The sequence below is a fragment of the Diadema setosum genome, chromosome 13 (assembly GCF_964275005.1).
Source record: "Diadema setosum chromosome 13, eeDiaSeto1, whole genome shotgun sequence".
Taxonomy (NCBI): Eukaryota; Metazoa; Echinodermata; class Echinoidea; order Diadematoida; family Diadematidae; genus Diadema; species Diadema setosum.
Window position 1 is genome coordinate 10590795 of NC_092697.1, and position 129701 is coordinate 10720495.

At 36.7% G+C, this 129701-nt stretch overlaps 2 protein-coding genes across 2 annotated transcripts in view; both read right to left on the minus strand.

The window, feature by feature from the left end:
- Nucleotides 1–3607: 3607 nt before the first annotated feature.
- LOC140237173 (uncharacterized) lies at nucleotides 3608–71623 on the minus strand. The gene is made up of 31 exons (XM_072317114.1): nucleotides 71447–71623; nucleotides 58859–58957; nucleotides 58412–58427; nucleotides 52913–53236; nucleotides 43648–43932; nucleotides 43183–43320; nucleotides 40821–40973; nucleotides 32772–32909; nucleotides 32017–32052; nucleotides 31316–31483; nucleotides 30508–30822; nucleotides 29165–29238; nucleotides 28314–28575; nucleotides 27572–27674; nucleotides 26438–26538; nucleotides 25391–25740; nucleotides 23852–23939; nucleotides 23251–23327; nucleotides 21223–21259; nucleotides 18145–18242; nucleotides 17158–17283; nucleotides 15955–16127; nucleotides 14507–14642; nucleotides 13835–13986; nucleotides 12679–12776; nucleotides 11563–11639; nucleotides 8185–8319; nucleotides 7515–7646; nucleotides 5742–5890; nucleotides 5101–5236; nucleotides 3608–3685 (listed from the first exon to the last, which is right to left on the minus strand). Exons 1-31 carry the CDS (start codon nucleotides 71621–71623, stop codon nucleotides 3608–3610), a joined length of 4431 nt encoding a protein of 1476 aa, XP_072173215.1.
- Nucleotides 71624–115702: 44079 nt separating this feature from the next.
- The window catches only part of LOC140237174 (uncharacterized), a 17893-nt gene continuing 3894 nt past the window's right edge, over nucleotides 115703–129701 (minus strand). Inside the window, exons 5-10 of the mRNA XM_072317115.1 lie at nucleotides 120208–120360; nucleotides 118514–118651; nucleotides 117728–117763; nucleotides 116836–117132; nucleotides 116224–116386; nucleotides 115703–115730 (exon numbers count right to left, since the gene is read on the minus strand). Coding sequence (XP_072173216.1) covers nucleotides 115703–115730; nucleotides 116224–116386; nucleotides 116836–117132; nucleotides 117728–117763; nucleotides 118514–118651; nucleotides 120208–120360 — 815 coding nt within the window. The remainder of the gene's footprint in view (nucleotides 115731–116223; nucleotides 116387–116835; nucleotides 117133–117727; nucleotides 117764–118513; nucleotides 118652–120207; nucleotides 120361–129701) is intronic.

Genomic DNA, 129701 nt, shown 5'->3' on the forward strand with positions numbered 1-129701 from the left:
TCTTTTTCTCTCTATCTTTCTCTTTACAAGAGAGGTTGCTTGTGTTTGTTTGTCCGTCTGTTTGTTTGTTTGTTTGTTTATATTTATAGGTCTGTATGTGTTGTACACCGATATATTATGTCTAGCTAATTGCTTTTTGATGTTATTTAGTCTTTTTGTCCACGAGGAGACTGCAAAATACAAGCTTAGCTTTTTAGCATGTCTCCTCCATTTCCTGCAACATTAGTTTCAATTTTCATTGTTTACTTTGCTTTTGTGATGCGTAGTATTGTCAACTTCACGTATTTTTCTTTGTTACCACATTGCATTGATGTTGTGTTATTTTGTGTATGAAAATGTTGTTGGAAATGAAATAAAATGAAATGAAATGAAATGAATGAACATGAACACTGCAGCAAAAAATGAATTTCCAATAGGAAAATACCATTTTCTTTATTAAATCACTGTTTCATTTATTTAATTGTAAATAAATCACTTGAAGATGACAAAAAATAATCACAATTATTTTCACACCTGTCGAATAACCGGTTCAAAAGCTAAAAACAAAGTCCAAATATGCATAACAGTAACAGCGGCAGTGTGTGAGGCGTTGTTATAAAAGTTGTATTTGATCTACATAATAGTTGCCGTATAACCCAAAGGTTCTGAACCATGTGCAGCCACATGTGTGTGTGCATGTGTGTGTTTATCTGAGTGCTATGGGAATGTTTGTTTTGCTTGTTTGCATCTTCCCAGAATTGCCCTACACTGCAATTTAATTCATTTCAATTTTCAGCTCACTCTTTTTAATTCAATTTTAGGTCAATGCAATTAGTAATCTCCATAACAATACACTCAAATTTTGTAGAAATTAAAACAAATCTTGTGAAATTCATTGCTTTCTTCAGTGAAAAAACTGTTGTGGATATAGGGTTAGACGTTTATACTCACATGCATTCATCTCTGTACCTACAGGTATTTAGAAAGTAATTTTTTTACAGGTTGCACATGTCTGTTAAGTACAAAATTCATATGCTCTTCACATTTTGAAGAAGAAAAAAGTTTAGCAGGTTTAACACCATAATTGGCTGCAAAATCCATGCCTTCTGGGAACAAAAATTAGCCCCACGTTGCGATAGAGTATGTGATGTCATAAGAAATACTTTCTTTTTTTTTCAAACTTCATTCAATTTCATTCTAAAAAGGAATATAAGTTTACAAAATATATCATGAAAAAATGCATATTCCACATACATCGCAATAGAATAAAGATCCCTTTGTAATAAGAATAAAACATTAAATGCCTAAATTGACATCTAATAGTGTGCAAACAAGAATACATACACAGGTACACAATTGCATGTGTCAAAACAGTCATATAAAGATTAGACTTCTCTCCAGTAGTAACATCTTGCTAAACTATTAAGATTACAAAACTATGAAAAATGATTGATTCCATGCATATCCTCATGAAGTACTCATGAACAATGAAACCAATGTGATTAAATCACATGAAGCACCTTTTTTTTTATCGGAACAAATACATTTGTACCTAACTACAGTAATGTACAGAATATTTACAACATGTAATTATTATCTGAACACACAAAAGTTCCTGCTTATTTTGGTAAATATATTACTGTACTTAAACCATATTGTACCAGTAACCGCTTCAGCAATACAGTACGTATTTTTCTAAAAACAAAAGAAAAGAAAAGAAATCAATACATGTATATGGTCAGGTATTGAACAAAAAAAAAAAAAGAATATAATTATATGAGATCTTATCCAAATATTGCCTTAACTTTGGCTTACATTATGGCCAGGCTTCATTTTTTTTTTCCATGACTGGACAGTATTCAACACAAATCTGTTCTGAGTGAAAGTATGATGGACTTATGACAGAACAAATGTAAATCCAAGCAAGTTTTAAGTAATTTCCAGTTAGACACTGATTTGAATTCAAAATCTGCTTAAAGATTTTAATAGCTACAGGTCCATGAAATGATGGGTTAACTATACAATGTCGCATTTACACAAACTTGTATGTGAGTCACTTTGAACAACAGTCTCATAAACATCCACGGTATATATGAAACGTGGTTCGTCATCACGTTACCGGTATAAAGTCAGAGATCATAACGGGAAGAAATCTGCACATGAAATAGACTATGGCAATACAACCCTTACAGTTTTCTAACACTGAAATTTTTTTCTAGATATTTTCCGTTAATGAAGCAGGGCAAATTATGTACCAAATTAAAGTTTGACATATGACAAATTCATATCTGCCATAAACCAAAAGTTATTTTCCCGCCATTAGATGGCTTTCGTAATGGCCCATTACAAATAACTTCCCTTCTCAATCCTTTTAATCTAGGAGTTGATTAGCTTTCAAACAGCCACTCTTTGACATTTTTAATTACTTCCTAGGTTCACAATCATGGATTTACGCAAATATATAAGTCCAGTCAGTACTTCATGCTGTGAAAGATGTGAACTTCAGCATTTCAGATACCAAATCCCTGATTCTAGATCATAAGTTTTGTTACAGTGTAGGCCTACTATTTCAGGTCATAATTCTGTGATCTTTATTTCTTAAAGGCAGCTCGTAACATTTCATACAATTTCCTCTTTCTGCGGATGTCAGCACTTTGTTTAGTTTCCTGTCCTGATAATGCACTCGTAAGTGAGAGGGTGGTGGCGGAGATGCAGCGTACTTGAGGGTATTTATAGTGGCGTAATATGCACGAGCTGCACGTTGCGCAACATTGTGAATACCCGAGAATGAGCTGCATTTCCACTAATTTTCCGAACATTGATTTGTGCATTATTTGTTTGATAACGTTGTTTACTTTTTTATTTACCTTTATGGATAATTAGCCTACAAGTCAGCTCCATGTAAAACTTGCTTTTGAAAAAGCCAAGATGTTCAAAGAACGTCTTAACATACTGTTTACAGTAGACAGATGACTGTGTGTGTGTATTCGTGTGCAATGTTAAAAGTATAGTGCTATACTATGATGTCATTCAGCGTGATTACAGCAAGCTACACCAGACAGTTATGTGCATATCTCTGAGCGGTTATTAGCATGCAGTCAATGGTAATAATTTACGCCCGATGGACATGTTATGCAAAATGAAAGCCTGGTCACGTGATTGCTCTCAGCCAATCATATAACTAGGATCTTAATGATATTGTGTATATTATTTTCTGGCGTTGCTATTTCCTGCTTTTGAACACATATTCAAGCTTGCATAATCATTTCTAAAGTGTTCTCTTGCCACTACTCTACAAATCTACAAACTTCCCTTACAATAGATTTTCATTCATCTCGAAATTTTAGAATACTGAGTGGACTACGGGAAGACAACGTTACTATTCATAGTCTGCATAAATATCCAATATACTTTACAGGTTGACTTTCATCAATGATTTATATACTGTTGATGATCACACATTTCTAGTTTCATAGTTACTTCCAAACTTGAGTCGCCGTCATTCTTTCTCTGTAATCATCAATCCTAAGTTGGTTTGCGGAACACCTATCACGATCAGGATTCAAGAACTCAAGCAACTCAAATCTTGTCCATGTTCCATAGGATGACATTAGATCATTGCATCCAATCAGAGGTCCAGATTGGAATATTCCTCAAACTTCTTCATATGTTCAGCCAAGGCATCATAGCAAAGCATATATTGCTCCTATAAATGAGAAATAAAACGTATCATTTATTTCGCTTTTTTTTTCATTTTATGTAATATATAACACTTGCAAACATTTGGATCTATAATTGCATTCTAATTTTTCAAGTTACTCTGATATGACAAAGCACCATGTACAATGTACACACAAAATGCTTTAATCGCACCATGTTTTAAGATATATACTGGTATTCACTCCCTTCTTTTATTTTGTCATTACTTCAGATGTCTGCACAAACAGCAAACTGTGAATGAGTCTCAAAAGACTAGTTTGTACAAACTTTTGTGATTAAAATGGTACAGATACGGAAAACAAAATGCACACAAAACTTACAAAACATACTTTGAAACACTTTCAACTTTTTATGTCATTTGTGTATATATTATGTGTGCTCTGTGTATGATAAAAAAAAATGTTGTGTAATAAGAAGGAAGAGAGCTTGTGTCTGATTTTCAAAGTAATGTATGAGCATACAATAGTACACATGGACTTTAAAATGGTTCAGGATGTTTGTCCCAAGTAAAACCTTCATAATCATACAAGACAAAGCTTTTTGAAAGCAAACAAGAATGGGATTCTACAAGAAATTTAAGTCACTTTATGCATGAAGGGCAGGGCACGGGGAGGCTTTTGCATTTTGGTACTTAAAGGCATTATTTACCATTTGCAAAAAAAAAAAAAAAAACCCAGCTTAAGTGCTTCAAAATTGTTTTCAAATGTGAGTTAGGGATAGAAACAACCACAGTAAAAATGTTGATTAGTGTAATCAATATGAAGTACTGTTACTATACAAAATGTGAACAATAGTTATAATAAACTTGTTTCTAGACATAACCATCTACAATTATGGTTTAGTGAGAAAAATAGTGATATCTCCGTATATTTTAGGCTTTATTGCAAAATATTACTACTAGTATGGTAGGATGTCTCGTGATACAACTCACCCACACACATGTATCAAATGTAATAACTCGAAATGTTTTTAAATCGCTGCTGCAAATGGTACATAGTACCTTTCTGAATGTGTAATCAATTTTCCCATCCTTCTGGTAAGTATCTGACTGCCTGGTAAAGTAGGAGCTTAAGTGGGTATCAACCCGGTGATTAACTATAAGTAGTCCATAGACATTGACTATTAAAACAACCAAAGAAGATCAATCGAATCCAAATAATCAGTACGGTTTGACCATGTAATTAGAGGAGTTAACATTGAAGTCAACCAGATTGGGGAACTTACCATGTCAGTCAAGATTGACCACTGATTGGACAGTTAAGTTTGAGCAGGTAGCTATAGTCAGGAGAGGTTGACCAATGTAGTCAACAACATAAGATTCTCGATTGTAAAATACTGTTGGGAAGAACTTGGGAGGTATGACATGACAACAGACAAGACATCAGGACATTGTGTACTTACAAGGCTTTCCACCATGTTGGCTCTGTTTGCCCGCAGCCTCATCACAGCCTGGAAGATGTCAATTTTGCTGTCAGAAATCATTTTCTCTGCTGCAGAGCAGACAGCTGCAAACACGCCGCTTCGCCCGACGCCATTCCTGTCCCATGAAAGAAGGAGGAGTGGGGCGGATTATTCTGTAATCCTAGTATCAGGACTATCATCTCACAATGTCATCAACAGAGTAGTTATACAATCCTTTTCCTTTTTGGGGCTTTACGGAATCCCTGATGCTATCTTTGAAACAAGGCAGTTTCACTGAAGGGCTAAACAAAAAATTATTTGCTTGTTGTTGGATAACTTACGAAAAATTACCTAAACAAAACAAAATGGGACTGCTGATTAGAAAAGACCACTTGACGGTGATATGTGATAACAGACAATGGTCTTTTGAGTATGAGATAAACACACTTGAGACACCTTGAAAAGGCATTTCACTTATGTTGTTCCTTTGGCACGTGAACTGTAGTGATTCTCTTATTAATCTCGTTCTTCAGTCTGTGTGTGACATCTTTCTGAAATAAATTGATTTAAGTCACTCAATACTGTCAGAAAAGTCTGACGCCTTGACATAGTTGCAATTCATTGCAACGTTTTTCACTTACATGCAGTGCAAGATGATTGGCCCAGTGGACATTGACCTCTTCACTGATTCACATGCAGCATCCATCACAGCTACAATTGGCTTGACAGATGGGGGTCTGGCCTGCCCAGCCTCCCATCCCAAGAGTTCGTACTGCTTCACCACTACCGCCTGGTGTTGAGAGAACCCAACAGTGAGACATTTTCAAATCGTCAGCTAAATAAGCTTCACAAGCGCAGGTGGGTTTATTTATGAACATTTGGATGAACATTTGAAACTTACTTCAGTTATACATGCAATTTCACTGGACAAACCTCATAAACAGAGGGATAAATACTCTTTCAGTGAGTATCTCCTCATTTCTGTTGCTACTTATTGTCATCTCTCCGCAGATTTGCCTGTAAATTCACTGATTTTATTTATCATAGACACCAACATACTATTATTTTGCTTCTGGGGTATCATCCAGGTACACATCCAATTCCAATCGTTATTTTCAGATTTCACTGTAGGCTTATATCCTCCTTCCGTAGGGATTTTTGCTCATTTGGTTTTTCTTCCAGTCAATCACTGAAGTGTATTATATCGCAGTCTGAGGAATCCAGTTTGTGTTGGTCGACTATGCGGTCAGTGTCAAGGTCAGTGATCTGATGAGGGAAGATTGTCTAACAAAGGAACTAAGCTCAGAGCTTAGTTCACCATCGGATGCCATTTCCAGTCGCAAGTCTTGTCAGATGCGACAGATAAGTGTTGAGTCAGTCCGATGTGTGTCAGATTTATATTGTGCAACTATCAGGTGTGTGCATCTGATATCCTACGACAGTCTGCTGATTGTCTGATGATCAACAGTCATCGGATGGGTTAAATTGAGTTCAAGTACAGGGGCTCTTCTGGCGCTGGTATCAACCTGGGTGAACCTTGGTGCGAGTCTCTGAGTCGGCTCAGATTTCATCGGAACTAATCGGAGTCCCCAATTTTTGCATTTTGGTGATCAGACGACCCTCTGACGGTTAGTGGCAGAAGGGGCATTAGGCATGACTACATTTCGCTGTTTAAGAACTCACGCACCCCAATTTACTTGTTTACCTTTTCGTGAGTTTTGTTCAGTTCAGTGCGTGGCGTCCCACTCTGAATGGAGTGCTTTCTTTTCTATTTGGAATTCATGTCTCGAAACTTATTGTCAATGAACAGAGATTAAGAAATCCCCCTTATCCCTATTGTGTCACCATGGCCTGTCCGTTGGTTTTAGTGGGCTGGCTAACTTTGAATCTATGTCAAGTTTTGGATGTATATTTGAATGCTGATGAAAAAACTCAACAATTAAGATAAAAGTAAAGCGCTCGGCAAATGAAAAGTTCATAATTTGTTGGCTGAGGTTCACAACTTCTATCATTTTTCAGTCTCCAAGTATACCTAGCACTGTGGGATTAGCACTTTGGCATTGGCTGAAAATTTGATGTGTACATTAAGTATAACTTACTTGCTCTCTCTACCTATTTACCTATGATAGCACTAATTAACTCTCAGATCCAATCCTAAACCTGAAAAGTTCAATGCAGGGGTGGATCCAGGAAATTCTTAAAAGGGGGCGGGGGGTGCAAGGCGCGCGTTGCGCCCGGTGCGCCCCCTTTGGATCCGCCACTGCAATGGGATGTATCCATTGGTTGGTCAATTTCTGTAATCTTGATTACAACTTTGGCAACTGAAGTGAATCTGATGATAATTGTAAGATCATGCTAATGAATCACATGATCCACGTCATGACATTACCTGATGTACAAAAGCCCCAACTCACCTCCTCCTCATCTCCTTTCACATGAAACTCTCTGACCACGTAGTCCTGTCCTCTCACCTCAGCTGAGGTGATGGTAACACAGAGAGGCCCAAAGTATGCAGAATCCTGATTGGGCCAGTACTGGGCACAAGACTAGCAGAGGGGCAAAAAAGCATAAATTAAGAAGTAATTTTACCCATTTCATCAGGACAGTGACTTCTTGTCGTCGGTAAGTGTCTTGCTTTGCATCCAAATATATCAAATGGGTTGGTATAATACTAGGAAGCGATTGGACAAACATGGTCATGTGATTGTTGATCACTTCTTATTGTACTACACGTATAAGCACAGGATCCTGGCAATACATGAAGAGTTTGTTTTCAAAAACCGATAAGTCCATTTTTGAAGATTTTGAAGTACGATCTCTGTCATAAAGTACAAAATAATACCTTTTAAATGATACATTGGTCACTACATATACAGGTACATTTTTGAAGTTATGGTCAAAAGAAGCAAAAAATTTCTTATTATTCTCTTTATTTTTCTTGACCTTTAATCGCAAATATCTCCATTTGGCAAATATGGACTTATCGGTTGTTGCAAGCAAACTCTTCATATCTTTTTTTCTCATTGAAGAACTTTTCATGTACTACCGATGGGAGTTTACTATCCTTGAGGTGAGATGGCATACCTCGTCATTCTCATCCATCCGATTTAGCATGATAATGGCGGGACACTTCCAGTCGTAGACGAGCCTCCAGATGTCTCCTCTTGTGTGTGGGAGGGGCATCTGTGTTGCCACGAAGACATCTTTCCTCATGAATGTCTGATGGAGAGAGTGACAGATGGGATGTTACAAGCTTGGACAAGATATAGACATGAAGGGATCGAGGGAGGGAAAGAACAAACTAATGATGAGGAAGATAAAAGACATTACATATTTAAGACAAGAGATTGTGAGAAATTATATTACAAAGTAGACACTACAATGAAAAATACATTTTCAGACAAGGGAAACGTGAAATTACAATCTATAGTCGAGAGAGAGGGAGAGAGAGAGAGAGGCAGGAAAAAGGTTCAGGCAAAACAGAACAATAACACGTACAGATATGAATGCAGAGAAAGAGGACATTGTACATTTAGACAAAAGTTAAACATGTGAAGAAGAAAAAAGACAATATGAAATGGAGAAAAGAAATGGAAAGAACAACAAAGAACAGGAAAGAAAACGAGAGACGAAGACAAAACATTAAAAGTACAATTAACGTAAGATGGAGTCAAGGTATTACAAACTTCAGACGAGATAGAGAGACAGACAGACAGACAGAGAGAGGGCTAGTTCATTACAAACTTCAGACAAGAGAGAGAGAACCCACTACAAAATTTATACGGGAGAGAGACAACTATTACAAACTTTAGGTGAAAGAGAGATAGCCATTTGAAAACTTTAGACAAGGTGAGGCAACCCATTATAAATTAAATACAAGAGGGAGACGACACTTTGCAAACTTTAGACAAGAGAGAAACAACGTATTACAAAGTAAACAAAATATAAAGACAACCCATTATAAATTTGAGACAAGATAGAAAAAAATACAAACTTTATGCAAGAGCGAGACCACCGATTAATTTTTTTAGAAAAGGGAGCGACAGTCTATTACAAACGTTGGAAAAGAGAGGTCAACCATTACAAACTTTGCGCAAACAGAGAGAAGAGTAATAACAAACTTAAAACAAGAGGTGTTCAACCTATTTCAATATTAGACAAAAGAGAGACAAACATTACAAGCTTGAGCCAAAAGGCAGACAACCATTACAAATGTAGACAAGAAAGACAACCCATTTCAAACTTTAGACAAGAGAGAAAATACCCATTACTAATTTAGACAAGAGAAGACAGCCCATTACAAACTTATGACAAGAAAAGACAACCCATTACAAATTTCAAACAAGAAAGAAACAACCCTTTACTAATTTTACACAAGAGAGACATCCAGTTTCAAACACTGGACAAGAGGGACAATCATTACAAACTTCCCACTAGAGAGACAACCTATTACGAACTTTACACAAGAGCACGAAGAGAGACTACCCAATACAACTTTAGGTGAAAGAGAGTCAGCCATTACAATCATTTTTGCAAGAGAGAGAGAAACAACCATATTGCAAACAATAGAAAAGAGAGGGTCAGCTCATTAAAAATCTTACACAGGCATGACAGGAGAGAAACATTAAACATTTCCGAGAGAGAGAGAGAGAGAGAGAGAGAACCCATTACAAACTTTAGGCATGAGAAAGACAGCACACCACAAGAGTCAGACCAGAGAGAAATCCTGTTGAAAACATCAAGAGACTATTAAGAGGGCATTGCAAATATCATACTATATAGACCAGACATAGAATCTAAGCAATGGAGAGTGGGATAGGACACTATCTACAAACACCAAATAAGAGTAACGGAGAATTCAAATTGTATGCAACTATAATTATATAGAAAAGGAACAGGATATACACTCAGTATATACACATGCAGAAGAGAAAGGGGTGAGACAGGACATAACAAACTTCATTCAAGAAAGATTGGACATAGAAACCATATACGAGGAATAGGAAAGACATTAGCCATGTCTACACCTATCCCAAAACTTCAAGTTATACTAACTACGAGCGTAAAGATTCTTTCCCTTAACCACGACAAAACTTCGATGCCGTTCACTCCAACATGCAGTTAGCAACACTTCAAGTTAATGCTAACTACGATAGAAAATAAAGGGCGCCTATTTCGCACCCACGGTCGCGTCTAATTGTGGGAAAATTGAGCGTCGTGGTTAACAAAACTCCGTTCACATTATTTTGTCGTAGTTTTGGCGCTCTGTAGGGGGCATTACCAAAACCACGACGAAACTACGACAAAACCCTAAGAAATCTTATGGTGTTGTCGTGATGTCTTCGCCTTAAGGTTTTGTCGTAGTTTTCAAAACTATGTGCCTCTACATCTACACTAACTTGCAGTTAGGGACTATCGTAGTTTACAAAACTTCAAGTTTTGTAAACCTTATAGGTAAAGGGATCTAGATGTGAACATCACTATTCCAACACAGTTATATGAGTGAAATCAGACAATACAGAGTAACATGTAAAAAATACCTCAAACAGAATGCAAGACAGGCATCCTATATGCTAGGAATCTGGAAGAGTAGGTCAATACAAATCTCAGTCCAAAGAAAGACAACACTTTTTATAAAATGGGTTCAAGAATGTAGCCAATTGGCAGCGCGGAGTGAGTCACGTGTGCGTGCATTAATTTCTTACTAACATGCACGCCGGGCCGGCCCGCCGTGCAAAAAGCGTAAAGTCACTGACGTCACAATGTTTACACTAGCAGTGCACGCTCAATCAGTTGTTACAAGTGCGTCGCGCGCTACTATACGCGCTGTCAATCCTGTGAACAACTTCTAGTTTGGGCTGCCAGCCGGCCTTTCTTGTGCATAACATGTGGCGTACGTATGCTCTTATACGTGCAGTACTTATGTGCGGGATTTCCGAGTGCGACGTGCGTAAATGTTTGGGACGAACATCTTCGGGCATCTTACTTTTGAGCGAGTGCTACATGTAGCTTACTGGTATTGACCCACAATGGTACGTGAAGAACGCTGTTAGTTTTCGACCCATTTTATTAAACAAATGATGCACAGGATTATTTCGTGGCGTTAATAGTGAAGGTGCAGCGCTCGAGAGTATTGACAATGGTGCAACATGCACCATTGTCAATACTCTCGATTGCGCCGCACCTTCACTAACGCACTCTATCCTGTGCATCTATATTTTGTATACTAATCTACAGGCATTGAGGGGGTCTTTTTATTTTGAGTTGTTTATTTCAATGCTTTTGCAGCTTTTACATTGTGTATGACTACCCTCTTCTGTTTTATAATCCATGGAACATATTCAGATATCATAGCTTATGATATTACAACTTGCAGCAAGCATATAAGCCCCTGAGTATATAAGAATTCACAAGGAGATCTTTGTCGTCACAGAAATAATCCACTAGCCTGTGAATACTTACATTGAGGAATGATGCATTGATGTAGTCTGTGCTTCCAGGCTCCCCCTTTGTTACGAGATATGGTCTATTCCTCTCCACTGCGGTCATAAGTTCAGATATATGTTTGCATGACATTAAATATAAATACGAAATGGCATGCAGATGAACGAGACTATTTCTTAGTTGGATTCTACTCATAACATCTAATGAGGGTTTGAACTTTGAAAATTAAGGTGTGTGGTTAATGCGATTGCCCCATGATATCAGGTTTTTATCCATAACGTTTCTACATTAACCCTTCCTGTGGCGTAATTAACCTATTGGCATGCATGGTGAAGTGCTTCTTCCAATTATTGGCACAAATGTCTGAACATAATCGTCAAAGGATAGAAATTACCTAAACCCTGTAATCTCTTTTTGTTCAGACATCCTTTCCTGTTGGATAGAGGAACATACACACACAGTAATCAGGCTCGCTAACATTATAGGTCAAGTTTACATGCAGGCATCACTCAAATGCATGTATATACAAATGTCAAAATAACAACATAAACATGTCACGTTGAGCCATCAAAGGAAACTGAAATTACGATGAAATGTTCCTACAGAAATCTTGGTGGAATCAAGCTGCATCAAACATGATTTATCTTTCTCGTTGGTTTGAAATTATTAGGATGAATTCTCATTGAATTACTTGATAACAAATCGTGATTTTTTTTAACTATCTAGATATAACTAGCAAGCATGGACCCAAAACTGGACAAAATAATTTGAATCGTATTGTTCTTCCTGGGAACACATAGATCGGGAATGAAATGTTAAATATAAACAACAGAGACATCTCTGCTTCGCGAGTGCATTAAAGGATAATTCGTTACGATTGATACAATTCAATATGTAATGAAGGGATAAAATGTGTTGTTACCAGAAGGGCGGCTGGGGGTTTACATTTTCTAATCAAAAAAAAAAAAAAAAAAAACACCAAAAAAAAACTTAAACAGTAACTTTGCATTTCAGTTATTCATGTAAGAGGGCAAAAATCATTGGATTTTTTTTTCATTTGCTGGGGGGTTAATGCCATAAATCATAACATTTTGTGTAATCATGTCGTTTAGGTGATCAATTTGAATGACGTACTTGGCAGGACATTCTGGTACCGGTTCTTATCAATGTTGCAATCTTCCAGGGCAGCCTTGAAAGTTGGTTGACCATTACTGTTGCTTTGTTGGGTCAGTGTGGTCAGCCTCTGGACAACAGAGATTACACAATATTGCAATTTACAACATGAAAACAATAAACTAGACTGATCTAAACAATAGAAGAATTCAGAAATGTTAAGACAATGATTGAAAGATGTTACTTTCTGACACAAGAAGCAGCGCAAGGTATTTGAAGTTTAAAAAAAAAAGTATTATTGTACAAGTACTTGAGCATTCAATCTGGCAAACATTAGTTTCATTGTACAATCAACTCCCATTGTAACAAAGTCCTTTGGACAGGTGTTCTTTTTTTTTGTTCCTTTGAACAAAATTTCATTGTAACTGAATAGTATAGTGTAAAAAGATATGGGCTATACCAGTCGACTCCCATTTTAACAAAGTCCTCACAATCAGCAATTTTCTTTCGTTATATCAAGATTTCGCTATAACCGGACAACACTAAACAATAAAAGATAAAGAGCTGTTGAATGTTAGGACTTTTTACTTTGTTGTTAAACTGAAACCACGTTAGTTATTATGGGAGTACACTGTAGAAGATAATTGCGGAACCTGAATATTGATTTCGTTGAAATAAGAATTTTGATATGATTATGTTTCTTATAACAGGAGTGCACTTAACCTTCAAATATCTACAGACATGTACTTTTTTGTTGAATCGGTCTTATTACAACTCACTATTACTCATAATAGTTATATCATACTCCTTGAAATGAGACACCAAATATTATTTGTGAACACGTGCATGTAGTAATATGGTGAATGGCAACCTTTTTTGCTGTTCCAAAGGTAGTTTGAATAGTTTTAAATAATGTTTTCATAATTATCTGTGATTATAGTCAGTTGTGGCAGTTTAGAAATTGCGTAATCACAACTTTTGATAATATAAACTTTTGATATACTTATAATAATTCTTGATTAGTAAGATTATGAATAAAAGAAAAAAAGCATTTGATCAAGAGGGTATTAGAGAATTTTGCAAATGAGTAAACATAGAGATTTTACTGCAGGTCAATATATTTATGTTAAGGTATACTGGTTTTGTGATGGAAATTCATTAGTGCTGTAACTGCAATACCTCAAACTCCAGTTCAACGTTGAGTTTATTTGTCTGTGCATCCCTTTGATGGAGCCACATCAAATGGTCCTGATACTCTCTGACGGGGATCTCAGTGTTCCCACTCAGATAGGATTCTACAAGGGCGGTGTGGAGGAATATGTATTGGTCCTGCAGCAGGTGACACAGATATGGACACAACATTAGTCAACGCCCGCTGCCTGATTTTAGTCCAACAGAATTCTTGCTGCTTATCTTTATTTCTTTCTTTTACTTCGCTGATCTCATTCATCTTCTGGATGATTTTAAGAAAAATTGTAATCTTACAAGGCAGATAGATCGAATTACATGAATATTGTAGTGAACGTTCAGGGAACATCACAACATATTATGAACGACCAAAAGTTCTTCATCATCCATTTAACACATGATAAGCATGATGCACTTATAACTACGTTGTCTAAACAATGGATGTATTATGGTATTTCCTACAGGCTTGCAACCTGTACTCTGTGCAAAGTAAAAAAGGGCATACCCAGTCATTACATGAGATTGGTTTGCATCAGCTTCCTTTTAGTTTCAAAAATCACAAAGACATGATACAAGAGCTGTGAAATTCCATTTGGTAAAAGGTAAGATTAGACTTCAGAAAATAATGAAGGTATCTGGAGAGCGCCTAGAATATACTCACAGCAGTTTGAACCATCTTTGGTCGATCCTCCCTCATCTGTTTGATGAAGCCAAAGATGTTGATTCTCCCTTCCTCTTGGAGCTGGTCCAGCATGCAGTAAAGGGTGATGAATGTCCCTGTCCTACCAACTCCAGCACTACACAATAACCATGGAAAGCAATTTTAGGCAAATGATATTATCTGCCTCAGAGATCAGGAGTAAACGTTTCATGGGTGTTCAACATAGACGAGGGTGAGGTGCATTACGTAACCTTTACTTTTTGAAGTTTTAAGGATCCTATCTTTAGTCTCTGTGTACTTGTTAGCGAAGGATGTGCTATGTACAAGATGAAGTTGTCACGCGACCATCACAGCTTTTTTTTTGTTACTACTTTTTTATTACTTTTTTATTAGAATCCAACATATTGCTATGCAGCCATATTCATTATAATTCACTCACATCTTCACAGATTTAAGGGTGAAATTGTGTTTCCGTTGCAAAACCATAGTACTGTAGGTAGCAGTACAACCTATAATGTTATATTAACACCCTCAGGTCTAGGACCATGCACTTACAATTCATTTTTCGATATATGTGTATACATACTCCTTTTATCATTGTTAATCTTTCTCCTCCAATGATATATCGTATCATTGCTTTAATACACTTAAAGTACATGATGACTGAGTTTACATAAAAGCATTTCACACACACATAAGCTTCTTTGGGTGCTGACAAATTAGAGCAAACATTATATATATAGAAATTTTGAAGACTGCAACAGTAAGTTGTGTGGATCGGCACTACCATGGGTCATAATGATGTTCCCCTTTTCAGTCCAATTTCCCTGACTCCCAAAATAAAACGTCACATTCATTTTAAGCCTTATTTCATTGTCTTTATAACTTCATTACACCGAAGATGATCTAAACTTACATGACAATACATGAAGTGATAACAAATTCAAATATAGCCACATAGCACTAATGAAAAGAATATGTGTTAGACAGCTGAAAGGGAGTTTGATCATATTTTCCCTTTCACTCTTATTCCCTCTGACTCCCAATATACAACCCCACATTCATTTTAAGCCTTATTTCATTTTCTTTACTTCATAAAACTGAAGATGATTTTTAACTGCAATGAAATGGATACAAATAAATTCAGTTATAGCCACATAACATCAAAGAACAAAACTTTTCTTCAGACAATTGAGAAGGATCTGTTTGTTTGTTTTTTCAATTATCTATTTCCAAGAATTTCTTCTCTCTTTTTTAGAGATAATAACGACTTGTCCAGCAGTTCGCCCTGCACAAATAAGCTTTGCCATTACATAATAATTTCATCATCACTGGTATTTCCAAGGATGGAGAATGTGCTAGATGATTTCGCACGTATACTAGTAATCATTATCATCAAAATGCTGAGTTTGATTGGGGGAGGGGCATGGATGATCCTCTTTACTAACCTGCAGTGCACAAGGATAGGTGAAGATCCCCCTGGGCCCCCTTTGAATTTTTGGTGAGCCTGTTTGACCGCGCGGGTGAAGCTAAGGAGAGTGGTGGGTTGCTGAGGTGACCCCATGTCTGGCCACAACAGAAAGTGAAACTGGTGAACCGTGAGTTTTTCACTCCCACCCACCTGCCATGGGTACAAAAACGATTAAAATTAAGAGTTCATTCACTTCTGCGTGTCTTCCTTTTTTTTCACAGATGATAGTAAATGATACCGAGTTACAAGTACGTGTTTTCTTAATTTCATTTCATTTTTGACACTGTATTTCATGATTGAAATGACTTGTACATGTGGTTCAGAAAATTTTAACAATGTAGTGTGCTTTACTATTAACTGTGTACATGAACTTTTTCTATCAATATTGTGATGAAAAATAATCAGATAATTTTAACTTGACCTTGAAACTTACCTTTTCAAATGAGCCTGCAAGGTAGAAATACATCATTTTTTTTCTTAGTAACAATGTTTAAGAAATGATATTATTTCAATATACAGTTATGAAAGCAGTGGTGTGAGAGAAAGGATGGAATGTATGAAATGGATTATGACCATGTATTGTTCGTTTTAAGTTTCATTCTTAGTATAACTATTTTTTGTTAAGTTTTTATTCCTTTATTACGATTATATGTAAGTAGAAAATGCAATCTTAATATAGGTTTTTGTGTTGTAGTAGAGGTCCATTTTCTTGCACAATATATTCAAGATGAATATTCTTTATATTCTTCGTTTTATTCTTTATATCTTTTAATTTTTTGTACACATTACGATGTGTTCGAACTGGTTTCGTGTAAAAATGTATGTAATTCAGTCTGCGGGTTTTAAGCATAATACTTTGGAATCAATCACACAACCAGTCAATCAAGTGATAAATAAATGCATGAACACGAAAGTGGCACAATGTCAAAGGTCAATGCTTCTTGAAAAATGCTTAAACAGATATAACAGAGTCAGCATCCGTGCTTATTTTGTTTTAAGGTACAGGTATTTGTTTGGTTGATTGTTAATACCTTCTCAAACATACATCTCTCTACCAGTGAATACACAGAATGTTTTTGTAACCAAGCACAAAATTAAAAAAACAACAACAACTTGAGATCTGTTTCTATTTTCACAGGAATAATCGGTCTTGACAGTCTCATGCTGGTTTGAGACACACCTGTCGTACATCCAAGACTCTGTGAACGGAGTCAGATCTGTCCATAATCGTCCTGAGAGTCACATCAATCTGTCCAAACCGGACACTGCTACTCATCTTTTCTGGCCAGTACACCGTGCAGCGATCCTACAGGTATGAATACCAAGACAGTGTTAGTTCCAACAAAAAAAAAAATGCCACACAAAAAATGATGCTAAATTTCAATTCCAGCACAGTAAGCTTTATAATATTAACTCTTAAATTTTGGCAAGGAGGTACATTTATATTCATTTTACTGTTACAGATACCTGTCGTGTTTGCTAAAGGGGTGTAAAACAAAACCTGAACTCTGTTGCATAAAAAAGTGTGATCAAACATAAGTCAGTTATCAGCCAATCACAATTGAGTATTCAGAGACTAATGTTTGATCTAAACTTTAATGCAACATGGCCCAGAAGACAAATTAATGACCCATTGTGAAGGATATAGTTCACACAAGAGTATTATTGACTGAAGAGTACAAAAAAATACACATAATTTCTCTTTGGATAAATCTACCCATTCCTTTGAACGCGAGTATACATTCTTCTACTCTCAACCATTATCACACCAAAATGCAATAGTGTTTGCTTTAAAGGTGCTATATATAATATATTTATATATATATATATATATATATATATATATATATATGTGTGTGTGTGTGTGTGTATGTACACTCTCCAGTAGCTATCAAGCAATTATATTTCATCATTTTGTTTTTAAAAACATGCAATGAACATTGAGATCTCCAAGAAATTTTGAATTTTGTGTGTGTGCGTGTGCGTGTGTGTAATTTACACATTTTGAGATAAATAGTAACTAGTCAATCTATCCAATCCTTTAAGAAATATTTCAGTTTCCTGTTTAATATGTATGATGCTGTCGAATGGATTTTCTCATACATTTAAGCCACATGGGATTATTCTTCGTCTGTACACAGTTCCTGCAAAATATTCACTGAATTACCTTTCCAGCCTCTATCGTGTTAGTAACCATGACAACAACGTTCACTCTTTGTTCCCAGATCATGCGCCAGAAATCTTCAATGCTAGCAGTATTGGGGGCTAAATCATAGGGGACAAAAATAAAACAGAGTAATAGTCAGCCAGTTTGATTGCGCATTTTAGTATAAATTTGTACGGAAGCTTTAAAGTGCCATTCGACTTGGAGACTTGGCGAGATAATTTATCTTGTCAAGTCAACATAATAGCTCTATCATGTCGACTTATCAACTTTATAAGTTGACATAGAGACAAAAATTATCATGTCAAGTTGACATCTAAAAAGTTACATGTCGTCATGGTGAGATAAGGTATTTTGCCAAGTCAACATCGAAAAAAGTTACATGTCGTCATGGTGAGATAAGGTATCTTGCCAAGTCGACATCTAAAAAGTTACATGTCATCACGGTGACATAATGTATCTTGCCAAGTCGACATCTAAAAAGTTACATGTCGTCATGGTGAGATAAGGTATCTTGCCAAGTCAACATCGAAAAAAGTTACATGTCGTCATGGTGACATAATGTATCTTGCCAAGTCGACATCTAAAAAGTTACATGTCATCATGGTGCATAAGGTATCTTGCCAAGTCGACATCTGAAAAAGTTACATGTCGTCTTGCCTACATAACGTATCTTGCCAAGTCGACATCTGAAAAGTTACATGTCATCATGGTGACATAAGTTATCTATCTAAGCTGAATAAATTTGCATGAATTTGCATAATTAATGAATTTCACTATTTCATGCAGAAGTTTGGAAGCCCTCACCAAGCCCTATCAGATAAAACAATCAAAATCAAAATCAGCCATGAAATGACGGAGAAGTAGCATTTTCTAACATTTTTTTGAGCACACACGGACAGACGCACGGACGCATGGACGGACACACACACACACACGCATTCACTTGTTATATTTGATGGTTTTGATTTCATTTTTTTTTTTGGCAAAATATATACCATGGTATTAATTTTGATCATCTTCCTCCTCATCCTCTCTCACCCTTTTTATAGGTTCTGATCAAGCAAGAATCACAAGGATTGTGTGGGATATGCTGTGATAGAAAGAAAGACAGCTTTTTCATTCCATGTGAGCACACACTCTGTCTTCCATGCAGCACATTCTTTAAAGAGAATGAAGGAAGAGATTGCCCGTTTTGCAAGCAGAAAATACAGTCTGGTCTCAGTTTGTATTATTAGCTACCTTAGACCCTTATAGTTTGTGTCTGAAAGGGGTGCATTAATGCATAATGATCTCCCAATTCATGCCTATGTGGCAGTCCTCGATAAAAGGGGAATTCCACCCAAGTCAGTCCAGTGTTTCTACAGTGTGTTCCTAAAAAAGGGAAACCAAACCTCAAAGGTAAATTATATCACAAATGCATAGTTTTTCTTTTCTGTAATTTGTGTGTTGGATTAAAAAGTAGCTCATTAAGTTAAATTTGACACCTTGCTTGCGTCAACATTGCATGGGTTTTGTTACAGATCGAGTAAGGTTTCTTTGAAGGAAAATGATACATCTACTTTTTCCAAGTTTCAAAGAACCCTAACTCTCTAACTCATGTCAACATTGACGCAAGCAAGGTGTCAAATTAAAGCTTGAGAGCTACTTTTTATTCCATTATACAAATTACAAAAAAAAAAACTATGTATTGTTCAGTTGACTTTTGAACTTGCCTTTCCTTTTTAGGAACACACTGTGTGGAAGACGATGAATTAAAAAAAGATAATTGATCCAATCATGAGTAAATAAGGAAACTACAATCATTAACATTATCTATTACTTCATTGTCAGTTATGCAAAATGGCAATGCTGATGAAATCACAGTATTTTTAGTAGTTCTCCATTCACATTTTACACAAAATTTCTCATTTTCCAGAGTATGTATTTTCACATCTTAAACTCTGAGTATATTCAGAACAGTTGTCACTCTTTGTCAAACAACTCCTTAGAGTATAGGGTAGAAAAATGTAGCTTTCAAGAAAATTTAGAAAATGGGAAATTCTTATGTTCAGAGAATGCAATGGAGACTTGATGACTCATGCACCATGACGACATGTAATTTTTTGTAAGTCAACTTGGCAAGATACCTTATGTCACCATGACGACATGTAACTTTTTAGATGTCGACTTGGCAAGATACCTTATGTCATCATGACGACATGTAACTTTTTAGATATCAGCTTGGATAGATAACTTATGTCGCCATGATGACATGTAACTTTTCAGATGTCGACTTGGCAAGATACGTTATGTAGGCATGACGACATGTAACTTTTTCAGATGTCGACTTGGCAAGATACCTTATGCGCCATGATGACATGTAACTTTTTAGATGTCGACTTGGCAAGATACATTATGTCACTATGACGACATGTAACTTTTTTCGATGTTGACTTGGCAAAATACCTTATCTCACCATGACGACATGTAACTTTTTAGATGTCGACTTGACATGATAATTTTTGTCTCTATGTCAACTTATAAAGTTGATAAGTCGACATGATAGAGCTATCATGTTGACTTGACAAGATAAATTATCTCGCCAAGTCTCCAAGTCGAATGGCACTTTAAAGCTTCCGTAGATTTGTACTTTAGCAAGACGAAAATCTACCTAAAAGACAAAGAAACATCCAATCAAACCAGAGCACTGGGCAGAAAAAAAAAAATGTTATTTTCCCCTGTTTAGTCCAAACGAATTTCTCCTTTAGTGCGCATTATCACATAAACAATCACATACATTAATTGCTCTATACATGGAACAAAACCAGAAGTTGCCCTCTCCGTTCATATATTGGAAAATTATTATATTTTCCTCCAAAATGTGCTCACTTTCAAAACCAAAACTCATAGCTTAGCACTAAAATGACTACATCATATTTCAGTGAATGTAAACAGTTTCTGAATGGTTTGAAGAAACGTTTGCATTGCCCATCATACAGTACAGTCAAAAGTAACAAAAAAAAAAGCAAAACATAAAGACACACAAACGAAAAACTGAAGTAATTATAATCTGTGAGAAGTTTGAATCAGCTTGCATACCTTGGGAAGCGATAAACATTTTCTCTCCTTTATGATTCTGAAAACAAGAAATTGGATAGACAGAGTGTTATCATGTTAGATTAACTTTGGTCATTTGAATCATATAAGTTTTTTTCATGATCTACTATAAATATATATTGATCTTTCACATTTAAAGTTTGTTTGTTTTTAGTGTTCCATATTCCACGTTTCAGCAAATAAACTATAAACATTGAACAGTGAATTGTCAAATACAAGTTTTGATTGTAAGGGAGAAAACTGCTGTTAACATTATATATACATATACATATATATGTGTTTGTGTGTGTGTGTGTGTGTGTGTGTGTGTGTGTCCATGGCTAGGTATTAGCAGCGGCTTGGTGACCGAAGTCAGCTACCAAATCTCTAAAGGGGGTTATTTTTGATATTGTATATATCACTTCATATCAAACCACTGCACTTCTTTTTCGGCCAATAATCTCAAATCTAAACACTGTAGTGGCCTGAACAGGCCACCAGAGAAGAGCCTTATTGGCGAGTCCTGATGTATCATTAATCATTGAATGACACAGGAATAACTTTAGTTCATTATCAGATCAAAACTGGCATAACAATGCTTTGACATTATGAACCAAACAATTAGAATCACATTTTATTTTCCTCTAGTTTTGGAGCAATTTTCAGCTGAGAGGACTTTGTTTCCAGGTTTTGTACATCAGAATGAAGATATGTGGCTTCATGGGGGTTACTCATTGTATGTATTGCTTGCTCCAAGATCAGTTCCTCCGTACTGTCAGTAACTGCATTAAATGGATGCATCCTCACAGAAAAAGCCTCATAAAATAGCTGGGTATTTAATCACATGATCGCTTTCCCTTAATTCTAGCGAACCTATTCTTTCTCGTGTATCTTATTCTACATGACCCGCTACAACTAAAGGATCCTAAAGTCGCTGACGGTTTAGCCGAGAAAAATGACTTTGAAATCACATCATCAAAATTGGTCAAAACTATCGGATTTATGTTTTTTGCGTAATTTTGTAGTCTAATGTTTTGTCTATCATGTGCAAAATTTCCAAGCTAAATGATCAAAGGAAAGGCAAGAAATCAGAGTTTTTCTTGGCCTTGTTTTTCCGACTTTCAGCGTAACAGAAACGTGTCCGAAGATTTGGATTTAGCGCCGCAGCTAGACTCCGCCCGTAGAAACGAGGGAGTGATCTTATTGGTCAGTGCATGGCATCCTGATTACTTATTGGTCGTGCGTAGACCGCTGGCGCTAAGCTTAAATGAATATCGCGGAGGTCGCTAGGAGTATACCTTCTATTGTCACGAAGTGAAAACTGTCTCGCCTCCTCTTAATCGTGATAGCGTCGGGTGGAAAACTTTGAAGGCGTTTTACACGAAACTCTGATTTCCTCAACCACTTGGGTATCTTCGCAACCGAGTACTTTTATGAGTTGTGTTATATATGAAATTAAAGTAGAAGAGTAAGGAAATTATGTCATGCCATTTTCAAAAAAAAAAATGTCCTATTCCCGACTTTTGGATCCATTTGTTGTAGCGGGTCACATATCATCTTGTCAGCATAAGGAGATCAAGCAGGTAAATTAATATAATCAACAATTCTACAGTCAAAGCAGCATACTTTATAACATCTAAAAAGTTTTGAGCTGCCAGTTCGGATTAATATAAGTTTTTCCCATACTGACATATCAAACTCAATAGATAGATATTGGACGGAGTTTTGCGTGTGTGTGTGTGTGTGTGTGCGTGTGTGTGTGTGTGTGTTTTAGGGGTGTTGGCTGATGTGTGTGTGTTTTTTAAGGTACTGTGGTACTCTTTGCAGGAAACTCACATAAAAAAGTAAGCTACCATTTACCTCAAAACTTCAAACCCAGTTAACTTCAATAGATCAGTAGATGGTGTCATGAGTACTTCCGTAATTGATATAATGTATCATAACATCACTTTCCATACATAATTGTGTGTTCCATTCAGCTATAATTTCCTCATAATTTTGATGTCAGGTTAGAAATTCCATTTTTCTTACTCGAACGATGCTGGCATTATAGTAATCTGAGTGAGGATCACCCTCCAGGGTTTTCAGGACGACCCGAGAGTGATCATCTGATGCAGTCACAGATAAAGGGGAAAGAAAAGGGGAAGAAACAACAGTGATTACTCCTCAAATCTTCACAAAACATGTATGCATCTTTTAGTGTCTCAGTATCACTGGCAACTGTACTGCATTAGATTTTAGTGGTATCTATCCATTTCTTCATTCATTTAGATTAGTACAAGGAAGGTTAGATTTAATTGTGAGGCGATGTTTCTGTTTTTGTCATATGACAGATACACTACGTAAAAACATAATTCACAACTCATTTCATCTCAAAACTCATACTGCCTCTACAAAAGGAAAACATTTATGCAATCTTTTGCTGTAATATGATAATCTATAACATTAAATAACTAGATGGAATCAAGTTAGTGTCACAAATAAAAAGCTTTTCATGTCTTTTTCAGTACCCATGGCTACTCTTGACTATTCTTCGCCATCACATCTAGAAAACTATATAATTTGTTGTTGTTTTTGTTGTTGTTGTTGTGATTGAATTCCTGTAAAGCATTCCTGGCTTTATGATACTCACATGTCACAATGTTCTTGAAGCGGTTCTTAACTTTGTTCTCAGGCTTTGATGCAACAGTCTGTGGTATTGGCTCATCAACAGGAAGCAGCTGAAATAATGAAATGATCAGGAACTTAAGGACATAATGAGAGTGAGAACATACTTCAGTTACAATTTTACTTAAAACAGTGAAGAGATAAGTTATAATATGTTGAGATTGAGTAACTGTGACATTGTCCTATGGTACAAGAAGACAACGATCACCTCAATATTGATGACTATATAAATAGAGAATGGACTCACAGCAAACACAATAGGCATATCATCAGGTTTCAGTCCAATCACATCAACATAAATCTGACTATACGTGCGTATCAATAACATAAATGTATAAGAGTTTTGCAAGGCGATATTAATAGGCCAATGTAAATGACCACACAAAAGTCAATCACAAAAGATCTAGTCCTTCCTCTGGCATGAATAATATGAATCAATCTTATCAGATACACGGTACTGTGTTTTGATCGAAAATAAATTGATACTGAGTGATTCAATTCCATAAATCACTTCCTTTTGCACTTGTATCTCAGCCAGAATGACATAAATTATTTCTTAGCTCGTGTATGGAGTACAGTATAACACTTCCTGTAGGAAAAGCTCTTGGCACTTTTGATGGCTATATGTGGAAGTTATTTACCCCTCTTTATAATCTTAACTTTACCTCTGTAGCACCAATAAGATGACAATTTGTGTACATCAATATTGGTGAGTTCCAGAGAATACTCTGAATTGTAACTGTTGGATGCATGAGTAGATGTGAGCCAAAGATTTGACAAATGTGTCTTAATTATCTCAAATGATGTCTTTTAATGAGCTTTTGAAGAAATTAAGAGAATCTTATTAATTGTAAAACAGATTACCACATGAGCCAGCCTACACTCCCCTCATCACCAAGAAACGACTTGCTTAAAAATAGACTGGTTAGCTTTATTTGAATAGAGCAGATAAAAATACTGGTCTGGATTCTTGGTTTAAATATAATATATCTAAAATTATCAATAGCTAATACTACTTTTTTGAAATGTCAAATCTTTGACATAAGTCCACATTGTTGAATATATTGGGGAACATTTTATCCACATGTATTTGCTATTCATCCACATGGCTGTTAGTAACATCCACAAACTGTTAGTAACATCCACAAACTGCTAGTAACATAATATTAGCAATGGTATTTTGAATAAAGCATTTTGTATTTCAGCTGAGGCCCTCTTGTGCTAAAACAATTCTTGCCTTGGTTAAAAATGTTTCTGTGCCAATGAGTCAAATATGCACAAATTTTACACATAAACCAATGGGCATATATTATGATGTGGCAAGCAGAGGATGAACCGATATTGTATCAATATGTTTCTCCCTTCATATCTGCAATATCTGTGGTGCATATAGAATAACTAACGATGTAGAATAATGTCCAACTACATTAAAGCTTGGTATATGGGATGTTCTTCTCTTACATGGGCAAAAACATTACTGAAAGAGGGGAGGGAGGTAACTTACCCCAAAATCATGCAAAAAGCCATCTTCTTTCCTGGCTTTTTTGGACTGCACATACTCGACAAGGGTTTCCGCGGTAACGGGCCCTGGAAGACTGACGTTTTCGTAAATGTCTCCATCAGTGAGATTGGAAGTCTCAACCTCTTCAACTAGGGGTGACGTGCAGTGGTGGGACTGCTCCTCTGACCTGTGATTAGGGAAGGCGGCAAAGGGCGCCACATTTGGCCCCGCCCTCAATACCGGGAGGGTCATGCTCTTTTCTGTAGGAGACATTGCAGGAGACGGGGCCTTTTGGAGGGTGACAGCTCGCTCCCTCTGAACAGGTGGTCTTTGGCGATGACCTACCCCTGATTCTGTTCCATGGAGAAGAGGCTGTGTACTTAGGGTGACTAGGATGAAAATGGATTGCATACACTTTATTTGGACATGGCATAGCATATTGTAACATAAAAACTTAAACTTACCGTGTATGTATGATATAATATTATATAAATAAAGTATACATACAATATATCATACACACACACACACACACACACACATATATATATATATATATATATATATATATATATATATATATATGAATACACTTATATAGATGTATGTACAGGCAAACACTGGCAAAATCAAAACCAATGACAGGTATCATGATTGGAAGAATATTTTCTTGGAATGGATTTTTTTTTATATGCATGTCTATGGCACAAGTCATTTGATAAGCGAGCTAATTTTAGAACCAGACAGAATTTTGTTTGCGCGAGAGGAATTTCAATGGCAAAACAATCATTATTTCCTGAACCTCTTTGTTCATTGCAAAAGTGAAAACAGGAAAAGGTGACTTCTAAAGACATGCAACAAGGATTAACAAGCATTATATTGTTCATTGCATAACCAATGACTTTTAAAGACATGCTACAAGAATTAACAATCAGGTGCACATCCCACAAAATATTACCACACACAAACACATGTGTCACAATTTTGAGAAAAAATAATTGATACAACTGTATATCACAATACAACATCACTGTACAGTTTGCCACTAACCTTGACCATTGCCATTCTGTGGAAGGTTGGTCGGGCTTGACTCGTACACGACATTATCCACAAACTCTTCATGAAGCTTCTCTCCTTCCCTCTTCCTTTTCCTGAGGAAAAATAACATATTTCACAGGATCAAGAGCCATATATCATTCTCAAATCATAAGGGAGCTTTAGATTTGTGACGTGTCAATGTTAAGGTTACTGTTGTTTGCGGTGCATTTCTCCTCACTCCCTGTGTCATATTTCAAAGTAGCTTTAGATTTCGTGAAGACGCAGCCTTTTAAAAGGTAAATGGCACCCCCAATGAATTGTCTGCCATCACTGCATTATGTATAGTACTCTGCGTTGTGAATTTGAGTGGATGCGGAAATTGCTCACAACTCGTCATGAAGAAAGATTGCTTTTGATGTGTATACATGGTCTTGTGCATGTGCAGTTCAGTTAATTAACACAAACCTATATTGTCCATTTCCTTCTCGATGTGAATGATTTATTCATTTGTATAATGACTTTATTTGTTGAAGTGGAGAAATAAGTTGAACTGAAACTAAAATGAAGCTTACATGCATAACGCTTGCCTTCAACTCTCAGATCAAGCTTAATTCGTTCGCTTTCACTTCACTGTATTTGATGTTAGTTCATCAGGACTGCCACAATTTCTCAATTATAAACAAAGTCAAAATTTTGCGTATTAATAACAGAAGCAAGAAAAAAACTGGAAATGGCCTAAACTTCCTTCTTCCTCTTCATATTTTCACCAGTTCTATGTTATATTAGTACGAATGCACACAAAGAGATGAGATAGTAGAGTGTAGAGGCTTATTTGATTAACTCGATTTGTCCTGTGGCACTTCTGTCCTGAGGCAAAAGTCAAAGCACTCGGGCATTGACTTGTAAACGTATGTGTGCGACATTCTTAACTTCAGGGTAAGCATACTTTAGAAATGAGCATTTCTCACCAACAGTCTCTTTACGATAAAGCAGAGACCCATTCAACAAACCACAACTGTTTATAAAAATAGTAGCATATAATATTAGCAGTTACATTTGTTTTGCAGCAGCTTTGCAAAATCACTCAGTAAAAGGCAAGTAGGTCCTGGAAAGAATGCCAATAGTTTGTTTAAGGCTAATCCTTACCGTGCAATAAAGAATACGAGAAGAACGATTAGGACAAGAAGAATGATGGTGGCAATAATTGCCCCAGCAATCACAGCTGTGCTTGCTCCACCAGAAGCAGGATCTGAGGAGGAAAAAAATGCTAGAAAATCTATTCTAGTTGTTACCCTTCCTTCACACATCAAAAAGAAGTGTGTAAATTGTCTCCATTTCAAATCTAATATAGCAAAAATTTACCTGAACTAGCTACAGAGATAATGAATCTTAATGAGTATTCTTTTGCACAATATACAGGCAGAGTGTAGAAAAGTTCATAACATTTCAAACTTCCATTGATGTGTTCTACTGATATCACTAACCATAAAATACTGCTTTCGCTCAATCCACATTGATATGTAGGCTTTGGTTTCCTTTTAATTTTACAGTGCTTTTTTTCTATCAAGTGGCACGCACATCAGCAAACTTCTCTTTGTCAGTCAACAAAGAGATAATGAAAGTAACCATCACTTAACAAATCAATGTCCTCTATTCACTATTGTATCTCTGCGGCACTAATTAGAAACTTTGGCGTCATTATGCTGAAGTGGGTTTCCTCGCTTTGAATTAGTCAATAGGCCTGCTTGGCTCAGAGTGTTTCATGCTTTTGCTGGACTTTTTATCACAACACCAATGTATAATTACCCTTAATGCTAGTAATAAAACCACCCCTCACCGAAAAGATACATGAAAGTCATACTAAATATTATCATTATGACACACTCACCCTGTTCTAGCGTGAAGGCAACCACACTTTGACCCCTTGGACTCTCTGAATCCTGGTTCCGTGCCACCACATTAATGGTGTACTGTGAGGATGGCTTGAGGCCGGTGAGGGTGTGGTTGGGGGGAGACTCAAATGGGACATCTTCATACAGCTCAGGCATATCAGCTGCCCGCTTCCGTACAGACGAAGACCCTCCAGTGACGACATAGTAGATTCTTATTCCAGTGAAACCACTTCGACAGTTGGATCCATTTGTCGGATTCTAGGCCATGACCAAGTTTTCATAAGAAAATTCATTTTCGCCCGAAGTTGCTTTTTTTTTTTTTTAGACATAAAAGGATTTACATTCTACATCTATGGCCTTTCCTGTGTTTAGTCTCCACGTACTATAATAGATATAGACTTTACCCATTAGAAAGGAGTCAGGCATTTAATGTTGGATGTTAATGACACATATAATGTAACAATTTGAATGGCAATACACCTATTCCACATATTTTCCTTTATTTACATCTCCCTCTTTTTTGTAACATTTGTATTTTTTTGTTCTTTGGAGATACTATGATAACAATTTTAGTAATGTCAAGTTCAAGTTCAAGTTTCAAGGAATGGAATAGTGAGGCAAAAAGTATCTGAAGGAGAAATATCTATTCAAATAGGAGGTAGAGAAAATCTTGAGACTTTTCCATTGCTAGATTGAGTAAAATTATACAAAGTAAGTGATATATTTGTCTTTACGACAAATCACTTACTTGGCAGTTTTCTAAGCTTTTACTGTTGTACTTTATAAGCTTGATAAAGCATAGGGTAAAAGCGGCAAGTGGTCATCTTCTCATATTTTTTTTTCTTACCTGCCATAAGACTGTTATCTGTCCTGCCCTACTTCCATTCACAGCTTCCACTGAAGATGGCCCTTCTGATGGTGCTGAAGAAAATTTATCGCGACAGACTTTTGTTACATGACCGCAGTGAAATGTGAACACATTTTCAGATTCTGTTCCTATCATTCATCCTTTCTATTTTCACGAATCCTCCAGGACCGATTCTTTCATTAGGCAACAAAATGATAACCAACTATCAGATCACCATCTGAAGAAGTTCATGCATACATACTTACTCTGATGGCTATAGATGGGTGCACCAAGGGATTTTATTCGACTAGTTAAGTGACAAATTGAATTATGAAGGAATAGTACAGGTCTTTTTCTGAATCATGAGTAATAATCACAATATTGCAGATTTCAAAATATCCACTGCTTTGACTCTCTCTATATACATAGCGTACGCGATACCTAATTATGTTGACAATTGTCATGCAAGACTGAGCACATGGACTTTAAAGACAACCAAGACAAAATGCACCTTTTCCAGGTTTGCGTGTTGTCGTGAAGGAACAATGCATGCCTCACTGCATGGATGAGATCTGTCAATGAAAGTGGTCAAATCATCAGACCGGCCTGCACGACTGCAGATTAGTGTTTAAATAGGGTTTCTTCTAATGTTTTATGGATCATAACCTTCTACATGGCCACGTTGTCGATACTTGGTCCTTCCCATTATCCAATTTTACTCTCTTCATACTCAAGACATGGTTTGCCAGTGGGAGCTATGTTTTGAATATGAACAGAGAAAAATGCTTTGTGAGGGTTGGCCTCTGTGGGAGCGACCAAGTTTTCGGACAAAAGGCCATGTTAAAGGTTATGGACCATAAAATGTTAGGAGAAAACCTAAACACAAACCTGCATTCGTACAGGCTGGCCTATTTGGCAACTTTCACTGACAGATCTCATCCATGCAGTGAGGCATGCATTGTTCCTTCACAATAACACAGAAACTTGGAAAAAGTGCAATTTGTGATTGTTGTCTTTGAAGTCCATGTGCTCAGTCATGCATGACAATTGCCAACATAATTAAGGTATCAATGGAAAGAAGAAGAGTTCCCCTTTCCTTACAACCAACATTGTGCTCTTCATAACTGACGATTAAAAAATGGCCGCCCTCCAAAGTTGGAATACCTTTTTTTTTCTTATACGCTCTGTATAGCTCTCCATTACCAGTGGGCCTAGTTGTCTGATTTCATGGCTGACAATGATGATTTTAACAAAGCATGTTGACTTTTGAACCTTGACAGGGAATTTGCTCAAATCTATACAGTGTATATATTTCCAGAATTATTATCCTGCCTTTGACTCACGGGAGCAGAGTGTCCTGCCTTCTACCTCCATTTTATTTCCGATTCCACCAACACCTGGTCTCTCAGCTGAGACTGCAAACAGGTAGTCTGTGTCTGATGTCAAATTAGTGATAGTTTCTGAGGGCGCCAGCCTATCTGTTCTCGTCTCAAACCGAATGAAGTCACCAGGGTTGCTCTTCTCTTTGTAGTACACCTGGTATCCAAACAGTGGAGGATCACCAACATCCGTTTCTCCATTCCAGGCATCCCAGGCGAGGGTTACGGAGCTGCTGGTGGCTGTATCCACAACGGGGGAACTTGGCAGTTGTGGTAACACTAGCACAGTGAAATAAAAAATGTGAAAAATGACACTAAGTTTTACATAACGTGAAAGAATAAACATATAAATATAAGATATAAATATAAGAAGTAAGACACAGAATGAAAGAATTGATATACATTCAAGTATAAGACATGTAAGTTTAAGCACAAAGTGGAATGTTCAATTCCTCCATTGTAGGTGTGAAATGTGAAACACGCAAACTGAAAGTGGAACTTTTTTCTATAGAACTTAACAGCAACTTAATGTTAGGATCATATCTAATTTACAGACATTTTGAAAACTTCAAACTCAGGAACATATTTCAGATCATGAATTCATAATTCATAATCTTGTAAACAATCATACATTAAGAATACTGACCATAAAATCCTTCTTCTGTGATTTCTTGGCTCATGAAAGTGGTGACGTCTGACATCATACATCGAAAATTTTCCCCATCTTGGACATCTGCTACGATAAAATTAGCAGTATATCCGTGTCTGGTACTTGCAGAACTCCGTGTAACGCCTGTCTCATGGAACATCTCATTTCTGTGCTTTCTCTGAAGCTTTACAATGGGATCTGCGGTTGACAGAAAACTGCTTCCAGTGATGGAACAGGTCACACTTGCTTGTTGCTCTTGGTTTGGTTTCCTGTAGTTGACTGTTACAGTCCCTGAAGAAAAGTGGTGGGAGTGAATATTATAAAATTATTGCGCATACGACATTTACTACACAATCTTATTGATGGGAAAATATATCCAAAGTTCACAAGCCAGTTGTGGTTTTTAATAGTTTTTGAACAACATATAGTACGATGCTGATACAAACTTTGAATGACTTAATACTTGGTTCTGTTATGAAAAACAATCGAACAAAGCGAAAATGTTAATCTTGCTTTTTGAAACAATTCTGGCGAATAGTCAGTTAAAAGAATCTCTAGACAAAATTGAAAAGAGAGAACATAGACAATCTAAAGGCACGATTTAATACAGCTTCTCAAGTCTGTCATTATCCATGATTTATCTTCTAGTCCACTTCATTTTGGCATTGAGAGATTAGCTTTAAAATTGGTTGAATATAAGACACACAACTTCACTATTCAGTCATTATTCGATGGAAGAAAAAATAAAAATTCCAAAGTATCTATAGGACCTTACTGACAATCATTCAAATAACTTAGGAAGATACAGAAATACACCTGCATACCTGCACAGTCTTGTCCATATTTTCCAGTGATGCATTCTTTACGATGGGGCAGAAAATAGACAGATAAATGAGAATATCAAGGATTAAAACAGAATAAAGATATTTGAGAAAGGTTAAGAAACATACTACCATAAAATAAGGTATGGGTAGCGTGTTCCTTTAAGACAGAAACAAAACATGTTTATATCTTTTGGCCTTTTGAAGTATTTCAACAAAGACAGAATTTCCCTAACCTAACTCGAGCATCTTTTGTTAATGTTGGCTGATATTCCATTCTAGTGGTCATATCAATACAGGAAACTGACACCATGATTGGCTTACACGTATTATGTACTTTGCTAAAATAAAATTTCGTTTTCTCTTTCTAATAACAGACTACATTCCTTCCAAATATTACACCAATTGACGTAAGACATCATAAAATTCACTGGTATGATAAGTTATGGCTGTGTATCATTGTTACAAATTTAGGAACATTGTAAATGTGAGTAAAGGATAGGAGCATACTCAAAATTACGTGGTAATAGCACAAAATTATCTGAGTAGAATAGGTCCGACTATTAATGAATGTTCCCTGGCATCGAAAGTTGTTAAAATACACTGCGTGTAAGGTATTTTATTGCAAGCCTTTGAACTTTACGCTGACAGTTCTGCCCTGCCATTAATTCCTGGTCTCGTTTATCAACCCGGAAGTGTTCTTACCAGAAGAAAAAAAAAGGGGGATATATCAAGTTAATACAGCGAAGCATCCTCACCCTGACAGTTTGGACCTGTCCAGTTTGGCTGACACTCGGTTGAACTCCCTGTGCAAGCTCCGGTGTATGGATCACATTCGCCCGACACACAGTGACAGGTCTGGGTACAGCTGGCTCCAAACTCATTGGTACCACACTCTAATTTTACGACAAGGAAACACAACTGAATTGGAAACATGTATGCACTTCCTCTGTATTATCATAATTGAATCACGTCCTTTATTGTTCTTCTGAAACTTGTTATTGGTAATTTTTGAGTGCCTTTCCCACTCTTTTTCGCAAAGGTTTACTTTCATAGACTGACATCTTAGTGTCAAATGGTTCAGAACGCAACTAATGTCGCATGGCGACTGGTAGGCCTATGCCTTTGCAATATCGCATTACTCTGCAATGTGTCTGTTGTACATCTTGACCGTGTGACAAGTTTTCACTTGAACTTTGAACCTTGCCCTTTGACGCCCTGGCTCATATCTTTCTTTTGAAATATATATATCTGGTATTACCCAATTTTCATGGCAATATTACGACCTATTTTCAAAATATGGGAAAACAGTGAAATTACAACATTGTCATTTAACTTTTGACCCCATGGCCCAAAAGTTTTAATGACAGAATAATTGTGCAGTAATATGTGTATGTATGTCTAGATCAATTAGATGTATGCACTACGAAATTTTCAAGGTATGGAGAAAAATGTAATTTCAGCATTAAATAGCAGGTGTTCTGATTTTCATTCAAGAGAATTATTGTCAGGCAGTATATACATATAATATTAAATGTATATTATACACGAAGTTTCATGAAAATAACAAGATATATTTCACAAGATATAAAGAAAAACATGACATTTTGGTATTTTGACATTGACCTCTAACCTTTGACTCCAATTGTCAACTTTTTAGATTTTTTTTTGTTTTACCTGACAATACATGTATACACTAAGTTTCATGAAATAACTTCATTGACATCACTGACTCCATTTGGAAATGTGTGGCTCTCCAAGCTTCCTGTACTGGTATATGTAGATATAAATCCTTCAAACAACATCATTCAATTTGTAGTACAAAAATAAAACATCATTCCTATCATTAGATAATAATTACAGCCCAGTGATTGTACTAGGTGTTTAAAAAAACATTTCCCACTTTTGATTCTTAATGATTTATAAACTATATATCAGATAACACTGACATTGATAATGAGTGATAGCTGAATAGTGTACAATTGTGTTGGAGGTGGCACTGGCGTAGCCGGGGAGGGGGGGCGATGGGGGCGGTCGCCCCCCCCCCCCCCCTAAGATTTGGACCGGGGATTTGGCAGGCGGAAAAAAAATGCGTGTATACTGTATGCATGCACATGAAGCGGGTCTCCTTTGCAACCTTTCATCAAATAAGATCATATTTGTTTTTTGAAACTTTCACTCAAAGTGTGCACCAGATCGTTGAATTTCAATTCAAAATATGCAAAATCTCTCGTGCTTGGGAGGGGGTATCCCCCTCCCAACCCCCCCCCCCCCCTGTGCCTCTTTCCCTAGCTTAGTACACTTTTTATATTGACACACACACAAAAAATGAGTGCACAAGACTTATCACTTATATTCCGAAAACTCAAAGTTCCCTCATGTATAAGGGGAATTTCCCCTTTTAATCGACCCTTTCCTCCCTCAGTCTCCCCCCTCCCCTCATTTTTTATTTTTTTTTTTGGGGGGGGGGGGTGATTTCCCAAATATTCCATCAAATATGCGTATACGAGATATCTCAATTTCAACCTTAAAAAGGCAAAAGCTCCATAGTAAGGGAAGGATGGAGATAACACTCGCCCTCGCCTTCTCCCTGCTCGCCCGCCCCTCCCCCCCCCCCCCCCACCCCGCCATGCACAGAAATAGACTGCGGCTACACTTTGAACATAAACAGTTTTCCAAATATGACACAAAATGTGCGCGCCAAAACGTTAAACTGCAATCAGAAAATTATACAGAATTTCCTTCCACAGACTTGCTACACTTTTCTTCTGATTGACAAATTTCCAGATATTCCAACAAAAGTGTGTGCCAGATTGTTGAATTTCAGTTCTAAAAGCTTAAACCTGGAAAAAAAAGCTCCCTTGAATATGGGAGAGGTATCTTGCCACCCATTCATTGCTTGTTACCCACGATAGACTTGGTACATTTTTGGGAATGACAATTTCCGAATTTTCCAAAAAAAAGTGTGCCCAGATCGCTTTATTTCAATTCTAAAAACGCAAAAGCTCCGCGAGCGGGAGGAGGAATCCCCCTTCCCCTAAGCTCTACCTCACTAGACATGGTACATACACACAGATGATGCACATTCGGAATAAGAGCTAAATTCCGTGATTTTAACACTTCGAAGAAAAAGTAGTGCACCAAAAATTTGCACCAGATCGCTGAATTTCAGGTCGGAAAAGGCAAAAATCACTTTCGTGTGGGAGGGGATATGCCCCTATCTACACCCTCGTGTGCATGCTTTTTCTGTTGATTGCTGAACAGACAGCGTTCATGATATTCAGTGTAAGAATTGATACAAGACGATTATTTAAAGGATACCATTTTATAGGCAAATTGTTCAATAATAATCTACATCAAATATATACTGCTACCTTAAACAAGTGGGACTGTTTCACGTCGATAAAACGCACAAAAACATGAATCAAATTGCACCATTTAAAACATCAAAATGCAAAAAGTTCTTACCGTGGAAGGGGGACACCCCCTCCCACACCCTCCCCTCCCCCTCGCTCGCTCCGCTCGCTCGGGTTCAGTCTCGTTCATGATATTCAGTTAAAAGAATTAATACAAGAAGTGTATTTGAATTATACCATTTTATAGGCAAATTGTTCAATAATAATCTACCTCAAAATATACTGCAACCTTAAACAAGTGGGACTGTTTCACGTCGATAAAACGCGCAAAAACATGCATGAAATTGCACCATTTGCAACATCAAAATACAAAAAGTTCTAACCGTGGGAGGGGGACACCCCCCTCCCACACCCTCCCCTCTCCCTCGTTCGCTCCGCTCGCTCGGGTTCAGTCGCGTTCATGATATTCAGTGAAAAGAATTAATAAAGAAGTGTATTTAAATTCTGTGCCAGATTGTTGAATTTCAGTTCTAATAGCTTAAACCTGGAAAAAAAAAAAAAAAAGCTCCCTTGAATATGGGAGAGGTATCTTGCCACCCATTCATTGCTTGTTACCCACTATAGACTTGGTACATTTTTGGGAATGACAATTTCCGAATTTTCCAAAAAAAAAAGTGTGCCCAGATCGCTTTATTTCAATTCTAAAAACGCAAAAGCTCCGCGAGCGGGAGGAGGAATCCCCCTTCCCCTAAGCTCTACCTCACTAGACACGGTACATACACACAGATGATGCACATTCGGAATAAGAGCTAAATTCCGTGATTTTAACACTTCGAAGAAAAAGTAGTGCACCAAAAATTTGCACCAGATCGCTGAATTTCAGGTCGGAAAAGGCAAAAATCACTTTCGTGTGGGAGGGGATATGCCCCTATCTACACCCTCGTGTGCATGCTTTTTCTGTTGATTGCTGAACAGACAGCGTTCATGATATTCAGTGTAAGAATTAATACAAGACGATTATTTAAAGGATACCATTTTATAGGCAAATTGTTCAATAATAATCTACATCAAAATATACTGCTACCTTAAACAAGTGGGACTGTTTCACGTCGATAAAACGCACAAAAACATGAATCAAATTGCACCATTTACAACATCAAAATGCAAAAAGTTCTTACCGTGGGAGGGGAACACCCCCTCCCACACCCTCCCCTCCCCCTCGCTCGCTCCGCTCGCTCGGGTTCAGTCTCGTTCATGATATTCAGTGAAAAGAATTAATACAAGAAGTGTATTTGAATTATACCATTTTATAGGCAAATTGTTCAATAATAATCTACATCAAAATATACTGCAACCTTAAACAAGTGGGACTGTTTCAACTCGTTAAAACACGCAAAAACATGCATACAATTGCACCATTTGCAACATCAAAATGCAAAAAGTTCTCACCCTGGGAGGGGGGACACCCCCTCCCACACCCTCCCCTCCCCTCGTTCGCTCCGCTCGCTCGGGTTCAGTCGCGTTCATGATATTCAGTGAAAAGAATTAATACAAGACGTGTATTTAAACTATATCATTTTATAGGCAAATTGTTCAGTAATAATCTACATCAAAATATACACGTACTGCTACCTTAAACAAGTGGGACTGTTTCACGTCGATAAAACGCGCAAAAACATGCATGAAATTGCACCATTTGCAACATCAAAATACAAAAAGTTCTACCGTGGGAGGGGGACACCCCCTCCCACACCCTCCCCTCTCCCTCGTTCGCTCCGCTCGCTCGGGTTCAGTCGCGTTCATGATATTCAGTGAAAAGAATTAATAAAGAAGTGTATTTAAATTCTGTGCCAGATTGTTGAATTTCAGTTCTAAAAGCTTAAACCTGGAAAAAAAAAAGCTCCCTTGAATATGGGAGAGGTATCTTTCCACCCATTCATTGCTTGTCACCCACGATAGACTTGGTACATTTTTGGGAATGACAATTTCCGAATTTTCCAAAAAAAAAGTGTGCCCAGATCGCTTTATTTCAATTCTAAAAACGCAAAAGCTCCGCGAGCGGGAGGAGGAATCCCCCTTCCCCTAAGCTCTACCTCACTAGACATGGTACAAACACACAGATGATGCACATTCGGAATAAGAGCTAAATTCCGTGATTTTAACACTTCGAAGAAAAAGTAGTGCACCAAAAAGTTGCACCAGATCGCTGAATTTCAGGTCGGAAAAGGCAAAAATCACTTTCGTGTGGGAGGGGATATGCCCCTATCTACACCCTCGTGTGCATGCTTTTTCTGTTGATTGCTGAACAGACAGCGTTCATGATATTCAGTGTAAGAATTAATACAAGACGATTATTTAAAGGATACCATTTTATAGGCAAATTGTTCAATAATAATCTACATCAAATATGTACTGCTACCTTAAACAAGTGGGACTGTTTCACGTCGATAAAACGCACAAAAACATGAATCAAATTGCACCATTTACAACATCAAAATGCAAAAAGTTCTTACCGTGGGAGGGGGACACCCCCTCCCACACCCTCCCCTCCCCCTCGCTCGCTCCGCTCGCTCGGGTTCAGTCTCGTTCATGATATTCAGTGAAAAGAATTAATACAAGAAGTGTATTTGAATTATACCATTTTATAGGCAAATTGTTCAATAATAATCTACATCAAAATATACTGCAACCTTAAACAAGTGGGACTGTTTCAACTCGTTAAAACACGCAAAAACATGCATAAAATTGCACCATTTGCAACATCAAAATGCAAAAAGTTCTCACCGTGGGAGGGTGGACACCCCCTCCCACACCCTCCCCTCCCCCTCGTTCGCTCCGCTCGCTCGGGTTCAGTCGAGTTCATGATATTCAGTGAAAAGAATTAATACAAGAAGTGTATTTAAACTATACCATTTTATAGGCAAATTGTTCAGTAATAATCTGCATCAAAATATACACGTACTGGGACTGTTTCACGTCGATAAAACGCGCAAAAACATGCATGAAATTGCACCATTTGCAACATCAAAATGCAAAAAGTTCTAACCGTGGGAGGGGGACACCCCTCTCCCTCGTTCGCTCCGCTCGCTCGGGTTCAGTCGCGTTCATGATACGCAGTGAAAAGAATTAATAAAGAAGTGTATTTAAATTATACCGTTTTATAGGCAAATTGTTCAATAATAATCTACATCAAAATATACTGATTTGATTTGATTTTGATTTGATTTGATTTTATTGGTTCCTGCATTATATCATTGCTCATGCAGATACATAAACATATATCATATACATTAATGGTACCATACATATAAATGGATATACATGAACATTAGTTGCTAACAAAATTAATTTTTTCATTACCTTTAGAATATACAGTAATACATTTCTTCATTGCCTGTACATATAAATGTCCAACAGAACAGTGATGCAATGAATAACGCAGAAGGGCTACAGCTTAAGCATTGCTTGATTTGCATGCAGCCCTCGTACATAATACATAGCATATAGGAAAATAGGGAATACTGCTACCTTAAACAAATGGGACTGTCGATAAAACGCGCAAAAACATGCATCAAATTGCACCATTTACAACATCAAAATGCAAAAAGTTCTTACCGTGGGAGGGGGACACCCCCCTCACACACCATCCCCCCCCCCCCCCTCGCTCGCTCCGCTCGCTCGGGCTCGGTCGCTTCGCTCCCTCGCAGACTAACCGCCCCCCCCCCAAGATGAAATCCTGGCTACGCCGTTGTGGTTTAGATATGAAAGCATAAATCTATTTCATGAAATCCATGATTGATTTCACAGTTAGGTTCCAGATTTTGCTCTATTTTCAACCCTCTGTACAAAACGTTCACTTTGCACAGGGGTCAATGGGTGTGTATGGGAGTGTGTGGTTAACACCCTGACAATGGTCCTGAACAATGGCCAGCGTTTGAATGCTTCGTTATTTATTCATGAGAAATTCCACTATCACAACTGGGCCCCGTTGCTAGAAACTTTGCGTTTAAACGCAACTTGCAACTGATTGTCACTGGCCAATCAAAATCATTGTTGCATGCATGTCTTCTTAATAGGGCAGACCCTGAGCCAATCAGAATGGTTGTTTCAAAATTAGCAATTATTTGCAATTGATTGCAACTTTCTTGCAACGGGGCCCTGGTCTTTATTCAGCCTCTGGCAGTATCTGTGTAAAGTCAAAAGCCTGCTGATACTGTCGTTGAGTGGCAACAGTAGTGCTCTCCCTACTTCTGAAAAACGAAATTACAATGATTACCTTCTGTTCTGTCGTAAACATGGTGACAGGAAACAAAGAAAATCAATTAGAGTATACACTTGTGTATATGGAGCCTTAAATAAATCTACTGTGAAACAAATCGTCCCAATGAAAAAATGCTGCTGAACTCTTTACCAAAAATGATCTCTTTTTATCGAAAAAGCGACAAATTTGTCAGACTATTAGTAGACAGTTGTATTAAGAGGAAGAACTTTAGATCATTATGCTTATTTATATCCCAGATTTAGTGATATGACTTTGTGAAGCAAACCTTGAAAATGATTGCCAGCTGGAATGAAACGTGGTGTTTGCGAGCACATGGAAGCACGGCTTACTTTTTCCATGTGCATGCATTTTATCCTTTACCGTGCATGATTTCAGACTAGCAGTGCCCAGGGTAATCCACATGAATTATTGATTAAGCATTTATGTGCCTGGGAGCGCGAGACTGACGCCTAGTCAACAGGTGGTTCAGGTATGTCCATTGTTCAGGGCCATTGTCAGCACACACTCACATACACATCATTGGTTCCTGTGCAAAGTTAATTTTTGCACAGAGGGTTAAAATTTGACCAAAGTCTGAAACCTTACTTCAAAATCAATCTTAGATTTAATGAAACTGATTCATGCTTTCACATCCAAATTACACCCAACAAAATTGTACACTATTCAGCTATTACTCATATCAATGACAGTTTTATCGGATGAGTAGTCTTTAGACTATTAATGATCAAAAGTGGGAAATGTTTTTTGAAACACCTAGTATAATATGGGCCGCAGAATTATGACAGTTAATCTACCTTGTGATATTTCTTTGGATTAACCATATTACCAGTATATTGTATCGATGTTATCTCAGCACAATTGTAACATTTTATACACTTTCCCAAAATTGAATTTGTTAACTGTTAAATCAAGTTAATCTCTGAGAGAATGCACATATTCCTCTTCCTATCCTGTAAGCATAACTATATGAATCGATGGTATGAAGTAACACATTGGCCGTGATCATCAACAATTAAATCTTGAAGAATTTGGCTGACTACAGTACAGGTAGTTGTCTCTGCTCGTATGTAAGAAATTATTTGAAAACATTTGTTAACAACTTGAAATCTAAACAACTATCGGTCTACTGCTGCAAAAAAAAAAAAAAAAAAAATCTGAATCAGCCTCACCTTGTGTACAGTTAATGCCTTTGTATCCAGGTGTACAAGAGCATCCATAAGGGTCTGGCACACATACCTGCAGACCTCTGCATGCTGTCTGGTCATCGCTGTTGTAATCGCAGCGATACTCACAACCTTGCCCATGGCGATTACCCCCGCACACTGTATGTACACAACAAAGGCAAATTGGCAAGTCTGTATTCATTTACTACTTTAAGAGATGACCCAGAGTAATGAATGTTTCATATAGCCACACAATTATTAGCTAGAAGGTTATAGAAAGTTAAATGTTAAATCTGTTTCAAAGAAAATTATTCTTATCAAAAAGAGAAGAAATTGTGTTCTGTAATTTATAGCATTCAAGAATTGTGAAGCAATGAATACTTTCGTCAGAAAAATGAAGCCCTATGCAATGAAATCAATTTTTATGATTTCAAAAAGAAAATAGATTTATCTCATATGAGTTGCTCAAAATCATAGTTGCACGTCATGCCATTGTTTTGAGAAATTATTACACTCATACTCTCTTTTCTATTTCTGTGAGAATTCTACTTTTTAAAAGTGATGGTTACTTTTGTCATTTAGGTTGTCTTTAACTTGGCATGAAGGATTTCTACACAGCTTTATTAAAGAGGAAATCCAGTCAAAATATAAGTTATTCTGATAAAAAAAAAGTAAAATCTTACGAGTTCAACCTTTAAGAAAATAACTGAAATCGGATGAAAAATAAGGATGTTATGTCATTTTGAAGTTTTTTGCTAATTTCTCAAAAACTGTTTTTATACAGTGGATACGAATATGTAAATGAGTGAGCTAACCATGTTGTACCCTCACAATTTTCCATTGATCGTGTACAAAAAGATGACGAAAATTCAATGTTTCTGTCATTGATGTCTGAGAAGTGATGCTATTCCTGGTTGAATAACTTCAGAATAGTGATCAGGTAGATAAACAGGGATTTGAGCCTCGGGCATAATTGCATTAGAATGAAAAACTGGACATTTCACAATTTTATGTAGAAACTATATGGTAAGTTGTTGGGGATGACATGCTCACTTTCCATTTGCATATTCATATTGACTGTTCAAGAACTGTTTCCCCAAAAAATAGCGAAATTCAATATGTCATAACTCCCTTATTTTTTTTCCAGTTTCGATCAAAATTATGCCGTTGATTTAATATTCTACTCTTTCTCATCAGACAACGTATATTTGGACTGGATTTCCCCTTTAAATAAATAAGTTAGACCACAACACTGAATGAATCATTAACCTAACGAAAGGTAAGGATGGCTGAGCACAGGTCTGGAACTTCAGCCTTACTTTATTATTTCTCATTGAGGCCACCATTACCACCAATGCTCTACTTATGCTGGTGTCCTGTGTTATTCTTTCACTTCTATGTGTATGCATGACATAGTGAGCAATTTGTTTTCCTGGTTGTTTTGTTTTCCGTTCTTTTATTTTGTTTTGTTTTGTTTTGTTTTGTTTTGTTTTGTCTTTTGGTAATGGAGAGCAACTCATGACCTCTTTAATGTAATGATCATGATAGTTTGAATATCCTGCACCTCATGGTTTCCTTTGTCAAAATTATATGCTCGACTCGTATACTTTGACACTTTGCCACTACAATACTTCAAGCAGAATATAAAAAGAACATCAATCTATCACATCAATCAATCAACCAGTAAGTCAACCTTTCAGTAGATGAAAACCACATGTAATTTAAAATTACCACAGCATAAACAGTATAGAAATCATGCTACTGCAACGTCTCAAGGATTGAATTGTGTTATATATAATATATATATATATATATATATATATATATATATATACATCTCTTAAAGGGGATGTGACTACTTTATATCTTATCGTATAGTTTTGGATCGTATAGTTTTGGTCAAGGTTATAACTTCACGTTTCTAACATTTTTGGTGAGATAACGAGAAATCTCTTATAAAATATGAAAGAGTATGTAATTCCAAGAGGAATTTACCGTTTATTTCATGATTTTTTTTTTTTTTTTGAAATGGCTGAGATATCCAAAACAGAACAATCCTAATGAGATGTGCAACCCGTCTTTTATTGCGATCCCTTTGTTTTACTTTGATTTAGATGTTTCAGCCATGTCAAAATATTAAATAAACTTTGAATTCCTCTTAGAATGGTATGCTCTGTACCATTTCGTAAGTTTTTTTTTTCCTTGGTATATCTCGCAAAATGTTGAAAGCCCAATCCTCGTCTCCACCAATACTACACCATCCCTTTACCAAGATCAAGCCACAAGTGCTTGTCTATCTTCTACAGAATAAAATATAAAAAGGATCCAGTAATTCTGAGTCAGAAAGATTTTTTAGCGTTGTACTTACATTGTTCACACTGATCTCCCATGAATCCAGGAGGACAAACACACTCTCCCGTCTTACTGTGACAGATGCCTCCATTGTAGCAAGACTGACAGGCCTGAAGACATCCACCAAGTACATCGTGGCGACCAGCTGGACAATCTATTAAGGTTGCAGAACATCGTCAAGTTTTTCCCATTATTCCCCAGTGATGAAATTCCTCGTTTTCTTTATTATGAAATGGAAAATTTATCATAGTGGGATTATGACAAAAATGTCAAAAGACTCACATCTTTCTTCATCTTTCATATAAGTAATTCCATCATCATTTCAATTTACATCATTTTGCCCGAGCTTCTCCTTACATACTCTATTTTCCAATGAAAGATGTGGTAAAATGTTTCATAAATGTTGATTTTAAACTTAATAATCAATTGTGATAATCAGCGAATGTTCATATATCAGGCATTACAGTCGTGATCATCCTACCTCTCACAATGAGTCGCATCAAGCCAGCTCTAGCGGAACCTCTCTCGCCTTTCAGGTGTAGTTCATACACCCCACCATCTGTTGGTGTGACTTCTCCCACAATGGTATAATTTGATGTTGCTCCAGTGTATTTTAACAGCAGGTCATCCATATCGATCGTCCCATTATGTCTCCAGTTTCTTTCTTTATCACTGATGGGTGGCACTGGTGAGAAGTCCACTGTAACATTCACATCCCCAGCATTCACAGTCTTTGAAAATCTGCCTTCTGCTGGAACAAACCTAGCTGCAACAATTAAAGCACATGCATTTGACAAGATGTTTGACAAATTAATAAAGAAACTAGTACTTCTCCTGGTACGTTTGACTCGGAAGGTTAATCAATCTTCGAAATTTCCCTGACACGTTTCTTTTGTACAGAGGGCAGACAAAGAAAAAAAAAACTCACACTTCTCACCCCTCTGCTTTATAATCTCTTGCTTTCATTTAAAATGCCTCCTGTCCGCATTGGTCTACTTATTATAGCAATGTTGGAATTTTTGGGGCTTGGGTATTGATTCAAGTTCATTGTCCCAGTGCCGGCAACCAGGTGTAGCCTGGTGGTAATAGTGTCCCTGCCCGGAAAGCAGTAGATGACAGATTCGATTCCCGCTGGTTCCTTTGTCCAGCATGTTTGTTAAAAACGTAGATCAGCAATTACATGTGACAAATTTCAGTTGTATAAAGGACAGACAAAATGAAGAGAACTCATACTTCACGAATGAATACACTGGAACAATCAAAGGTGTATTCACTGTTGTATATGACATCTGTCAATGTGAGAGAATATTTTGACTTCTTCACACGTAAATACGGAGCCCGTAAGGGGACATGGCAAGAAATGTCCCCCCCCCCCAAGTCGTTCCCTCGACTTACTAAGTCGTTCCCACGACTTACTAAGTCGTTCCCTCGACTTACTAAGTCGTTCCCACGACTTACGGAGCCTAAGTCGTTCCCACGACTTACTACTTCTTAGTAAGTCGTTCCCTCGACTTATAAGTCGTTCCCTCGACTTATAAGTCGTTCCCTCGACTTATAAGTCGTTCCCTCGACTTACGTAAGTCGTTCCCACGACTTACTAAGTCGTTCCCTCGACTTACGTAAGTCGTTCCCTCGACTTACTAATTCATGCATAAAAATGCTCCATAGCTCAATGTGTTGAGTCGAGTCTCTCCTGCGGTTGAGGTCTGCTGTGCGATCGCTGGTGATTCAAAACAGAGTAAGTTGAAAAATTGTCGATTTTGATCCCATTCATTGCTCATTTTCTCTTGTATTAAAAAGAGCTATTTCCCTAGACTTAATTTTTATAAGAATTTTCGTGAAAATGAGAAACTTGTGTTTCCTAGAACTGACAAAGTTCATCGATAATAGTCCCACACATAGCATTTTGTGTTGGCATTTTTGTTGTTGCATTGGCAAGCTCCTTTTTTTTTCTGCTGCCAGGGCTCTATGTCTAGTATACAGTCAGGGGCGGATCCAGGAATTCCGTAAAGAGGGGGCGTGTTTACAAAAATAAAGGGGGGGCGCACGCACCCCTCCCCCCATTTTTTTCTTTTTATTTCTTTTGTTTCAACAAAAAATAAAGGGGGGGCGTACGCCGGTTGCTGTCCTCCCTGGATCCGCCCCTGACAGTATAGGTTAGATTTGAAAGAAAAAAAAATCAATATCAACTAGACTTTCTGGAAGTATGAAAGTGTGAAAAAGATGTGAAAATAATGTTCATTGTCAAAAACCGCTGCTTTCAAGCAGGATTCAGGAGCTATCGGTAGAGTGCTGGTGCATGGTGATCCGTGATTAAGTGCTACATGTAATGCTAGGCTTACGGCTACGCCTAAAGGACTACCTGGTACATACCAGTACCTAGTTAATTAATACCATATACTTAGGCCTACCCCACCCCCTTGGCTTCATTCCCCTCCTGTACACGTATAAAACTAGGCCCTACAGATCATGCATGATGTATTCTAGTTATTTCGTAGTTATATACTGTCCATGCGACACGAAAGCTTGCCCAATTTAGTGTTGACTTGCTGGATCAATGAAAAGCTAGGACTTACAATGAACAAAGGCGAAGTACATCTGGGTTCTTTTTTTTGGGGGGGGGGTGTGGGGGGGTGTGGGGGGTGTGGGGGGGAGGGAAGAGAAATATTGTACCATATCCATAGCAAGTAGCTGAAAGTGATCAGACTCAGAGATGCAATGACGGTACTGTAGTGCCAGTAAAACCTTAAGTTTTGTAATACAATGTGTAGGTCTACAGCCACCAGACATTTCAGACAAGAAGCGTACGATAAGATCAGCAAACTGACTGTAGGATATCCAAGCAAAAATATTTATCAGTGTTTTTGTTGAAAACAAGTGGTTGAAGGGGTATTCGAAAGCTACAATGGCCTGGAATTCCAGTGATTTACTTGGAGTCATAGATACACGTATGAGTACAACAAACTGACTTCTTTGTTTGTGGAAAGAACAAAGAGTCCTTGTTAAAATGCATTAAAACAAATGGTATTATGGACACTTACCAATTTGATACCAGAGTTTGCATATCGGGTAGTAGGCCTACTCTACTTCTTTCAATAAAAGGTGTGTGCCACCGTATAGTATAGTTGTATGTAGACCTACTCAAGCCCCAAGTCACAGTTACCCCTGGATTTAGGGGATGAAGAAACATGAGAGGAGCAGGGGCGGATCTATCTTTTTATAAAGGGGGGGGGGTTGGGGGTGGTATGCGAGGGAGCGTAGCGACCGAGCCCGAGCGAGCGGAGCGAGCGAGGGGGGAGGGTGTGGGAGGGGGGTGTCCCCCCCTGCCACAGTATGGAGAATTTTTGAAAATCTGTGTGTGAAAATGGCGTTTTCTTGCATCTAAAACACCACTATTTTTGGTATAGAGGTCATTGCCATAAATAGAAAAAAATAAAATTACAAGTTTTAAAAAAAAAGATAAGAGGGTGTGGGAGGGGGGTGTCCCCCCTCCCACAGTATGGAGAATTTTTGAAAATCTGTGTGTGAAAATAAAATAAAATTACAAGTTTTAAAAAAAAAGATAAGAGGGTGTGGGAGGGGGTGTCCCCCCTCCCACAGTATGGAGAATTTTTGAAAATCTGTGTGTGAAAATGGCGTTTTCTTGCATCTAAAACACCACTATTTTTGGTATAGAGGTCATTGCCATAAATAGAAAAAAAATAAAATTACAAGTTTAAAAAAAAGATAAGATTAAAAAAAAATGGTCCCCAGATTTTTTTTTTTTTTTTTTTGGGGGGGGGGGTTGCAACCCCCCCCCCCCAACCCAACCCCCCCCCCCCCAACCCCCCTCTAGATCCGCTTCTGAGGAGAGTGCTTGCAATAGGCAGGGCACATGAGGGCCTGATGGATATAGGATGTACAATGTATATAAAGTATTTAAAAAATAGATATTTGTACATGTCTGCATATGAATATGACTGGGGGCTGATGGATTGATGTACAGTCAACCTTGCCTAAGTCGAATTTATTTGGACTTAAGAAATAGATTCGGCTACAAAAAGATATTGGCTTTTGAGGGATCAAATTTAATAGAATGAAAAGTTAAGAACCTCACAGCTTGAAATGTTTATAGATTGATTTGTTGGAATCTGTCTGTATTGTATTAGAATAACTTCTGATATGACTTCTCATTTCAGGATACTTGTACATCTGTGACTTCATCCTCCTGAACAAGAAAATGTACAGCATGGCATAGTTATGAATAAAGAAGACTTCACAGCAATTCATTCAAGATTGTAAGCAAAAAGGATGCAATGAAATTTACATAACACAAATTTACCAATAATGAAAGGAGTGTTTTGTACAGTAATAGCTTATATTGTGTTTACTATTTAAAAGAGTTTGGACATTCAAATTTCTCCACAAAATGACTTTTTGAGTGCAATGTTGCCATTTTTATTTTCTATTTCTTATTTCTGCAATATTTCTTATATCATGTACAGGTATAACTTCTGTGAATCAAGGGGAATGGCAGCTGAGGGTAGACAGGCCAAACTTGACGTCAGGAGATGGTATACACTGCAAAGGGTTAACAGCTCGCTGTCAACAATGAGGAAATGTGCAAACAAAACAAGGCGCTGATTTGTTAAACACATTTCATCAGGCTGAGGTCATCACCCTTAAAAAGCAAGGGAAACACGAAGCAAGCAGTGTTTCAGTCTGCTTTAACAAGTGCATGGGCAGTAATAAACTCGGCTACATGAAATGCATCCAGGTGTGATAATTACAATAATAGCACATTGTGCTTTTCAAAGATATTGAAGAGTCCTCTGGATATTTTGCCCCTGATGAAACTCATTTATTCTGCAGTATTAGCACGGATAATGAGACACATCACCATCCTTTCACTGTTGTGATAATGAACATCGTTGAACTCAAAACTGCCAAGGTATATTGCGAGACATTTCATGTTTCTCGGTGGTAAAAAAAAAGTTCTTAAATAAGTACTGGTTAAAATTATGATGATGTTGACCTTGTTTATTGTGAAGCACCACCAGGGGGCAGGTGAACCTGTGCTGTGGCAAGATGGCACTGAATTTGATTTATCAGCAAATAAACCACTTATTGTAATGCATTCATGGGTCCAGGGGTGGTTCCTTCAGGTAGTTACGAGATACGTAGTAAACCATATTTTCCAACAAGCTGCGTCTGTTTCACACTAGCATAAAGGATCAGTATAGATGCTGCTGTGGACCAAACTGCAGATTAGATTACTAATCAGTTGTACAAAGTTATATAGTGAACACAATGGCAAATCTTTTTTTGTTAATATGTTGTTTCCCAATTGACATTGTGATATTGTAGCATAATTGTACACATTTCTAGGGCATTAATTTTTGCATACACTTTTGAGCAAAATCAACAGTTCTGCATGTTGGAACTATTTTTCAATGTAACATTTGGTTACCATAAACTTAATAAAGGCAGGTTTGTATGAGTAGACCACAGCACAAGTATACAAATGCAGATAAGTTGCATGTAGATAAGCTAACTTTATACCTGGTTGTATTGATATTCAGCTGTATTAGTACATCTTTGACCAAGCATGCTTAAAAGACGTGCATGAGTGTTTGATAGTGTGGAACACACACATGAGCCCATGTATTCAGCCATAGATGTGGGTTCATTTTGAGCTCAGTGTAAATTGATGGTAGGATCTGGGATAGATAGGGTTTATGCAATGGGAAGAGAAACTTGGTGTGATTCAGATGTGATTGCATGATGTTATCATGAAGATGTTCATGTCATACACTGTACATATGTATGTGTTCATTCGTGCTGAACTGCAGAGAAGACATTTGGTATAGAATACAGATTTTAATGTGGAGGCTTTGACACATTTAGCGATGGGCCTACATGTCCTTAGATGAGAAAATGTGAAGTAATCCTATTCATGAGGATAGCTAGTTGACTGAAGAGTTTCCAGCAGACTGTCACCCAGTTGGCAATCAAGCATGATACAAAGAACATTGAATTTATCAGTTTTAAGTATTCATGGGGTTAAACTGTATTGATTAAAAAGAATAAAAACAAATAGAAAAATCACAAGCAAGGGCTAATGAAATCATTACTCTTTGTTCACAGCTTTGATGTAGTCAATCACACAGTGAACAGGGAGCTATGTAAAGAGCAGCATGTTAGAAACATACGGATTATCAGCAGTAATGAATTATTGAAACTAGTAATTTTTTTAATAGTTTAGTTTTAAATATCATAACAATATTGACACTTTGATTTGCTCATCCCTTATCCTTTTGTAGGTGTAACCAGTGTTTCATATTATGAGGAGTGTATGAATGGCTCTTCTGTACTCAGCAAGGTGTGCATTCTCATTAACTGCCTTTTCATACTCGTAGTACTTAGTATGCTTTTCTTTTGCACATTTCTCTTTACCATCATTCATATTATGAACATTTCATTCAATATGAGAGCAATATTAAAGAAAAGAGGTACAATGTAGGGGTCCTACATATCTGTGAAAGTGCACACTGTCTTGTTCTTGGTAAAAAGTGTACATTGCATAAGAGCATTCAGCATTATGAAAACAATACAAGTATCTATGTTCGACAAAACTGTAAAGAGATAGTGTGTCTTGTGTCTCCATCATGTCTTGTCATCAATCGCCCATCATCTAATATGTTGGGGTGGGGGGGGGGGGGTTGAGGAGCAAGCTTAATTTGCTATGCTGTATACGCCATATATTTAGCAAGTATTTATTAAGACTTTGAGACAATTGTGCAAGTACTTAAATTCATGATTGTGAGGTACACATATACTGAATGTACAAAATAGGTATGCAGATGCCTTCTCATGTCAGTGTCAGAGTTGATATTTTTGTGTTTTATAAATTCATGGATACATGTAGCAGCTGTCTTGGGAAATTCATGAAGATAAATACCTTGCAGAATATTGAGCGTATACAGTAGGTTAATTTTAGTGTGGTATGGTGTATATGTATAGCGTATAATGCATCATATTCATAATTTACATCTAAATTGAAAAAAAAAAAGTCATTCTAGTGCTTACAGCTGCTTAAAAATACTTCTTGTGCAGCTCTAAGTTACCATCCCGACATGTGCCAAAATTTCTTCTGAATTTCCTAAGAACTGCAGATGAATTTAAATCTACATTTTTAAACCTGATTTCACGGTCAAAATGCACTATTTCCATGGCAACAGAATTTCAACTGTACTCTTGAAAAATGTGTCCAGCACAAATTTGCAATGACCTTGCTATGGTGTGTGTGTGTGTGTGTGTATATATATATATATATATATATATATATATATATATAAACATATATATATATATATATATATATATATATATATATATATACATGTGTTTAGCACATTGTGAGTACCTGGTGAGTTTGACTGCTGCAGTAACCGTGGCAACACGTTAACAAACACAGAGCGTCTTGCATAACTACACCTATAGATCATTGTAGGCCCTATATACTGATTTTGAAATGAATTGCTTAAACACTGGAAATAGTTCATGCCATAATGTTTGGGGGGAATTGTGGTTACCATGGCAACGCTTTCTCCGACAAACGAACAAACGAACAAAAAATAATGTCTTGCATATCTACACCTCAATGTCATCATGTACACCATATTTAAGTTCAATTGCCTCAAAATTGTGGAAGTAGTTCACTCCACAAGATTTTTCAAGATTTTTCAAGAAATATTCCACATGATTTTTCAAGAAAACATGCCGTTACCACGGCAACGCCTTGTAGGGTTCAAACACAAAGTGTGTCTTACATAACTACACCTATAGATCATTATACATACCAAATTTGAAATAAGTTGCTCAAATACTGTGGAAGTAACTCTCCACAAGGTTTTTGGAAAATTGTGGTTACCATGGCAACGCTTACTCCAACGAAACAAAAAACATGTCTTGCATATGTTCATCTCGATGTCATCATGTAACCACTTTCATTGAAATTGCTTCAAAACTGTCGAAGGAGTTCACGACGCAAGACCGGACCGTCCGACCTACCACACGCTGATTCCTATTATACCCCCTTAAACACTTTGTGTATGTGGGGGGGGGTATTTTTTTTTTAAAGGTGTATCTTACACAATCATACATTTCATTAAAATGTAATTTGTACGGAATATTTTCTTCTTCTTGTTTTTTTACAAGAAATGAACAAATTTGGAGAGTTGTCCCCCAGCATTTATAAGCAGCCGCAATTGTGACATTTGCCATCTATTGCAAAATTTGCAACTTTTATCCCTGAATCTATTGCAAAGTTGCAATTGATTAGCAATAAGCATCTTTTTGATCAGTGTTTTAGAACCAACACTTGCTGTCGGGCGAAAGCTCGGTGGTCTAGTGGAGATGACGCCTGTCCGGTGATCAGGAGGTCGTAGGATCGAATCCTGCTCGTGTATGTACGCCCATGATTTTTATCATGGCTACTACTAAAAAACACTGATCAATTCAGCGCTTATTTACGTCGATGTAGGGCAATTTGTCAATCAGTTGCAATGAAAACATCTCGACGGAAGAATTTCATGACTTTAAAAGAACCTCTAAGTATAGGTAATTTGTGTGTTCGGATTAACGAACCTTCGGAATAACGAACAGCACCCGATTTGGTATGCATGCCCCTGAAAGATGAGTTTCTGGCGAGCATGCTCCCCAAAGAGTTGGAAAGGTGGATTTTGCAAGTGCAGGAATTGTAATGAATCTAGTTACTGGAGTATCAATAAGGTTTTGTGCTGAAGGATTCATGTGCCATCTTTCTAATCACCGTAAAGAGGATCTGCTTTGTCAAACAATGTTGATGAATCAATTTCACATGTACTTTCTATCAGGTGTTCAACCTATAGCTTCACTTTTTTGATGGAGCATGCCTGAGGATTCTCTCCATTTTGAAGTTAATAAGTAAATGGCATTATTCTCAAATGACCTTTACACATTCGCAAACTTCCGTAAAGCTGTAAAATGCTTAGAAATGATTTACTTCGTGTAAGGTGCTGTACAATGTATATGAAATGAAAACATTATTATAAAATATTGTATGTTGATACCTCTGCACGTTAAGAATATAGTATTGTGGATGTTGCCCCCAAAACTGGGGGAGCTCCTCCTCCACCCCCATACAATAGCTATCTTGTTTTTAATTGTGGGGATATCAATAGAATACTTGAATTGATTCTTTTATTCAGACAGGCACAATTGCTGTATAATCCAATCCAATCTAATTTATAACTAAATTTCAGGAAAATGAACTCCAGCCTCCTGTCCTGCATGTGGACATTTTCACGCTTAGATGTGTATTATTCCCTATTTCATCTTTATAATGTAATCTCCGTAAATTTGAAAGGAAATACTACCTTCATGTGAAGTTTTTCTTATTCAAAACCTTGATTTGTCGAATCACAAACCACTAGAGGTCAGCAGACAGTTGTGACGTAGTTGTGGGCGTGTCTCTATGAGATTATGCGTAAGTCGAGGGAACGACTTATAAGTCGTGGGAACGACTTACGTAAGTCGAGGGAACGACTTACGTAAGTCGTGGGAACGACTTACGTAAGTCGTGGGAACGACTTATGAGTCGTGGGAAAGACTTACGTAAGTCGAGGGAACGACATAGTAAGTCGAGGGAACGACTTAGTAAGTCGAGGGAACGACTTAGGAAAAACATTTCTTGCCATGTCCCCTTAGGGGCTCCGTACACTTACCATCAGACCGCAAAAATATTGTCGGCACCACCGTGAACTGTCCATCTTTGGTGGCCGAACAATAAAATGCACCAAATGATTTGTGATTACTGGTATCTGAGAGTAATGTTTGATGAAATTGTATTGAAGAGTCACTATTACGAGAACGGAGCAGTGGAACAGGAGGATTGGGGTTGTTCTGTAGATAATTCATCGTGTAGACATAACGACCAGTAGAAACAGTGGCATCAAGGTCTGGTGCACTTCGAAAACAGGCAAAGAACGAGTCTCCACTCTCCGCACTCGTGAAATATCGGCTGGTTGTTGATATGAAAGGTGACTGACCTGCAAAGGTAGAGATATATTCAAATCAGTTTGAGGCGTCTTTTTTGTGATTATTTTGTGTTTGTTTTGACCAACATGAAGTGTAACTTATGAACTACATTTAGTAAAGAGATGGGGAAATGATTATAAATGTGATATATGTGGTAATGACTAAAATAACATGACAGAACTGAGGATATGCTCTTTTGAAGTAAGAGTTTATTTCACAACTGTCCAAATGAAAAGAAAAGGACTGAAAAAATCTTTAACCATGCTATATATCAAATACAATTCCTTACTCTATTTCAACATGATTTCATCATCATTTTAATACCAAAATGACACTGAAAGGTGTAGAAGTGATTCAAAGAAGAAAAATGATAATACGAAGAAAACTTATGACAATAGACTTGTTAAGATGACATGTATAATGTGATCATGCAATACAGAAATTAAACTGTTCATGCACACCAAAGCTGCATTGTGGTGTACGAATCTAATTTAAAAAAGAAATGTGAGAAAAACTGACAATTTTATCAATTCAATCGTAAATTCTCTCCCTAGAAATGATCGCATCTGTCCGTATAAATTACCATGATCACTGTTTCTTGTGTTGATAGAGATCAAGATAAAGGGATATTATTCCTCCCATACTCCACCTTTGGAACAGCCGATCACCACAGTGCACGTTGAGTTGAGGAGCATGACACACACACACACATGCAAAAATTTGACACACACATACATGCCATTGATGACATTGACGCAAACACAAATGTACTTTAAGTGTATTAGGCAGAATAAAAAAAAAATGAAGATGAAAAAGAGAGACTAAGTTTTCAGGTTCGATTTGATATATTTTCATGAAGTACCTTGTCATTTCTTGTTTTTAAATTGCTCCTGAAATATGAAATCTGTGATTTCTTTCTCATACACCTGTACAATTCAGCGTGGGTTTCAAAATACACTGAAGCAATGTTAGGACATTGCAGTCAAGGTTTTGTAGTTTAGTGCCTTAATGTTTCCTGTCAGGAAATATGCACTTTCGTCCGCTGATGTGTGAAACAAATAGCATTCAGCTTGAACTGTGAAAACGATCCACAAACCAAAAGACACATGTGCCTACTCTAACTGTACAGGTGCATGGGAAATATAGCAATTATATCTTCTTACAAGTATTTGTCGGTCGACTAGCATGTACTGTCAGCCCACATCCCATATTCTTTGAGCAATCACCTATCAATATTTTTTTTCCCAAATTTCTGTCCTAAAATCATTTTGCTTGTTTTTTCTGACTGCTCAACAGGTAAATTTCAGAATTTGCTTCAGAGTGATGTATTTGTTCTCTACAACTCTTTTTTTTTCATTTAATTCACGTTACCATACTTTTCTTACATGATCTTTACATAGACCTTCCTATTAATCTCCAACACCTTTGATTAATGATCTCCTTCTCTCGCAGGTCTCCTTCAAATCATAGCTGCATCTCCCGCTCTTCATCAATCATAAAACAAACAAAAATAAGGCATTTCTGGGAGTCTCAAATAGTCTAAAACAGCAATGTAAGCTCTAAAATTATTCGTGAAAGGATTTGGGCTACTAGAATCTTAATTCGCAGAAAGATTCGAAGAGCTGTCTAGGCTATGGTAGAAAGTTGTGACTCTAATAATCATACTGTATACAGTGAAGCCATCGAATGGGATGATTTCAAATTCACAATCATGCCATTATTTTGTATGCTTATGTTTGACTTTAATTTCAGTCATACCTAAGGGAGAGTATTGTTTGAGATCTATAAGCTCTTAAATGCAAATTGTAGATCTCACACACAGCTAGCTATCGATGGTGGTATCAGATCCTGTTTTAGAATTAGTCTGACTGAACAATTCTATAGTTATGGCTAAAGAATTGCTTTTTTTCTGAATCAATACCTCGTGTCTGAAAGAGTTGTAAATGGTGCATCCTCGGCAGATGAAACTCGAATCAGCAATTTTGACAAACAAGTTACAGTGAATAAATTGGCACAGAAAAGCAACACTGTAAACAGGAAAGAATCATTTCCATGACTGTACTATATAGGTGTAATATTTTGAGACAATGTATATCCAAAAATCAATCAATGGGAAGCGCTACAATCAGAGCACAGGTCTTTTACAATCCCAAGATATGACACATTGTATGACATAAAAACCAAAAACAGAACCGTATAATTTGACACGTTTTTCCTTTATAGGTGTATTTCTGGTCTGGCTAGAAATGGCTGTTATCTTAACTTTTTCTGTTTCTTGTTTTAGTTCGTAGGAAATTCTTCCTTGAACATAAGCTGATAACACTGGGAGAGCTGATAATATTGGGATCAAGTTATTTTATGCAAATGCATCCTCTTGTGTATTAGTTAACGGATATTGTACAGATAGATTTGAAATAGGACAAGGGTGTCGCCAGGGAGATCCTTTGTCCCCCTACCTCTTTTTGTTAGTCAGTGAAATACTTGGTATCCTAATACGACACTCGGATTCTTTAGTTGGATTGCATATGAATGGGAAATCGCTTAAACTTTTGCAATATGCAGGTGATACCCTTTTGACACTCAACGGTTCAACCCAGGATTTACAAAGTGCTCTTACAATACTTAATGAATCAAAATTAATGTAACTAAAACTCAAGTAATATGGATTGGGAAGAACAGAACTTTCAAAAAAGAGATTTTACAAGAGTACAAATCAAACTGGATATCTGAAGGATATTTCAGGTACCTGGGCATAAACTTTTCAGTTAAATTATCTGAAATGGTTAATCATAATTATCAAGAAAAGGCTAAAGAGATAAAACGTCAGATAGCGATATGGTTGAAAAGAACATTGACTCCCTTAGGAGAGTAACGATAGTAAAATCCTTATTGATACCCAAACTGAATTATTTGCTTTTATCTTTTCCAGAACCAAAATTAGAAATTATGAACGATGTTAACCGATCTTTTTATAAATTTATATGGCACAATAAACCTGATAAAATAAATAGGAAACAAATGTGTCAATTATACAGTGATGGTGGGGTTAAAATAACAGATATTTTTATACATTCTAAATCACTCAGAATATCATGGATAAGAAGATTCTTTTGTTATCCAAGTAACGAAAGTCTCACTTTACATAATGTTCCAATCATTCTTGCCTCCATCATACACATCTCTCCACTTATTCATGGGGGCTGAACATTACAAAGAATTAGCCATTTCAATGCGCAACCCATTTTGGAAAGAGGTATTATTAGCCTTTTCAGATCTAACTCAGTCCATTGTAGATGATATCGCATGTCAACCCCTTTGGAACAATCCTAGAATACAAGTTAATAATAATGTAATTTATTTTAAGTCATGGTGTGCTAAGGGGGTACGTTTTGTTAACGATGTTCTAGAAACAGATGGAAAATTTCTTTCATATTTTGATTTTCAACGTAAATACAATGTACAAGTAAACTTTCTTCAATATTATGGTTTGTGTAATGCTATTCGATTTGGTTACAATAGAAATGTCATATGATCATGGAACCTACATGTATTATCCCTGAAACATTGTTTTTAATACTGAAAGTGAAAAAAGGTTGTGCACATATCTACCAGGCTTTCTTGAAACATAAGATAAAGGAATGTAAAAGTCTTATAAAATGGAAACAGGAGTTTGATTTTGACAATATCATTTGGGGTTTTTATTACCAAATTCCCCTTTATTCAACTGTCGATATAAACATGAGATGGTTTCAGTTCAAGATGCTAAATAGAATTCTTTATATGAAAGATGCTTTATTGAGATTTAAATTAGTAACAGATAACCTATGTACTTTTTGTAATAACAGCGAAGAAACAATTATGCATATATTTTGTTCTGATTATATTCAAACGAAATATGGTCAAAACTTGAGCTTTGGCTGTCCCGTAATGCTATTCATATTAAGCTTACAAATCAAAATAAATTATTTGGTTTTTATGGACGTAATAACAGTGCCCTCAATTGTATTATGATTATAGTAAGGAAAGAAATTTTTACAGCCAAATGCAAAAATTGTTTGCCAGTTTTTAAACAAATCATGTTATTATGATATGGAAAAGTATATATGTAAAACAAATCTGAAAGAAAAGAAATCTATGAAAAAGTGATTACATTTTACTAAATGTTTCTGATTGTGTTTTCTTATGAAATGATTTATCAGGTAATTTTCTGACACTTTGAAAAGAATTTGCAATTTATAATTGATTTTTGTAACTGTTTGCTGTTCTTATTGTATTTAGAATGGCCAAGAATATCATGTGTTAAATCTGCATGTACATACATATCTCTTTTTGTATATATTTGTGTGTATGATATTATTTAATAAAGGAACCCTGTGGAAGGGGAAAAAACATTGGGAGTGTTCTTTACCTTGTCATTGGGGCTGTCATTAATCTCATGACTGGAACTATCTATGTAGTAATAGGAGACAAAGCTAACAAATAACAATAATAATAATAATGAAACCGAACACCACGCTTGCCTAGCAGCCAACATTGCGTTTTGTCTAATAAGTCCACAAGAAGTAGATAGTTTCCTGTTTTGATGGCTCCTCGTGAAAGGAACATTTTCGTTTTTATAAGGAAATGCACAATGCCATTTAGGACAAAGCAAATTTATGGATACTGCATCGTTTCAATGAACACGTCGCTATTGTCTGTACAGGTAACTGTACTTTTGCCACAATCGGGAGAAAACTAAACAAACGTGGTGGCAGATAACTACACAGATTTGTTACAAGCACAACTGAAATCAGTGTGCCGAGTTCGAAAGTGAGGAGTTTCAGTATGCTTCTGCTCCATTTAAAGCGTACATAGGCCTATATCTCACAATATACCACCTGTGTGTTGGTCAGTTGTTTTTGACATTGGTCAAAATGTGGCTGTCTCAATAAAAAAACAACAACAACAAAGAGAAAAAAACGATCAAACTTGGTTCACAGAGTGGCATAACAATCACATATAGCTAGACAAAAGACACATGATTTCACTATGAAGATGGATTGGTTGATTCCCTTACCGTGTACTACAGATACACACAAAACTGCAGTCGTAGCAATCATCGCGTGCAATGCCAAAGCCGTGGAAGAGTAGTCGGGAAAGTTTCGATGCAGCATTTTGTTTTCTTGCGAGTGAGAGATCTCACCCACCGCACTGCTTGGCAGACTGAGGAAGTGGAAAGAATCGGGTATCTCTTCGAAGTTAAAAACACAGTATCATGAATCGATACAGCTGAAATCATAAACTCATGCTGTTCTCGTCTTGTCGTTCATCACGGTGGACAATTCAGATTTACCAAGAGGCTGAGCAAGTTAATGATCATCTCATGAAACTTCAAGAAGGCACATGCTCCGTCAAATACACTCCGACACCCTTGCACATGCGTGACACCGTCAATCGCATCTGAGCATTATTTTGTTCCGAGCAAGTATGCAGGCGCTCGCTGAACAGGACCGGTTATCGGCTCAAATCTGTGGTGGACAGTAAAACCGCTGCGGCGTCACAGCTCGGTTTCCTCTTTCGCGTGAGACACTCGACACCGATCGAAACACAGCGATGCGATGCGCTCAAGAACTGAGGAATTAGAAAGGACACACAATTCTCATCAAAATCAGGGATTTCATTAGGGTTTTTTTTCCCGAACTACGGCCCGTAAAGCAAAATAGAAGTACACTTAATTCCTTAAAGAATGTTTCCTTCAAATGCAGAGTTGATTACGCGCTAATTATGTTGCGTATTGGACACTTTCGTAGTGTTCGTGCAGTAATAATGGATTAACACGACAAGATCAAGAGCAGCCTAAATGAACTCCTAATGAACTTTGCGACAGGATGAAAACAGTTTAAACAAACATATAATTGTGGTGGGGTGGGTGGGGGTGCTTCAGAGCGGCTGCGTCGAATGTCGATTGACCTCGAAGAGCTCTGATAGTGATATGATGAGCCAAGTTGGCCATATCAGTGTGCGAACAGAGGTACTGTGTTGGCCTTCGCTTCAGAGCACAGGCTCTTTGGAGGCAAAACGCATTGAAGGGAAATCCCCTTCACACATTGGTAGGACTAACGCGCACAGCCAAATCTTTCATTGGAGGAAAGTACTTTTGACCGCGCGAAGTGCGTCATTGCAGCTAGACTTTCTTTCAGACCTTATCAATGCGTCAAAATCCCTATCCGCCATGAGTGTGGATATCATGCCCAGTATGAATTGTATAAATCCAAGTGCTCGTCAATATAGATAAAGAAAGTGTGTTATACATTCTACGAGTTTCTTCATGTCGCTTTCCTATAATGCAAAAGCTCAAATTGTTTCAGTCTTCTTTTTATCAAGCAATGGCGTTACCGAAAGTTAGATTTTTTTTTTCTGAACCAGTTCCCTAATGTGTTAAACGCATCTTCATTACCTAGATACATGTATGGAGATACACTTTGTACCACCACTTGGGTTTCATTCCGATTTGACAACTGCTCATAAGATATCAGGAGTAAGCTACGTGAGCTTATCGAGTCAAACAGTTGCAAGTCATGGTTGAATTTAACGCTTCAAATAAATTCAGCCACCAGCTTCACAGCAGCTTAGTGTGATGAACTTTCCCTCCCACCACCATTTTTGTTCCGTAACCGTACTCGTTGATTATGACGTCACGTATTTCATAGTTTCAACGATGTCAACAACGAATACTGGTAATAAGGGCGGCTGTTTAGCACTTTAAAGATTATTACGCAAGTATTGGGCGGACGCTTGGACCTGCGATGTACAACGAGAAACTTTTATCATCTCAAAAGCTGATTAGACGTAACCGGAAGTGACCTCGTTCGTGTAGATTCTTTCCCCCTCTTTCCGGTTCTTCCACATCCTGGATCATCTATAATCTACGTATATAGTATATAACCGATATATCACATCTCGGTATAGGTATTCCGGGTCATCATTGCATCACGCACTGATACACATGTACACTGACACACACATGCCTAAAGTGTATCATTAAATGTGTCTATTTTATTGTATTCAACACTTGTTGTGAATTTCTTTTCATTTATGGTCTTTCTGTAATTGTTTTATACTGTATAATTATGTTTCACGTTCTTGTTGAGTGTCTCTGTTTTGATGTTTGATCCTTGGTTGTATAATATTGCTAGTAATGACTTGAATAAACCTTATATTGAAACTTTTTTTCTAAAACGTTATACCATACTTGAATTCTGTTTTTTATGTTCAGTCCTTGGTCAAAACCACAAGTAATGGCATCATACTATTTTGTAACATATATTCAAATCAACATTTTTTGAAGGGCAATTAATGTTTTGATTACAATATTTGACAGTGACAATGTTTGACATTGTTTTTCCCCGTGTCACCCAAACATAGGGTATTGGAGGAGATCCCTTCCCCCCCCCCCCACAAAAAAAAAAAAAATCAAGATACAGTGTAATATCACGAATTGAGAAAAAATATACAATCTATAATATCATAAACCTATATTTTTCACAGACGCGCGATGGTGCGCGGGCGCACATACACACATAAAGCACACACAAAGCACACACACAGTGCAAAACAACTTAACAGTCAACATAGTAATCGTTGCGTAGGATAACAACCCGTGATGGAAGAGAGGAGTTATTTCGGTGGTAACTTCCGGAAATGGAGCTATGCTTCCTGTTCTTCGTTTCCGTCCTTATCTAGTAAGCGTTACAATGATGTAGTGCTTTCTTTGTTGTGTTGCCATAATATTGTTCAGTATTGATATATACTTGGAGAAAAGGTTCCGTGTTTTCGGTTGTATATTATTTCAAAAGATAGCTTGAACTCCATAATACATTTATATGTAATATGTCCCTAACTTATGCGCTTTTTCTCTTTTTTTTCTCTCTTTTTGTTTCTATATTCTATCATTACAGATATATCTATCTCTTTCTCTCAGCGGTGGCCCGGTGACCAAGTGGCCCGGGGCCACTAAAGATTGACGTCAGGGCGTGCCACATTTAAAAGAAAAGGTAATCTTTTCGTGGCTCGATTGGGCAACTAAGGTTCGAAATTGATTATTCTGTTGCTTCCTTTTATTTCGGAGCAATCTATTTCTTATCCGAGTCACCCAAATTCCAAGTGTAAAGATATTGATGGTCCAAACGGCCGGGCAGAACGGGCCACCAGAAAGAGACAAAATAAAACAAAATAAAAAAAAAATGGCGTCGCGCCCTGATGATACGTAGGCCCCTATATGTATAATATCCGCATTCGTGCACGCAAATATACACACACATATGCAATACAGCGACCATTTGAGGAGATGCATCTCTTTGTATTCTTAATGAGTCAATGTGGCTTTCTCAATTTCTGCTGCCATATCCTTCTTTTTAATGACCAGTGAACGCATAACGTGTATGATTTCATAACTTATTTTCAATGGCATTCATTTTCTGTGGGCAGATAACAGTTACAAGATTTTTCTTGGTCCAGTGACTGATGTTTACATAGAAATGACAATAAGGTATACGCGATTTACAATATCACGGCGACACAATAACAATAACAATGGTGTGTGCATTCAGTAAATCTAGTTTGCCATCCACGCACCAATTATGGATACAATGAATTTATTTGAAATTCCAGCAGCGCTTGCGTTATTTCTGCCAATATTGACATTCTTGATTGGTTGTTTTGAGAGTGTCTTTCCATTGCATTTGTGTCAGGGAGAGAAATGGACAAAGAACATGTCATTCTTCTGTGCGTAATTTCCGTCCAAGTAAAACACATGATTGATCAAAAACGATACACCGTCGCTTGCGGTTGGAGACTTATTCATGAACAGTGGCGATATTCCCGGTCAAGTTTCGTCGCTGGTTACTAACGAGGATGACTGCACTCTGCTCAGAGAAAAATAAGTCGGGTAAATATTAGTTTCGCCTTTGGCCAAGGTCTTTTTTTTTTTCATGCAAAACTGAAATCACAAATACATTATACCAACATTACTCTCACACTAAAACTTGCGGTCTGGCGTGGGTAGGACGTTGTTTCTGTAGGCCCTATATTATCAACACAAGGATGCATCGAGTAATATAGTCGCCTACTGATATTTGATGGTGACGAATCATAATTGTAACAATGATATTTTTCTAGATTTGCCCACCCTTGTTTGTTTGATACTTTTCAAATATTTGTTTCGTACCAAGCTGTTTTCAAACAAAAGAAAAGGGAGAGTAAAAAAGTATCAAACTCATGGTTTGATTTCCATTATCAGGAATATTTGGTGGTTGTTCCTAATTTTGTGTTTCTTCGAAATGAAGCGCTAATACAAGAGTAAAATTCCAGTCAGTTCATACACGTGTGCCGCAAAAGTCTTCCAAAGTCTCGAATAAAGAGTGTATAGTCGGTATAGTGGGAAACCATTTATGATTTCCCTTTGGATGAGAGAGGGAGAGAGGGAAAGAAATAAAAATTTTCACATTAACTATATAGTTTAGTGCCCATGACACTAACAGGAACTCCCGTCGCTTCTCGGACTTTTGCCCGCGATCATGATTTTATAGTAACATTTCAATCTATCAAGTTCCTCTCCGCAGATACGTTGTTGTTGCCATGCGTCCCATGTTTATTTTCAGAATATAAGCATATATATAAATAAGTAAATATATATATATATAAATATATAGATATATGTATATATATATATATATATATATATATATATATATATATATATATATATTACACCATTACAACCTAATTTTGATTACACTGTTTAGACATGGAATTGAGTTCCTCTTCATGTAGACTTTACTTTATAGGATAGCGAACCAAGCTCAAAATGTCCCTGACTTTTTTTTAACCCCAAAGCCAAACTATTTAAAAAAATGAACACGAACTGGCTTTTATAGACTCATGGCATTTATCATGAACATGGCCAATAAAAGAGGAAAAACAGTCAAAAGATGAACTTCACTGAAAGACGCTACAAACAGTGAAAGATATTTGGCGTCATGAAGAAAGTGAAGTCATGCATTGCATACTAAGTCTTCAACACCTCCAGCGAGATGTATCCCTGTAGTTGTAACACTCCAATGACTGTGACATACCTTGAAATTAAGTGCCATTTTCAGAGTTAGAATATAGATACAGTATTTTCATCCAAAAGGGTTTACAACAGACGGTTTTATAGGCCTACTCTCAAGTTCAAACTGGCTTGTAAGCAAAATATTGTAAATTGTCATTTTAGAATTCAATTCTAGGTTGCTGGGAGCCTGATGTTTTTATAATAACAACGATAATTGGTAGATCCCAGATTAGATTAAATGTATATATTATTCATGTATATCACCTTTTTTCCCTTTGTATATACAAACCAACTGCATAGTGGTAGTGCAGCGATAACATCGCCTCGCAGAGCTTCCGGACTCTAACATGCTTTTCCACATTGTTACATGGTATTAATGCTATAAATATTTATATCTAAGCATGAAAAAAAAAATTCATGACAGTACATTAGCATAATTACTATTCGAAAACAAAGAGTTTTGTCTATCACCGAAAACAGCCATAAAATAAAATGAGGAAACGGTGCTAAGAACGTCCGCTCTCCGTGCTCACAGCGAGGATTTCCTCCTGTGGCAAGTGGGATGAAGAGATCTCGTTCGCTTGCCAAATTCTTACGCTGCAATTTTCAGATGTATTGCATGTACTTTTTTCATTCTTTTCGAACAGTTTTTTTTTTTTTTTTTTTTTGTCTGCTAGTTCCTTTTACGGAGATAGTTTTGGGGGAATTTGTCAGCTTATCAAATCCAGCTTTTGAATGAGCGCAAATGTCAAAGGTGAAAGAATAAAAAAAGAACGCCTTCCTGCCGATGCGTCAAGGTTTTACGTTACCATTAAACCGATCCACTTTACAATCAGCACTCACGCCTATATTGCAAACGAAGGTCACTTCCTTCCTTAATCCTTTCTTTGCCAATGAGTAAAATGTACTCAAATTTTACACACATGTCTATGGACATGATATCAATGTGGCACACACAGAGAGAGAGAGAGAGAGAGAGAGAGAGTTGATGACATACCTGACATAATTCATACATACATGGAAACATAATGTGTACGTGACCAACATAACTTTGGTTTTTTGAAACTAAGCGTGAACGGCTGAAATGGTCATTCTCGTATAGACATAATGGCTCCGGTCGAATGGCATTACTTTCAGTTTCTGTGTTGCATAGTCTAGATTAAAGGAAGCACATGTCTCACAAAGAGAGTTAATGTCAGACCTGACATAATTCACACATCTAAAAAATGGAAACAATAATGTGTACGGGACCTACATAACTTTGGTTTTTTGAAACTAAGCGTGAACGGCTGAAATGGTCATTCTCGTATAGACATAATGGCTCCGGTCGAATGGCATTACTTTCAGTTTCTGTGTTGCATGGTCTAGATTAAAGGAAGCACATGTCTCACAAAGAGAGTTAATGTCAGACCTGACATAATTCACACATCTAAAAAATGGAAACAATAATGTGTACGTGACCAACATAACTTTGGTTTTTTGAAACTAAGCGTGAACGGCTGAAATGGTCATTCTCGTATAGACATAATGGCTCCGGTCGAATGGCATTACTTTCAGTTTCTGTGTTGCATAGTCTAGATTAAAGGAAGCACATGTCTCACAAAGAGAGTTAATGTCAGACCTGACATAATTCACACATCTAAAAAATGGAAACAATAATGTGTACGGGACCTACATAACTTTGGTTTTTTGAAACTAAGCGTGAACGGCTGAAATGGTCATTCTCGTATAGACATAATGGCTCCGGTCGAATGGCATTACTTTCAGTTTCTGTGTTGCATGGTCTAGATTAAAGGAAGCACATGTCTCACAGAGAGAGTTAATGTCAGACCTGACATAATTCACACATCTAAAAAATGGAAACAATAATGTGTACGGGACCTACATAACTTTGGTTTTTGAAACTAAGCTTGAATGGCTGAAATGGTCATTCTCATATAGACATGATGACTCCGGTCGAATGGTATTACTTTCAGTTTCATGTTGCATGGTCTAAACTAAAGGAAGCACATTAAAATTCGTGAAGACGAAATAACTTTCATTCATCAAGGCCCTAATTTAAGTATATTCCGCCCCATTTTCTCAATGATTTTACAAATTGAATAAGATCAAACATGCATAGCGGTAAATGTTGAAGTAATCGGCGTATACTATTGTACAACAAACCTAAATGTAATTCTATTATAGTTATGCATACTATCTAACGGTGATATCGATCAAAATTTCACAGGCAAATTGAATTAAGATCCCGCTTCATTTATTCATCAATGCAAAGAACAGGGTCTTTAACCCGGTGAAGTGGTCCCGCCTTACATCCAACTAGACCCATGGAAGACGAAGTTTTGCAGTAGAATAGGACTATTAAGCCATCCTCTCAGATGACATAAAACAAACAAATGAGATTCGAATACATAAGTAACCAATTTTTATGGCTGCCGTATAATCGATACAGAAATGAATGTACATCTAATATGTTTAGAAAAAGGCACACTGAATGAAATAGATTACACAAGAAGACAGCTTCATGAAATTCTGAGCAAAATGGAATAAGTGATTAGATAATTTGAGCTACCCATCTTAATGCAGCAGATCATCTCATTGTTTCCTTGTATTAGCTCATTAGAGCCATTTTGTCCATAGGCCCTATCATATCAAGATAGTCTTGCTTGCAAGAAACTCTATACAAGCTTTGCTCACGTATATCTTGATCACGGCGTACATAATAGATTGTTATCAAGTGTCACGTGTTTTAATATAGAATGTTGGCACCCTTCCATGCAAATCATTTGAAAAGTACTGTAGGCCCTACCTATTTGACATCATGTAAAACAAAAATGTAAAATGAAAGGGAAAGTGATGTTTTGCCTCGTTTCAGAAGATAAGGTCTATTGAAATAAGGTTATCGTCATCATATGATCCGTTGATAATGATGTGAAAATGAATATGAGTAATAATGATGTTTAAACAGTTACATCGATGGTATGATTTCGCTAATACTAGGTTATGTAATAATCTGTTTATGTACTTACGGCCTTCTCACTTTTAGGAACTTTTTTATTGTATCCAATTTCATCTGATTCACACAGCATCCCGAGATTCTGGCCCTTGACGTCACACACATGATTCAAGATTTCAGAACACTGTAGACATAATTCATCATTACAGAAATGCTCACATCCATCACGCTTTGCTTCATCTACTGCATGAATATTCGTGGAGATTAAAAACCTGAAATTGTAGTCTGCCTTGAGCAAGTTTTTATTCCTATAGACGCTCGCATAAAATATGTCATTATTTTCTTCTTTTGTATGTGTGGGGGGGGGGGTCTTTTCTGCAATCAAACATGAACACTTTCAACTCAAAATCTAAATGAAGTGTACAAATACTGACAAATGCAATGATTGAAATTATAATTTTACTCAAATATATATATTGCCAAAGTTCAATAACCTTCCACCATAGTTCTTCAGAGTTTTATAATTGCCCAAAATCTGATCAGTGCATCTGCATCACATGCAGTACACCTGGGTAAGACAATGTGTTAAATATTTCTATGCCCTGATATCATTCTGGTGCGGCTGTATATGGGAGAATGAGCGCACTGAAAGAGCACGCCTTGGCATCTTTCAGAGGAATACAAATTACAGCTGCTATACACTCAGTACTATAATAATGATGATGCTAACACTTATGGAAAAGATAACAATAGTATTGTATGATTGATATTAATCAAATCAAAAATAGTGATATAGTTAGCATTATCATCACAAAGAAAACTTGATAGGATTTATTTTTTTCCTTTGTGCAAGGCCGTCTCTGCATATAGGAAGCAAATTCTTCTGTAGGGCCTTGACCACTTCCAGTCTTGACCAATTTTATACACCTTGGTCCAGACGGACATATTATAGCGAGCAAGACATCATATCAGTGACAGTATACAGTGCATATGTACATGCTGGACAGGGCTAGAACCAACGATCATTTGTTGTACAACCCACCTGACCGCTACCTGTGACATAAGTAATCTGACATTCATTATAGCACTCATAATCATATTCAAATTTTCTCGAAACGGTTTGCGTTGATTGGCAAGGACGCAGGAAGGCTAGCATAGTGGCATGTGGGAAATCCCGCACACGTGTTTAGGCAATCAGAAAAACAAAGCTCTTCATTTCCGATCACGATTGAACACAATAGAACAGGAAATCACCATCGGTCGTCCCTTTCAATATAACTAGATCTCACCTCCCATTTCTCTCTGTGAGACAAAGAGCAATGGAGGCAGCAGCTAAAGTTTGCTTGTGTGGTTTTGGCAACAGCCTTTGTTTGCTCTGAAGGCATACATTTCAAAATAGTGTAATATCTTTAAATGCATGAACAACAAGTTTATAGATTGCCATATTCAACTCAGTTCCGAATGCATTCTTCGCACTTGAAATATAAGCTAAAGCTTGCTGGTGTGGTTATGGCTACTGCATGCCTGTATTTATTTATTTATTCCGTCATATTTAAACAGGGTAGTCCCCTCAGTTTCACAACTGCTTTCCAGGGGAGCCCTGTGTACATATACATGATAAAAACATTGGATTACAATAGACTTCATTTTAAAAAAAAAACATATACAAGTATAACACATATACACAAAACAATACAAACTTTAAAAGATACTTTAGACCATGGAGACTGACTTCAAATATATTCTGAATTCGGCATAAACAAAATGTATTATTTAAAAAAAAAAAAAAAAAAAAACCTGTGTAATAGAAATTACTGTAATGACACACCAAAAATATAAAACTGAGTTTAAAATACCATAATAGGGATTAATGGAACCAAAGAAGAAATCATAAAAAAAACCAATACAAACAGTAAAAAAAAATACAAAATTGTTAAAACATTCAATAAATAATCATTATACCATAATCAATATTTATTTAAAACGTGTAACTCAATTGACGGCATAATTTTCTAAATCTTTCAAAAGAGGGGCAAGTTTGTAAGAATACTGGTAAGGTGTTGAATATTGCACTTCCCTGGTAAGAAAAAGATGTTCGCATGTATTCTGTCCATGGTGTAGGCACAAAGAGGGGGCTGTTGACTGCGTATCTTGTGAGGTAGTACACTGGTCTAATGGCAATGAGTGGTTTTAGATAAGCCGGCACTCTGTCATTTAAGATCTTGTAAACCATTATACATTGTTGGTATTTAAGTCTTTGTTCGATTGATTGCCACCGAAGCGTTTTCAACAGAGGAGAAGAAGAGGAAAATTTGTCGGCATTTAAGGCCAGCCGAGCAAACTTATTCTGGCATCTCTGCAATCGTTGCGTACATGTTTTAGTCTTGTTGCCCCAGACCGTACAGCAATAATCCAGATAAGGAACAACTAAAGAAAAATACAAATCAATCAATATTTTCTGGTTAACATAGGGCTTGATTTTCAGAAGACATGCATATGTTTTAGATACTTTTTTTACAATGTTATCCACGTGACTAGACCAACTTAAATAAGGGTCTAAAATTACACCTAAATACTTCATCGTTACCACTCTTTCCAAACTCTCATTTTCACAAATGATATTAAGTTGTTTATTTCTTACTTTATTTCTCGCCCCAAACAGCATAACCTTTGTTTTACCAACATTAATAAACATATCATTAACATACAGCCAGTTAACAATGTGATTAAATTGGCTTTGTAACGAAGATTCTATTTCTTGTAATGACTTTCCCCTGTTGAACATAACCGTGTCATCAGCATACAGTGATAGTTTGGTGGATGAAGAAAATTGGACATGACAAAGATCATTGATGAACATTGTGAACAACAAAGGTCCTAAGGTAGATCCCTGTGGTACACCTGACTTCATTGTCAGGAGATCACTAATTTTGCCGTCTATTGAAACACACTGTTTTCTTTCTGTTATATATGAGTGAAACCACAAATACTCTTTTCCGGTTATGCCAAATCGTTTAAGTTTCTCCAAAAGTTTATCATGTGGAATAACATCGAATGCCTTGCGAAGTCTAGAAATATGGCACCTGTCATGTAACCTGAACTCATATTCGCCAGTAAATACTCGGTAACATCAAGAAGACTTGTGTGCGTAGAGTGCAGTGGTCGAAAACCTGACTGACTTTGTGCTAGTAAATTGTGTTCTTTCAAATGATTATAAAGCTGGCTGTGGATTCCTTTTTCAAATACCTTGCTTACAGTAGACAAGACCGAAATGGGCCGATAATTAACAGGATCTGTTTTTGTACCGTTTTTATGTACAGGGATAATCTTAGCTATTTTAAAATCAGTTGGTAATTTTCCGATTTGCAAAGAGTAGTTAAACATAAAAGCTAAAGGTTTAGCAATCACTTTAGCGGCTGCTTTGAGCAGTCTGGGGTGCATTCCATCAATACCATAGCTTTTATTTTGCTCAAGTGATTCAAGTTCCCTCTGTACAAAATTTTCAGCAATTTCTTTAAATTCAAACACCTGTTTCGTTACGTCCAGCGGAACCACAATTCTATCATTCATCACAACCTTATCTTTTTCCCGCAGTTTATCACAAATACAATTAAAATATGAGTTAAAAACATTGCTTACTTCATATCTATCATCTATCATTTCACCATCAATTTCTAATTTCAGTATGTTACTTTCTTTCTTACGGGGTAATAACTCTTTCACCTTTTTCCATTTGGCTTTAAAATCATTCCTTCCAAATTTTTGAAAAACATTACTATAATATTCTCTCTTTAATTTCTTATTCAAATTATTAACTTTATTACATAACTTTTTATATTCATTCCATAATGTTTCTGATCTAATCTTATTAAATTTTGATTTAACATAATCACGTTGACGCGCAATCAATAAATACTCATCATTTATCCAAGGAGCCGGGTTTAATTTTTGTCTTACACTTATATAAGGTGCATGTTTGTCACAAATAGACAAAAACATTTCTTTAAACTTTCCCCATAAACTTTCAATATCCGTTTCAGACTCCAAAAGGTGCCATTGTTCATTTTCTATATTAGTAAAGAAATCTTCCTCTTTGTATAGACGGAATGACCTCGTATATGAAATTTTCGGAACTGACTTAGGCGTACACTCTTTCAATATCACATAAATCAAAGAATGGTCAGATATGGCCATGGAGTATACATCTGAAAAAAGATCACCTAATGTTTCAGATACCAAAATCAAATCTATCAATGTTTCACTACATCGAGTTATCCTCGTTGGCTTGGATACAATCTGTGACATATGGAGAGTATTGCATATTTGCACAATTTTACGTGAAAAATTATTTTCAGTTAACATATTACAATTCATATCTCCAATCACTACGATCTTATCACTGAAATTACATACATTTTCAAGATTTTGCTCAAGATTTTCAAAAAATGTTACATCCGTGCTCGGTGGGCGATATACTATTCCCACAAAATATGACTTACTGTTTGGTATTTTGATTTCCAACCACATTAGTTCTAATGAATCTTTTTCCAAATCTGTCCTTCTTTTATATGTGATGGCGGTACTTATGAAAACACCAACTCCGCCTCCTGTTCTTTCTACACGGTCATATCTTTCCAGATGGTATCCGTCAACAACAAGGGAAGCAGAGGGATAATCTGCATTCAACCATGTCTCCGACATCGTGAATATATCATATGGATTGTTTTTCAGGAAAATGCGTAATTCGTCAAACTTGTTACGAATACTACGTACATTAAGATGGGCTATTTTTAACCCCTTTTGTTTAGAGAAGTGAACAGTTGCTGATCTATCCTTGGCTATTTCAGTTTGTGAACTTATGCACACATTGTCATCAACCTCATCATTATTTACTGATTTTTCGGAGTGAAATGGTAGTTCAGATATTATACATTTCCAGCAAATCCAGTTAACGTTTGAATAAAAGATATCATCAGAAACTTCACCACATTTAACATGCGCCCATTTATCACAGTTAGTACATAGTATAGATTTTTGATTCCTCTTAACACATTTTGCACAATATATGCATGGGTATTTATAGTTCATAATTATTGAAACAGTCTAACATATCAAACTACTGCTATTTAGTTCTTAGTCAAATTTTTCAATGTCTCTTTCACTGTTAATGTGTACCTTCTTCTTTGATTTCAGGAAAGCCGTGATGCGACCGTCGTTTGTCCAGACTTTGAGAACTTGGGCCGATCGTCGTGTTTTGTTGAGAAGTTCTTGTCGTGATTTGGTCAGGTCCTCGTGAACGTAGATGTTTGTACCTTTCAATTTTGATCGACTGTCGTAGATTTCCTGGCGCATTTCCTGGCTCCAAAAGGTGAAATTTTAGACGTGAAAACGCCGGACCTTACGTGACGTTCGTTCAGTCCGCGGCGCCATAGAAAAAAATGCCTTTGCTCGCTCAGCAGGTACATTTCAAATAGTTTAGTATCCTTGAATGCGGGAACAACAAGTTTATAGGTTGCCATGTTCAACTCAGCTCCAAATGCATTCTGTGCACTTGAAATATAAGTTAAAGTTTGCTGGTGTGGTTAATTTGGCAACTGCCTTTGTTTGCTCATCAAAATAGTTTAGTATCCTTGAAAGCGGGAACAACAAGTTTATAGGTTGCCATATACAACTCAGCTCCGAATGCATTTAATGCACTTTAGATATAAGAGGAATGAAACTCAAATGTACATGTGGATTAAGTGAATGCAGCAATGATAGTAGAACACATCAGTGAAAGTGTAATGAAAATCGCACAATCCATTCAAAAGTCATGAATTTCTGAAGTTTTGGTGTCGTCATCACGTGATGAGAAGACTACTACGAATCATGACGTCACACATGGAAAATGATAAAAAAGAAAATACAAGGAAAAATCCCACTAAGTATAATTCTTTATGAAAAGCACACATTCCCTCCACTTGTTATTGACATATGCCAAGAGTAATCATATCCCCGTGCTTTCTAAAAGAGGTGAGTCTAGTACTCTCTCATTGTGCCAGAAAAATGAGAACATGTTAGATTTTTTTTTTCTCTATATCGTTTTCCATATGTGACATCATGATCTGTAGAAGTCCTCTTATCCAGTGGTGGCGGCACCAAAATAATAACAATTATATTACTTTTGAACGGATTGTTTGATTTCCTCAAGCTTGCACTTCTGTGTTCTAGCAATATTGTTGCATTCAATCAAGCCACATGTATATTTGGCTTTTACTCCCGTGATTACCTCTAGTAGCTCGAAACTTACTTTCTATCAAAAAGGAAATTGGACTTGATCAAAACAAAATATGATTATTAGTGTATCAACATTTGACAGATGTCTCTACCTAATGGGAGGGTCCATTCTTTGTATGTGATCCAATGGTACTGTGACGCAGTGTAATTTTGGAAAGTGAACTATGACCTTTGATTCTTCATGGTTACAGCCACCATTAGATGTAAACCAGTGTGTCAGTATTCAAAACAGATCACTTCTTCTGTCGGCACCGTATCCTTCTGTCCTACTGGTACTCCTTATGACTGTATTGTCTGCACTGTCTGTCCTTCTGTCTGTATCTGCTCTTTATACTCTAAAAGCCGTTAGATTGTTTTCATGTACAGATATTTTTGTGATTGCCGATGTCACAGACATTTTTGTGAGATGTTGTTTTCTCGATTTAATTCGAATGCTATCATAAGTGTACACAATTTAACAGGATACTTAGTGTTCGTTACTTCGAAAATGGAATAGGGTTCGTTAGTATGAACATTTGTGGCGTCATTCCTAAGATTCGATGTTCATAAGTAACGTTCTTTAAACCGAAAATGATAGGAGTCACCGGTACACTGAAGGTTCGTTAATCATGTTAATTGCATCCCCCAAACACACTTCGGAGGATACTATAGATTTGCGCCGCCGCCGCCTCAGAGATTTTATTGTGATATTGGCTTGAAGGTGTATTATCCCTGCTGGAAAGAACACCTGTGTCCCATAGTGTGAAGCACAATGTGAAACACAGCGTGAACACAGTGTGAAATCTCTTCACACCGTTAAATTCAAGCGTTTTAACATTGTAAACACGATGTGAATCATCAATTTATAAGTGTGAAACAGAACATTACTATGTCAGTATGTGAACACCCTGTCAAAAGACACAACACAGTGTGAAATCATCTTCACAATGTTAAAATTCGAGCGTTTTTACATAGTCGACTGTGTGAACACATTGTGAATACATTGTGGGACACAGTCTTCTTTCCAGCAGGAATAGTAAAATGATCGAAGGAGCCTATTGTTTTTCGTAATGGCGCCCTCTCGTGTTCCGCCTTTACACACAAAAAGTTACATTATTTTTGAGGATCTGCGACTTTGTGTGTGCGATTCTGACCGTATTTCTTGACGGATTTTTCTTCTTTTCTATAAGTTTGGCATATAAGTGTATCATAGTAAAGTCTAGACACCTATATACCTATTGGTATAATGCTGCCCCAACTGTTCCACCTTTTACAGGGTCATTGCTTGTGCTGGCCTTTAGTTTGAATCCGTACGCATAAAAACAAGCAACTGCTTGTGAGAAAAAAATGGCTAGCAAGCGCAAGCAGTTTAGAAACCAAGCATTTGCTTAAAGGGAATGGCTAGTAACTGATCAGTGGGTATCAGTGGGAATGCTGGGGGATGATTGTTCCAATCCTTGCGGGATTCATTTAAGAGTACATTATACTGTATATCTATTGTTGTGCGAAAAGTATCTGCTTCAGAATGGTCTTATATCTAAGTAATGCGCAGTTCAATGTTTCCTGGTTAGCATGCCTGTACAGTCGGGGTGATCGAACAGCCCAGCAGACACGCTCCAGCTATAAGCAAATGCCTTCTGCAAAATATATACCAATATTAAGGTGTGTGTGTGTGATATTGCCATGTTAAGGATGATTTAAGAGAAGCTGTGCTACTCTACAAATGTGAATCTACTACCATATGTCAAACCAACACACACACACACACACACACACATTCAGGTCCTGTTCCATCAAGCACTTTGTTATTGCAATTTTACTCAGTAAAATTGCAATGTAATACAATAATTACAATATTATATCAACACATTTTTGAAATGGAGGTCATCATTTTAATAATTGCTTTATCTTTCCTCTCCTTTCAGACATCTCTGATCATTATCCTATATTTACACAAGATTCAAGGAAGTTAACGCCCAAGCAAAGTAGTAATCAGAAACGTCGTAAGATCACGACAGATAATTATTTTGTCAATTTTCAAAATAGCTGGAAGATATTGAGTGGTCTTTTGTATAAAACAGTCCCGATCTTATTTTGTCCTATACAACTATGTTATGAACACCAATATTCTGAAATAGACGATCACATTCCGTTATGCAACAGGAAAAAAAATGATTATAAAAGAACTCCAAGACTCAAGTGGGTAACCCATTCTTTTTCAATTAGATGAAAAAAAAATGATTTGTTTCATAAGTACAGATGCAACTCCTCTTTAAATAGAAAACGTCTGACTTACAAGAAAACGCTTACTAATTCCTTGCGAATACAAAAGAGAAAATTTTATGTGAACCAGAAAAAAGAACAGAAAATGATATAAAAAAACCTGGAAAACAACTTAAAAAAATGAACTGCTGTGTGTGTGTTGTGTGTGTGTGTGTGTGTGTGTGTGTGTGTGTGTGTGTGTGTGTGTGTGTGTGTGTGGTAACTAGACGCTTAGATGTACACTAGAAGAATAACGGACGCATGACTGCATCGTCTTGGAGTCAGAATGCGAGTGTTTTCTTTATTCATGGTTCTCCACTGTATACTGCAACACATCTACCCTGTACATCAGGTGGTTACATAATACTTCTTGGTACTTTTTTCACATAATGAGACGGGGATAAGATGGGATAGCAGGTCCAGGAACAGAAAGGAAGTGGGAATAGGTTGTCAGCATGTATAGGGGGCTTGGTGGAGCTTGACGTGAAAAAGAAGCTAGAGAGCTGCTTAGGAGCGTGACAGCTCGAAGGGTGGTTGTGAGATGGATGTGGTCAACGGCGTAGCCAGGATTTCATCTTAGGGGGGGCGGTTAGTCTGCGAGGGAGCGAAGCGACCGAGCCCGAGCGAGCGGAGCGAGCGAGGGGGGGGGGAGGGTGTGGGAGGGGATTGTCCCGCCTCCCACGGTAAGAACTTTTTTGCATTTGGATGTTGTAAATGGTGCAATTTGATGCATGTTTTTGTGCGTTTTATCGACGTGAAACAGTCCCACTTGTTTATGGTAGCAGTTTATTTTGATGTAGATTATTATTGAACAATTTGCCTATAAAAGGGTATAATTTAGATACACTTCTTGTATTAATTCTTTTCACTGAATATCATGAACGCGACTGAACCCGAGCGAGCGGAGCGAGCGAGGGGGGAGGGGAGGGTGTGGGAGGGGGGTGTCCCCCCTCCCACGATAAGAACTTTTTGCATTTGGATGTTGTAAATGGTGCAATTTGATGCATGTTTTTGCGCGTTTTATCGACGTGAAACAGTCCCACTTGTTTATGGTAGCAGTTTATTTTGATGTAGATTATTATTGAACAATTTGCCTATAAAAGGGTATAATTTAGATACACTTCTTGTATTAATTCTTTTCACTGAATATCATGAACGCGACTGAACCCGAGCGAGCGGAGCGAGCGAGGGGGGAGGGGAGGGTGTGGGAGGGGGGGTGTCCCCCCTCCCACGATAAGAACTTTTTGCATTTGGATGTTGCAAATGGTGCAATTTGATGCATGTTTTTGCGCGTTTTATCGACGTGAAACAGTCCCACTTGTTTAAGATAGCAGTATATTTTAGTGTAGATTATTATTGAACAATTTGCCTATAAAATGGTATAATTCAAATATTCTTTTCACTGAATATCATGAACGCGACTGAACCCGAGCGAGCGGAGGGAGCGAGGGGGTAGGGGAGGGTGTGGGAGGGGGGTTTCCCCCCTCCCACGGTGAGAACTTTTTACATTTTGATTTTGCAAATGGTGCAATTTGATGCATGTATTTGCGTGTTTTAACGACGTGAAACAGTCCCACTTGTTTAAGATTGCAGTATATTTTAGAATAGATTATCATTGAACAATTTGCCTATAAAATGGTATAATTCCAATACACTTCTTGTATTAATTCTTTTCACTGAATATCATGAACGCGACTGAACCCGAGCGAGCGGAGCGAGCGAGGGGGTAGGGGAGGGTGTGGGAGGGGGGTGTCCCCCCTCCCACGATAAGAACTTTTTGCATTTGGATGTTGTAAATTGTGCAATTTGATGCATGTTTTTGCGCGTTTTATTGACGTGAAACAGTCCCTCTTGTTTAAGGTAGCAGTATATTTTTGTGTAGATTATTATTGAACAATTTGCCTATAAAATGGTATAATTCAAATACACTTCTTGTATTAATTCTTTTCACTGAATATCATGGACGCGACTGAACCCGAGCGAGCGGAGCGAGCGGAGTGAGCGAGGGGGTAGGGGAGGGTGAGAGGGGAACCCCCCTCCCACGATGAGAACTTTTTACATTTTGATTTTGCAAATGGTGCAATTTGATGCATGTTTTAACGACGTGAAACAGTCCCACTTGTTTAAGATTGCAGTATATTTTATATCATGAACGCGACTGAACCCGAGCGAGCGGAGCGAGCGAGGGGGAGGGGAGGGTGTGGGAGGGGGGTGTCCCCCCTCCCACGATAAGAACTTTTTGCATTTTGATGTTGCAAATGGTGCAATTTGATGCATGTTTTTGCGCGTTTTATTGACGTGAAACAGTCCCTCTTGTTTAAGGTAGCAGTATATTTTTGTGTAGATTATTATTGAATAATTTGCCTATAAAATGGTATAATTCAAATACACTTCTTGTATTAATTCTTTTCACTGAATATCATGGACGCGACTGAACCCGAGCGAGCGGAGCGAGCGGAGTGAGCGAGGGGGTAGGGGAGGGTGAGAGGGGAACCCCCCTCCCACGATGAGAACTTTTTACATTTTGATTTTGCAAATGGTGCAATTTGATGCATGTTTTAACGACGTGAAACAGTCCCACTTGTTTAAGATTGCAGTATATTTTATATCATGAACGCGACTGAACCCGAGCGAGCGGAGCGAGCGAGGGGGAGGGGAGGGTGTGGGAGGGGGGTGTCCCCCCTCCCACGATAAGAACTTTTTGCATTTTGATGTTGCAAATGGTGCAATTTGATGCATGTTTTTGCGCGTTTTATTGACGTGAAACAGTCCCTCTTGTTTAAGGTAGCAGTATATTTTTGTGTAGATTATTATTGAACAATTTGCCTATGAAATGGTATAATTCAAATACACTTCTTGTATTAATTCTTTTCACTGAATATCATGGACGCGACTGAACCCGAGCGAGCGGAGCGAGCGGAGTGAGCGAGGGGGTAGGGGAGGGTGAGAGGGGAACCCCCCCTCCCACGGTGAGAACTTTTTACATTTTGATTTTGCAAATGGTGCAATTTGATGCATGTATTTGCGTGTTTTAACGACGTGAAATAGTCCCACTTGTTTAAGATTGCAGTATATTTTAGTGTAGATTATTATTGAACAATTTGCCTATGAAATGGTATAATTCCAATACACTTCTTGTATTAATTCTTTTCACTGAATATCATGAACGCGACTGAACCCGAGCGAGCGGAGCGAGCGAGGGGGTAGGGGAGGGTGTGGGAGGGGGGTTTCCCCCCTCCCACGGTGAGAAGTTTTTAGGTGATCCGAGAATCCTCTCGGATCACCTTCTGTATCTGTACGGATTCTTTGTTGGTTCTTCTTCTTCTTCTTCTTCTTTATTTCTGGACAAAATTTGTGTAGAGGTTAGCTCAGAAAGTTCTCTTCCTATCAATTTCAAAATTATACCATATATGTATCATGTCCCAAAGACGACAGATCTAATGTATAATAGTGATCAGTCGACCGTGACGTCACTGTGACGTCATTATATGAAAACACATTCTCAATCATATCTCACTAATGGAATAGAGTTTTTCAATGAAATTTACGTCACATATATTTCAAGTTATGCGGATTCTACTCATATTCTCAAAATTCATATTTTCTCTTAAAACGTGCGCGTACGCGCGCGTTGAAATATTTGTATGCTCAAATCGAGCTCAAATTTTTTTTGCACACGTTTCAGACCATTTGCAGCATTTTTTGAAAAATTGAAAAAATTGGACGGACGCGTACGCGCGCGCACATATACGCACGTACAGCTCATATGCAACAGAAATTTCCCGATTTTTTACATTTATCGGATGTCTGAAAAGTCAAGGAACATTTCTAGCAAGTTTCAAGTCAATCCGACTCAATATGACGTCATACGGGACTGTCAAAGTTGAAATTCCGCGCGCGCGTCAATGGCGATATACAGTACAACAATGCCCAAAAACCGCCAATTTTAAATCCGATTTTACTCGTCAGGATGGACGGTGACCCCCCTTTTTCTTTACATATTCTGAAAGCTGATGAGTTGTACATGTCAGTTTATGGGTTGGCGATACTGAAAAAGTGATTAAAAGATATCAAATTTCTTAATAAAGTAAAAAAAGTAAATTTTCAAAATGACGTCATCAATTTTCAAGTTTACTTGGGCGTATCTCACTTATCCTCTGCCAATTTTCACTCAGATTTCAGTATGTTGTAGCTTATTAAATGTTCTTTCATTAATGTAATAACAACATTTTGATTGGATGGCGGCATCACCTCGTAAAAATGGATTAAAAGTAATCTTGTCAAATTTGACCAGTTTACGTGTTATCTCTATGGGAGAGCAGTTTTTCTGGCAGTGAAAATTGACATGACTATCTTTTTCGAGCATTAGCTCACTTATGCTTCGGTGAATTTTTCCCAGATTTTAGTATGTTGTAGCTGAGACTTTGGGCTATCGTAAGTGTGCCCTCCATTTTTTCATACGAGGCCGGCATCACGTCGAAAAACTTGGTTGAAAATGGCACGTGGCTTCGATGCAGCGTCAATTTGCTTAATACACAGGGCCTATGGAGCATGAAATAGGTCATTGCATAGCGCATCCGACTCGTAATCCTAAGGTCCCTGGTTCGAGCCTCACCCTTGCCAATATTTTTTTATTTTTTTTTCCAAACTCTTTTTTCTTCTTTTTCTTTATTTAGTTTTAATCTCCCTTCCTAACTTTATCTTTTTCTGATTTTTTAATGCTTCTCCTTCAAATTTCTATAAAACTAGAGATTGTAATTTGTCATCACTGACAAATTAAGGTGATCCGATTTTTTTTAATCAATGATTCGAGTCCTTATTGCAATAGGCATGACCATACAAGTTCCATCTGTGTTTAGAGACATTGGCCGTGTGATGTTTGCATTCTCATTTAGCAAAGGGAGTCATATTTGCCATGTTTGGTACCAAATTCTGCATACACTATAACGAAGAAACAGCAACAAGTACATATGACCTTTGACCCACCTTTGCACTCCCAAGATTGCATCTGATGAAATAGTGGTTATTTTGTGAAATGATTCTCGCGACATCGTCTATACGTGTGTAAAATATGGGAAAGATAAGGCAGGTATTCACCAAGATACAAGATGAAACATTTATGAACTTGTTATTTCATCAAATAATGTACGTGACATGAACTAAACATGTGCAAAATATGGGGGTGATAGGGCGTGTTTTTCTTGAGTTATTGCAAAGAAAGTTGCAGAAAGAAAGAAATACCTCAATACATAGAAGATAAGCGTTAATTTCAACCAAGTTTTTTATCGTGATGCCGACAACGTATGAAAAAACGAAGGGCACATTATCGGTAGCGTAAAGTCTCAGCTACAACATATTAAAATCTGGGAGAAATTCTGGGAGAAAGGTCAAGTGAGCTAGTGCTCGATAAAGACAATCATGTCAATTTTCACATTTAAAAAAATTCCCTCCCATAGAGATAACACGTCATAACGAAGATACAAAAAGAAGTACATATGACCTTTGACCTCAATTTGCACAGACAAGATGGCATCTGAGTAAAAAGTAGTTATTTTGTGAAATGATCCTTGTAATACGGTCTTTGCGTGTGCAAAATATGGGAAAGATAGAACATGTATTCACTAAGATACAGGATGAAACACTTATGACCTTTGACCCTAATTTACATACCCAAGATGATGTCTGATCAAGTAGTTGTTATTTTATGAAATGATTTACGTGACATGAACTTAACATGTCCAAAATATGGAAGTGATAGAGGCCGTTTTTCTTGAGTTATTGCAAAGAAAGTTGCAGAAAGAAAGAAATATCTCAACACATCGAAGATAAGCCTGAATTTCAACCAAAAATTTTGACGTGATCCCGACAGCGTATGAAAAAATGAAGGGCACACTTACGGTAGCGTAAAGTCTCAGCTACAACATATTAAAATCTGGGAGAAATTTATCGAAGGGTAAATGAGCTAGTGCTCGATAAAGATAGTCATGTCAATTTTCATTTCCAGAAAAACTGCACTCCCATAGAGATAACACGTAAACTGGTCAAATTTGACAAGATTACTTTCAATCCATTTTTACGAGGTGATACCGTTATCCAATCAAATTTTTGTTATTTTATGTTTGTAAGAACATTAAATAAGCTACAACATACTGAAATCTGGGTGAAAATTGACAAAGGACTAGTGAGATATGCTCGAATAAACTTGAAATTTGATGACGTCATTTTGAAAATTCACTTTTTTTACTTTATTAAGAAATTTGCTATCTTTTAATCATTTTGTCAGCATTACCACCCCATGAAATGACATGTACAACTCATCAGCTTTCAAAATATGTAAAGAAAATGGGGGGTCACCGTCCATCCTGACGAGTAAAATCGGATTTAAAATTGGCAGTTTTTTGGCATAGTTGCACTGTATATCGCCATTGACGCGCGCGCGGAATTTCAACTTTGACGGGCCCGTATGACGTCATATTGAGTCGGATTGACTTGAAACTTCGTATAAATATTCCTTGACATTTCAGACATCCGATCCGTGTGAAAAAACGGGAAATTTCAATTGCATATGAGCTGTGTGTGCGCATATGTGCGCGCGCGTACGCGTCCGTCCGATTTTTTCAATTTTTCAAAAAATGCTCCAAATGGTCTGAAACGTGTGCAAAAAAAATTTGAGCTCGATTGGAGCATACAAATATTTTAACGCGCGCGTACGCGCACGTTTTAAGAGAAAATATGAATTTTGAGAACATGAGCAGAATTCGCATAACTTGAAATATATGTGACGTAAATTTCATTGAAAAATTCTTTTCCATTAATGAGATATGATTGAGAATGTGTTTTCATATAATGACGTCATAGTGACGTCACGGTCGACTGATCACAGTGATACATTAGATTTGTCGTCTTTGGGACATGATGCATACATGGTATAATTTTGAAATTGATAGGCATTGCACTTTCTGAGCTAACCTCTGCACAACTTTTGAGGAGAAATAAAGAAGAAGAAAAACAAAGAATCCGTACAGATACAGAAGGTGATCCGAGAGGATACTCGGATCACCTAATAACATAATTAGGTGATCCGAGTATCCTCTCGGATCACCTTCTGTATCTGTACTGATTCTTTATTAGGTGATCCGAGTATCCTCTCGGATCACCTTCTGTATCTGTACTGATTCTTTATTCTTCTTCTTTGTTTGTTTCTTTATTTCTCCCCAAAAGTTGTGCAGAGGTTAGCTCAGAAAGTCCCCTGCCTATCAATTTCAAAATTATACCATGTATGCATCATGTCCTAAAGACAACAAATCTAATGCATCATTGTGATCAGTTGACCGTGACGTCACTATGACGTCATTATATGAAAACACATTCTCTATCATATCTCATTACTGGAATGCAATTTTTCAATGAAATTTACGTCACATATATTTCAAGTTATGTGCATTCTACTCATATTCTCAAAATCCATCTCTACCCTTAAAACGTGCGCGTACGCGCGCGTTGAAATATTTGTATACTCCAATCGAGCTCAAAACTTTTTTGCACACGTTTCAGACCATTTAGAGCATTTTTTGAAAAATTGAAAAAATTGGACGGACGCGTACGCGCGCGCACATATGTGCACGCACAGCTCATATGGAATAGAAATTTCCCGTTTTTTCACTTCGATCGGATACCTGAAAAGTCAAGGAATATTTCTACCAAGTTTCAAGTCAATCCGACTCAATATGACGTCATAAGGGTCCGTCAAATTTGAAATTCCGCGCGCGCGTCAATGGCGATATACAGTGCAACTATGCCAAAAAACCGCCAATTTTGAATCCGATTTTACTCGTCAGGATGGACGGTGACCCCCTATTTTCTTTACATATTCTGAAAGCTGATGAGTTGTACATGTCATTTCATGGGTTGGCGATGCTGAAAAAATGATTAAAAGATATCAAATATCTTAATAAAGTAAAAAAAGTAAATTTTCAAAATGACGTCATCAAAATTCAAGTTCACTCGAGCGTATTTCACTTATCCTTTGCCGATTTTCACACAAATTTCAGTATGTTGTAGCTTATTAAATGCTCTTTCATTAATATAATAACAGCATTTTGATTGGATGACGGCATCACCTCGTAAAAATGGATTGAAAGTAATCTTGTCAAATTTGACCAGTTTACGTGTTATCTCTATGGGAGTGCAGTTTTTCTGGAAATTGAAATTGACATGACTATCTTTCTCCAGCACTAGCTCACTTATGCTTCGGTAAATTTCTTCCAAATTTTAATATGTTGTAGCTGAGACTTTGGGCTATCGTAAGTGTGCCCTTCGTTTTTTCATACGACGTCGGCATCACGTCCAAAAACTTGGTTGAAATTCAAGCTTATCTTCGATGTATTGAAATATTTCTTTCTTTCTGCAACTTTCTTTGCAATAACTCAAGAAAGACAGCCCCTATCACCACCATATTTTGCACATGTTTAGTTCATGTTACGTACATTATTTCATGAAATAACAACTACTTGATCGGACACCATCTTGGGTATGTAAATTAGGGTCAAAGGTCATAAATATTTCATCCTGTATCTTAGTAAATACATGTCCTATCTTTCCCATATTTTGCACACGTAAAGACCATGTTACAAGAATCATTTCACAAAATAACGACTTTTTGCTCAGATGCCATCTTGTCTGTGCAAAGTGGGGTGAAAGGTCATATGTACTTCTTCCTGTATCTTCGTTATTACGTGTTATCTCTATGGGAGGGAATTTTTCTAGATATGAAAATTGACATGATTGTCTTTATCGACGACTAGCTCACTTACCCTTCGGTGAATTTCTCCCAGATTTTAATATGTTGTAGCTGAGACTTTGCGCTATCGTTATGTGCCCTTTGTGTTTTCATACAATGTTGGAATCACGTGAAAAATCTTGGTTAAAATTAAAGCTTATCTTCGATGTATTCAGATATTTCTTTCTTTCTGCAACTTTTCTGGCAATAACTCAAGAAAAACACACCCTATCACCCCCATATTTTGCACATGTTTAGTTTATGTCACGTACATTATTTCATGCAATAACAACTACTTGATTGGACAATATCTTGGGTATGTAAATAAGGGTCAAAGGTCACAAATGTTGCATTTTGTATCTTGGTGAATACCTGTCCTATCTTTGCCATATTTTGCACACGTATATAGACGATGTCGCAGGAATCATTTCACAAAATAACCACTTTTTCCTCAGATGCCATCTTGGGAGTGTAAAGATGGGTCAAGGGTCATATGTATTTGTTGCTGTATCTTCGTTATTCAGTGTATATAGAATTTGGTACCAAAGATGGCAGATATGACTCCCTTTTCTAAATGAGAATCCAAACATCACACGGCCAATGTCTCTAAACACAGACGAAACTTGTATGGTCATGCCTATTGCGATCAGGACTCGAATCATTGATAAAAAAAAATCGGATCACCTTAATTTGTCAGTAATGACAAATTACAATCTCTAGTTCTTCTTCTTCTTTATTTCTTTATTTCTCCCCAAAAGTTGTGCAGAGGTTAGCTCAGAAAGTCCTCTGCCTATCAATTTCAAAATTATACCATATATGCATCATGTCCTAAAGACAACAAATCTAATGCATCATTGTGATCAGTTGACCGTGACGTCACTATGACGTCATTATGTGAAAACACATTCTCAATCATATCTCATTAATGGAATAGAATTTTTCAATGAAATTTACGTCACATATATTTCAAATTATGCGCATTCTACTCATGTTCTCAAAATTCAATTTTCTCTTAAAACGTGCGCGTACGCGCGCGTTGAAATATTTGTATGCTCCAATCGAGCTCAAATTTTTTTTGCACACGTTTCAGACCATTTGGAACATTTTTTGAAAAATTAAAAAAATTGGACGGACGCGTACGCGCGCGCGCATATACGCACGCACAGCTCATATGCAATTGAAATTTCCAGTTTTTTCACTTTGATCCGATGTCTGAAATGTAAAGGAATATTTATACCAAGTTTCAAGTCAATCCGACTCAATATGACGTCATACGGGCCTGTCAAAGTTGAAATTCCGCGCGCGCGTCAATGGCGATATACAGTGCAACTATGCCAAAAAACTGCCAATTTTAAATCTGATTTTACTCGTCAGGATGGACGGTGACCCCCCATTTTCTGTACATATTTTGAAAGCTGATGAGTTGTACATGTCATTTCATGGGGTGGCAATACTGACAAAATGATTAAAAGATATCAAATTTCTTAATAAAGTAAAAAAAGTAAATTTTCAAAATGACGTCATCAAATTTCAAGTTTATTCGAGCGCATCTCACTAGTCCTTTGTCAATTTTCACCCAGATTTCAGTATGATGTAGCTTATTTAATGTTATTTTAAACATAAAATTACAACGTTTTGATTGGATGACGGTATCACCTCGTAAAAATGGATTGAAAGTAATCTTGTCAAATTTGACCAGTTTACGTGTTATCTCTATGGGAGTGCAGTTTTTCTGGAAATGAAAATTGACATGACTATCTTTATCGAGCACTAGCTCACTTACCCTTCGGTAAATTTCTCCCAGATTTTAATATGTTGTAGCTGAGACTTTACGCTACCGTAAATGTGCCCTTTGTTTTTTCATACGATGTCGGGATCACGTCAAAAATTTTGGTTGAAATTCAGGCTTATCTTCGAGGTATTGAGATATTTCTTTCTTTCTGCAACTTTCTTTGCAATAACTCAAGAAAAACGGCCTTTATCACTTCCATATTTTGCACATGTTTAGTTCATGTCACGTAAATCATTTCATAAAATAACAACTACTTGATCGGACACCATCTTGGGTATGTAAATTAGGGTCAAAGGTCATAAGTGTTTCATCCTGTATCTTAGTGAATACATGTCCTATCTTTCCCATATTTTGCACACGCAAAGACCATGTTACAAGGATCATTTCACAAGATAACTACTTTTTACTCAGATGCCATCTTGTCTGTGCAAATTGAGGTCAAAGGTCATATGTACTTCTTTTTGTATCTTCGTTATGACGTGTTATCTCTACGGGAGGGAATTTTTTTAAATGTGAAAATTGACGTGATTGTCTTTATCGAGCACTAGCTCACTTACCCTTCGGTGAATTTCTCCCAGATTTTAATATGTGGTAGCTGAGACTTTGCGCTATTGTTCAGTTGACCTTCGTTTCTTCATACGATGTCGAGATTACGATAAAAAACTTGCTTGAAATTAAAGCTTATCTTCTATGTATTGATATATTTCTTCTTTCTGCAACTTTCTTTGCAATAACTCAAGAAAAACACCCCCTATCACCCCCATATTTTGCACATGTTTAGTTCATGTCACGTACATTATTTCATAAAATAACAACTACTAGATCGGACAACATCTTGGGTATGTAAATTAGGGTCAAAGGTCATAAATGTTTCATCTTGTATCTTGGTGAATACCTGTCCTATCTTTCCCATATTTTTCACACGTACAGACGATATCGCGAGAATCATTTCACAAAATAACCACTATTTCATCAGATGCAATCTTGGGAGTGCAAAGGTGGGTCAAAGGTCATATGTGCTTGTAGCTGTGTCTTCCTTATAGTGTATACAGAATTTGGTACCTAACATGGCAGATATGACTCCCTTTGCTAAATGAGAATGCAAACATCACACGGCCAATGTCTCTAAACACAGATGAAACTTGTATGGTCATGCCTACTGCGATCAGGACTCGAATCATTGATTAAAAAAAAATCGGATCACCTTAATTTGTCAGTGATGACAAATTACAATCTCTAGTTAGGTGATCCGAGTATCCTTCGGATCACCTTCTGTATCTGTACTGATTCTTTATTTCTGGACAAAAGTTGTGCAGAGATTAACTCAGAAAGTCCTCTGCCTATCAAATTCAAAATTATACCATATATGTATCATGTCACAAAGACGACAGATTTTGTAAAATCATTGTGATCAATGGACCGTGACGTCACTATGACGTCATTATATGAAAGCACATTTTCATTAATATCTCATTAATGGAATGGAATTTTTCTATGAAATTTACGTCACATATAGTTCAAATCAAGCGCACTCTACACATTTTCTCAAATTTCAGTTTACACTTAAACCGTGCGCGTACGCGCACGTTAAAATATTGACATGCTCCAATCGAGCTCAAATTTTTTTTGCACACGTTTCAGATCATTTGGAGCATTTTTTGAAAAATTGAAAAAATTGGACGGACGCGTACGCGCGCGCACATATACGCACGCACAGCTCATATGCAATAGAAATTTCCCGTTTTTTTACACTTATCGGATGACTGAAATGTCAAGGAATATTTCTACCAAGTTTCAAGTCGATCCGACTCAATATGACGTCATACGGGCCCGTCAAAGTTGAAATTCCGCGCGCGCGTCAATGGCGATATACAGTGCAACTATGCCAAAAAACTGCCAATTTTAAATCCGATTTTACTCGTCAGGATGGACGGTGACCCCCCATTTTCTGTACATATTTTGAAAGCTGATGAGTTGTACATGTCATTTCATGGGGTGGCAATGCTGACAAAATGATTAAAAGATATTAAATTTCTTAATAAAGTAAAAAAAGTAAATTTTCAAAATGACGTCATCAAATTTCAAGTTCATTCCAGCGTATTTCACTAATCCTTTGTCAATTTTCACCAAGATTTCAGTATGTTGTAGCTTATTAAATGCTCTTTCATTAACATAATAACGGTGTTTTGATTAGATGACGGTATCACCTCGTAAAAATGGATTGAATGTAATCTTGTCAAATTTGACCAGTTTACGTGTTAACTCTATGGGAGTGCAGTTTTTATGGAAATGAAAATGGACATGACTATCTTTATCGAGCACTAGCTCGCTTATGCTTCGGTGAATCTCTCTAAGATTTTAATATGTTGTAGCTGAGACGTAGGGCTATCGTTAGTGTGCCCTTCGTTTTTTCATACGATGTCTGCATCACGTCAAAACACTTGGTTGAAATTAAAGCTTATCTTCCATGTATTGAAGTATTTCTTTCTTTCTGCAACTTTCTTTGCAATAACTCAAGAAAAACGGCCTCTATCACTTTCATATTTTGCACATGTTTAGTTCATGTGACGTGAATTATTTCATAAAATAACAACTACTTGATCGGACACCATCTTGGGTATGTAAATTAGGGTCAAAGGTCATAAGTGTTTCACCCTGTATCTTAGTGAATACATGTCCTATCTTTCCCATATTTTGCACACGCAAAGACCATGTTACAAGGATCATTTCACAAAATAACTACTTTTTACTCAGATGCCATCTTGTCTGTACAAATTGAGGTCAAAGGTCATATGTACTTCTTTTTGTATCTTCGTTATGACGTGTTATCTCTATGGGAGGGAATTTTTTTTAATGTGAAAATTGACATGACTGTCTTTATCGAGCACTAGCTCACTTATGCTTCGGTGAATTTCTCCCAGATTTTAATATGTTGTAGCTGAGACTTTGCGCTATCGTTTTGTTAACTTCGTCTTTTCATACGATGTCGGGATTACGATAAAAACTTGGTTGAAATTAAAGCTTATCTTCTATGTATTGAGATATTTCTTTCTTTCTGCAACTTTCTTTGCAATAACTCAAGAAAAACACGCCCTATCACCCCCATATTTTGCACATGTTTAGTTCATGTCTCGTACATTATTTCATAAAATAACAACTACTAGGTCGGACAACATCTTGGGTATGTAAATTAGGGTCAAAGGTCATAAATGTTTCATCGTGTATCTTAGTGAATTCCTGTCCTACCTTTCCCATATTTTTCACACCTATAGACGATGTCGCGAGAATCATTTCACAAAATAACCACTATTTCATCAGATGCAATCTTGGGAGTGCAAAGGTGGGTCAAAGGTCATATGTACTTGTTGCTGTTTCTTCGTTATAGTGTATACAGAATTTGGTACCTAACATGGCAGATATGACTCCCTTTGCTAAATGAGAATGCAAACATCACACGGCCAATGTCTCTAAACACAGATGAAACTTGTATGGTCATGCCTATTGCGATCAGGACTCGAATCATTGATAAAAAAATCGGATCACCTTAATTTGTCAGTGATGACAAATTACAATCTCTAGTTACATTTTGGTTTTGCAAATGGTGCAATTTGATGCATGTTTTTGCGTGTTTTAACGACGTGAAACAGTCCCACTTGTTTTAGATTGCAGTATATTTTAGTGTAGATTATTATTGAACAATTTGCCTATAAAATGGTATAATTCCAATACACTTCTTGTATTAATTCTTTTCACTGAATATCATGAACGCGACTGAACCCGAGCGAGCGGAGCCAACGAGGGGGGAGGGGAGGGTGTGGGAGGGGGGTGTCCCCCCTCCCACGGTAAGAACTTTTTGCATTTTGATTTTGCAAATGGTGCAATTTGATGCATGTTTTTGCGCGTTTTATCGACATGAAACAGTCCCACTTGTTTAAGGTAGCAGTATATTTTAGTGTAGATTATTATTGAACAATTTGCCTATAAAATGGTATAATTTAGATACACTTCTTGTATTAATTCTTTTCACTGTATATCACGAACTCGACTGAACCCGAGCGAGCGGAGCGAGCGAGGGGGTAGGGGAGGGTGTGGGAGGGGGTGTCCCCCCTCCTACGGTGAGAACTTTTTAGGTGATCCGAGTATCCTCTCGGATCACCTTCTGTATCTGTACGGATTCTTTGTTAGGTGATCCGAGTATCCTCTCGGATCACCTTCTGTATCTGTACGGATTCTTTCTTTTTTTTCTTTATTTCTCCCCAAAATTTGTGCAGAGGTTAGCTCAGAAAGTGCTATGCCTATCAAGTTCAAACTTATACCATGTATGCATCATGTCCCAAAGACGACAAATCTAATGTATCGTTGTGATCAGTCGACCGTGACGTCACTATGACGTCATTATATGAAAACACATTTTCAATCATATCTCATTAATGGAATGAAATTTTTCAATGAAATTTACGTCACATATATTTCAAGTTATGCGCATTCTACTCATATTCTTAAAATAAATATTTACTTTTAAGAAGTGCGCGTACGCGCGCGTTGAAATATTTGTATGCTCAAATCGAGCTCAAAATTTTTTTGCACACGTTTCAGACCATTTGGAGCATATTTTGAAAAATTGAAAAAATCGGACGGACGCGTACGCGCGCGCACATATACGCACGCACAGCTCATATGCAATAGAAATTTCCCGGTTTTTTACTTTGATCGGATGCCTGAAATGTCAAGGAATATTTCTACCAAGTTTCAAGTCAATCCGGCTCTACATGACGTCATACGGGCCCGTCAAAGTTGAAATTCCGCGCGCGCGTCAATGGCGATATACAGTGCAACTATGCCAAAAAACCGCCAATTCTAAATCCGATTTTACTCGTCAGGTTGGACGGTGACCCCCCATTTTCTTTACACATTTTGAAAGCTGATGAGTTGTACATGTCATTTCATGGGTTGGCAATGCTGTCAAAGTGATTAAAAGATATCAAATTTCTTAATAAAGTAAAAAAAGAAAATTTTCAAAATGACGTCATCAAATTTCAAGTTTATTCGAGCGTATCTGACTAATCCTTTGTCAATTTTCACCCAGATTTCAGTATATTGTAGCTTATTTAATGTTCTTTGAAACATAAAACAACAATATTTTGATTGGATGACGGTATCACCTCGTAAAAATGGATTGAAAGTAACCTTGTCAAATTTGACCAGTTTACGTGTAATCTCTATGGCAGTGCGGTTTTTCTGGAAATGAAAATTGACATTACTATCTTTATTGAGCACTAGCTCACTTATGCTTCGGTGAATTTCTCCAAGATTTTGATATGTTGTAGCTGAGACTTTGGGCTACCGTAAGTGTGCCCTTCGTTTTTTCATACGATGTCGGGATCACGTCAAACAATTTGGTTGACATCAAACTTATCTTCGATGTATTGAAATATTTCTTTATTTTTGCAACTTTATGTGCAATAACTCAAGAAAAACATACCCTATCACCACCATATTTTGCACATGTTTAGTTCATGTCACGAACATTATTTCATAAAATAACAAGTACTTGATCAGACGCCATCTTGGGTATGTAAATTAGGGTCAAAGGTCATAAATGTTTCATCCTGTATCTTAGTGAATACATGTCCTATCTTTCCCATATTTTGCACACGTAAAGACCATGTTACAAGGATCATTTCACAAAATAACTACTTCTTGCTCAGATGCCATCTTGTCTATGCAAAGTTGGGTCAAAGGTCATATGTACTTCTTTCTTTATCTTCGTTATGACGTGGTATCTCTATGGGAGGGAATTTTTTTTAATGTGAAAATTGACATGATTGTCTTTATCGAGCACTAGCTCACTTACCCTTCGGTGAATTTCTCCTCAATTTTAATATGTTGTAGCTGAGACTGTGCGCTATCGAATGTGTGCCTTCCTTTCTTCATACAATGTCGGAATCATGTTAAAAAACTTGGTTGAAATTAAAGCTTATCTTCGATGTATTGAGATATTTCTATGTTTCTGCAACTTTCTTTGCAATAACTCAAGAAAAACAGCCCCTATCACTCCCATATTTTGCACATGTTTAGTTCATGTCACGTACATTATTTCATAAAATAACAACTACTTGATCGGACAACATCTTGGGTATGTAAATTAGGGTCAAAAGTCACAAATGTTTCATCCTGTATCTTGGTGAATACGTGTCTTATCTTTCCCATATTTTGCACACGCAAAGATCATGTTACAAGAATCATTTCACAAAATAACCACTTTTTGCTCAGATGCCATCTAGGTTGTGCAAAGTGGGGTCAAAGGTCATATGTACTTGTTGTTGTATCTTCGTTATAGCGTATACAGATTTGGTACCAAAGATAGCAGATATGACTCCCTTTTCTAAATGAGAATCCAAACATCACACGGCCAATGTCTCTGACCACAGATGAAACCTGCATGGTCAAGCCTATTGCGATCAGGACTTGAATCATTGATTAAAAAAAAGATCGGATCACCTTAATTTGTCAGTGACGACAAATTACAATCTCTAGTTTTTTTTTATTCTTCTTTATTTCTGGGCAAAATTTGTGCAGAGGTTAGCTCAGAAAGTGCATTGCCTCTCAATGTCAAACTTATACCATATATGTATCATGTCGCAAAGACGACAGCGCAAGTAAAATCATAGTGATTAGTCTACCATGACGTCACTATGACGTCATTATATGAAAACACATTTTCATGCATATCTCATTAATGGAATGGAATATTTCAATGAAATTTACGTCACATATATTTCAAGTCAAGCGGATTCTACTCATATTCTTAAAATTCATTTTTCTCTGAAAACGCGCGCGTACGCGCGCGTTGAAATATTTGTATGCTCAAATCGAGCTCAAATTTTTTTTGCACACGTTTCAGACCATTTGGAGCATTTTTTGAAAAATTGAAAAAATTGGACGGACGCGTACGCGCGCGCACATATACACACGCACAGCTAATATGAAATAGCAATTTTCAATTTTTTCACACGAATCGGATGTCCGAAATGTCAAGGAATATTTCTACCAAGTTTCAAGTCGATCCGATTCAATATGACGTCATAAGGGCCCGTCAAAGTTGAAATTCCGCGCGCGCGTCAATGGCGATACACAGTGCAACTATGCCAAAAAAACGCCAATTTTAAATCGGATTTTACTCGTCAGGATGGACGGTGACCCCCCATTTTCTTTACATATTCTGAAAGCTGATGAGTTGTACATGTCATTTCATGGGCTGGCTATGCTGGAAAAATGATTGAAAGATATCAAATTTCTTAATAAAATAAAAAAAGTAAATTTTCAAAATGACGTCATCAAATTTCAAGTTCACTCGAGCGTATCTCACTTCTCCTTTGCCAATTTTCACCCAAATTTCAATATGTTGTAGCTTATGAAATGCTCTTTCATACCTGTAATTACGCAATTTTGATTAGATGATCACATCACCTCGAAAAAATGGATTGAAAGTAACCTTGTCAAATTTGACCAGTTTACGTGTAATCTCTATGGGAGTGCAATTTTTATGGAAATGAAAATTGACATGACTATCTTTATCGAGCACTGGCTCACTAATGCTTCGGTGAATTTCTCTAAGATTTTAATATGTTGTAGCTGAGACGTAGGGCTATCGTAAGTGTGCCCTTCGTTTTTTCATACGATGTCGGGATCACGTCAAAAAACTTACTTGAAATTAAAGTTTATCTTCGATGTATTGAAATATTTCTTTCTTTTTGCAACTTTATGTGCAATAACTCAAGAAAAACATAACTTATCACCACCATATTTTGCACATGTTTAGTTCATGTCACGAACATTATTTCATAAAATAACAACTACTTGATCAGACGCCATCTTGGGTATGTAAATTAGGGTCAAAGGTCATAGATGTTTCATCCTGTATCTTGGTGAATACATGTCCTATCTTTCCCATATTTTGCACACGTAAAGACCATGTTACAGGGATTATATCACAAAATAACCACTTTTTGCTCAGATGCCATCTTGTCTGTGCAAAGTGGGGTCAAAGGCCATATGTACTTCTTTTTCTATCTTCGCTATGAGGTGTTATCTCTATGGGAGGGAATTTTTTAGATGTGAAAATTGACATGACTCTCTTTATCGAGCACTATCTTATTTATGCTTTGGTGAATTTCTCTCAGATTTTAATATGTTGTAGCTGAGACTTTGCAGTATCAGGACTAGAATCATTGATTAAAACAAATCGGATCACCTTAATTTGTCAGTGATGACAAATTACAATCTCTAGTTAGGTGATCCGAGTATCCTCTCGGATCACCTTCTGCAGGCGCGGCGCTAGGGTGCAATTAACTCGCCAAAAGCTTATGACCTCGAAGCCTCAGTTGCAAAAAGTAGACAGCTTGTGTGCGTAAAACCGCTGGGGAAGTGTTGCAGGACAATCGCAATATCTCACCTCAAAGCCATCAAATGATTAAATCTATACAGCAAACTGAAGAAGAAACTATTCTCTAACTCGTAATGTTATTTATTTGGGGTTTTATTGAGGATAAACGTGTGAAAATAATGTCGAAACTTAGCTTCCAAAACAGAAAATTTGGTCTCAAAACAAGTGTTATTTTCTCACATTTTCCTTCATTGCACAAAAATGAAACTTCGGTATGTGACTTATGGTAGTATATCCATGCTGCTCTCCAAATATCTTTTCTGTATCATTTGGCGCACAGCTATGTCTGGAAAAAATCGAGATCACTGTCACTTGTGACCCACGTAAAATCCATGGCGTAAGGAATACGCAGTCCGATGTATTGGTTTTTGTGCTGCTTGAAACAGTTGAAGCACAAAGCAGGGTTCCTCTCTTGCCCACTCACCACCCTGCTGACCGAAAATCGACCTCTGTCGCATTGCGCCGAGCCTGACACCGCTGATTGGCTAAGCGTGCACTCACCAGTAGAAAACGCATGCGCAGGAGGATGATCTAGTTGTGCATGTCCAGTATCTTCTCTTAAAGTTGGTTGTCTTTTTGCTCTTATTTTTACCTAACTACTAATTGCACAAACACGAGACTTCGCAGGTAGTGAGTCTGGTGTATACAGACTAGTAATATGTTGATCAAATGCATATTCATGCAGGCGCAGACTTGTGTCGGGAAAAAATCGTAACCCTTTCCCACAGTCGACTCAAGCAGAAAAATACACATATTTCGAAAGATACATCAGCGTTTTCGCCCAAAAATCATATGAAGAATGATATATTCATATTTGATATATGTGTGAAGTTTCAAGGGATTTGGTGGTAAAATAAGGGAGATACGAGGAGGTGAACTTTCGAGATTTTTTGTCCTTCCCTCCGCACAGCGCTTCGATGACCGTTAAGAATTCAAAAGCTTTGGCCTCTTATCAGTGAGTTAATTGCACCGTAGCACCGGGGCTGTCTGTATCTGTACGGATTCTTTCTTCTTCTTCTTTCTTTATTTCTCCCCAAAAGTTGTGCAGAGGTTAGCTCAGAAAGTGCTATGCCTATCAAGTTCAAACTTATACCATGTATGTATCGTGTCCCAAAGACGGCAATCGAACTAAAATCAAAGTGATCAGTCGACCGTGACGTCACTATGACGTCATTATATGAAAACACATTCTCAATCATATCTCATTAATGGATCAGAATTTTTCAATGAAATTTACGTCACATATATTTCAAGTTATGCGCATTCTACTCATGTTCTCAAAATTCATATTTTCTCTTAAAACGTGCGCGTACGCGCGCGTTGAAATATTTGTATGCTCCAATTGAGCTCAAAATTTTTTTGCACACGTTTCAGACCATTTAGAGCATTTTTTGAAAAATTGAAAAAAATCGGACGGACGCGTACGCGCGCGCGCATATACGCACGCACAGCTCATATGCAATAGAAATTTCCCGCTTTTTCACACGGATCGGATGTCTGAAATGTCAAGGAATATTTATACCAAGTTTCAAGTCAATCCGACTCAATATGACGTCATACGGGCCCGTCAAAGTTGAAATTCCGCGCGCGCGTCAATGGCGATATACAGTGCAACTATGCCAAAAAACCGTCAATTTTAAATCCGATTTTACTCGTCAGGATGGACGGTGACCCCCCATTTTCTTTACCTTTTTTGAAAGCTGATGAGTTGTACATGTCATTTCAAGGGGTGGCAATGCTGACAAAATGATTAAAAGATATCAAATTTCTTAATAAAATAAAAAAAGTAAATTTTCAAAATGACGTCATCAAATTTCAAGTTCATTCGAGCGTATCTCACTAGTCCTTAGTCAATTTTCACCCAGATTTCAGTATGCTGTAGCTTATTTAATGTTCTTTCAAACATAAAATTAAAACATTTTGATTGGATGACGGCATCACCTCGTAAAAATGGATTGAAAGTAATCTTGTCAAATTTGACCAGTTTACGTGTTATCTCTATGGGAGTGCAGTTTTTCTGGAAATGAAAATTGACATGACTATCTTTATCGAGCACTAGCTCACTTACCCTTCGGTAAATTTCTCCCAGATTTTAATATATTGTAGCTGAGACTTTACGCTACCGTAAGTGTGCCCTTCGTTTTTTCATACGAGGTCAGGATCACGTCAAAAATTTTGGTTGAAATTAAAGCTTATCTTCGATGTATTGAGATATTTCTTTCTTTCTGCAACTTTCTTTGCAATAACTCCAGAAAAACAGCCTCTATCACTTCCATATTTTGCACATGTTTAGTTCATGTCACGTACATTTTTTCATAATATAACAACTACTTGATCAGACACCATCTTGGGTATGTAAATTAGGGTCAAAGGACATAAGTGTTTCATCCTGTATCATAGTGAATACATGTCCTATCTTTCCCATATTTTGCACACGCAAAGACCATGTTACAAGGATTATTTCACAAAATAACCACTTTTTGCTCAGATGCCACCTTGTCTGTGGAAATTGGGGTCAAAGGTCATATGTACTTCTTTCTGTATCTTCGTTATGACGTGTAATCTCTATGGGAGGGAATTTCTTTAAATGTGACAATTGACATGATTGTCTTTATCGAGCACTAGCTCACTTACCCTTTTGTGAATTTCTCCCAGATTTTAATATGTTGTAGCTGAGACATTGCGCTATCTAAAGTGTGCCTTTGTTTTTTCATACAATGTCGGGATCATGTTTAAAAACTTGGTTGAAATTAAAGCTTATCTTCGATGTATTGAGAAACTTCTGTCTTTCTGCAACTTTCTTTGCAATAACTCAAGAAAAACAGCCCCTGTCACCTCCATATTTTGTACATGTTTAGTTCATGTCACGTACATTATTTCATAAAATAAAAACTACTCAATCGGACACCATCTTGGGTATGTAAATTATGGTCCAAGGTCATAGATATTTTATCTTGTATCTTAGTGAATACCTGTCCTATCTTTCCCATATTTTGCACACGTATAGACGATGTCGCGAGAATCTTTTCACAAAATAACCACTTTTTCCTCAGATGCCATCTTGGGAGTGTAAAGGTGGGTCAAAGGTCATATGTATTTGTTGCTGTATCTTTGTTATCTATAATGTATACAGAATTCAGTACCAAGGTGGGCAGATAATTATGACTCCCTTTTCTAAATGAGAATCCAAACATCACACGGCCAATCTCTCTAAACACAGATGAAACGTGTATGGTCATGCGTAGAAATTGAGATCAGGACTCGAATCATTGATAAAAAAAAAAAAAAAAATCGGATCACCTTAATTTGTCAGTAATGACAAATTACAATCTCTAGTTAGGTGATCCGAGTATCCTCTCGGATCACCTTCTGTATCTGTACTGATTCTTTGTTTTTCTTCTTCTTTTTCTTTTTTCTCCTCAAAAGTTGTGCAGAGGTTAGCTCAGAAAGTCCTCTTCCTATCAATGTCAAAATTATACCATGTATGTATCATGTCCCAAAGACGACAGCGCAAGTAAAATCATTGTGATCAGTCGACCGTGACGTCACTATGACGTCATTATATGAAAACACATTCTCATTCATATCTCATTAATGGAATGGAATTATTCAATGAAATTTACGTCACATATATTTCAAGTCAAGCACATTCTACTCATATTCTCAAAATTCATATTTATCCTTAAAGCGTGCGCGTACGCGCGCGTTGAAATATTTGTATGCTCAAATCGAGCTCAAAATTTTTTTGCATACGTTTCAGACAATTTGGAGCATTTTTTGAAAAATTGAAAAAATTGGACGGACGCGTACGTGCGCGCACATATACGCACGCACAGCTCTTATGCAATGGAAATTTCCCATTTTTTCACACTTATCGGATGCCTGAAATGTCAAGGAATATTTCTACCAAGTTTCAAGTCAATCCGACTCAATATGACGTCATACGGGCCCGTCAAAGTTGAAATTCCGCGCGCGCGTCAATGGCGATATACAGTGCAACTATGCCAAAAAACCGCCAATTTTAAATCCGATTTTACTCGTCAGAATCGACGGTGACCCCCCATTTTCGTTACATATTCTGAAAGCTGATGAGTTGTAAATATCATTTCATGGGTTGGCGATGCTGGAAAAGTGATTAAAAGATATCAAATCTCTTAATAAAATAAAAGAAGTAAATTTTCAAAATTACGTCATCAAATTTCAAGTTCACTCGTGCGTATCTCACTTATCCTTTGCCAATTTGTACCCAAATTTCAGTATGTTGTAGCTTACTAAATACTCTTTCATTAATATAATAACAACATTTTGATTAGATGACGGCATCACCTCGTGAAAATGGATTGAAAGTAATCTTGTCAAATTTGACCAGTTTACGTGTTATCTCTATGGGAGTGCAGTTTTTCTGGAAATGAAAATTGACATGACATCTTTTTCGACCACTAGCTCACTTATGCTTCGGTGAATTTCTCCCAGATTTTAATATGTTGTAGCTGAGACTTTGAGCTATCTTAAGTGTGCCCTCCATTTTTTCATACGACGTCGGTATCACGTCGAAAAACTTGGTTGAAAATGACACGAGGCTTCGATGCAGCGTCATTTTGCTTAATACACAGGGCCTATGGAGAATGAAATAGGTCATTGCGTAGCGCATCCGACTCGTAATCCTAAGGTCCCTGGTTCGAGGCTCACCCCGGCCAATTTTTTTTTTAATTTTTTTAAACACTTTTTTTCTTCTTTTTCTTTAGTTAATCTTAATCTCCCTTTCCTTACTTTATCTTTTTCTGATTTTTTTATGCTTCTCCTTCAAATTTCTATAAAATAACAATTTTTTCTTTATTTTTCTTTCTTTCTACTACTTTCTGTGCAATAGATGAACAACAACAATGGCTATCAGTCCCATATTTTGCCCATGTTTAGTACACGTCACGTACATTATTTCATAATATAACACCTACTTGATCGGACACCATCTTGGGTATGTAAATTAGGGTCAAAGGTCATAAATGTTTCATCCTGTATCTTGGTGAATACATGTCCTATCTTTCCCATATTTTGCACACGCAAAGACCATGTTACAAGAATCATTTCATAAAATAATCACTTTTTGCTTAGACGCCATCTTAGGTGTGCAAAGTGAGGTCAAAGGTCAAATATACTTCATTCTGTATTTCCGTTAGTGTATACGGAATTCGGTACCAAAGATGGCAGGTCTCATTCCCTTTTCTAAATGAGAATCCAAACATCACACAGCCAATGTCCCGTCAACACAGATGAAACCTGTATGGTCATGAATATTTGGATCAGGACTGAAATCATTGATTTTCGAAGAGATCGGATCACCTAATTTGTCAGTCTTGACAAATTCCGAGTCTAGTTCTTTGTTTCTTTCTTTATTTCTCCTCAAAAGTTGTGCAGAGGTTAGCTCAGAAAGTGCATTGCTTCTCAATGTCAAACTTATACCATATATGTGTCATGTCGCAAAGACGACAGCGCAAGTAAAATCATAGTGATCAGTCGACCGTGACGTCACTATGACGTCATTATATGAAAACACATTTTCATGCATATCTCATTAATGGAGTGGAATATTTCAATGAAATTTACGTCACATATATTTCAAGTCAAGCGGATTCTACTCATATTCTCAAAATTCATTTTTATTTCAAAACGCGCGCGTACGCGCGCGTTGAAAAATTTGTATGCTCAAATCGAGCTCAAATTTTTTTTGCACACGTTTCAGACCATTTTGAGCATTTTTTGAAAAATTGAAAAAATCGGACGGACGCGTACGCGCGCGCACATATTCGCACGCAGAGCTAATATGAAATAGAAATTTTCCATTTTTTCACACGGATCGGATGTCCAAAATGTCAAGGATTATTTCTACCAAGTTTCAAGTCGATCCGACTCAATATGACGTCATACGGGCCCGTCAAATTCAAAATTCCGCGCGTGCGTCAATGGGGATACACAGTGCAACTATGCCAAAAAACCGCCAATTTTAAATCCGATTTTACTCGTCAGGATGGACGGTGACCCCCCATTTTCTTGACACATTCTGAAAGCTGATGACTTGTACATGTCATTTCATGGGTTGGCTATGCTGACAAAATGATTAAAAGATATCAAATTTCTTAATAAAGTAAAAAAAGTAAATTTTCAAAATGACGTCATCAAATTTCAAGTTTACTCGAGCGTATCTCACTTTTCCTTTGCCAATTTTCACCCAAATTTCAATATGTTGTAGCTTATGAAATGCTCTTTCATAAATGTCATTGCGCAATTTTGATTAGATGACTACATCACCTCGAAAAAATGGATTGAAAGTAACCTTGTCAAATTTGACCAGTTTACGTGTAATCTCTATGGGAGTGCAATTTTTATGGAAATGAAAATTGACATGACTATCTTTATCGAGCACTAGCTCACTTATGCTTCAGTAAATTTCTCTGAGATTTTAATATGTTGTAGCTGAGAGGTAGGGCTATCGTAAGTGTGCCCTTCGTTTTTTCATACAATGTCGGGATCACGTCAAAAAACTTACTTGAAATTAAAGTTTATCTTCGATGTATTGAAATATTTCTTTCTTTTTGCAAATTTATGTGCAATAACTCAAGTAAAACATACCCTATCACCACCACATTTTGCACATGTTTAGTTCATGTCACGAACATTATTTCATAAAATAACAACTACTTGATCAGACGCCATCTTGGACATGTAAATTAGGGTCAAAGGTCATAGATGTTTCATCCTGTATCTTGGTGAATACATGTCCTATCTTTCCCATATTTGGCACACGTAAAGACCATGTTACAGGGATCATTTCATAAAATAACCACTTTTTGCTCAGATGCCATCTTGTCTGTGCAAAGTGGGGTCAAAGGTCAGATGTACTTCTTTTTTCTATCTTCGCTATGACGTGTTATCTCTATGGGAGGGAATTTTTTAGATGAGAAAATCGACATGACTCTCTTTATCGAGCACTATCTTACTTATGCTTTGGTGAATTTCTCTCAGATTTTAATATGTTGTAGCTGAGACTTTGCAATATCAGGACTCGAATCATTGATTAAAAAAAAAAATCGGATCACCTTAATTTGTCATTGATGACAAATTACAATCTCTAGTTGCATTTTGATGTTGCAAATGGTGCAATTTGATGCATGTTTTTGCGTGTTTTAACAGTTGAAACAGTCCCACTTGTTTAAGGTTGCCGTATATTTTATTGTAGATTATTATTGAACAATTTGCCTATAAAACAGTATAATTCAAACACACTAGTCTTCTTGTATATTCTTACACTGAATATCATGAACGCTGTCTGTTCAGCAATCAAACAGAAAAAGCATGCACACGAGGGTGTAGATAGGGGCATATCCCCTCCCACACGAAGGTGATTTTGCGTTTTCAGACCTGAAATTCAGCGATCTGGTGCAAATTTTTGGTGCAACACTTTTTCATCGAAGTGTTAAAATCACGGAATTTAGCTCTTATTCCGAATGTGCACCATCTGTGCGTATGTATAAAGTCTAGTGAGGTAGAACTTAGGGGAAGGGGGATTCCCCCTCCCGCTCGCGGAGCTTTTGCGTTTTTAGAATTGAAATAAAGCGATCTTGGTATAGCCACAGTCTACTTCTTTGCATGGCGGGGGGGGGGGGGGAACAGGAAGAAGGCGTTGGCGAGTGTTATCTCCACTCTTCCCTTCCGATGGAGCTTGTATCTTTTTAAGGCTGAAATTGAGATATCTCGTATACGCATAATAAGCATATTTGATGGAATCAACATTTGGGTAATCAAAAAAAAAAATGATGGGGGGGGGGCTGAGGGAGGAAAGGGTCGATTAAAAGGGGAAATTCCCCTTATACATGAGGGAACCTTCAGTTTTCGGAATATTAGTGAAAAGTCTTGTGCACTCAGAATTATTCAGATTTTTTTTTAATCTAAAAAGTGTACTTAGCTAGGGAAAGCGGCAAAGAGGGGGAGGGTTTGGGAGGGGGTATCCCCCTCCCAAGCACGAGAGATTTTGCATATTTTGAATTGAAATTCAACGATCTGGTGCACACTTTGAGTGAAATATTCAAAAAAATATATCTTATTTGATGAAAGGTTGCAAAGGAGACCCGCTTCATGTGCATGCATACAGTGTACACGCATTTTTTTTTTCCGCCTCCCAACTCCTCGGTCCAAATCTTAGGGGGGGGGGGGGGGGGCGACCGCCCCCATCGCCCCCCCCCCCCCCCTGGCTACGCCAGTGGATGTGGTGTGTAGGAAGGGTGACTATCGAATGAAAATGAATGATACATTCATATACCGCACTTATTCACAGCTACATCGTTTATAGGCACATAATACTTCTTTGTATACATACAATGCACATCTATCGGTGCGTTTATAGTATTTCAGAAATACGACCAGATAATACCTCCAGTAATCAGTACCCGTTGGCATGAAATAAGTATTCTTTTTTTTTTCATTGATTGGGGGAAAAAGTTTTCCAAGAATACCCCTTCATTTAGTACTGTGTTACTTATTTCTTTGTTTTTTTAATAAACTTAATCTTCAAACCACACTTTTTGACCCCACATAATGAAAACTAAAGACTGTTCATAATGTGAAAGAAGGAAAAGGCCATGGTTGTGAAAATCGACAATTATTTGTTAAAAAAACATAATTCCCCAAACAGTTGATGTCTAATATTCATACCCATTATAAATCTATCGCTCACAACTTGACTTGTGCCAGATGATGTGAAGACTGCCAAAGTTATTCCTATTTACAATACAAGGGAAAAAAGCGATGTCAATGATTACAGACCTATATCCTCTATAAAATTCGATCTCTATAATTTTTGCAAGTATTATTACATCCGAACAAAGAAATTTATTAGAATTAAGTGACACATTTACAAATTTCTTTTTTTGACTTAGAGGAAATCATTATACCACACATGCGTTACTTACCTTTCTTGCGAAGGTTACGCATGTACGTTCTATACATTTTCGCACATAATAGGCATCAATCTGGGCCCTGTTTCATAAAGTTGTTCGTAAAGTTACGAACAACTTACGAGCGACTGGTGATCAGTTCTGATGTGCTATACTTAATCAGTATTTCCATAATTCATCACAAGAACTGATCACCAGTCGCTCGTAAGTTGTTCGTAACTTTACGAACAGCTTTATGAAACACCCCTGGTCTTTTCCAGGGATTATACACGACCCTCTCTAAATCATCCCATTATGCCATTATACGTAGTAAAGCCTTGCAATGGTCCACGAATTACCTAACAGATTACAATAAGTACATGTCAACGACTTTGATTCCCTAATGAAAATCAATTAGATTAAATGTGACGTTCCACAAGGAAGCTTGTTCGGCTCACTGTGATTCATGATTTATGTCACTTATTATACTAGGTTCTCAGATAAACTCTCTTTTCTATTATTTGCGGATGACTCCAGCCAATTCTATTCTCATCCTTACCCTAATATTTTGATAAGTAACCGACGCAGAAAAGAATGAATCTTTTTTTTTAAATCGCACAATGGATTATTTTATGCAAATTTGCTGTTATTTTATATTTAAAATGCCACATGCATGTTTTTCTTTTTTTTAATTCTTTATATAGATTTCCAGGCAATATCCAATCAATATTCTTTGAATAGTGATGAATTCTATAACACAGTAAGGCACTCTGAATCTGATCATGTAAATATTATTTCCAGTGTATATGAAGATTACATATCCGATAAATACAATACCTCAGCACAAGAATTTGAATATAACTTTGACTCAAATGATCCAGTCCAGAGTCCATCGTGTGTTTATTTGACCGAAAATCAGTATAAAAATCGGATCACGAATACAGTTGGTGAAAAATTTTTGTTAGCTCACTTTAACATACGCAGTATCAACAAAAATTTTGATAAGTTGCGCTTACTCTTAGAAAACCCAGATCATAAATCTTGCTCCATCATAGGGTTAACAGAAACATGGCTGAACTCTAATATCAGTCATTTATTTTCTTTACCCGGATTCGAATTTGTATTTAGAAATAGAAGCGAGAGAGTTGGTGGTGGAGTTGGTTTGTACATCTCGAAAAAATTTAAATATATCATACATGAGGAGATTAGTGTTATGAGCGATGTACTTGAATCCCTTTTTATTGAATTGATAAATCCACATGGAAAAAATATTATGATTGGCGTAATTTACAGGCCCCCTCGTTCGAATTTAAATGATTTTTTGACTGTTTTGCAGGATTTAGTACAAAATCCCATGATACTTAATAAAGATACATTTTTGATGGGCGATTTTAATATCGATCTCATGAAATGTAACTCCCAAAACACTTCAAAAGAATTTGTAGAAACATTAATGTCTGCTTCGTTTTTACCATTAATCTCCAAGCCTACCCGTGTCGCCAGCCAATCGGCTACCCTCATAGACAACATCTTTTGTAATGTTTTTCCACTTCCTGAGTCTGGTATCGTCCTCTCAGACATCACTGACCATTTTCCTATATTTGCTCAGGTACCAATTAAACTGAATAAACAAAATAATTATTATAAGCGTCGTAAGATTACTGCAGATAATCTTATAAGTCTTCAAAACAGTTTAAAAGAAATCGACTGGTCTTCTGTATACAACACTACAGATGTCAACTTGTCTTATGACTATTTCATATCTACTCTTACCTCCGAAATCGATAACCATATTCCCCTGCGTAATATAAAAAATAGATATAAGCAAATTCCAAGACTCCCGTGGATAACCCAGTCTATATTACGATCTATAAACAGGAAAAATAATTTGTTTTATAAATATAGATGTAATCCCACTGAAAAAAATAAGAAAAAATATGTTTCATACAAAAACACACTCACCAAATTATTACGTACGCAGAAGAAAATGTTCTATGTGAATCAGATAAGCAAATACAAAAATGATATTAAAAACACATGGAAAACATTAAAGAATGCTATGAATATATCTAACAATTCATCTAATATTTCTGAAATTCGGTGGGGCAATGCCTCCAGCAACACTCCCGCTGGCATGGCGGAAATTTTCAATGACTTTTTCTCTTCAATTGGAAAAAATCTTTCTCAAAATATTCCTCTTTCTAGTAAATCTTTTAATGATTTTTTAGATACACCTAACTCCAAAACTATATTTTTTGACCCAACATATAAAGAAGAAATAATAAAGATTGTTGCTAATTTGAAAGAAGGAAAAAGTCCTGGCCATGACGGAATTGACAACTATTTGATAAAAAACATAATTCCTCAAATAGTGGATCCCTTAGTACACATTATCAACTCATCACTTACAACTGGCCATGTGCCAAATAGCATGAAAATTGCGAAAGTAATTCCTATTTACAAGAAAGGGGAGAAGGATGATGTCAATAACTATAGACCCATATCTCTATTATCTTCTATTTCTAAGATTCTTGAAAGAATAGTTTATATCAGGACAGTACGTTTTCTTAAAACCTGCGACATATTCTCACACTTTCAATTTGGATTCAGGGAAAATCACAGCACAACACACGCACTACTTGCCCTCATCGACAAAGTCACACAAGCACTCGACACACATTCACACACAATAGGTATCTTCTTGGACTTCTCCAAGGCCTTTGACACGATTAACCACGGAATACTTCTCGCCAAACTGTCTCATTATGGAATACGTGGAAAGGCCTTGGAGTGGTTCAGGAGTTACCTATCAGAAAGATCCCAATTTGTATATGTTAACGGCTTTGACTCTCAAAGTAAAACAATTGCATCTGGTGTTCCACAAGGGAGTTTATTAGGCCCATTGTTATTCATTATTTATATTAATGATTTTCATAGATCCTCGGAGAAACTATCATTCATATTATTCGCGGATGACTCTAACCTTTTTTTTTTCTCACCCTGACCCAAACATTTTAATAAGAACAGTCAATGAAGAACTGAAAAAGGTTATACAATGGATATACGCAAATAAATTGTCATTAAATATTCAAAAAACAAAAGTTATGCTTTTTAGTAATTCTTTAGATAGCCTCCCAGGCAAAATAACATTTGATACTACTCCCTTAGAAGAAGTTTCTTCCTTTAAATTTCTTGGTGTTTGCGTCGATAACAAGCTTTCATGGAGGAATCATATTGATAACATATGTACAATTATATCACGTAACATTGGCGTAATGAATAGATTAAAATATTATCTTCCTTCATCTGCATTATTAACTCTTTATTCTAGTTTGATACTACCTTATTTAAACTACGGGATTCTTGCTTGGGGTAATACATATCAGATGTTACTTGATAAACTTCTTTTACTGCAAAAGAAAGCGCTTAGAATTGTTTTTAATTTACATACCCGAGAACATACAGATGCTTTGTTTTCTGACCATAAAATATTAAAAGTAAATGATTTGTATGTGTTTCAACTTGGCCAGTTTATGTTTAATTACAACAGTAACTTTTTACCTAAAATATTCCATGATTCATTTCATCGAAATAGTCATGTTCATAACTATCCCACGCGACGATCCGACGAATTTCATCTTCCACTAATGAGAACCGCACATGCCCAAAATACATTTCTTTATACCGGACCCAGACTTTGGAATAACTTAGATAATAGTTTAAAAGATTCCCCCAAATTTGTTACATTTAAATACAAACTCAGAAAATATTTACTTTCTACCTATAATCTTAGATAATTTAAATTGTTTTGATTCATGCTTGAGCCTTCACCTGTCCTGATGTCGCAGCACTTGGCGTGTTCTGTGTGCAGACTTCTCTTCTTTCTTCTCTCCTCTTCCTTTCCTGTCTTTTGTTCCTCGTAGACTTGTATTGTTACCGTCTTCTCTCCTCTCGGTACTGTCTCGCGTCTTACAGTGTATACGTGTGGGTAATCGAATGTGTGTACGAACGTGTTGTCCTTGTCATATTTTCCCGGTACACGTGGTTCAGTGAGCAGTGTCCGGGCACTAGCATTGGTATTCTATATTTTTTTCCCAACCGGTGTATCTCAAAATAATTAGGTGATCCGAGTATCCTCTCGGATCACCTTCTGTATCTGTACGGATTCTTTGTTGGGTCTTCTTCTTCTTCTTCTTTCTTTATTTCTGGACAAAATTTGTGTATCGATTAGCTCAGAAAGTGTTCTTCCTATCAATGTCAAAATTATACCATATATGTATCATGTCCCAAAGACGACGGGTCAAATAAAATCATAGTGATCAGTCGACCGTGACGTCACTATGACGTCATTATATGAAAACACATTTTCATTCATATCTCATTAATGGAATGGAGTTTTTCAATGAAATTTACGTCACGTATATTTCAAGTTATGCGGATTCTACTCATATTCTCAAAATTCATATTTTCTCTTAAAACGTGCGCGTACGCGCGCGTAGAAATATTTGTATGCTCAAATCGAGCTCAAAATTTTTTTGCACACGTTTCAGACCATTTGGAGCATTTTTTGAAAAATTGAAAAAATTGGACGGACGCGTACGCGCGCGCATATATACGCACGCACAGCTCATATGCAATAGAAATTTCCCGTTTTTTCACACTTATCGGATGCCTGAAATGTCAAGGAATATTTCTACCAAGTTTCAAGTCAATCCGACTCAATATGACGTCATACAGACCCGTCAAAGTTGAAATTCCGCGCGCGCGTCAATGGCGATATACAGTCCAACAATGCCAAAAAACCGCCAATTTCAAATCCGATTTTACTCGTCAGGATGGACGGTGACCCCCCATTTTCTTTACATATTCTGAAAGCTGATGAGTTGTACATGTCATTTCATGGGTTGACGATGCTGAAAAAATGATTAAAAGATATCAAATTTCTTAATAAAGTAAAAAAAGTAAATTTTCAAAATGACGTCATCAAATTTTAAGTTCATTCGAGCGTATCTCACTAATCCTTTGCCAATTTTCACCTAGATTTCAGTATGTTGTAGCTTATTAAATGCTCTTTCGGTAATATAATAACAACATTTTGATTGGATGACGGCATCATCTCGTAAAAATGGATTAAAAGTAACATTGTTAAATTTGACCAGTTTACGTGTTATCTCTATGGGAGTGCAGTTTTTCTGGAAATGAAAACTGACATGACTATCTTTATCGAGCACTAGCTCACTTATGCTTCGGTGAATTTCTCCCATATTTTAGTATGTTGTAGCTGAGACTTTAGTGTGCCCTTCGTTTTTTCATACGGAGTCGGCATCATGCCCAAAAACTTGGTTGAAATTAAAGCTTATCTTCCATGTATTTTCATATTCCTTTCTTTCTGCAACTTTCTTTGCAATAACTCAAGAAAAACAAGCTCTATCAGCCCAATATTTTGCACATGTTTAGTTTATGTCACGTACATTATTTCATAAAATAACAACTACTTGATCGGACACCTTCTTGGGTATGTAAATTAGGGTCAAAGGTCAAAAATGTTTCATCCTGTATCTTGGTGAATACATGTCTTATCTTTCCCATATTTTGCATACGTAAAGAACATGTTACAAGAATCATTTCACAAAATAACCACTTTTTGCTCAGACGCCATCTTGTCTGTGCAAAGTAGGGTCAAAGGTCATATGTACTTCTTTCTTTATCTTCATTATCACGTGTTATCTCTATGGGAGGGAATTTTTCTAGATGTGAAAATTGACATGATTGTCTTTATCGACGACTAACTCAATTACCCTTTGGTGAATTTCTTCCAGATTTTAGTATGTTGTAGCCAATGTAATACTCTTTAAGTTTTGTTCAATCAAAGTTTTAATCGGATGATGTCTTCACCTCGTGAAATTAGATATAATGTAACCTTGTCAAATTTAACCAGTTTACGTGTTATCTCTATGGGAGGGAATTTTTCTGGAAATGAAAATTGACATGACGGTCTTTATCGAACACTAGCTCACTTACTCTTCTGTGAATTTCTCCCAGATTTTAATATGTTGTAGCTCAGACTTTGGGCTATCGTGACTATACCCTCCATTTTTTCATACGACGCCGAGATCACGTCAAGAAACTTGGTTGAAATCAAACTTATCTTCGATGTATTGAGATATTTCTTTCTTTCTACAACTTTCTTTGCAATAACTCAAGAAAAACAGCCCCTATCACGCCCATATTTTGCACATGTTTAGTTCATGTCACGTACATTATTTCATAAAATAACAACTACTTGATCAGACACCATCTTGGGTATGTAAATTAGGGTCAAAGGTCATAAATGTTTCAACCTGTATCTTGGTGAATACATGTCCTATCTTTCCCATATTTTGCACACGTAAAGACCATGTTACAAGGATCATTTCACAAAATAACCACTTTTTGCTCAGATGCCATCTTGGCTGTGCAAAGTTGGGTCAATGGTCAAATGTACTTCATTCTGTATCTTCGTTATAGTTTATACCAGGGAGGTACCTCCCTGGTTTATACCGAATTTGGTACCAAAGATGGTAGACCTCACTCTCTTTTCTAAATGAGAATCCAAATATCACACGGCCAATGTCTCTAAACACAGATAAAATCTATATGGTCATGCCTATTGCGATCAGGACTCGAATCATTGATTAAAAAAAAAATCGGATCTCCTAATTTGTCAGTCTTGACAAATTCCGAGTCTAGTTACATGTATATTGTTATAGAATAGTATATAATTTACTCATTATTTGTCTAGCGATCCACGTCCGACAAGCTATGCTTTTTAGTGGATCACTATTTTCCATAATCGAATTCATTTTCCGCTCTCCCACGAAGTATTTATACAGTGTTTTCCTAAATATTGTACATGTTATATGTTGTTCTATAACTTGTCTCGTATATATATTACATGAATCTTTTGCAAACGTTTGAACAATATTTCATGACATGTATACTTTGTACTATGTTGTTTTTTTTTTTGGATTTTCGTTGATTGGAAATAAACTATGATTGATTGATTGATTGATTGATTGATTGATATCGTATTTGATACTATACTCCTGTAGAGGGAGTCTCTTCTTAGGTGTTTGTGTAGACAATATGCTTTCACAGAAGTATCATATCAATGATATCGGTAAAATTATTTCGCGCGACATAGGTAGAATGAATAAACAGAGTGAGATATTCTTTCTTCATCTGCTTTGATGACGCTTTATTAAAGTTTAGTGTAATACCGTATTTAGATTTTTGAATTCTTGCTTGGAGAAATGAATACTTGACAGTGCTGAACAAACTTCTATTTTTTATTTATTTTTTTTTGCAAAAGATGGCACTCAAAACATTTCTAAGCGAGCACTTAAGATGATTTGTTCTCTGAACATAAGAATGTGAAAATAAGAGATTTGTATTTATTTCAACTTGGTCGGTTTATGTTTCATTACAACTGTAATCATCTACCCAAAATATATCACGCTTTATTTTGTCCTACATAAATAGTGACGTACATAATCATCCCACTTGAAGATGCAATGAATTCCATCTGCCATTAATGAAAACTGTACATACCAAAAATGCATTTGCTTATACTGGACCAACATTTTGGAATAGCTTAGATAATATTGTAAAAGAATCTGCTATCAAAATTTATAACACTCAAATGTAAACTGAAAAATATTTGCTGTCAACATATACCAGATAATCAAATTTCTTAACCTCCATACTTTCACCTTTTCTTGAGACTGAGAAGCGTGTTCACAGACCTCTTTTCCTTTCTTCTTTGCTCCTCTTTCCTCGTTCTTCTCTGCGCAGCGTATTGCGTATTTTGCGTGCCTTTCTGTGTTTTGATGTTACTCTTGTTTTGCGTGACCAACTGTGCGTCTTCTGATTTGGTCACCATACCTGGTCAACACGGCCCAATGCATAGTATAATATTCTATAACATTGTCATGTAATCTTGAGCTTCTGTTTTAAAACAAAAAACAAGAACTATTCATGACGTGTTTTGTATTACCAGCATCTAATACACTCAGCAAACAAAGAAAGTAAACACTTTTTCGAGTTCAAAATGTTCATAGAAGATTTTCATGAAAATCAATATATTTTATACCATATCAAAGGTAATTTCATTGGCTATCAATCTAGTAGGTCAATATAGAGGGAAATTTTACGCATAAGTGAACACATTTGTTTATGTCCTCCAAGGCACAAAAGTAAAAATTGCAAAAATTGACATATTGTCTTTCATTTGCAAATGCCCTCTAAGACAACAATAATAACAAAAGACCAGTTTAACACAATGAGAGACACACAGAAATGGTATTACATTCTCTTTATCTCTTTATAACCTCAAATAAGATAAAAGTGGGAAACTTCAGGGCGGAAAATAAAAATTTTCTCTGAACTCAAACTTCAAGTGACATAGGCAGTAAGGACATGAAGATGATTAAATGAACAGAATATCTTTATTTCATTCATTTAATTTAGTAATTTAAGAATTCATAAGACAAATTTAAGAACCAAATATAATTTACAATTTTCCCTATTTGAATATTTAATTCAAAATTCTATCATTTTTGTTAATGTTGCTTCTTCTCTCATTTCATGTGAATTTGGATTTGACAGTATATTCTTCATTTCCCTCCATTATTTTTAGCATTTATTGATCTCTTGGGCTTTAAAGATATAATAGAGATCATAGGTATATTTTTGCAACTGAATCCATGTTCATTATTGTGTTAAATTTGTCTTTTGTTCATATTGTTGCATTAACACATGAATGACAACTTGATCATTATGCAATTTTCACTTTTGTGCCTTGGAAGAGAAAAAGGAAGGTGTTCATGCAATCATGCGTAAAGTTTCCTTTTTTATTGACTTAAGTTGATAGCTAATTAAATTACCTTTCATATGGTATATAATACGTTAACATTTCACCAAAAATTTTATGAGAAATATAGACTTGAAAAAATGTTTACTTTCTTTTTTTTCTTTTTTTGAGTGTATATCAATAATCAATGATCAAATGTTCCAATGGTATACAGATCAATTTAGCATAAACACGCTATTAATTAGTACATTTTTATAGCAATGCATAGTGTCTGTTCCGTAACATTGTTATGTTATCTTGAGCGTGTGTTTCATAACTAAAAACGAGTACTGTTCATGACATATTTTGTATCATCAGCATCATATGTATTTATGAATGATCAAATGTTCCAATGGTCACTGATGGTGCATAGATAAATTTAGCATAAACACGCTGTATCAGTATTGGTGTAGCTGTTTCTATTCTTTTCGAGTGATCCACGTTATACAACTTTTGCTTTTTAGTGGAACACTCTTTTCCATCACCATATTCATTTTCTTTTTGTTACAATGGCAAAAAAAAAAAAGAGTGCACTGTCTTTTTCTTTTTGGTACAATTTAATTCTCACATAGATCTGTATTATATTCCATGATTCGTCCTTCCAAATTGTTTCATAGTTGAATCGATAAAAGTATCACTTTGTATTATATATGTTTTTCTTCATTGGTGGAAACAAATAAATTAATTGAAATAAATAACAACTGAATTGTATTGAACTGAATTGAATTGAATTGAACTGAATTAGATTGAAATGAAATGAATTTAATTTAATTGAAGTGAATTGAATTAGACTGAAATGAACTGAATAGAATTTATCTTAAATCTTTCCAGAAAGACTGCAAAATATTGTTCATTCCTTCTGAAGAATGAAAAATATCACAAGAATGATTATCACAAGAACAAACGTGGCGGCCAAAAAGGCTCCTGCAGTCAGAGCCACGATTACCCAACACGAAGCAGCATCTGAGGACAAACAAAAAGAAAAAGAAGATATGTAGTCTAGACTGGCTGTGTCTTCGTTTACACACATAATAAGAAAGTATGTGAAATGTCATTTTCAGGGTGTTATATTACAAAACTAAGATAAACTAGTTACATCTTGTAAAGACAAATAAATTATTATGGGAGGTATGAGACATTCAAAGAAACTCTGCTCACATATATAGAAATAAAAAGTTCAAGGGATATAATCACAGTTGCCATCATTTTGCTGACAGTCATTAAAGAGCTTCAAAAACACCAATTGATGGTGCATACTACCGGGCAGACAAAGGAAATTGAGAAGGGATCAATATAGATGCATGATAAAAATCCTGCCGTACGAGTAATATTCACGTATTTTCACGTACACTGTAATAGGGCACTAAAGTCGATAGGCTTCATTTTCTTAAGTGGTAACTATCTTTTTAATTTCACTCAAAAAGAGCTTTCTGTGTTGTCTCTGAAGACCATGCAGTGTATAACCAGCACTGTTAATGAACATGCACCTACACCATGCACATTGATTTAACTATTGGTAGGAGTACATCCGCAGGTTTGTCCTTTCAATCAGCACTGATTATGCACTGAAACCAACCATCGGCAAAAGGAAAAAAAAAAGTGCATTTGACTAATCTTGACCCATATTTCCTTGAGAATTGATGAGAAACCGTGGCAAATACCTGAGATGGCTTCCAAATTTTGTATTGCGATCCACTTGGTTTAACCAAGGAGGTACGAGAAAACCTCCTTGGTTTAACTTGGCTCAAAATTTTGATGAACTCTATACCTTTAGCACACCACCAATTAATGCACAATTTACCTTAATACACCTTCCTATATCAATCATGCTCTCAATGAAGAGATACATGAAAAGTAAAACTATGAGACGACACACTCACCCTGTTCTGGGGTGAAGGCAACCACACTTTGACCTCTTGGACTCTCTGAATCCTGGTTCCGTGCCACCACATCGATGGTGTACTGTGAGGATGGTTTAAGGCCAGTTAGGATGTGGTTGGGTGGAGACGCAAATGGTACATCTTCGTACATCTCAGGCATATCAGCTGCCCGCTTAAGTACGGACGAAGACCCTTCAGTGATGGCATAGTAGATTCTTATTCCAGTGAATCCACTTCGACAGTTGGATCCATTTGTAGGATTCTAGACAACGGCCAAGTTTTAAGAAGAAAATTTCAGTCTAATTTCCAATTTTGTTTTTAGAATATTACAGCCTATACAAATTTACTGATCACGTGTATGACATATTCTGTGTTTAGTTTTCTTAGTGATGTTTATTAATTTATCCATTAAAAAGTGGCAGATATCTAAGGTTGGATGTTTAAGGCATATAACAATACAAACAGCATTACACCTAATTCTCACAGTATTTCTTCATTTACATTTCCTGTCTAATTACATTTGTATTTTCTGTTCTTTGATGATACATTTGATCAAAATTTCAGAACTGTAATTCAACTGAATATCCGCAAAATGTGCCATAACAAAACTTATATGTGTTCAACTTTGAATAGCAGCAACGAAAAATATTGCCCTTTCCATTACCGATTTTCCATCAACCAGCCAACCACATAATACGGCAGCTTTCTAAGCTTTTATTCTCTATGACTTCATTAGTGCAACATGGCAAGACGGCAATGAATCACATTCTGAATGTGTTCGTGCATGCACAAAACCAACAAAAATATGCAGGACTATAGCTATTTGTGAGTAGCGAAAATAAATGAAATGAATTGTCCAAACAAATTTTTAACATCTTACATTTTCTAAAAGAACAAAACTAACTACTGTTTGATACTGAAGTTTGGGATCATAAAACCAACGGGATATTGTCTTTTTTTTCTTCTTTTTTTTATTAGTCTGATGTAATTTTTTCTCCAATCTACAGATTTGGAGAACATGAAACTCTTTACACACTCTTCATGATTTTTGAAAGGATGAGATGATGACATTGTAAGTTAGCTTTTGTCATGAATACTTAAATAGAATATGTGCGCAATATAAGCATAATGTGAAAGTCCGTTCATAGTGGTTGCTTTGGAGTCTCGTGATATCCTATCCTCCAATTCATGAACAGAAATTAAAGGACAAGTCCACCTTCATATACATAAGGATTGGGAGAATGCAGCAATATTAGTAGAACACATCAGTGAAAGTTTGAGGAAAATCGGACAATCCGTTCAAAAGTTACGAATATTTTAAGTATCTGCGCAGTCACGGCTGGAAGAGAAGACTACTACAGTGTATGATGTCACATGCGTACAACTATATAAGGAAAATAAAAAGAGAATTTCACAAAACTTTACTTTTTGAATAAAGTGCACAGTTCTTCGACTTGCTACTGACGTATGTCAAGGGTAATATTATTCCCCCTGCCTTCTGAAAGAGAGAAGTCGAGTGTTCTTTTGTTATGCGAGAAAAATGGAAATATGTTGAATTTTCTTTATTATTTCTTTGTATCGTTGTACTCATGTGACATCACAAGCTATAGTAGTCTTTTCATCCAGCCGTGACTGAGCAGAAACTTCAAAAATTCATAACTTTTTAACGGATTGTCCGATTTTGCTCAAACTCTCACTGATGTGTTCTACTAATATTGCTGCATTCACTCAACCCATATGTCTATGAAGGTGAACTTGTCCTTTAAGCACTTGAAATGACCCGAAACTTCAAAGCCTCTTCTCTTTCAAGGAGACACTTTATCGGAGAGTGCACTAAATTTCTTTCTGTTGTTTAGTTGGTTTAGACAAGTCCGTTGTACTGAGTTATCATGTCATTTTAAAGGTGATAGTCTGCTCTTCCAGAATCAACCCTTACCAACATATTATGCCTATCAAATGGCGACGTTTGCTATGGTGGTTTTGTCATGTAGGGTCACATATATCAATTATTTTTTTTTCTCACCTGCCATGTGACTTTTATCTGTCCATTCCTACTTCCATTCATGGCTTCAACTGAAGAAGGCCCTTCTAGTGGAGCTGAAAAAAAAATATCATGAGAGACACATGCTACGACGGCAGTGAAATGTAGACAGTTTATCAAATTCAAAATATCAAAAATCATAATTTTATCCTACCTGTTTCAAAAATCTTCGTAGAGTCCTTTCAACCTGGTCAGAAACAAAAAAAAGAGAAATCACAAGGAACTCCTTTTTGTGCCTCTTTAAGCAGTACGAGTGGCGTTAGGGAAGATTTTCCTCCTATTCTTGAAGTATCACAGTGACTGTCCACTGTTTGGTTCTCTAGTTATTAGCTACCAGTGTGCAAACCCGTCTAACCTCATGGTTCGAGCATGGACCCTAGTGGGGTTCATGGTTCAAAAATTACAATAAGCCAATTACCATGATTACTACCCGACATATGGTGACCTTCCGACTTTTACAAGACTTTGCTCAAATTTAATCAGTGCGTGCATCTCCAGAGTTATACTTGTATCTTGACTTCAACTCACGGGAGCAGAGTGTTCTGCCTTCTACCTCCATTTTATTTCCGATTCCACCAACACCTGGTCTCTCAGCTGAGACAGCAAATAGATAATCTGTGTCCGGTGTCAAATTAGTGATAGTTTCTGAGGGCACCAGCCTATCTGTTCTCATCTCTAACCGAATGAAACCCCCAGGGTTGCTCTTCTCTTTGTAATACACCTGGTATCCAGACAGTGGAGGATCACCAACATTCGTCTCTTCATTCCAGGCATCCCAGGCGAGGGTTACCGAGTTGTTGCTGGCTGTATCCACAACGGGGGAACTGGGCAGCTGCGGTAACACTGGCATAGTGTTATCAGAGATGTAAAAACATGACAGTAAGTTTCCAGCTCATTGTCCAGTTCCGTCAAATTTCAACAGAGACAAATTTAAAACAAAAAAAAACAGCACGCACGGTAGAATAGGTAATATATAACGTGAAAGAATAAACATATAAGTATAAGATATACATGTAAATGTAAGAAGTAAGACACAATGAAATAATTGATATATATAAATTCAAGTATAAGATATAAGTAGAAGTATACAGCGGAATGTTCAATTCCTCCCTTGTAGTTGTGAAATGTGAAACACGCAAATTGAAAGTGGAACTTTTTTTTTTTCTACAGAACTGAAGAACAGCTTCATGTGAGGATCATATCTAATTCACAGACATTCTGTCATCTTCAAACTCCAGATCATGAATTCAAAATGTATTTATCGTTAACATCCATACATGGAGACTACTGACCATAAAATCCTCCTTCTGTGACTTCTTGGCTCATGAAAGTGGTGACGTCTGACATCAAACATCGAAATTTTTCGTCATCTTGGACATCTGATACGATAAAGTCAGCAGTATACCCATCTGTGTTACTTGCAGAGTTAAACAGAGCGATGCCTGTCTCATGGATCATCTTTTTACCGTGCTGTCTCTGAAGCTTCACAATGGGGTCTGCAGTTGACAGAAAACTGCTTCCAGTTGAGGAGCAGCTCACCATTACTAGCTGCCCTTGGTTCGGTTTCCTGTAGTTGACTGTTACAGTCCCTGGAGCAGGGTTGGGGGGGGGGGGGGGAGAAAAGAACCATAAAACTATCTGTGCATACCACATTAACAACACAATCTTATTGATGGGAAATATATCTAATGTTCACAAGCCAGTTTGTCAGAATGGTCGATTGCTTCGACACGAGTGGTTATTAATACTTTTTCAACAACATAGTACAATGCTGATACAAACTTTGAATGTCTTGGTTCTGTCATGTAAAAGAAGTGAACACAGAGGAGATATCCTCTCATGATTAAAGTGTCGTAATGGGCGTAATGGGCGTAATTTGATATTCCTAGGACTGGTGTCCTGAACTTCCAAAGGTTAATCTTGCTTTTTGAAACAATTCTGGCAAATAGTCAGTTTACTAATTTTCATTATCCATGTTTATCTTCTAGTCCTGTTCATTTTTGCATTGAAAGGTTAGCTTTAAAAAATGCAGATGGTTGAATACATTATAACAAGACACACAACTTAATCATTCAGTCATTATTTGATCAAAGAAAAAAAAAGGAATATTCAAAAGTATCTATGTAGAGGGCTACACTATAAGAAATCTTTCAAATTGGAAGATACAGAAATACACCTGCATACCTGCACAGTCTTGTCCATATTTCCCAGTGATACATTCTTTATCAACGATGGGGCAGAAAATGGACAGATGAATGAAAATATCGATGATTAAAACAGCATAAAGGTATTTGAGAAAGGTTAAGAAACATACTACCATGAAATAAGAAATGGGTAGCGTGTTCCTTCACGACAGAAACAAAATATGCTTATATCTTTTGGCCATTTGAAGTATTTCAACAAAGACAGAATTTCCCTAAACTAACTCAAGCATCTTTTGTTTATGTTAGATGATATTACATCGTACTTATCATATCAATACATTCTTGAAAACTGACACAATGGTTGGCTCACACTTATTATTTACTTTGTTAAAATGAAGTTTTGTTTTGTCTTGCCAATAACAGATTACATTCCTTCCAAATACACTATATTGACGTAATTCATCTATAACTCATCTGCATGAAAAGGTATGGCTGTGTAGCACTGTCACAAATTTAGGAATATTGTAAATGTAAGTAATGGATAGGAGCATACTCAAAATTACGTGGTAATAGCATAGAAGTATCTGAGTAGAATAGGTTCGACTATTAATGAATGTTACCTGTCATCGAAAAAGTTGCTACCGTGTAAGAGGTGTTATGCAAGCCTTTGAACTTTACGCTGGTAGTTCTGTGCTGCCATTAACTTCCTGGTCTCGTTTATCAACCCGGAAGTGTTCTTACAAGGGGGTGGGGGAGATATATCAAGTTAATACAGCGTAGCATCCCATTTCAGGAAAGAGACTTCTACACAAACAGCAATCCTCACCCTGACAGTTTGGGCCTGTCCAGCCTGGCAGACACTCAGCTGAACTCCCTGTGCAAGCTCCAGTATATGAATCACATTCGCCAGACAAACAGTGACAGGTTTGGGTACAGCTGGCTCCAAACTCATTGGTACCACACTCTAGTTTTACGACAAAGATACACGACTGAATTGAAAACATGTATGCACTTCCTCTGTATTACCACACCAAATGAATCAGACCCTTTGTTGTACTTCTGAAACTTGTAAATGGTAAGTTTCGAGTGCCTTTCCCACCCTTTTTTGAAAAGGTTAACTTTTATAGACTGACAGCTCAGTCAAATGGTTTCAGAAAGCAACTATGTCAATGTATGTCGCTATAATATGGCGACTGGTAGGTCTATTATGCCTTTGCCGTATCAAACGCATTACTCCCCAATATGTTTGTTGTACATCTTGACCGTGTGACAAGTTTTCACTTGAACTTGGATCCTTGCCCTTTGACCTCATGGCTCATATCTTTCTTCAAATGATATCTATCTGGTATTACCGAATTTTCATGGCAATATTACGAGGTATTTTCAAAATATGGGAAAACAGTGGCATCATAACTTTGTCATGTAACCTTTGACCCTATGGCCCCAAATTTGGATTACAGAATCATTGTGCAGTAATTCGTGTATGTATATCTAGTTCAATTAAATGTATGCACTACGATATTTTCAAGGCATGGAGAAGAAAAAATGTAATTTCAGCATTAAATGGCAGAAGTTCTGATTTTCTTTCAAGAAAATTATTGTCAGGCAGTACATGCATATAATATCAAATATATATTATACCGAAGTTTCATGAAGAAAACACGAGATATTTCATGAGATATAAAGAAAAACAGGAAATTTCGGTATTTTGGAATTGACCTTTAACCTTCGACCTCATGTTCCAAAACTTAGAGAATCTTTAGAGAATATTCACCTGGTAATACATGTATACGCTAAGTTTCATGAAAATAACTCCATTGACACTATTGACTACATTTAAAAGTGTACAGCTCTCCGGTATAAATCCATTACACAGCATCATTCAATGTGTAGTACAAAAATAAAACATCATTCATAGTACATGTATTATACAATAATCATAACCCAGTGAAAGCATAATATGGGACACAGAACTCTTCGAGTTATTTGATCTTGTGATTTTTCTTTGGCTGAAATATATCGCATTTAACAGTGTATTGTAGTGATGTTTTCTTAGCAAAATTGTAACTTTTTTACTCTATTAAAATACATAAAATTGTTGAATTTCATTCGATTTCATCTCTCAGAGAATTCATATGTTTCTCTCCCTCAATGTATCCAGTAAAACGCAACTATATGAATCCATTGCATGAAGTGAAATATTAGCCATTATTATCACCAACCAATTTGCCTTCACGAATTTGGCTGACTAGTTGTGTCAGCCTATATGTCAGCAATCACTTCAAAACATTTTTTTTAGAAACTTAAAATGCACACATACCTGTGTACTTTGCAACTACTTGACAAATGCCCGACATTGACGTTCAAATCTAACCTGAGTATTTTATGCCCTCGGTTGTTATCGTGGCTACTACTAAACACTAATTAATCCAATGCTCATTTACATCCATGACCGGTAACCTTTCAAACAGTGAAATAAAGTAAATGTCTATTCCTGCAAAACTTCTGCATTAACCTCACCTTCTGTACAGTGAATGCCTTTGTATCCAGGCGTACACGAGCACCCATAGGGGTCTGGAACACACACCTGTAGACCTCCGCATGCTGTCTGGTCATCGATGCCATAGTTACAGCGATACTCACAACCTTGCCCATGACGATTACCTCCACACACTGTATGTACACAACAGAATCAAATTGGCAGGCCTGTATTTTCAAACTATATAGTATTACTACAAGAGATGATCCAGAGTAATGAATATTCTGTAGCCTGCAAATATTACAAAGAAGGTTATATAGAATGTTAAATGGTAAATCTGTTTTAAAGAAAATAATTCTTATCACAAAAAAAGAGAAGACATCATGTCCTCTTATTTATATCATTCAAGAATAATGAAGTAATTTGATTTTAATAATAATAATAATAATAATGATAATAATAATAATACAGGGTACTTATAATGCGCCAGTTCCACATAGTTAACGTGCTCAAGGCGCAGTAGAAGAAGTAAGTTATGAAATACAAAAATCCGTACACAAACATGCACATGAAAATAAACGACACAATAATGAAAATGAAAAATATATACATCATATAATATACAATTCTACTGGAAAATGGTCATGAACAAATGAGTCTTGAGGGCAACTTTAAAGGAGTCAACATTCGAAATGTGACGGATAGCTTGAGGTAACTGATTCCACAGGTAAGGTCCAGCATGTGCAAATGACCGATCCCCCATGATTTCTTCGTTTTTGAAACAACAAGCAATCTACAATCGGATGACCTTAAACATCTGGAAGGATTATAAAATGTCAGTAGATTAACATTGTACTCTGGGGTAGATCCGTGTATGCAATGAAAAAGAAATAGTAATAGTTTAAATACAATGCGAGATTCAACAGGTAACCAATGCAATGAGGACAAAACAGGGGTAATGTGAGTATTTCTCCTGGTAAAGGTAACAATACGGGCTGCTGAATTTTGCAATTTTTGTAACCGTGAAAGTTGAGATTGTGGTAGCTGAAATAGGAGTGCATTACCAAAGCCAAGTCGGGATGATATAAGAGCATGAACCATTTTTTTTTCTGTGGCTGAACGAGTTTAATACTTGCGAATAATGCCCAAATTGCGTAACTGATATCTCACGGATTTACAGACAGCAGAGATCTGAACAGACATGGACATTGTAGAATCAAATAATACTCCAAGATTTCTACATGATTTAGATGGAGCAATAACCACATCATTGTCAACCGTTAAGAAGGAATTCCTGATTTAACTTCAATGAATGCGAGCTCATCCACTTTTTGATATCATGGATGCAAGCCTTAAGTTTCTGAATGATGTCAACGACATTGGTTTGGGTAGGTAGAAATGATGTGTATATCTGGATATCATCAGCATAACAATGGTAGTTAAAAGAGTGATAATGTACAATCTCTTTCAACAGTGTTCAAACCAGTCAGATAAATTGAGAAAAGCGTTGGGCCCCCGACAGATCCGTGTGGGACACCACAGTCTAATGAAGCAGGATCAGATTTTGCATTATTAACACAAACAACCTGAAACCTTTCAGATAAGTATGACTTGAACCACTCAAGAGCTCTACCATCAACACCTAATGACTTCAAAGTATTCACCAGAATCGTATGGTTAACAGTATCAAATGCTATCAAGCAGTAAGAGAACAGTAATCTTTCCATCATCCATATCTCTCAAAATATCATTGGATAAGTTAGTAAGGTCTCAACACTATGATGCGGCCGATATGCCGACTCACGGTTATCTGAGAGATTATTCTCCAGCAGATAGTCTGATAATCGTGAAAAGACAACACGCTCAAGGATCTTGGACAAAAATTGAAGGTTCGATACAGGCCGGTAATGCTGCAGAGCCTCAGGATCAAGAGATGGCTTCTTTAACAAAGGGTAATAGTCCATGGGCCAAGACCAGATTTTCACGATATTGGTACCACTTAAAGGGACAAATTCTGCTTATGCATTTTGAAATGGTATGTATCTGTAGATGATATTTTGCTATGATAGCAATTCCAGAGAAGTAGCTTAGTCTCAGTATCAGCCGTTAACCCTCATAACTCCAAATGCCTTTTTTAAGCTCGGTAAACCATGGAGGGCACAATCCGCTCCCTCTGTCATTTCAATATTTTTCTATCAATTGCTCTGAAATGTGGCACAAATGTAACTCAAGACATACTCTACAAAATGGCACCATCAAAACTTTTCTTGGAAACCATAAAGAGGGAGCAATTTGTCAAAATACAAAGAAAACAAAGAGAATTCCATTAAATAATATTAAATTAACTGATTTTAAGACATATGTTGGGCAGTCAAGGCGAAATTGCAAATAGTTTTTGCTATTGATTTCTATCTAGACATATAAAGACACATTTGAACTTCATTTTAACCTTTTCGGAGCATTTACAGGTCCAAATCTTAAGAAAATGGTGCACTCCACAGAAAAAAATCAAGACAAATCACAAGAGGGCGCTGTAGTTTTTTCAAACATAATTGAATACTTCCTTTAAAAGTACAAAATTTTATTATCTTATGTTGTGAATACATAAGATAATAAGTAACAAGAAGCTAAAAAAGGGTCAAAATGTGAAACGGAACTTGCTTATGTTTATTTGTTGCCATGGTAACCAAAATACGTTAACACTAATTAAACATATCTTATACAACGTATATGCGTAATAAGTTTTGGGAAACGACATCAAATTTGGAGGTGATCAGACAATATATCAAACTTATAGTAAGCAAAATTTAGAATTATCAGTATCAGCGGAGCACCTCTCTCTCCAGATTTTTGCTATTTTGGAGATAATAACAATTCATCCACTGTCACATAAACAAATGCGAGGGAATCCCCATTCTACACACGCAAGCTGTTGCATTCTTCGTGTTCTTAGAGTTGTTATTCAACTATGCGATCAACACTTTGGAGAATATTTAGGGGAAAAGAGTGAAAAAACACGGCATTTCAAAGGACACTATCAATGGCAAAATTGTGTCTGTCACCTTTTGTCAAAATCATGATTACTATATTCGTAATCAAATAATTCTGTACCCCTCCAAATAACCAACATTTCGATATCATTTTGACAAGACACCTCAACAAACAACTCCCAAGTACCAAAACGTCAATAGCGAGATATCTACATATTCAGCAAAATTAAGATCGTAACGAGAGATAGCAAAACATCCTTCTTAATACTTATAATTCTGCAAAACGGGTGAGTAAAAGTTACTAAATATACGAAACACTCTTCAGAGCAAATTTACTTCGACACCTAATGGAAAGGATAAAGTGACAGGAAATAGGATAGATAGTGCCATGATAATCATACCAAAACATAAACGAAAAACGAACATTAATTCTAATTCAAATAAACTAATGAGCAAACACAAAATAGGCACGCAGATGTTTATTATGGACGTTAATCGAAAAGAGAGAGTTTTGGGGCGGCTTTGTTCTACTGTCTTGTTTCTAAATACGATTTTCGATATACTGGGGAGTAGCAAATCTTCGCAAATGCAAATAGAGCTATGTCGTCGGAGCAAATTAGTGCTTGTTGCAGAGTATTGTCAGAATTTTCAGAGCAATTGCATTTTGATAGAGTTTCATAAGTCTGGAACAGGGAAGAATTTATAACGATCCCCTCTGACACAAGGTATAAAAAAAATCCAAGTAGATACCGAGAAACAAAATAATAGAATTGCTAAATCGAAATTACTTTGCTCCTTGCCATGCGTCATGCTAGAATAACCAAGTTGCGAGAAGCACAATTAACAACCCCTCCCCCACCAAAAAAAAAAAAAAAAAAAAGGATAATTTCTTCAATTGTTGAGTGACTTACTCAATATCTGATAAATCATTTGAAAATGTGATGTACATGTAAAAAAAAAAGTCTGGTTTGGGGGTAAAAGTCTAGGAATGGGAATGGACAAAACCCTCCAATTCCCTTGCTGTATACAACCCATGTGGGGTACGACTGCGGTCATTTGCTGGAATCAAGATCTGCAAATACCTTGTTTGAGGCTGTTATCTAACTTTATATATAATGGGAGTATACTTTCAACTATTTTCATCTTTTTCGTCGGTTATACAATGCATCTGTAATATGAGTAACATCTTAATAATTTGCATACAGAACGATTGCCAAGAATAAGCACAAAGCTTGAATGTTTGGCAACCGATAACAAACAACATTACCATGAAGAAAAACAAGAGGGTCCAACATGATGCTCGTGAAATAAGGGTAAGAGAGAGGGGGGGGTGGGAGAGAGAGAGAGGGAGAAGATTGGAAGGGGAGGAGATGATAAAAACCTCCCGATACTAGTCTCGCCAGGTCAACTCAACATACCTATATACCTAGACACATACATGTGCTTTATGTACGTATTTATACTTACAAGTTACAGTGATGTATTCACATAATAAGTGTTGCTTTTATTATGTAAAAGTTACATTAGATGAGAAAAAGAGAGGAGAAGAAGACAAAAAGCAATCATCTTTACAGCATAAATTTCTACGTGCTCTTTCAGGGCATGACGTTATAGTGAACCATGATTTGCCCGACATAACATGAATAATGAACAACAGAGAAGGAATTAATCCCAGTGGATCAGAGGAGCACGATGTACTGCAGGTACATCCGCACGTGCAGAGACTCAGAAAGAAATAAACATAACAGATACAACAATGAACAAAGAATGAGTCGTTAAGTGTTTCTACAGAAAGTATCACTGGTACTATGAAATCAACATTTTCTTCACTGCTTTTTTAAATGAATAAATAGACTTGATGTTACGTAGCTCAAGTGGAAGTTTATTCCAAATATCTGAGCCAGCATGTCTTACGGATTTGTGTGCTAAGAGTGTTTTGTGGTTATTCAAGTGTACATCCATTGCATGCCTTGTTGGAAAGGAATGGATTTCTGAGTTCAGCTGGAACAAACGTTAAATGAAGAAGGTAATAATTCGGGTGCACGTCACGAGACCGACACCCACGATTCATACAGCCCCACAAGTTATACAGCTCACAAGTCATACAGCCCACGAGTCATACAGCTCACAAGCCATGCAGCCCACCAGTTATACAGCCCACGAGTTCGACACTGAGTAAATAAAGCCCACGAGTTCGACATCAAGTAAAATAAGCCCAGGAGTTATACGGCTCATGAGACCGACACTACACACAAAAGGCTCATGAGACGGACAGTAAGCAAACAAAGCCCACGAGACCGACACTACACTTAAAAGGTCCACGAGACCGACAATACGCAAAAGAGGTTCACGAGACCGACACTAAGCAAAGAAGGCCCACGAGACCGACAGGATGAACAGCGCCACCTATAGGCCAATAAATTGTATAGGGTGTCCTGATAATAGCATAGGAAGACATGAGAGATTGAAAAGAAGAGTTGCCATCTCCGGCAGGGTGTTACCCAGTCAGTTGCCCCCCCCCCCCCCCCCTGAAATGATCAGGATCTTTAATTGTGTTTGCATGGGGGTGTGTTTGCGTGAAAAAAAAAATGAACAAAGTACAGTAAAAGTGTGTTACAGATCTTTCCACAATAAACCTGTAAGGGTGTTGATTTAGTATTAATTAAAAATAAAAAATAACGTAATCGTCTATTAAGGTAGCGTTAGGGATTCGGGAAAAAAAACAGATGCATCCATGAAAACAGCTATTGTATTTCACGATAAAATGTACTGTTCGGAGGAGAATAACACAAGCCACAAAATTGAGGTGAACCCCTGCGATATAAAACGTTTTAACCAGTAGAATTACATTATAGTTACAGAGAAAATTACAAATAGATCTTACTGCAAAACGTTAAAGCAGGAGGGTAGAATATCTAAAATAGAATAAGCAACTAGTGAATCGGGAAAGAGAAGAGGTACAATTTATATCTTGTCCATCTTCTCGATAGCTAAAAACTGGGAAAGCCTATCAAATATAGCACGATGACATTATCAAAGCTCTAAAATGAATCCATACATCGTTATTGTCCTCTTTTAAATTCATTTGTGGTTTTTTGTCTCTTTTAGGGGGGGATGAAGGAATTCTTCTATTTGGGGGGGGGGGGGGTTGGGGCGGGGGCATGAAGACTACAATTCAATTTTTCTATACTTGATAACAATGTCGCTCCCTGACACACTTGCCCCCCCCCCCCTCCCCCCAGAAGTATGTAGAAATACATATTTGATGACGTTCATGATTATGTAGATGGTCACCATCTTTCAAGTGATAGCGTTACGAAATTACACCCGCCAGTATGTTATTTTTCCGTTCATGGAACACCCTGTACAGGTGATTGACATGTAGATGGCGCTGTTTATCCTGTCGGTCTCGTGGGCCTTCTTTGCCTACTGTCGGTCTCGTGGGCTTTCTTTGCTTAGTGTCGGTCTCGTGAGCCTTTTTAGCTTAGTGTCGGTCTCGAGGGCCTTTTTTTTTTTTTTTTTTTTTTTTTTTTTTTTTTTGCCTACTGTCGGTCTCGTAATCTTTCTTTGCTTAGTGTCGGTCTCCTGAGCCTTTATTGCTTAGTGTCGGTCTCGTGGGCTAATATGTTTGCTCAGTGTCGGTCTCATGAGCCTTTTGTTCGTAGTGTCGAACTCATGGGCTGTATGACTCCTGAGCCGTATAACTCGTGGGCTGTATGACTCATGGGCCTAATATTGATGTCGGTCTCGTGGACCGTATGACTCGTGGGTGTCGGTCTCGTGGGATGCCCCAATAATTCGGTATTAAAACAGAACATCAAACATCATTTTGTAAAGTGTGGATGTCGTTTACCTTTAAGATCTTAAAGCACAAGAAAAAGGGATCTGTGTGATCATTATAACAAGCATTTGCACATACACGAATAGCTTTCTTTTGCAATTTTGATATAGTATTGTGAGCAGACTCCGAGTTTGCCCAAATCATATTACAATAAGAAATGTAAGGTAGGATTAGTGCATTATAAAGCATAATCAAAATATCCAAAGATAAGCAATGTTTGAATTTACATAATATTCCAACATTACGAGCAATAGGAGATGAAATATATTTCACATGATCATTCCAAGTAAGAGTTTCATTGATAATAATTCTAAGGTATTTAGTGGATGTTGTCCTCTCAAGAGGAAAACCATCTATTTTCAGAATACATCCAGCATTAACAAAACAGTTTCCTTGGATGTTTGAAGTGTATATAATTCGTTTTTTGTAAATTCAAAGATAAAATATTACTTTTGAACCACTGTGACAATAAGTTTGGTAATTAATTATTTAGAGATCTGATAAGACATTGAAAATATGAATTTGAGAGAAATACTTTGGTGCATTCAGCAAAAATAACATATTGTAATAAACTTGATACATTAGGTAAATCATTGACATAATATAACAGAAACAATAATGGCCCAAGAATTGACCCTTGTTGTACGCCGCATTTGATCAACAATGTTTTCGAATTACAGGAATCAAAACGTATAAATTGCTTTCTATCATTTAAATAACTTGCAATCAGTTTCAGAGCAGTTCCTCTTATACTATAAAAATGTAGCTTTGATAGCAAAATAGAATGGTCAAGAGTATCAAAGGCCTTGCTTAAGTCCATGAAAACGCCGAAAAACATGCTTTCGGTCAGCTCAGGCATTTGATACTCGATCATACAATTGTGCTAGCGCCAGGTCAGTTGAATGAACCCATACTGAAAGGAATTCAAAATATTGTATTAGGCTTTAAAAATGTCAAGTCTATCATATATAATTCTTTTAAGTATTTTAGAAAAGGTTGGTAATAAAGAAATGGGTCGGTAATTACTATAAATATTCGAAGAATCATTTTTTTTTTTTTATACGCAGGAATACCTTTTGCTATCTTGAGAGGAGTAAGAAGTACTCCAGATAATAAAGAGAGATTGAAGATATGAGAGAGGGTGATAATAATCGATCCAATAATTTGTTTCAGCAAGACAGTGCTGATTTCATCATAACGAGTAGAATGAGTTGATTTAAAAGATGATGTTATATGCATAATTTCTATATAATCAGTAGGCTTTAAAAAAAGTGAATGATTACACGGATTATAAAGATATTGACGAAAATTTGTTCCATGGCTATCAACTTTCTTAGCCTGACTGGGACCAATTTTTACAACAACAACAAAAAAGAAACTCATTAAAGGCATTATTTTGTGAAGATTTAACACAATGATAATTCAGATTGAATATTTTGGGAATAGTTTTCTGCTTATCATTCCCGAATATTTCTTTCACAATTTTCCATGCAGAAGACATTTTCCTTGAGCATTCTCAAACTGGTTTTTATAATATAATCTACGCGACGTTCGTATTATTGTTGTCAGTTTATTTCTATACCGTTTATATTCATACACATTTTCATCAGAGTGATCACTTCATCTTTGATATGAATACATTCGACAGAAAAATAATGCTGCATGCAATTAAATTAATTATCATGATTTTACAGAAAAATATATACCCTCAGGTAAAAAGAAATAACATAAACACTTTCGAGTTCGTATTTTTATAGAAGATTTTGATGACAATGAATGTTTTGTATATCATATTATATTACATTCATATCATATTTGGAAATGCCCTTCAATATAACAATGATAACAAAAGACCAGTTTTACACTATAAGAGATATGAATAAAATAACAAAAGATAAGTTGCCCTTCTCTTTATCTCTGTATCTCTTTATAACTTCAATTAAGTGGGGAAACTAAAGGAGGAAAATAAGAATTTCCTGTCAACTCAAACTTTAGATGGCATAGGGAGAAAGGGCACCAAAGATGATTGAATGAACAAAATATTTTTTTATCTTATTCTTTTAATTTAGTAATCTGGGAAGTCATGAGACTAATTCAAGAACCAACTATCATTTATGATTTTCCTTACTTGAGAAGTTAATTCAAATTCCTACCATTTTCATATATTGCTTCTCTTATTTCATTCGTATTTGGATTTGAAAGAAAATTCCACATATTCCTCCATTATCTTAGCCTTTATTGATCTGTTGGGCTTCAAAAATATCAATGTCATCATAGGTTTATTTTGCATTTTAATTCATGTTTTTTATTGTGTTGAATTTGTCTTTTGTTCTTACTGTTACACGGGAAGCACTTACGCATGAATGACAAGTTGTTTATCTTTGCAATTTTTACTTTTGTGCTTTGAAAGGTATTCGTCTATGCGTAAAGTTTCGCTTTTTATTGCCCTACCAGTAAATAAATACCAGCCAATAAATTTGCTTTCATACGGTATAATAGCTCTTAGCTAAATATTCCATGAAATATACTTCAATAGTGTTTACATTCTTCTTTTTTTTTCTTTGCTGAGTGTAGATTTATCTCATATAAGTTGCTCAAAACCATGGTTGCACGTTATGCCACTATTCTTGGAAATTAGTACTCTTATACTCTCTTTTTTGTTCTTTTTTATGAGAATTCGTATCACTTTTTAAGTGATATGTTT

Excerpts from the sequence above, each read along its gene's own strand:
- LOC140237173 (XM_072317114.1), bottom strand. The coding sequence starts at position 71,623 with ATGCGCCAGGAAATCTACGACAGTCGATCAAAATTGAAAGGTACAAAC. Across the intron at positions 27,675-28,313 it reads TGCCTTCACGCTAGAACAGG|ATCCTGCTTCTGGTGGAGCA; the intron begins GTGAGTGTGTCA and ends TTTCCTCCTCAG. Across the intron at positions 23,328-23,851 it reads CTTCAAGAACATTGTGACAT|ATGATCACTCTCGGGTCGTC; the intron begins GTGAGTATCATA and ends TGACTGCATCAG.